General features: G+C 42.2%; 4 protein-coding genes across 5 annotated transcripts in view; 2 read left to right on the plus strand and 2 right to left on the minus strand.

The window, feature by feature from the left end:
• The first annotated feature begins 14,134 nt into the window (after positions 1-14,134).
• Positions 14,135-34,574, plus strand: mgst3a (microsomal glutathione S-transferase 3a). 2 transcript variants are annotated; one of them, XM_080195888.1, is made up of 6 exons: positions 14,135-14,236; positions 24,025-24,154; positions 26,522-26,595; positions 29,805-29,862; positions 32,357-32,429; positions 34,310-34,574. In XM_080195888.1, exons 2-6 carry the CDS (start codon positions 24,035-24,037, stop codon positions 34,426-34,428), a joined length of 444 nt encoding a protein of 147 aa, XP_080052014.1. In that variant the 5' UTR covers positions 14,135-14,236; positions 24,025-24,034; the 3' UTR covers positions 34,429-34,574. The 2 variants fall into 2 exon arrangements, with proteins under 2 accessions (XP_080052014.1, XP_080052015.1); XM_080195889.1 differs by lacking the exon at positions 14,135-14,236 and adding an exon at positions 14,989-15,106.
• An 895-nt stretch (positions 34,575-35,469) lies between these two features.
• LOC145347916 (4-trimethylaminobutyraldehyde dehydrogenase-like) lies at positions 35,470-79,058 on the minus strand. Its single transcript, XM_080195890.1, has 11 exons — positions 78,535-79,058; positions 70,300-70,445; positions 58,490-58,619; positions 50,994-51,128; positions 47,936-48,132; positions 43,108-43,248; positions 41,374-41,562; positions 39,964-40,051; positions 37,510-37,651; positions 35,891-36,003; positions 35,470-35,802 (listed from the first exon to the last, which is right to left on the minus strand). Exons 1-11 carry the CDS (start codon positions 78,698-78,700, stop codon positions 35,708-35,710), a joined length of 1,542 nt encoding a protein of 513 aa, XP_080052016.1. The 5' UTR covers positions 78,701-79,058; the 3' UTR covers positions 35,470-35,707.
• A 13,261-nt stretch (positions 79,059-92,319) lies between these two features.
• On the minus strand, positions 92,320-117,035 carry tmco1 (transmembrane and coiled-coil domains 1). The gene is made up of 7 exons (XM_080196623.1): positions 116,707-117,035; positions 110,445-110,522; positions 108,225-108,284; positions 103,739-103,785; positions 103,304-103,371; positions 94,896-95,040; positions 92,320-92,860 (listed from the first exon to the last, which is right to left on the minus strand). The coding sequence occupies exons 1-7, from the start codon at positions 116,774-116,776 to the stop codon at positions 92,762-92,764; spliced, it is 567 nt and encodes a 188-aa protein (XP_080052749.1). The 5' UTR covers positions 116,777-117,035; the 3' UTR covers positions 92,320-92,761.
• Positions 117,036-138,528: 21,493 nt separating this feature from the next.
• LOC145347917 (uridine-cytidine kinase 2) overlaps positions 138,529-144,179 on the plus strand; it is a 32,765-nt gene continuing 27,114 nt past the window's right edge. Inside the window, exon 1 of the mRNA XM_080195891.1 lies at positions 138,529-138,706. Coding sequence (XP_080052017.1) covers positions 138,626-138,706 — 81 coding nt within the window. The 5' untranslated portion in view covers positions 138,529-138,625. The remainder of the gene's footprint in view (positions 138,707-144,179) is intronic.

Here is a 144,179-nt window from a genome sequence, read left to right on the forward strand (position 1 = left end):
ACCTTGGCGGGCCTTGTTGCCACGGGGCAGTGGAGGCCCCCAGTGGAAGTCACTCAGCGGAGCAGTACCATACAATTGTAGGTTGTACCAGTTCACAGACTCCCAAGCATCCCCTTTTTGCAACCTTGTGGAGTCCATGGACCATGTCTATGGTAGGTTTTATAGGGTACACAACCTTTTCAGTTTCCTCAAAAACCTTCTATTGAATTTTTGTTTGCACTTCAGCCCCCCCGTTCCTGATGTATGGGCACCTGGTGCAGATGGGGGGGCAGGGAAGGAGGAGGATCTTCTCGATCACCTGCTCCTGGGCCTAGCAAGGCGTTCCATCTACAGGTCCAGGCAGCAGGTGATCGAGGGTGTCATCCACTCTGACTGACTGCCTACTGCAGCTATATTTATGGCCGGGTATCCCTGGAAAGGGAGCATGCAGCGTCCGAGGGCACAGTTGATGCCTTCCATGCCTGCTGGACACCACAGGGACTGGGGTGTATTATTGACCCCTTAAATCACATTTTAATTTGATGTTTTAATTTCTGCTTTGTTTTTTGTTTCAAGCAGTTCCCCTCCTTTAAGGAGCTGCCCCTTTTGAATTGTCCCTAAGTTAATTTGATTTTGTTTATTCGGTCGGATACTAAAAGATGTCCCTGATTAATTGAAGCATCTCGGTTCTCCGGTGAAATGGTTTGCTCTCTGGACTGTGAATCAAGCAAACTGAGTTCAAATCTCGGTGGAGACACCATCAAAAGGTGTCCCTGATTAATTGATGGGTCAATCAGGGCATCTTTGCCTTGTGCTTAACTGTGAGTGTCAGTTCCTCTGACACCCCCCGGGGATAGGCTTCTGACTAGCAATACTCTGTGTACTGCTGTTAGAGTTATAAATAAAGCGAGTTCTGCCTCCACAGACTTATTACAGTGCTCATGTCAGAACTGGATATTGACAAGAAAAGAATGGAATAATCCTGGAAAATCAAGAAGCAGTAATATTGGAAACAATCAGCTAAAGAAGGAAAAACATTGTTTCTCAGAGAAGTGACTCTACATTAGAAATCACTTCTGGAACACAATACTGTTGTTTTGCGTAGTGTGGTATATAAGATCATGCAGCAGCAATGAAATCGGCATTAAACTGTTGAGGTTTGGGGTTGAATTTTGGCGAATATACCAGGGGAACCTACCGGCCTTTTCTTCAGCGGGATTCAAACCGAGCAGGCAAACAGGACCTTGGTTTGACATCTGATCTGAAGGACAATACTGCGCACAGCTCTGCGTTCCTCCGTTATTGCACTGATGTGTCAGCCTTGGGAAGCACTCTCACCTCTGAGTCAAAACGGTGTGGGTTCAAGGTGCATTCCAGGACTCTAGCACAAAAATCAAGGCTGACATTCCAGTACAGTACCGAGTGAGTTCTGCACAGTTGGTGGCTTTGTCTTTTGCATGAGATGTTAAACCAAGGCCCTGTTTGTCCTCTAGGGTGGATGATGATAGGGATTACTCTGCAGACGGGTAAGGCACCAGGAATCGGCAGCGCTATACTGGAAAGTGGCATCATCAGAACAGTTTGTAGTGAATATCAGTGGACAGTTTATCACCAAAAATGGAGACAGAGAGGTCAAGCAAGGGAAAGGAAGTGTCAGAGATGGACCATGTGAAGATGATAAAGGGGTGGAAATTGGAAGCAAAATTGATAAATTTTTCCAGGTCCAGATTAGAGGATGAAGTGGCACTGAAATAATCAACAATGTATATATGGAAGAGTTGTGGAAGGGAGCTGGAGTAGGACTGGAACAGAGAATGCTCCACATACCCCATAGAGAGACAGGCATAACTGGGATCCATGCGGGTGCCCATAGCCACACCTTTTATTTCGACGAAGTGAGACACATTAAAGGGGAAATTGTTGAGTGAGAGAACCAGTTCAGCCAGATGGAGGAGAGTGGTGGTGGATAGGGATTGTTCAGGCCACTGTTAAAAGAGAACTGGGGGCAGTTGTCCCCAAGTCCTGGTCAACATTTGTTCTTCAATCAGCATCGTAGAAAAGAGATTATCTGCTCACTATCACATGACTGTTTGTGGAAGCTTGCCATATGCTAATTGCAAAAGTGGCCACAGTACAAAGAACATTTCATTGGTTTTAAAGTACTGTGAGACATACAGAGGCCATGAAGATGATATATACATGCTAGAATTTTTGTTTGAAGTGTAAATTTAGATTCCGTGCTTGGCCCCTGGAGTGGGATTTAAATCCACAATCTGTTGATGCAGGGATGAGAAAAAAAATCTGGCGGTGCCTGAAATGTTATGTGGAGCATTACAGAAAGATGCTGGATCCCAACAATGTACCATGAACATGATATGTTATATACAAACCAACCTAGAAAACTAGTAAAATCTGATCAACAGCTCCCAGGATAAAAGCTGACACTGTCCCAGAAAAGCCACTGAAAAGCAGTCCCAGACGTGGATATTGTAGGACACAAAGATACAGAGCTAAACCCTAACTGCTGCAGGGATAAGGTACTTGTAGTATGTGGTAGAGATAAGGGGGCAGGGTAGTCTACAGAGTAGGTACTATTCACTGCAGCCATGGATGGGAGTTCCAAAGACTATGTTACCTGTCTGGTGTCAAGCTTAAAGACATCTGCTCACAGCTGGAGATGACCTTGGGGTTATGGGGAGGGGGAAGGATCCAGTTGCTATTTACTATGTAGGAACCAACAACATAAGTAAAACTAGGAATGATGTTTTGCTAAGAGAGCTTGAAGAGATCACGTCAACATTTAAATGCAGAAGCTCAAGTAATAACCCCTGGATTTTTACCTGAACCATGCACCAAATGGCATAGGATCAAACCCCGTTAGAGAATTAAATGCCTGCCTCAAACAGTTTTGGGGAAAGGAGTTCCCATTCAAAGGAGTGGTTGATGTGAATAGTATAGATGAATTTAAGGGGAAGTTAGAGAAACATATGCCTTGGAGGGAATAGAGGAATTGATGGATTTAGTTGAAATTGTCCATCACTATTTGGGTAGTCTAAAACTAATGAGCATAGGTTTAAGGTGAGGGGGGAGAGATACAAAAGGGTCCAGAGGGCAATTTTTTTTCACACAGAAAGTGGTGAGTATCTGGAACAAGCTGCCAGAGGCGGGTACAATTTCGTCTTTTAAAAAGTGTTTAGACAGTTACGTGGGTAAGATGGGTATAAAGGGATATGGACCAAACATGGGCAATTGGCACTAGTTTAGGGTTGAAAAAGGGGCGGCATGAACAATTTGGGCCAAAAGGCCTGTTTCCATACTGTAAACCTCTATGACTTTATGACCATTCATAACTGAATGTTAAGTTAAAGTTTTTAAGTTTATTTATTAGTGTCACAAGTAGGTTTACCTTAACACTGCAATGAAGTAACTGTGAAAATCCCCTAGTCGCCACATTCCAGTGCCTGTTTGGATACACTGAGAGAGAATTTAGAATGGCCAATGCACTTAACCAGCACGTCTCTTGAACTATGGGAGGAAACTGGAGCACCCAGAGGAAACTCACACAGACATGGGGAGAAAGTGCAGACTCCACGCAGACAGTGATCCAAGCTGGGAATCGAACCCAGGTCCCTGGCACTATGAAGGAGCAATGCTAACCACTGTGCCACCCCTGTGGCTAATGTGGCAGCAAAGCAGAGCTTAGACCTGCTCCATTCGTTCTGGGGTATCTGAGTTCTCTCTATCGTTTGCTGCATCTGTATTTTAGCATGCAAATCGTCCTGTATTGTAGCTACACCAAGTTGGCACCTCATTTTTAGGTATGCCTTGTGTTGCTCCTGGCATGCACTGCTGCACTCTTCATTGAACCAGGGTTGACTCTTAACTTGCTGGTAATGGTAGAGTGGGGGATATATTAGGTCATGAGGTTGCAGCTGGTGGATGAATGACAATTCTGCTGCTGCTGATAGCCCACAGTGCCTCGTGGGTGCCCAGTTTTGAGTTGAGACATCTGTTTGAAGTCTATCCCATTTAGCACGGTGGTAGTGCCACACAGCATAACTGAGGTTGCCCTCAATGGAAAGAGTGTGGCAGTCTCTCCTACTGATACTGCCATAGACAGATGCACCTGTGACAATTAGATTATTGAGGACAAGGTCAAGTAGGTTTTTTTCCTCTTGTTGGTTCCCTCACCATTGGTCTAGAAGATATGTCCTTTAGGACTCAGCTAGCTGGCTGGGTGGTGGTGCTACTGAGCCACTTTTGGATGGACGTTGAAGTGTCCCATCCAGAGTACATTCTGTGCGCTTGCCACCCTCCATGCTTCCTCCAAGTGGTGTTCAACATGGAGGACTACTGATGTTTCAGCTCTGAGGGGCGAAAGATGGTAACCATCTGGAGGTTTCCTTGCCCATGTCAGAGCAATGTTTAGACTCTCCCATCCCAGGCAACTTCCTCCCAACTATATACCACTCTGCCTTCACCTCTGGTGGATCAGTCTTCTCGTTGGGATAGGACATGCCTGGGGATGGTAATGATAGTGTTTGAGACATTGCATGTATTGTATGATTCCTTAATTTGTGCCTATATCAGGCTATTGCTTTACTACTTTGTGAGACAGCTCTCCCAATTTTGGCACCAGCCCCAGATTTTAGTAAGGAGGATTTTACAGGGTTGACAGGGCTGGGTGTGCTGTTACCATTTCCAGCATTCCTTTTAGGCTTCATAGCAGGTTGATACAACTTGATAAGCCATTAAGGACTTAGACAAGTTGCTGTGGGTTGAGAATCACACGTAGGTCAGACCATATAAGGACTGTACATTTCCTTCCTTAAAGGGAACCAGATGGGATTACTTTATGACAATTAACAAGGGTTTTGTGATCACCATTAGACTAGCTCTGCCAGCAAGCAACCTTGTGAGCAATTTTTTTTAAATCCTAAATATGCACAAACAAATCTAATTAACAGGGCAGGATGCAAGATGCCTTGTATTAGATAAAGCAGTTCATTCACTTTAACTTTCGCAATATTTTCGTGATCAATTTGTAATCGTGGTATTTCAGCATTGTTGCCAAACAACCACACCCATCCTCCCCCACAGGGCCACCTGTCATTTGTTTTTCAGGTTTGCTTTCACTGAGCATTAACCTTTCACCTCCTATTAACACGTTCTGCTATCTCACTTTTATACCACTCTCAGCACCTTTAGCACTCCCTTTCTCTTGTGTCCCATGATACCTTCGTCAATTTCTCCTTAGCTCCAGCCTATCCCTGACCTATTGTTCTGCTCTACCTTTTCCATCCCTTCTCCAACTATATAATCCAACACATTTCTACCCCTTTTTATCTCTGAAGAAGAAATCATCTAAATTCAAAACATTTGCCGGAATTCTACCACCCCTCCTGTCATGGAATTGGAGCGGGCGAGGGGTGGACAATGGAAATGTCAGTTGACCTCTAAGGGATTTTCCAGTCTCGGGTCAAGTAAGGCCATAAAATCCCATCATTAACTCTGTTTCTCTCTCCACAGATGCTGCCAGAACTGACTTTATCCAGCATTTTCTCTTTTTATTTTAGATTTCCAGCATCTGCAGTATCTCACTTTTATTTTGCTTCAGTTATCACTTTGTTGGATCCAGTTCACCCCAGTAATGCAATTGCTCCAAAAACAGTGGTTCTCTCTCCTTGCACCCACCTCCCGCATGACTTTCCCCTCTCCTCCATCCCCTCTTGTACAACTTCCAGGCTCTTCTGGACAAGCTATGAGAATAAGGAAGTTAAAATAGATAAACACAACATGGGTGTTTCCAATCACTGCCCAACTTGGGGTCTTTCCTCAGGAAGAAACTCAATTCAGTAACAACTGACATTTGTTGCCTATTTTATTCTGAAATAATTCAAAATTTCTACTTGAGTCAAAATTGTAGGTTAGAGTTAATGGCTTATTAATTCTTGCCAGTAATTTACTTATAATTTTATTATGTTACTAGTTATCTTTTAGGCAATAATTTTGAAACTTTTTAAAAAGTTAACTATTAACAATAATCGTTAATAAACTTTTATGACTCACTTTAGGCAATAATATGTTGAAAAATTCTTTGGCAACCAGTGTGTCAAGCCAAAGACCAAAATCTCTTCAACTAATCAAGATATAATAAGCACAACTCACCAGAACAAAAGTTTGTGCCAACATTTTACCCAACATCAGTATTAAGCGTCACAGATTAAAAATTTATTTCAATCAGAATATTTACCTTTGCACAAGCTACGAGAAATAGAAATATTAATTGGAGCAGCAGATACCATTTAAACATATTGGTCTTCTGCAGTATTGCATTGAGTAAGCCCAAGCAGAATGTTCATGTGAAGCATGGGTTAAAAGACAATGATGTAACTGAAATAAGGTGGAAAAAGGGAAAAGGCAAGAGGGAAAGGAGGGTTTGTGAGAGGGAAGATGGCGAGGAAAATGCAAAATTCTGTGGCGACATGGCAGCATAGTGGTTAGCACTGCTGCCTCACAATGCCAGGGACACCAGTTCAATTTGCAGCTTGGTTACTGCCTATGCAGAGTTTGCACGTTCCCTGCACGTCTGCATGGGTTTTCTCTGGGTGCTCCAGTTTCCTCGCACAGTCCAAAAGACATGCTGGTTAGGTGCATTGGCATGCTAAATTCTCCCTCAGTGTATCTGAACAGGCGCTGAGTGGTGACGAGGGGATTTTGACAGTAACACATAGCAGCATTAATATAAGCCTACTTGAAACACTAATAAATAAACTTAACTCAATACTACATCAGTAACCACACCTAGACCCACCCTTCATCACTCTGTCCAATACCTCAGAGTTAAAATTCTTTTTATTTTGTTTAAATCTCTCCATCTCTGTTAGGCTTACCAATCCACCAAGCAAGCTTTCTATTCCTCACGTGTATCCATTCTATTACAGACAGGGGAGATGACAGAGTGCTTCCCCCTTTTTTTCCAACTTTTGGCAACCATAATAAAACATGTTTACCAAAAGAAATGGTTTCGCTCCTTGAGTGATACGATGATCAAGAACTGATACAGAACAGGCTGTCTCAGCAAGTTTAAGTTAAAATAATAAATATTTGCTTTCTCAACATCCAAAATGTAATCAAAACAACACCTTCTCACACACAAGAAAGGGTGATGACAAAAGAGGTAGAATGCACTTAGATTTTCTAAAGAATTTCATAGCTGGCAAAGTTACCAGTCTGAAGAGTCTCTTTTAATTCACTGAAGGCAATGGAGGTTGGAAGTTTCAGATGATGAATTCACAATTGATTATTTCTCGCTTTTCTTCAGTTGAATTTGCAGTAAAGCCCATGTAGTAAAGTTTTAATCCACGCAGAAAAGAATGCCCCACTTAAAGTTAAAGTTTATTTATTAGCCCTAAGTAAGGCTTGCATTAACACTGCAATGAAGTTACTGTGAAATTCCCCTAGTCGCCACACTCCGGCACCTGTTCAAGTCGATGCACCTAACCAGAATGTCTTTCAGACTGTGAGAGGAGACTAAAGCACCCAGAGGAAACCCATGCAAACATGGGGAGAACGTGCAAACTTCACACAGACAGTGACCAAAGTCGGGAACAAACTAGGTCCCTGGCGTTGTGAGGCAGCAGTGCTAACCATTGTGCCACCGTGCCGCACCTGTATCCAGGCAAATTTCTTCCTTCTCCTGGTAAGATCCCAGACTAATAGTCCTGTGCTGCCCTGGAGGTGTACCAGTCACAAGACAATTTCTGAGCTGTGACTACAGTATCAGTGTTCCCATTGTCCACACAGATGTTTTAATGGGCTGAATAACTGTCACATAATTGAGAATTTTGATATAACCATCAACATTCAAGGCAGGAAAAGCCTCTGAATAGCTTTATTTGTATTTCCATTTCCATGAGGCCTGCAAGTGTGTCAGTTATTCTTACTCTGAGTGCCTTCTGTTGAGTTGGAGAGGTGTGTTGATCAGCGTCTAGAAATGTCGCTGGCATTTTAAGTGACTTCCCAGAGGCATGTCCGGATACGAATCATAGAATCCCTACAATGCAGAAGGAGGCAGTTCAGCCCATCGAGTCTGCACTGACCACAATCCCACTCAGGCCCTATCCCCATAACCCCATGCATTTACTCTAGTTACTCCCCCTGACACTAAGGGGCAATTTAGCATGGCCAACCCACACATCTTTGGACTGTGGGAGAAACCAGAGCACCTAGAGAAAATCCACGCAGATACAGGGAGAACATGCAGACTCCATATGGACAGTGACCCAAGCCAGGAATCGCACACGGTCCCTAGCGCTATGAGGCAGCAGTGCTAACCACTGTACCAGCCCATAGCACAGCATAAATCGGGACAGGTGAGGTGGTAAAACTCAAGCCACAGTGTCCAGATAAATTCACAATCATAACTATATGGCCATAACACCCCTCATCCCAATTTTTGTGACCAAGCATTCTCTTCCTAAACATTGCTGCCTCTTCACTTCCTGTTTCTTCTTTAAGCCTTGGTCAATCCTACTAAACTATCTTTTTTTTCGCTCAGTAAGAGCCCTGAATTTACCAAGTTATAAGTACTGACGTTTTAAGAGCAGTGGGTAAGGAGAGAGGGCACAAAAGGAGGAGGGGGAAGGTGAGTAGGAGGAAGGGGGTGTGGAATGTGGGAAGGAGACAGGTCAGAGAATGGAGACAGGAAATCGGGATGAGGATGGGAAGAAGTGAAGGATACCATTGCATTTAGGAATTTCTCTCTAAGCTGTTCGGCGAGGTAACAATGGATTAACATGAGGTATTAATAACTTGAAGGTAGGGCCAAAAAGATATTTAAGAGTGGTTAAAGTTAAATATTTTTAAAAACAAATTAAAGAAAAAGCATTGGAAAAAATGCCATCATTAAAATTAAGAACATCTATTTAAAAATGATTATATTATTTCCAAAATGCCAAGAGCACTTCCTCCAATTAGCATCTTGTGCCTGCTATCCCAACTAATATCCAGGAATTTGAAGCCAGAAGTTGATATAGTGCATTGCCATGAAGAATGTGCGCTCAGAGTTCTTTGTTCATAAGTTTCAATTCTACAAGGTTTGACCATTTCTCTCCACCAGTGTCAGTATCTCTTACATCTTAACCAATGCTGAATTTTCCTGTCTGCAAGCAAACAACAAATTGCAATTATGAGATAATGAAATAATTGGGGTGAAGATATTCCTATTGAAAGTGACCAAGGATTATTCGTTCAAACCCCTTCCAGGGCCTTATGTCTTTTACCTCCCGCTGCCCAATGACCATCTGCTCCCTCTGAATTCCTCCTTCAATGGCCTATTGTGTCTCTCTCACGCTCTCCCCTCCACCACTGGGGATAATGACTACAGCTGTCTAGGCCTGAAGCTCTGGATTTCCCTCCTTAAACCTCTTTGTCTTTCCAACTCTTTCCTTTTTTAAAGATTTTGTTAAAATCTATCTCTTTGATCAAGCATTTGGTCACCTGTCTCAACATGTCAGCTTTGGCTCTGGGTCAAGTTCTGACCAATGACACTTTTGTGAAGAACCTTAGGACATTTTACTAGGTTACAGCTTCCATATAAATGCAAGTTATGATTGTTGACTAATGTGCCATTTATACATTTGTGGCACTATTAATGTGAGCTTATCTGGTATATAGTGTGTGGCCCAAGGATAACACTACAAACCGAAATGAAGCCAAGAAAAATAACTGAAATCTCCTTAGCTTTTCTCATTTTGTTATTTAGTCCGACTGAATCCACGCATTATAGAACAAAACAACACCACACAAAATGAAATTGGTTCTGAAGCAGCAGTGTGTAATTCAACAGAGGCTCCCAAATGCTAACTAATTTCCGGACTGGATTTCCAGTTGGATTGGATGCTGCCAACTCCAAGGGTCCAATGTGGAGTTAGACAGCTGAAGAAAATGTCAACTAAAACTACAGCGTTTCAAGTCACAATCTACAAGGCAAGCATATTTCCGGTGTATGATATTTTCTCAGAACCTATTTGATAGACCCATTGACACTGTCTACGCTTCCCGCTGCCTTGGAAAAGCAGCCACCATAATTAAAGTACCTCACGCACTGCGGACACCCTCTCTCCCACCTTATTCCATTGGGACAAAGATATAAAAGTCTGAGGTCACCTACCAACCGACTCAAGAACAGCTTCTTCCCTGCTGCCATTAGACTTCTGAATGGATCTACCTCGCACTAAGTTGATCTTTCTCTACACCTTAGCTTTGACTGTAACATAACATTTTGCACTCCCCTTTCCTTCCCTATGAATGGTATGCTTTGTCTGAAGAGCATGCAAGAAACAATAAATAAATAAATAAACAATAAATAACTGACACACTTGCAGGCCTCACGGAGATGGAAATACAAATCGGGCATGGAAGGCGTCAACTGTGCCCTCGGGCACCGCGTGCTTCCTCTCCAGGGACACCGGCCGTGAATGTAGCCGTGGTAGAGGGGCAGACAGTCGGGATGGACGACCCCCCACATCGCCCGCTGCCTGGACCTGTAAATGGCGTATTTCGCCAGGCCCAGGAGCAGGTTCACGAGGAGGTCGGCATCCCGACTCTCCCCTCTCCACACCAGGTGTCCGTACATCAGGAGCGTGGGGGACTGAAGTGCAAACAAAACATCAATAAAAGGTTCTTCAGAATAACAAAAAGGGGGTGCAGTCGAGAACGTGAAATGTAGACATGGTCCATGGACTCCACAAGGCCTCAGAAAGGGCAATCTCAGGAGCCCGTGAACCAGTGAATCCTATGGTTGTAGGGCACCGCTGCGTGCAGCAGCCTCCACCATTGTAACTGGGGGAGATCCCTCCGTAGAGGGACCTCCATTGGGGACCTCCGCCACCCAGCGGCAACAAGGCCCGCCAAGGTGTGTCCGGGCGACGGGCGAGGACGCGGTAGTGGAAGATGTGCAGCAACAGCCCGTACAGGAAACGCCTTCGCGTGCTGGAAAAAGGCACGGAGGACGTTTCCGTGAGGCGGCTCACGCTGTGGGGCACCTGACCCGGGGAGGAGGGTCTGGGCTTCGGGCCAATGTGAAATTCCGTCCGAACAGGGGAACGCTCAGACGGGATCCCACCGCACACCTGAGCCACCTTGATCCCACGTGCACTTTCGGGGCTGAGCACGGCCATCCTAAGGTCTTGGATGGCTTTGGCCGCGCGCCGGATGGACACCCCTGTGTGCTCAGCCAAGACACAAGGACTCATCCAGTCCACTCCTCCACCATCCAGCACGCCCCCGATCCTGATCACCCCACAGCCTCCCTCTCCATCAGCCACCTGAAGTTATACGGCTGGAGATGCAGATTCCTGAGCAACGGCCCTCGCACAAAAAAAAAAGTCACTGTGCAAATTCCCTAATCGCCACACTCCGGCACTTGTTTAAGTAAACAGGGAGAATTTAGCTTGGCCAATGTACCTAACCAGCACATCTTTCAGCCAGTGGGAGAAAACCAGAGCACCCAGAGGAAACCCACACAAACACGGGGAGAACAAGCAAACTCCACACACGGGAACCCAGGTCCCTGGCACTGTGAGACAGAAATACTAACCACTGTGCCAGCATGCCACCCTAATTTCCTAATTCCTATTTCAAAACTTTGTTTATTTTCATTTACACGCTGGATTCTAACAACAGACATTTCTCATCAGAAGGTGAATTTTTAAACTCGCAAACTATCTCAAGTGTGGGAGATTTTGTTTGTACCCAAGATCACAGTCTTTCAATGAGAAGCTTGATGGAATGTTCCATGGCTCAACTGAGCTTGTCTGCCACCTTCCTTGGCACTGATTGGTGGTTTGTGATGGGCACCGTCAGATACCACTTCAAGTCCAGCTTGTGATTGGGCAGACACTGCTGCTATTCTTCTATCCTCATTCAGAAACTGATTCTCTCCCAGCTCCCAGGCAGTCATATGATTAATTTATTGGAGGTTATGTGGTGATAAATGACCCTTGTTAACACCAATAAATTACCACCAAAAATGCCTTTAAATTTGAACCTTCCCCATTACCTCACCTCACTGGTCTCCCACTCTCCCTCATTGGCCCCCTCAATGGGATCACTAATTGGCCAATCAGAGTGTTCTGGTGGAATGACCTACCAGACCAGCAAAAAGCTGTCTAATTGTGAACCACTCCCTTCCAGGGAGACAAAAATCAGCTTTCAGGCTGTGACTCTGAATGCTGGGGAAAGGAATTTCCACACATGTAGGATTTGAATTGATTTATTATTGTCACATGTATTGGGATATAGTGAAAAGTATTGTTACTTGCATACAGACAAAGCATACCATTCATAGAGAAAGAAACAAGAGAGTGTAGGATGTAATGCTACAGTCATATCTAGGGTGAAGAGAAAGATCAACTTAATGCAAGGTAGGTCCGTTCAAAAGTCTGATGGCAATGGGGAAGAAGCTGTTCTTGAGTTGGTTGGTAATAGCCTCAGGCTTTTGTATTTCCTTCCTGAAGGAAGAAGGTGAAAGAGAGAATGTGTGGGATCCTTAATTATGCTTGTTGCTCTGTTGAGGCAGTAGGAAGTGTAAACAATGGATGGTAGGCTGGTTTGCGTGATGGATTGGGCTACGTTTATTATCTTCTTTGGTAGTTTCTTGTAGTCTTGGGTAGAGCTGGAACCATTACCAAGCTGTGATACAACCAGCAAGAATGTTTTCTATGGTGCACCTGTAAAAGCTGGTGAGAGTTGTAGCAGACATGCCAAATTTCCTTAGTCTGATGAAAAAGTAGAGGCTTTGGGCTTTCTTAACTATAGTGTCAACATTTGGTGGGGGAAGGGATCAAGACAGGTTGGTGGTGATCTGGACACCTTAAAAACTTGAAGCTCTCACGCTTCAAGGAGTGTCTAACGGTTGGCAAGTAGGCAGTGTTCTGATTCCAGGTTGCAGCCCAATGTGGTTATTTTAGGGTTTGCCAACAGTAAATAGACCTTGAAATAAAGTTGGGAGGGGAGATGATGGGGTCGGGTGGTCTGAGGAAGTGAAGAGAGAGAAGCTGATGCTGTGTGGCATGGTGAAGTACTGACAGAAATCTCAGATATGATTCATGGAAAGTGAGGAAAGTTGCAAACTAGGACATCCGAGACATTTTGAGTAAATTGTTGAGACACGTGTCTGTTTCCCATAGTTAAAAATAAAAAATGTTGTTTTCAACAAGTCTGGTGGCATCTGTGAAGAGAGAAACGGGGCAGGATTCTCCACCCCTTCCAATTTGTTTTACAGTGGCACAGGCAGCCCATCATTAACCAGTGGTGGGATCTTCCACTCCCACGAATGTCAATGACTTTTTCTATGACTCTCACCATCTGCTGCCAGGCACCCATGACCTGTGATTATGGATGGGGAGATCTACCATTGGTGGACTGGAAAATCTCAGCAACCATGTAAACAGATGGTACCAGAGCATGACAACTTCTTGCAAGCTGTGCCAAGCATACCCTCTAATTCTATGTTTTTAAAACTCTACTCTCTTATCTATGAGGAAAGATGTGTGGGTAAAGTTGATTGGCCATCCTCAATTGCCTCTTATTGTCAGGGGGATTAGCGAGGTAAATATGTGGGGTCACCAGGATAGGGCCTGGGTGGGAATGTTGTCAGTCCAGACTCAGTGGGCCGACTGGCCTCTTTCTACACAGTAGGGATTCTGTGACTGTAACACTAATTCTGCATCTTCTTTCCTTTTCTGTGAACAGTATGCTTTGCCTTTATAGCATACAAACAATACTTTTCACTGTATACCAATACATGTGACATTAATAAATCAAATCAAAAACATTCTGGGTCCCTATGACTTTTCTTCAGACAGCTCTGGGTGCTGAATTTTTTTTGACGTTTTATTTCAGATTTCCCGCAGCTGCAGTATTTTGCTTGTATTAGAGTGGTGGCCAAACTATATCTGAACTCACCCACTTGTGTAACTTCAAAATAAATCGGATGCTGGAATCTGAAACAAAAACAGAAAAATGCTGGAAAATCAGTCAGACAGCATCTATCAGAATTGCTGAGATTTTCCAGCACTTTTCTGCTCTTGTTGCACGCTGATGTGTTCCACCCTTCCTCGATCTGCAATCCACCTTTTCCAAACCACCCTCCACAGTCTGGCTATAAACGCTTAGCTCCTCTGCACTGTTTCATGCGAGTGTGAAGTCGGCGAAGGAGAAAGAGGGCGGGGGGGGCAAGCTGCAGCGTTTGGTATGTCTATTTATTTTTATTTTGGGGGACTGGGGGGGGGGTGTACTAGCAGCAACTCGAGAGTAAGCTTTATTATTACAGATTGACATTGTTTTTCCGAATGAAGGGGTGAAGCTGCAAGGAATTAACTAACTTCCTGGTATGTATGAGCCTCCCCAGCCTTCAGTGGTTGATAGGTCTCATTCAGTTTTATTAAGAAAAATGTCACTCACTCGCCACCCAGATTAAACCCAAGGGTAAAGACTTTAACTGGGGCTTGTATTATTCGCAAGCAATCGATTCCTGGTTCTGTTTTCCTTCGGATTTACATCGCTGAATCTACAGTTCAACCCAACTGGTTTATTTATGCTGGGATATGTCTTACCCCCAGTCCAACGCCGGCATCTCCACATCATTATTTATGCTGTGCAGCATCCTCCCAAAGCATTTTTATTTAACCCCATCAGCATAACCTGTTGGCCAACCTATTAGACATGTTTGAGGGTGTATTTAGCAGGGTGAATGGGATGTGGAATGGCAGAGGATATTTTGACCTTCAGAAGACCTTCTTCAATGAAGGGGCGCGCACGATCAGGATTTGTGAGATAATGTGTGTTAACACGGGTTGAGGACTGGCTGTGTTTCGTGCACGAAACACAATGGGAATAAACACATCCAGTAAGCCAAAGTTATGTTAACCTCTATTGTAATTGGGGATGGAGTATACGAGAAAATATAGCTGTCTGCAATTCCACAAGTGTGCAAGTCTGTTCAAAGGCTGCATGCCCTGGGAGAGGATGTGCTACAGAAGTTCACTGGATTGATTTTTCTGTCTTGTTGCGAGAGACAGTAAAATGGGCCAAGATTCTCCAGAAATTGGAAGCATGTGAGGTAATCTATTTACAAAATTGAGGGAGGGAGGTGGAGAAATTTCCTGAAGAATTGGGGATGTTTGCAATTCGACCTATTGAGTCTGCACTGACCCTTTGACAGAGCATCTTACCCAACCCCATTTCTGCACCCCCCACTCCCACCCTCACCACCCTGCACGTTTACCATGCTAATCCCCTTGCCTTCACATCTTTGGACTGTGGGAGGAAACCAGAGCACTTGAAGGAAACCCACACAGACACTGGGGCAATGTGCAAATTCCACACAGTCATCCAAGGCTGGAAATGAACCTGAGTTCCTGGCATTGAGCCACCACACCGCCCAATATGGATGTTTCATTATCAAGGATTGAAATCAATCAATTTTGAACGTTTAAGAGAATCGAGAGCTATGGGAATCGGATGAAGAAAGATGCTTTAATGTTCAGCCTTGATCTTGTTGAATTGAATGTCAGAGCAGACTTAACGAGCTATCTGGTCTATTTCCTATCCCTGTTTCTCTGTTTGTTTTATTCACTTGTGTGCTTGTCTAGTTTCCTCCTAAATTGCTTGTATGCTATTTGTCTCAACTGCTGCATGTGGTAGAGTTCCACATCTTTGAGGAGGTTTCTCCTGAATTGCCTTTTGCATTTATTAATGACTTCTTGGCTTGCATTTATGACTCCTACGTGTGGAATCATCTTTATTTCTGATGCCTTCATTGTACAGCCCCAGGTTTTTGAGGTTTACTTGGAGACCTTCAACCCAATCTTCCCATATGGGTAACATGGACAGATCCCCTGGCTTGTTCAGGAATGCTCACTCAACCCTTTTTGTACAAAGTGAACATTTGGCTTGATAAGACAATCTGAGTTACTCAGTCACTGATAGTGTCTGTACTTTGCACTGTTGCCTAGCTTCTTTAGTAGTTTGTTGCATGGTTTGCAACTTTTTTTGGATTCTTTTTAAAAATTGAATTCTTGGAAGCTGGCGGAAATAGTGGTTTTATTTAGCTAATTGAAATGGGAGGATTGGTAACTGACAGTATAACTTCCATTCCCTGGAAATTGAGGTTTAAATTTGATTGAAACATTCCTGGCGCATTCTCTACCTGAGCACCTCTCCTTTAACATCCACATCTACCCTTTTAAAGTTTATTTATTAGTCACAAGTAGTCTTGCATTAACACCGCAATGAAGCTACTGTGAAAATATCCCCATTTCCCATCTCGAGTTTCTGCCCAAAATAGTCTCAGCCTCTGCAGTGAGGGAGTCTACATCCTCTGATTGCAAAGTTGTCCTATCCTCTGATCTTGCTACCCTCTCTAAACTACTCCTTCCATACTACCTCTCTCAACCTTGCTATTTTATGTGGCCCACACTCCCATGTCTTTCACCACTGGTGAGATCATTGCTGAACAGATCCTCATATTTCTCACCATCTGCAAACCCAGCTTTTAATCCCACTTGTTGCTGTTTGCCATTGGAAAGATATCTGCTCTTCTTTTCCACCTGACTATTTTCAAGCTCTACTACTTGTAGCCTGTATGCTTTACTGTACGTGGTGTAACTGTTCTTGTTAAAGACTGTAAAGCTACAAAGACTTTTTAAGAGAAGCCATTCTGTAATCAACCTCCCAACAAGAGATTACTTACTGTTAACTCTGGAGTTCTTCCTATTGTCTCCATTCTCATCCCTGTTGAGACAGCTAGCCTCTTTCATTTCTAGGATGGGGGCATTGGCTGGGCCAGCCTTTTATTACCCATCACTAATAAGTTGCCTCTTGAACCACCGCAGTCCCTGAGGTGTAGGTACCTCGGCAGTGCTGTTAGGGAGGAAATTGCACAAATATGCACTCCCTCCTCCACCACCACAGTGGTGCCAGTAATGTATACCATCTACAAGATGTACTGCAAGAACACACCAAAATTTCTTTAGACAGCACCTTCCAAATCTATGACCACTATCATATGAAAGAACAAGGGCAGCAGATACACAAGAACACCACCTGGAAGTTCCCCTTCAAGTTACTCACCATCCTGACTTGGAAACATGTCACCATTTTTTCACTCACTGGGTCAAAATTGTGGTAGAAATGCGGGTCAAGTGAGCTGCTTTGTCCTGGATGGTGCCTTCAGTGTTGTTACTCATCCAGGCAACTGGACAGTATTCCATTACACTCCTGACATGTGCACAGTAGATGATGGGCAGGCTCTGAGGAGTTAGAAGGTGAGTTACTTGCCATAGGATTCCAAGCTTTTGACCTGCTTTGGTGGCCATATTATTTATATAGTTGGTTCAGTTCAGTTTCTGGTCAATGGTAACACCAGGATATTGATAGTGTGGGCTTCAATTATGGTAATGCCTTTGAATGTTAAGGGGTGATGGTTATGTTCTGTCGTGGTGGAGATGGTGTTGTCTGGTGTTTTATGTGGTGCAGATATTATTCATCAGCCCAAGACTAGAAATTGTCCAGGTTTTGCTTTTATAAATGGGCATGGACTGCTTCATTATCTGAGGAGTCATAAATGGTGCTGAATGAAAGTTGTGTAATTATCGATGAACAGTCCCACTTCTGACCTTGTGATGGAAGGAAGGTCATTGATGAAGCAGTTGAAGACAGTTGGGCCTAGGACACTACCCTAAGGAACTCCTGCAGAGGTGTCCAGGAGCTGAGGTAATTGACCTCCAACCACCACAACCATGGTATATCTATAGACACTTGGGCTTGTGGGTACAGTGGGTCTGGTGTCTGTGAATGAATGTAGGACAGAGACTGATTGGACCCTTTTGGTTGGCAATGACTCCAGGCAGCCAGCATTGGTTACTGCTGAAATTTCTGTCAGACACAGGTGACAAAGTGTCACTGCTGCCTCACAGCGCCAGGGACCCAGGTTTAATTTTGGCCCTGGGAGACTGTCTGTTTGGAGTGGAGCTAGATCTCTTTTGTTCCGTAACTCTCCCCAGCACCCTACCATTAACTGAGTAAGTCCTGCCCTGGTTCAGTCTACCAAAATGCATTACCTCGCATTTGTCTAAATTAAACTCCATCTGCCATTTGACATAAGAACATAAGAACATAAGAAATAGGAGCAGGAGTAGGCCATCTAGCCCTTCGAGCCTGCCCCGCCATTCAATAAGATCATGGCTGATCTGTCGTGGCTCAGTTCCACTTTCCCGCCCTCTCCCCATAACCCTTAATCCCCTCTTTTATCAAGAACCCATCAACCCGCTTCTTAAAAATATTTAGCGAGGCAGCCTCCACCACCTCAACGGGCAGAGAATTCCAGAGATTCACCACCCTTTGAGTGAAGAAGTTCCTCCTCAACTCCGTTCTAAACCGCCTCCCCTTTATCTTGAGGCTGTGCCCCCTAGTCCTACTGTCTTTTTTGAGCGGGAAGAGTCTCTCCACCTCTATCCTATCCATCCCATTCATCATCTTATACGTCTCAATGAGATCTCCCCTCATTCTTCTAAACTCTAATGAGTACAAGCCTAGTTTATTCAGCCTCTCCTCATAGCTCAACCCCCTCAACTCCGGTATCAGCCTAGTAAACCTCCTCTGCACTCCCTCCAGGGCCAAAATATCCTTGCGCAGGTGCGGCGCCATTTGATCAAGATTCTGCTGCAATTGAAGATAACCTTCCACACTGTCCATCATGCCACCAATCTTGATGTCATCTGCAAACTTATTAACCATGCCCCCTATATTCTCATCCATGTGTTCAATGCTTTCCCAGATGAGCCGTCTTCATTTTGGTCATCCACAAGGCAGGGATACTCATGAGTCAGAGTTGATCAGAGTTAGATCGGAGTTGAGGAGGAACTTCTTCACTCAAAGGGTGGTGAATCTCTGGAATTCTCTGCCCGTTGAAGTAGTGGAGGCTACCTCGCTAAATATATTTAAGTCACGGGTAGATAGGTTTTTGATAGACAAGGGAATTAAGGGTTATGGGAAGAAAGCGGGAAAGTGGAACTGATCCACTTCAGATCAGCCATGATCTTATTGAATGGCGGGGCAGGCTTGAAGGGCTGGATGGCCTACTCCTCTTATTTCTTATGTTCTTATGTTCTTATGTCTGCACATTCTCCCCATGTCTGCATGGGTTTCCTCTGGGTACCCTAGTTTCCTCCCACAGTCCAAAGATGTGTAGGTTAAGTGGATTGGTCACGCTAAATTGCCCCTTAGTTTCAGGGGAATTATCACGGTAAATACGTGGGGTTTCAGGGATACGGTCTGAGTGGTATTGGTATAAGTTCGATGAGCTGAATGGACGCCTTCTGCACTGTAGGTATATTGTGACATGTCATTTGGATTGAAATGACCCTCCCTAACAACAAGGAGGTCATGTCTCTGCTGCTTTTCCTGTCTCCATCTGACCCTTGCTGTGACATCTGAATGCGGCACATCCAGGTACAACTTTGGCTATGTGCCCATCAGCATTGCAGCTGGTGGGAGTTCTGTTGTTTGTAGCATAATACAATGCTGAAACCAGGACAGTGAGAGCTTGGTTCCCAGGATCCTGTTTGTCATTCTTTTCAGTCCTCCTTTCAGTGTCTTGCACAGTTCACTTTGCTAAACCGTTAAGAGGCAGGATGAAAAAGAGCAGTGCGCACATGGTGTATTCCATTTCTCTGCAAAAACTCCTAGAACAAGTCAGTTGTCAATGTTGTGTCCCTAACAGAAAAGAGAATCTGGTAATTCATGAGTGGTTTAAAAACTTGGTGCAACTTCTGCATTGTAATGGGAGCTCATGATGTGTGCTGCCAGTCACTTGGTATGCATGTCCACAGTATAACCCATGGAAGGGCCCTGCAAACATAGAAGATGGGAGCAAGGGGAGGCAATTTGACTCTTCGAGCCTGTTCCACCATTCATTGTGATCATGGCTGATTGTCCAACTCAGTAGCCTAATCCTGCTTTCTCCTGAGTATCTTTGCTCCCAGTCACCCCAAAGTGCTATATCTAGCCACCTCTTGAATACATTCATTTCAAAGTCTGGGTCAGGAATGTCAGGCCACTCCCATGGATGTAATGGTGCTGGTGGCATCATCTTTTGGTTGCTCTGACATACAAAATAGGACTATTCCTTGTTCTCCAAGTCCTGATCCACGTTGGGCCACTAGATATGTGACCTTGCTAAACTTTTCACCTGGGAGACACTCAGGTGAGCCTTATAGATGTCATCCTAAGAGCTGTGACTAACCAGCAGGTGGGATGACCATTCTGGACTGCTACCCTCCCTCTCCCACCCTGCCAAGGATGCAGCCATCCTACACACTGGTTGAGCTTTGCATCTCAGTTCATATCTTAAAACAGGAGGCTAACCCTACAAAGGAATCCTCACCTGGGACGGGACAGGGTCCCAGTCTGTCCTTTGTGAGGCAATAATGTTTTGACGGGTATGTCTGGGAAAGGGAGATGGCTCAGTGTTTGCATTGTCCTTCCCTGCCCTGTACACTGTTGTTCTGACAACGTGAGAGCCAAATATTGTATTCTCTCGGGCCATGGGAGGCCTGTGCATAAAGAATTAATGACCCTAATTGATTCAAATGTCTAGACCTTCCTTATCCTGTCTCGGCTGTTGTCAGTGTAGGCGATGCAAATCCAATGGGTTTTTCTAACCTGTCCTCCATCAGATGAGCGTACTACCTTGAGGTGTCCCATGTCAGAAGAGCTCCATGTCCTGATCAAAGTGAACCAGCTGATTGTAGCAGTACTTTCAGATCCTTGCAAGTTTTCTTTTGTGCTGGCCTCCACTTTTATTGAGTCGCTTTGTGAAGCAGTATATAAAGTGGCACCAACACCATAATAATTAACTGAGCCCAGAAATGACCCGAGCTTGGCCCACTCTGGGGTTGGGAGATTCCTTGATAAGCTCTGACTTTGACCCCCATGGGGCATTGACCCAGATATTCTACACACTGCCTAGGAGATGCACTTGCTATGCTTCAGGTGCGGCCCTGCCTTGGAAAATCTCCACCTCCTGATCCAGATGGTTGAGGTGCTCCATCATTCAAGTAAACTGCCATGTGGTAAATCCCTTGCAACACATTGTCCTTTGAAATATCCACCCTGATTTGAGTTATCCTCTAGCCAAGTCTACCAGCAACAGGTCTTTGTTAATCAAGTTTTTGAAAGCATCTTACCTCCTGCAAGGGGACAGTGAGTAAACAGCTAGCTTGGAGACCTGATTGAGTTTGTAATCTCTGCATCTGCGCACAGTAACATAACTGGTGCTGCCCAGCACGAAAATTGAATGGGCTCAATGGTTCCTAGCCTCAGTAGCCATCACGTTGCCTTTATGGAGTAGGGCACTGTCCTGGGCTTGGAAAAAGTGAGGAGTGGCCCAAAGGTCCATTTGCAACTTGACTGTTGTAGTGCCCTGCATGTGCTTAGTTCATCTTTGAAAACCTCAATGACATCCTCTCTCCTGTGTGCTTTCTCTTCCCAGTTCAACAGGATTTTCCTGAGCTTGTCACACCCTGGTAGACTAGGCCTTTTACCACCAGGAACCATCACCTGTGTGTGTGCTTTCTCTTTCCAGTTCAATAGAATTTTGCTGAACTAGTCACACCTTAGTAGACTAAGCCCTTTCCCTTTTTACCACTAGGAGTCATGCTGTTGCTTCTTGGCTATTGTATGCAATGTCCACCTTTTGAAGCCCCCAATTAATGGTTATGGTCTCTCTGGTCTACATCCGTAGTTTGACCCCTGCCTGAGTGAGGGAGGAAATCTGCTCAGAGCTCCAAGATTCCATTGCCTAATTGTTACTGAACAGCAGAGACTCCCATGTCCATTTCCACTGCCCACCACAGTTTCATAAGCTCTACACATGCCTCACTCACGTTGAACAAGTTACAGGAGCATTCCTCTTCCTGCTCTGTGCTTTCCAGGTGATGTGCTTCTTTGAACTTGAATTTCTCTGCCCACCCTTTTGATTTGAACATCCCTTGTTGCAATTGTAACAGGTGGTGTCTGTGAGTTTTCCAATTATTCGGTGTGTCTTCTCTCTCATCTCACACACACACACACACACACACACACACACACACACACACACACACACACACACACACACACTCTTCCAATGCTTTTGCCCTTTTGTTTGCTGCCTCTTTTCTCACCCATCTTCTACACTGCTAGCAGCTATTTCCATTCACTGAGAAATTCCCATGGCTTCTCCCAGCAGGCAATGTTGCGCACATTTGTGCCCCAGAATAACCTGTCACAGAGCATGTATTCTAATATTGCCCCAAACTCTCAAGAAGTCTTGGGATTGCGGTGATTTTGAATGAGTGCAACTAAATCCACAAATGAAATGTCCCTTTTTGTTTCTATGGTGTTATGAAATTCCTCATTAGCTTGTTAAGTTTTACCCCATGGACTCAGGAGAAATGAGGGCTTTTAAGCCTCTTCCATTTGCCAGGAAAGTGACCCAATGTTCCACACGTTTCCAGTCCATGTTCACAAACTCTGTCAGTCAGCGATCACCATGTCAGTTTGTTGAACTGCTCCGCACATGGCAAACCAAAAATTGAAGCTTTTCACAATCTGCACTTGCTGATAACATCAGCATACATGTTCAATGGGAAATACACATTTATATATGGGCCATGAGTAAACTGCCATAGAATATATAATATCTAGTGAAATGTGTGGCTCAAGTTCCTACCCCTGACATGGGGCCACGCTATAAGATGTTGCAGTTGGAATAACTCTTGAATTGATAGTTAACAAATCACGTCAGTCTGTAGGCAAATATTGGTTTACTGATCTTGTCAAAGCAATTGTTTTCTCTTTGCCTTCCCCTCCCATGTCAAATGAGGCCATCCACCCTATATTACAAATGTGATGCTTGTTTGCACTCTTAGTCATTCATGGGACATGAGCATCACTGGCTGGCCAGCATTTTGTTGCCCGTCCCTAGTTGCCTGAGGGCAGTCAAGTCAACTACATTGCTGTGGCTCTGGAGTCACATGTAGGCCAGACCAGGTAAGGACAGCAGATTTCCTTCCCTGAAGGACATTAGTGAACCAGATGTTTTTTCCCCAACAATCATTTCATGGTCGTCAGTGGATTCTTAATGCCAGATGTATTTCATTTAAATTCAAATTTCACTATCTGCTGTGGCAGGATTTGAACCCAGGTCCTCAGAACATGAGCCAAGTTTCTGGATTAATACTCTAGCGATACTTCCACCAGAGCATTACCTCCTTGTCTCTCTTAATTTGTGATCTATCTTCCCTCATGTCCTCCAGTTTACTGTCACACAATCTTGCAAGCGTACTTTGGTTTTATTATTGAAAGGAAAAACTAATTTGTATTGATGCTTTTCACAATCACTGGACTTTACTTTGTTGGCTATAAAGCACTACTTTTAGAATAGAATCCCTACAGTGCTGAAACAGACCATTCAGCTCATCGAGTCTGCACTGACAACAATCCGACCTAGGCCCTATCCCCATAACCCCACAAATTTACCTGACTAATCCCTCTAACCTACGCATCCTGGGACAGTAAGAGACAACTTAGCATGGCCAATGCACCTAACCCACACAGACATGGGGAGAACGTGCAAACTCCACACACAGTCACCCAAGCTGGGAATTGAACCCAGACCTCTGATGCTGTAAGGTAGCAATGCTAACCATTGTGCCAACATGCCACTCACAAGCCATTAAGGTGGGAAATGTGGCAACCAATTTGAATACAGCAAGGTGCCACAAATGAGTGAAGAGATGCTGATTTCTGAGAGCATGTTGTAGTATCCTGGCCATGTTACCCAATGGGGGTTATTGACAAAAATGAGATGTTGTGCTCAGAAGGGATGGGGACATAATGAGCAGGAGAATAAAGCTGTGCCTGTTGGTAATGAAAAAAAATGCTCTTTTTAAATGTTTTATCACTGGAACAAAATGACTTTTTTTCTTTTTTTAGGGTTTGAAAGATGGTGGGGGTACTGTCAAAAGAGTATGGGGCTGTGGTGTTGACTGGCACAGCCAGCATTCTCATGGTCACTTACCTTGCTCATAAAGTTTCAGCAGCACGCAAGAAGTACAAAGTGGAGGTGAGTTTGTAAACAATGAGTATGATTAGCAGTTGCCATGGATAACTCCAGCTTAAGTTGCTTAACTAGTTAGATTTGTTGTTCGTTCCAGCATGCCTTTTGGGTGTAGTGGGTCCAGTGTAAATGTGGTGGTGTGTACTTTGTGCTTAGGCAAAGCCTTGTAGGTATGGTGGTCTGTACTTTGTGCTTGGGCAAAGAGGAAATGGGTTGAAGGCTGTCTTGTACAGTACATTCATGTCATTTTGCATTAAACAATTTTCTTATTCTTGTATGTTCACTATCTTACAACTGCCTCCTGAATTGTCGTAGCTAATGCCTGTGACCAATTTAGTTACTGATTAGTTCAAGTGTAGGTCACCAATGTGAATAAGTATTATGATACGGGAGATTTACAACACTTGGCAAATTTTGCTTGATTGTTTGTCAATTTGCACATCAATTATGCCATTTCATATTTGACCTTTGACTTGTGTTCTATAATGTCATAGAAACTAGAAGCCGAAGACTTCCGTTCAGCCTTCAAGACTGCTCCACTATTCATTTTGATCATGGCTGATCATCAAATTCAATATCCTGATCCTTTTAGCCCCAAGAGCTATATCTAATTTCTTCTTGAAATCATGCAATGTTTGGGCCACCAGGATTACATTTAATCAGTTGACAACTGTAGCTACTGTTTGAATTGGGCATGCACGATTTGGAGTTTGTTGACTCCCCGAAAGCCTTTGTTTCTTGTGCTGCTAGTTCCTTCTAGTTCCTCACCACCTTAGGAATCTAGCTTAAGGTCCTTTCTATCAATCCAATGTCATTTGACTCACTTTTTCTTAAATGGCACCAATGAAATTTAAGTGGGATGTGCATGGAGTTAATGTATGGGTGGTCCAAGGCCACACTGTCCACCAAGGCCTTTGTGTGACACTGGCCTCACATAGCCCAAGGTGGGAATCAAGTTAAAACAGAACTAAGTGTCTCTCGTATTGATCACTGAGCTGCTCTGTTTGTTCCTTCCTCATATTTAATTAAAACCTCGCTATGCTTTCCTATTATTTCCACAGCAACACTGGATTCAGTTTTTGTATTTGGACAGTGATGATTTCTCAACTGTGTGCAGCACATAATCACAAACTGTGTCATATAATTAGTCCCTCAGAGGATTTCAAACACCTCTCTGCTTTGCTTGATTTGTAGCTTATGAGGCTTAATGGAAAGGAATAAGATGTAGACTTAGTTTTTTACTGCTAACAAAATGGGACAGCACACCTACAAGGTTTGTGCCTCTCCTATCAAGCATGGTTTCTCTCATGGAATTCAGTCCCAAAATTTGCAGGCAACCCTGAGTATCTCAGTGATCATCTTTCATGCTGAATGAAGAGCATTATTGCCCATCCTACCTGCAATCTAATGCATTTTCCAGTCGTTAGTCACGAGATACCAATCTCGTGGTGTGTCCTTGAGTGTCTCTAGCTCAGGAATGCTATTGTGCTGGATTATTTTATCAACTTCCAAACACGTCATCCACATAAGGCAGGTTGTGCTTTAAAGATAGTCAGATTCCAAGGAATAATGTAACTTTGTAAACCCCAGGGAATGATTACTCCTATGAGTGCCTAGAATTGCAGATTTTAAATTGGGACGGTTGCATGTTGTCATCTAGTGGACAGGTTCACAAACTGAGTCAAATAAGGAGCTGGACTCTTGGCTGCAGAGAGTGGTGTCTGTGCTGTTGTTTTGCATCAACTGATATGTTTTTGGCTAGGAAGTTTTCTTCAAAATTTGGAATTTAAAGCAAGGATCCTTGCTATCATTTTTCGGAACTATGGAGAAGGGATTAGAGCTGAGCATTTGGTGCATTTTTATTTCCGTTAAGTGTGCAAGTTAATTTTAGGAGCGAGGAAAACTTTGAGTACCACTGGGTTACTGGTGATATGTGAATTGAGAAGTGAAGCTTTTGAGGCAGGATGTTGTGTTATAAAAGTTGGGCAAAATGAGGTGCTTCACTTGGAAGAGGTCAGAGATCGAAAGTTTGTCACGACATAACTGAGCAGCAGACTGGTCTTATATTTAACAAAAAAACAATGGTGCTTTCATCATTTGATTCCATCGTCCAGATTTAATGCATGTGCTTTTTTTTTGTGCAGATACATTAGGGGCCAGATTATCAAGTGACAGTAAATGATCGTCTTTCCTGTGTTGGCTTGTTACATTCAGTCCATGTTTAGTTACTATAATTCCAGTGAAATTTCAACTTAAATCTACTCAGTGCATTCACTGTGGGTCATGCTAGCTGCAGTTTGGATTTGTGTGCATCTTGTCCAAATACCAGTGTAACAAGATTGTTTCTAACAAATGTACATTTCTTTATAAAAGTACCCTGTGATGTACAGCGATGACCCTGAGACAGGACACATGTTCAACTGTATCCAGCGGGCTCACCAAAATACGTAAGTGTCGCTGAAAATACACTAAGTTGCATGTGCTCAGTAACTTTTGTAATTATGTACTATGATTTTTCATATTCTAGAAAGACGGTTAATAAACTTAATTCCAGTTGAAGGTCAAATCTTAGCAAGAACTTAATTGGCTTTTTCCCTTTGAAATTTGATTTGCAATCTCTTTTACAAGAACAGTCCATGTGATTGTTAAACAAGCAAGATTTTTGCAGACTATAGCTTCTGTTTTATCAACTGGTGAAAAGACTGAGGGTATTGTTGTGGATTAACTGAAGTCTCGAGCATGTTATAAGTGGGACTTCATCACTGAAGGCATTGGGATTGGTGAGGGTTCAGTTGGCTAGCAGTTTTTGGACTTGGGAGGGAGACTGCAATCTTCATCATTGACCACAGAGCAGAAATCTCCACTTGGTGATCAAACGGATTATATGTTGATGTTGTATCTTACATGAACAGACTAATTGAGCTGGTAAAAAGACCTCAGGGTCTTGGTAGTACCCTTTGGCATGGTACTTGATATCATACCACCATGTGAATTGTGTGTGTATGTATATACGTTTTGTATAGTACCACATTGAGCTGATAAGCTGCAAAATTTGGCAATGGGATGAAAGGGCCAGTAGCAGCATGGATACAAAATTGTCAAAGGGACAGAAACCTTGGTTTGGTTGGTTTTGAGACTGAAGTGAATTATAGTGGTAATCATTGTCTAAGTTCAGTTCTAGGCCCACAGCTTTTGATGCACGTTAGATTTGGAGGTACAGGGTACAATTTTGAACTTTCACGTGATTCAAAACTTTGGAAGTGGAATAAGTGAAGATGGCATTAGTATTCAAAAGGACGTTATCGGTGATAGTGGAATTGGCTGACACTTCTTCATCTGCTAGGGTGATCTGTTGAAAAGGATCACAGAATCCCTACAGTGCAGAAGGAGGCCATTCGGCCCATCGAGTCTGCACTGACAACAATCCCACCCAGGCCCTATCCCCGCAACCACATATATTTACCCTACTAATCCCCCTGACACTAAGGGGCAATTTAGTATGGCCAATGCACCTAACCTGCACATCTTTGGACTGTGGGAGGAAACCCACGCAGACAGTGACCCAAGTCAGGAATCGAACTTGGGTCCCTGGCGCTGTGAGGAAGCAGTGCTAACCACTGTGCCACCATGCTGTTCCCAGAAGTTGCGAGAATTGGGCCGTAAGCGGGAGCAAAGTCTAGATCTCAATCTGCCTTTCCTACTTCCTCTAAGCTGAACACACTCAAGCTGCCTCCCCCACTCTCTCTCTCTCTGTCTCCAGGACTTCCATGGCTGAACCCACAGAGAGTTATTGTGTTGTTCTCCTAAAGAGTCTGAAAGTATCTTTTTTAAAAACAGGTACATGAACACAGCCCAGGCTGAAGTGTTTATCCCATTTAAGGCACCAAACTTTAGGAAGGATATGATGACAGTAGAGAGAGGTTTTAAGCAGAGTTCCTCCAAGGATCAGGAATTGCAGTTACTTTTAAGACACTTTCAGGTAGTGTAGGGCAAGAGGAGATGAAAAGGGTTTAGATTGAGTAAATGAAGAGAAACTGTTGCTAATGGCTAAAATGTCAGTAACGAGAGAGCTGGGATTTAAGATGATTGACACAAAAGGAAAAACTTTTTATGAAATGAATAGTTAAGATTTTTGAGAAGGGTTGGGGGATATTGATTCAGTCATAATCTTAAAGAGAATTGGACAATATTCTTAATTGGAAAAATCAGATATAAGGAGATTCAATGGCTGAATGGTCATAAGCAATTATGACCAAGTAGGCCATTCGGCCTATCAAGCCTGCTTTGCTATATGCTATAATCATGGCTGATTTGGCCTTGCTTCACTTCATGTTAGGGACCAGATCAGAAACTCCCAAGGTATATTGTGAAGTTAGACTAGACTCTAACTATTTTTGATTTTGGCATTAGTGTGAGGACGAGATATTTCACTCCAGGTGATTCTTCCACCCCACTAGGAAGCTTTTATTATAACATAACTTTTACCATTTGAACTACTTGCATGACAAAATACAATTCTTAACCGCTAGTTCTTAGTTCCAATTTAAGCAATATTCCTCAAACATAAAGTCTTCTTCATAATCACTTGGCAGACAGGCTTACGTGATGGTATGTGCTAGTCCTCAAACCTCCAGAACATCTCTGGAGAGAGATGCCTATTTTCAAACTCAGTTTTGAGTGAGAGAAAAGATCTCCTTGCAGCCGCAAGCAGAAAACTGCTTGCTTGTCTCTAGTGTATCCCTGCCCGTTAATACATGATTCAGCCTAATCAAACCCAAGGGACAACCCAAAAAACAAAACTGCATTAGCTCAGGTTAAAACAAACACCCCAATATCTAAGATTAGTTACTCTTCTACAATCTGTCTTAAAGGTACTGTATCAGTACACCTACCTGTCCCCCATAATCCTAAGCCAACTCAGTCTTGAATGACGCATGGCTTTGTGGGGGAAAAAAAATTCCAAAGACTAACAACCCTAAATTCCTCCTCCTGACCATCTTGAAATGAGACTACTTATTCTTAAACTGTGCCTCTTCATTTCAGATTGTGTTGTATTATTCCAATGATTATGGTTTCAAGGGAATGGAGGAGAGCACCTTTATGGTGCAAATGATTTAAGAAAAAAAACACTAAAATCTATTGAAATGAGAGACCCTTAATGACAGGAGTAGAAGAAAGCTTAACACGAATGACATTGTTGCATGTTATTGTAACAAGAACATTGCACTATTTATTTTAGTAGGGTCAAATGTCCATTCGTTTATTCTCTTGCCTGTTTGGAATTGTGGACTGTACACTACCTTCCCCTCCCCACCCCCCGCTTCCTAAATTAAGCTGGAGAATTTGACAGACAAAATGTTTTTCGTGCCTTTTTGCTTGGATGGATTTCAGTTCTCGCAACTAGCCCACCATCCTTGAACTCAACTGAACGTAATTTTTTTTTTCATTGTCTTCAAGCACTATCGGTGGCCTCCCTTGAACATAACTGGTCCCTAAGCTCCATTGTTCAGTTGACCATTGAAGTTGGTTAGCTGCCAAGTTCATCTCCATCCAGTTTCTACCCTTTTTGTTACTGTGAGCTGTATCATTTTTAAAACACAATGTGCTTAATTAGAAATTAATGACATTTTCTCCCTTTTCTTGTTATGTGCTTTAGACTGGAAACACACCCACCATTCCTCTTCCTTTTAGCAGTTGGTGGAATCCAGCACCCAGTAAGTAACGTTCAACTTCCATTTTGCCAGATTTTGTAAAACATTTAACTAATGGAGTTGTCTTAATTGTACTCATCAGAATAAAAGGTTTTGAATCGTTGCTCTTGTTAAAAGAGACAGCACAATAAAACACCATCCACTCTGCCCATGTGTTTGAACCCTGAACTGTGAAGGGCTTCCAATGGAACAGAATGGTTATTTTATATCCATTTTGTAACCGGTGATTCCTAGTTGGTACAAAAATTGCTCCTAGCTCAGCATTCTGCCTATTAAGAACTGGATTGGTGGCTATAATTTTCATCCCATCACTGCTGATTTGGTACCCAAAGTAAAATGTCATAACTTTGACATTACATCTCTGGTTGAAGTGTTTCAACTACCAGCTAGACTGATCATAAATCCATTATTTCACCTGAAGATTCATTTTTCCAATCCAAAATAAATTGGTGCCATGAGAATATTGTCCTCCTGTTAACTCCACAAGGAGCACCTTTTTTTTGTTTAAACCCAATCAAAGTACGCTGTCTGTCATGTTATGATTTCTTTCAAATGACTTGGTGGCCTTGTGCTGAGACGGGGATGACATGTGGAAGAACCTTCGATTTTCATTAACAAACCCCTTACTTTAAATGAGCATCAAAATCTCTGCATTTTGTTTTTAAGAATCCAGATTTTGATGTGGTCGGTCTGTAATATAGAACTTTTGTCAATAGATTCAAGGAGTTTTTCCAAGCGTCTTACAATGTTTTGTGATACGGATAATTGTTTGCATCTTTGTATCCATTGGGAAAAGACTCTCGCTTCAGGGCTGGAAATTCATTTTCCAATCTTTCTTCACAGCTTGATTGTGGCTACGGATCAATCACCTGGTTCTTGTCTGAATAGCTTCCAGTATTTGTCTCATCTCCAGTGTGACAACATTGACTTGACTAGGGCATTACAGCATTTGATTAGTTTTGTTTTTAATGTTGCTCTACAGTTCAGTGAAAAAGTTCATTCCTTGTTTTTTCAGCCGTGTTCTTAATTATTTTGACACAAATCGCCCATTTCTGTCACTATTGGCCCACTTCCTTTGAAGTACTGGAGCAATTCCTCTGATTCAACTGTTGTTAGTTTAATATTACCCAAATTCCAATAATTTGCAAAGTTTCTCATGCCATCTATGGAATTTTTGTAGTGTATAAAATGGTGTCATTTCAAAATAACTCAGTAGCACTCATTTTGATACAACAGATACATTTTTCTTTAATATACTATTCCTTTCATTTCTCAATGATTTTTAAAAACTTGTCTGCTATTTTTAAAATCTGAATAGTTCAGTAACTTATTTCAGTCTCCTGAGGAAGTCCCTCGGAATTGCAAATGACTTCTTTCCACTCAGTTCAGTGAGTTTGGAGATGACTGCATCCAGTGCCCAACCTGTAGACCCTACCACAAATCCTGGGTAGATTGAGTTATAAGGAGATGTGTGCACTCCATCTTGAATTGTAGTCTCTGTTCAATGCATTCCCAGAGTAAGTGGGGATTTTTGACTTTAAGGATGTGCTGAGAGAGTCCCTAAAACATTTCCATTGTCTTGGGAGTTTCCTGCTGTGACTGAGTGCCGAGTAGGATAATTGTTTCAAGAGTCTGCTATGATAAATGATATGACCTGCTTGATGGAGTATGATTAGCTTTGATTCTGGATATGACAGCTTGGAAGATGTTGTCAGATCACCTTTCTTATGATTGGATTGGGGGGAATTTTGCGAAAGCAGTACTGGTGGTTTTTCTCCAGTACTTTGAGTTGAGTTGCTTGTTGAATGTCACAAGTCTCCAAAAGTAGCACTCAAACTGAGAAGCAAGACATGTTGACTGAGAAAATGGGTTTCCACTAAATAGTTGGGAAACTCCAAACTTAAAAATAGGTATTTAAGCCCTTGAGAAATCAAACCCAAGACTAAGGTTATGGTTTACTGGGCAGCAATGATTGCTCACTCAGGGTTGTGAATCTGTGGAATTCCCTGCCCAATGAAGCTATCTCATTGAATGTTTTTAAGGCAAGGATAGATAAATTTTTGAACAATAAAGGAATGAAGGGTTATGGTGAGCAGGCAGGTAAGTGGAGCTGAGTCCTCAAAAAGATCAGCCATGATCTCATTGAATGGTAGAGCAGGCACGAGGGGCCAGATGGCTACTCCTGCTCCTAGTTATATTATGTTCACCGTCAGTACAGCCCAGTTTACTTAAACACAAACCAATTTTCATACAGCAAGATCTTGCAAAAAGCGAATGTATTGCCTGCTTTTGGCTGAGAAAGGAATATCAGTTAAGACACGCAGAGAACTCTCTGCCATGAGATCTCCTCAATCTGCTTCAGCAGTCAGTACGTCAAGGTTAATACTTGGGCAATGCAGTACACTCTTTTATACTGTGCTGAATGGTAATCTTAAATGTATCCTCTTGTCAAATGTACTAAGCTAACTGGACCATACCATTTTGTTTTTATTTTAAGCGACTGGTGAGTGTACTTGGAGGAATTTGGATAATTGGAAGAATTGTTTATGCACATGGTTATTACACAGGAGGTAAGTGCATCAATCTAAACCCTTTTAAAAATAAAACAAACTTTGTTTACGTCATTCCAATGTAAAATTTTACTTCAAATCCTTGAGCTAAGTTGACAACTTGTGTTTTTAGTTTGAACCCACGTGGTACAATTATTAAACGTCAATGGTCATAATTAGGATGGTGGTTTTAAAATAGAATCTCACAGTGGAATTAACTAATATTTAGCATAACTTGGGCAAAATGACTGAAGTAGTAATTTCCAACTGTTAACAGGGTCTCAATTGCTTACAAATCAACATCTTGTTTCTGTTGAAATTATATCAGTGGACATTTTTAAACATATTTACATGTGCACCTTTTTAGAATAAAAGTATTCTCATCAGAATACATGCAGTCAGTGGATTTCATCCTCAAGATAGAAACCAAATTTATTTCACTGACCATTCAGTTTACTTTCAGCTTTTATAACATTCTTAGCAAAAAATGCTACTGCACTACCTCAGCATATAACTGTTTCCTGGCAACAATCACTCATTCTTTGTAACTTGGCTCGATTCTTTTTGCTAGCTGAAGTGACACATTCGGCATACTTCGGAATTGCAATTAAATGCAAAAAATATTCATGTTTTGGTCCTTGAATAATTCATCTATCATTTTTAAATATTACTTAGATATTGAAATTTTAACCTTCATTGGGTGGTTAGTCAGGTGAAATGTTAAGTTTAAATAACCTGCTCTAGATTGAATTATGGCTAGTTGGGTTTTCAGGCCTTGGGTAACTTGGAGCTGAAGGGAGGCAAAGATGATTCTGGGGAAAAGGGAAGTTGCCTTCCTCCACCACCTGTGGGCCAGGAGAAGTACAACCCATTTTCATCATACAAAGACTCCTGGAGTTGAGGGATTACATCGTCTCCTGTGCCCACCCTTCCCCCCTCAACAACCCAATAGCCTCCATTTGTATTGTGCTCTGCAGTACTCCCAGCACAACCGATTAATTGACTGATTTGGAGAGGGGGAAGAAAGATGTGTGCTTAGGGTTTCCATTTCAGTGTCAAACTCTATGGGCCTTGCATAATTGACCCCTGATCTCACTTTAATCAGAACAAACTCAAAGTGGAATACAGTCTATTTCCTTCATAAACTTAGGAGTGATCTGTTTGAGGCATATGTCACAAGGGTAGAAGTCTAGCTTGGTAACTAAGGTGTTTGATATTGGAAATGTTGATGTGGACCAATTACACCAAAGCTTCCATTACCTATCGTAGTTTGAGTTCAGAGTTGGATGAACACTAATATAAATTGAGCCTGAGGGTCTTGCATTCAATTGTACAGATGCTTTTCCTTAAAAGGGTTGTATGAATGTTGAGCTTTTGTCCTGCACTTGTGTTCAACTCAGATCATTTGCCAGTCTTGTGCCCAATTTCCCAACACATTCAGGTGGACTGTAAACATATCTTTCTGCACCTGCAGGGGACATTTACCTCAAAAGGGCTCTTCAAGCATTAGCTGGTTGGTGTTGAACATCTTGTTGCATTTCAGAATATTTACCAGAGTATTCCAACGAGATGTGTTATACTTAATCAAAGGTTGTGCCCTTTCAGGATGCTCCTTAAAATCTGTTACTTAGACATGACATGAAATTACAGGCTGGGTCTGTTGGTTAGTAAAGGCACTATGTAAATTCCAGCTTCAGTTGACTTTAAAAAAAAAGCACATTCAGCAACTTTGACAACTTGAAGCTTTACTAATCTGAAGAATAGCTGTAGTTTTTAGTTTGCTTAATAGTGAACTGCTTTAACATTGTCAGTGAACTTGTGTTGATGAGCATTAAGGAAAAGTAACTTGGACTTATTTAAATGTCTTAGTTTAATATTTCATTCTTGTGTCCCCTCTTTAGACCCTCGTAATAGAGTATATGGCGGATTTAGTTCACTGGCTCTCCTGGCACTCATGGGAACTGCAGCATCATTTGGATTTCACCAACTGGGATGGCACGGAAGTTGCTGCAAAGGTTAATTTATTAAATTGACAAATGTATACTTGATTAGCAGAATAATATAGCAGCAACAACTTTATCTCTAATAGCAGTCATCTGCTTCTGCAGTTTGTACATTGAACCTTTTTGTAAAATGAGAATAAAGTTCTTGCATGTGATAATTGTGTTTTGTGTTTTAAGTGTTCAGAGCTGAGTACTAATCGATTATTTGAATGTTATTTTTCCTAAACCCCTTTTTTTGAATTGAGCATCTTCTGCAGGAAAATCACCCAGTTCTCATTTGGGTGATTTGAATTTTTACCCTTTGTTATATTGTGTGTAAATATAAGCATTTTTGCAGTTAGAACACCATATCTAGCCTTTTATATAAAGGAAACTACACTATTCTTAACTGACTCCCACAGGTTACTTTGATGTAGTCACTTGAAAGTGGGCATGCAATTCAGTGTTAAGTTGAAAGAAAATTCAGTTATTGGAAGGGTAGTAATGTTACAAAATGCATTCATGATAGTGAACGATATATTCCCATTTCACAATGAGGAAAAACTTCCGATGCCTAGTTTAAAAAGCAACATCTGAAAGTGGTTAATCTTGAGTTTACCAAGAACTGAATCATGTCCCTGGGGTGCATGGATTTGATTCTGGCCTCGCACCAGGGGAACCTGGGTTTGATTCTGGCCTTCAGACTGTATTTTCCCAGTGTCTGCATGGGTTTCCTCACTCTTATAGGTGTACAGGTGAGGTGGACTGGCCATGGTAAAAGAACAGAATCGGTGCAGAGTTGACAGGCTGGCCTCTTTCTACACTATAGGAATTCAATGTTTTAGTAAAAAAAAAACTTTTTTACAAGTTCTGTTGTTCCTCACTGCACATTCATTGCCATGTCACACATGAATTTTACTGCATCAACGTTATCTAAACAATGGAGAGTACAGCTATAGGGATTCTCTAAACAAACTGATGTGATAAGGAAGTTCACCAGTATGGTTAAATATGCACTGATCCAAAAATGTTTGTCAAGGACTGTTTGTCTATGCCTAAGAATAAGTTACTGATTGATGTTTTTTAAACATGCCTTTTCTTTTATTAAGCAAAATCCAGTTGAACATGGAGAGAAAACATCACTTAACAACTGTGTAGCAGTTTGGTGACCAAGGCTTCACTAATTGCAGATTCAGAATGAATACAGTTTGGGAATTTAAGAAAAAAGAGCTTTCACTCCTTATTGTAATAAACTGCTACAAACTAACCTTAAAATTACAGATTTGAATTCAAGCAAACAGATAAGATTGTTGCAGCTTAGAAAGGACTTTCTGGATCTCCCATTTCTACATAAACACTTTTTAGCTGTGAGTAATATTCAATGGTCGCTATTCCGTTCTCTTTTCCAAATCCTGCAACAAGAGTTGGGAATCATTTTCAATTAAATTAAACTTTTCTGGAAAACTTGAGATTTTATTAAAAACAAAATTTAATAGCTACCTGACATCTTGTATCCTCCAAACGGGATCTCAACAGGGGAGACATTGTAGTTGTTTATAAAACATGTCCCTACTTCGAGAGCCGCTGCCATCCGATGAGCTCGTGTCAGATCTCTGAAAAACACACATTACCTGCTGCAAAATAAACTCCTACACAAACTTCACCACTTCTGGCCAATTTTATAAAAACATTTCTCAAATAAGCTCTTTACAATTGTTCATTAAGAAGGTTGTTTCTTTTCCCTTTCTCTCCCCCCACCCCCTTTGAATAATGGGATTGGTAAATAGTGGCATCTTTGTTGTGCAGTTTACTTCGAGCATCAATGTTTGTTGGTTAAAACAGCAGCATTTTAAGTGAGCACCCTAAGATATCCCTAAACTGTCTGTGCAGGTAAGGTGTCTAAAATTGGGCAAATGGGGGAACTGTGTGCTCCATATTAGGCCAAAAAAAAAACCTATCAAGGGTTTTTTTTCCAGTGGCTTGATTTGATATTTAAACATGGCAATACAGTTCAGATCATAAAATCCCTTCAGTGCAGGAGGCCATTCAACCCATCGAGCTGCACTGCCAATTTCACCCAAGCCCTATCCTCGTTTTTAAATTGCTATAAGGGTACAAGGTAGATTCTGAGTTTGTGTCCCTATTCACACATGTAAATTGAAAAGTGCAAGCACAGCACTAAATAATTATACATAGTGAATTTGTTGATCCACAAATATAAAATCTTAGTTATTCAAACTGGACTATATAAACTATCTCTCATTCAATCACACTGATAATCATAGCATAGGTTGCACGGAATGTAGAGGGTAAAGCTATGTCCAATCCTACTCCTCCCTCCTGCAGTCACAGCACAAATTAAACATTCGCCTGAATGCAGTTTACCTACCGTGCCTCAGCCAAGTGATTATAGAAGAAACACCAGGCATGATTTGCCCAGGGTATTAAGCGAACAGTTCAAATTGACTGATTCCATTTCTGAATTTCATTGAGCTAATATGATATGCAATGAAAGTTGACTTCTGTAACAAAATGCTGTAATCAGGGGTTTAATACAAGACATTTACATATTATTAAATTTAAAGAATAAAAATACTGTACAGCAAAGCTGGGCAGAATACTTCATGTAAAGTGGCCTCAAAAAACGAAGTGGTCCAAAAGTACAGAGCAAAATAAGTGTGCCTCCATCAAGCAGTGACAGAACCATATGTTATGTTCCTGGAATTAATACGTAACAGGTGGAAGAGCACTTTAAGCATCAGTATTAATTTTCTGGACCCCTCCTCTCCTGAAGGCATCACCTCTTTCCTGGGATAACTGCACATGCCCCAAACAACTCTGGTAATTTGTCTGAATTGTTCACTGTGCAATTCTAGACATGAGTGTTGGAAGCTATTGCAACTGTCTTAAGAGTCTGGTCTGACCTTCTCATCAGTGTGCATCACATGAAGCAAAGACTGTAATTTCCAGCTAATTTTCCCCTTCCTACCCCAGGGCCATGGGTCTGTAACACTCTCACTGATAATTGCAGCCAACTCGGTCCACATTACAGAAAGAGCTACAGCCAGTACTTATTAAATTAACAGTTTAATTTGAGAGAAATATGAGGTGCATAGTACCTGGTGAATACTCCACCTGCCAAACCAAGACTGGTGCTATTTGCTCTCTCGATGACCTCGTCCTCAGTATCGAATGCAAGCACTGACATAACAGGTCCAAATATCTCCTCTTTAACGCAGGTCATCTCATCCTTGCAATTCCCTGCACACACACATAATTACTTATAGATGCTACAGATTCAAAGCCAGCATGTAGCAAGAAACGAAGCATCTAACTCCACCAATGTTCAAGCACTGACCCTCAGCATTGGGTACAATTCTCTGACTCAGAGCAAGATCAGATGTCCTCAGCCTGAACACTGGGCCACATATGGGAGTGTTCACATGGGCCTCGTTTCCTGAAAGGTCCCTTTCACCTAACTGCGCTCCCTGAGGGACCGGTCCGCGATCAAGCTCTTATAATCTACGTGTGGGAATCAGTGCACAGATAATTCATTACAAAGCACTTCAAAGTGTTAACGCACTGCGTTGGGCAGAAACATGACTCAATCCTATTTCACGTGAGAACGTTACTACTTTGCACCCTTTCATTGACATTGTGGCATTGGGATTTTTAATTAAAGCCATTAATTTTTTTCTTGTCCTTTAGTCTGCAAGTCTGTAATTTTGTTTGGAGGCCTCTGTGACTAATTTTTATTACCTGATTTATGGAAAAAAACCAACAGACTTGCATTTCTTTCAGGACATCTCAAACCACTTTACAGTCGGTCGAGTAGTTTTGAAACACAATCACTGTTGTCATTTAGGAAATGATATGGAGATGCTGCCGTTGGACTGGAGTAAACACATTTAGAAAACACAGCAGCTAATCCATGCACATCAAGGTTCCACAAACCTCAATGTGATCACGACCAGATTAATCTTCCTTTTAGTCGAGGGCTAGATATTGGCCAGATATCGGGATGTACTCCCCTGTTCTTCAAAACAGTGCTCAGAGTCTGATCCAAAAATCAGCGCCTCAGATAGCCCAGTGCAGTACTGAGGCAGTGCTTCTATCAGACTAGGTTTCTCTGTGTAGTGAGACTTGAACACTAAATGTTTATCCAATGATGGGAGGGTAGGTGCATGGTTCAAATGGCAGCCAGCCTGCTTATTAATAACATTGAATTGATATCAATTCATTTAATTAGATTTCATTTATTCCCCACATAATACATGCGAGAACAATGCAGACCCACCATCGGGAGTGGGTGACATCCATCTAGCCCCTCGAGCCTGCCCCGCCATTCAATAAGATCATGGCTGATCTGAAGTAGCTCAGTTCCACTTTCCCGCTTTCTCCCCATAACCCTTAATTCCCTTGCCTACCAAAAACCTATCTACCCGTGTCTTAAATATATTTAGCGAGGTAGCCTCCACCACTTCAACAGGCAGAGAATTCCAGAGATTCACCACCCTTTGAGTGAAGAAGTTCCTCCTCAACTCTGTTCTAAACTGTCCCCCTCTTAACTTGAGGCTGTGTCCTCTAGTCCTGCTGTCCTTTCTGAGCGGGAAGAATCTCTCTACCTCTACCCTATCCATCCCCTTAACGTGCTCGTGATCTCAGGAATCGGAATCATGCATTATACCCCAATGACTCGGTGGGAAAACAATAGTTACTCCAGCCTAAATTGTTCTACATCACACAAAGTTGGAGACAATAGTATACTGCTTTTTGTAATGAGCATTAATAAATATTATTGGGAAACAGGCCAACAGCAACTCTAATATTCTAAATAATAAAGTCTGAAAAGGGAAGAGCAGCCGAGGTGCGACACGGTAGCACAGTGGTTAGCACTGCTGCCTCACAGTGCCAGGGACCCAGGATCAATTCCTGGCTTGGGTCACTGTGTGTGTGGAGTTTACATGTTCTCCCCATGTCTGCATGGGTTTCCTCCAGGTGCTCCTGTTTCCTCCCACAGTCCAAAGATGTGTGGATTAGGCAGATTGGCCAAGTTGCCCCTTAGTGTCAGGGGGACTAGCTAGGGTAAATGCATGGTGTTATGGGGATAGCACCTGGGTGTGACTGTGGTCGGCACACACTCGATGGGCTGAATTACTTCCTTCTGCACTGTAGGATTCTATGATTATATTCTAGGGCCATCGAGGGCTAAAGCTGCTGCTGATTTAACCCAAGGATCACCACACCTCAGGCGAGGCCTTCATAAATAACCAAACCAATCTGGGAATTGAACCTGCGCTGTTGGCATTTCTCCACACCACAAACCAGCTGTCCAGACAACTGAGCTAAACTGATGTCCATTCTAAATATATCCTTGGAAGGCCACTTATTCATTTGCATTCAATGACTGAACAATTACTTCTGATGTATTTATAGCGCAATGGGAAAGTGTCAGTGATCACAAGGCATCACTTTACATCAAACCAAGATCAAATATTTTAAACTAAATTCTCTTTGCATCAGTGCTATTGCATCAATTTTGTTCTATTAATTGTAGCATTGAACAACAATACCTAGAATACAGGGCTTCATGAAATATCCATCTTTCAGCTTTGGATCATCAGGAGCAAACTGATCTCCGCCATACAGAACTGCTGCACCCTGTAAACAATGATCATGATCACATCAGTCTCACACTGGCTAATACCACTGCAATGCAATGGCAACAACTCACACTTACACAGCACTGCTCACATGCAGGAAGCTATCAGAGTGTTCACATTAACGTGGAAATGGATAAAGAGCACACTGAACACAGGTAGGGACAGGTGTGGGGAAATCAAAGATACAAGCAAAGGGGGGTTTTTAAGACAGCAAGTTGGAAGGAAGCAAACAGCAAATTCCAGAGGGTTATTATGTATGAATGAACATTTACCAACAGGGGAACCAAGGGAGTGGAGAGAGGTCTAGTGTCTGATGAACAGAAGGCACATACAGCAATGTAAAGCAGCGGAGATCCTCAAGGTAGATTGGGGGTGAAGCAATGCAAAAATTTGAAAACAAGTGCAAGAATTATGAAATTGGCAGACAAGTCTGTGAAGCTTGGACTGGACAGGATCATGGGAATGTTGGACAGTGCGTAAGTGAACATGGGAAGCCTGACAAAGTAAATGAATCGAAGCAGAAGGCAACCGGAAGGGCAATGGAGAAATTGAGTCTTGATACGGCAACTGAACGACTTGGGTTCTGGGAGGAGCCAGACTCAGTCAGGAAACAGTGGCTTGTTAGTGGGATAGATGTGGAGGGAGACAGCTGACCTGACAAGTCAAGTGGGACATGCAAGGTTCCAGGTTTTCTGCCTCAGTTGAGACCACTCTTGGAGAGATTGGCCTTAGTTTTGGTGACATTAACCTGACATTTCATGATTTTCATTTTCCAATTAGCATTTTATTGACAAGTTGTGGCATTTTTATTATCATCAACCAGTGGCAAATATCTTTGTAGAAGCTTCACCATCCTTTTGACAATTCAACAGCAAGCTTTGCATGTCTTCTCAATCTACTGTGACTTGAATGTTTTTTTGTTTTGGCTAATCAAATCAGCCACTGTGCACAAAGATCACTTTCTGGTAGAATCAAATGAGCTTCACTTCGACCGGCATTGAATCCAGCCAAGCATATCAGCTTAGACTGTCTAGCGAAAATTCCAGTTGAGTGCAAGCATAGGTTTCTTCTCCCAGCAGTTGAGATATAAATGTTTATAGGCACCGTTGCCCAAGCTGGCTTAACATTTAGCTTAACCCATGATGTGCTAGGAAACTCCACGGAACTTCCAATGCAGCATGCAAACTACAACAACGCAAGGCTTTCCTGGTAGGTTCACTGCCTCTGATTATACCACTGCCTCTTATGTTACAAACAATATCTACTGTTAATGACAATAATTAGTGCAGCAAAATTAGAGCAACCAAAATGTGTGGGTACCTGATCTTTGGCCTGCTTTACATAGGACAGCACGCGATCCAGGTGTGGGCGACTGATGAGTCCTCCCATCTGAGTACCTTCAAGAAGTGGATCTCCAACTTTTATTGCTTTTGTCTTTGCCACCACTCTTTCCACAAACTCTGACAGTATGTCTTTCTGTACAAACACTCTGGTGCCATTACTGCACACCTGAAATGAATAAAGAATGGTACATTCACATATATACTTACCCCCAAATAACAATTAAATAGCAGATCAAAGCTTATCTACATTGTGTCAGCTTTGGTTCAGTGGTAGCATTCTCACCTCTGCGGCAGATGATCACAAGTCCAAAACTCACCACAGGAGTTGAGTTTGTACGAGTGATAACCAGATTGGACACAGAAACTTCAGGGGATGTAGGAGTGAGAATATAAATGAGAAGCAAAGAGTATGAGAAGAGGCTGGCAGTCAACATAAAAGTGAATCCAGAAGTCTTCTCCAGGTAGACAAATAGTAAAGATAAGAGGAGGAGTGGGGCCAATTAGGGACAAATAGGGAATCTAGGCATTAAAACAGGGCATGGCTATAATACTAAATGAACGTTTTGCATATGACTTTGCCAAGGAAAAAGATGCTGATAAAGCTGTTATGAAAATTGAGTTAGCTGAGATTGTGACAGGTCTAAAAATTGATGAAGAGGTATTGGATAGATTGGCTGTACTTAAAAATTGATAAGCCACCAGGACCGGATAAGACACAACTGCAGATGGTAAAAGTGGAAGTTGCAGAGGCATTAGCCCTAATCCTCCAATCCTCCTTACATACAGGGATGGTACCAGAGGACTGGGGAACTACATACATTACAACTTTGTTTAAAAAAGGGTACATAGGTAAACTTAGTAATTAGATGCCAGTCAGTTTAACGTCAGCCAGCAGTGGAAAGTTTTTTTTTAAAGAGATGAGAATCTGGGAGATTATTAACAGTCACTTGGATGAATATGGATTAATTAAGGGAAGCCAGCATGGATTTGTTACGGCAAAGTGTGTTTGACCAACTCGATTGAGAGGGTTGGTTTGGGATAGTGCAGTTGGTGTGGTGTAAATAGGGTTCCAAAAGGCACTTAACAGGCTTGTCAACCAAGTTGAAAAGCAGGGAACAAATGGGACAATGGCAGTATAAAGAAGCTAACTGAGTGACAGGTAACGGAGAGTACTAGTGAGCGGACATTAATCAGACTGGACGAATGTACAAAATGGGGTCCAAAGATTTCCAAGAACACTGCCCTCAGGGAAAGTTGAGAGAAGTTTTGATTGAGGTATTCAAAAATGAGAGACCTGGATAATTACCTGAAGATATAATTTTGCAGGCTATGCAGAAGAGGCAGGAAAGTTGGACTAGTCCTTACAAAGAGCTGGCACCAACACAATGAGTTCAGTGGCCTCATGCTGTAACCATTTACGATTCTATAATTTAACAACGCTTCAGCGTAATAGTGAAAAAGTGTGGAATTGTCAAATTCTATCAGACATCAGCCTCTGTCTGTCCAGCATTCCAGACAGGCCAGTTTGAGGTCTGTAACAGCCACAAGCGAGATATGGAATATTTACTGACCAGAGCTAACAGCATTATGTTCCAATAGCTTCAAAATGTGCCTACAGTGTAGGCGATACAGATGTATCAAATAGTTAAAAATGTAATAATAGAAAGCTGACTGGCTATCCCAAGATCACAAAGAAACTTGGTTTACTCACCTCTCCCTGACTCAGGAAGTTTGCCAGCATTGCACCTTTCACGGCATTTTCCAAATCACAGTCAGAGAAAATAATGAGGGGCGATTTCCCTCCTAGTTCGAGGGTGATGTGTTTGATAGTTTTTGCCACCGTTTCCATGATCTGGAGAGGTACACAGAACATTCAATGACATGTACTTTTGGAACCGGCAAGTTTATTTATAATTTGTTCTTTCATAATATGTGACCATCACTGGCAAGTTCAGCATTTGGTGTCCATCCTGAACTGCCTGAGAGTCTTGCTAGGCCATTTTAAAGGGCAGTCGTGAGTTAACAAGTTTACTGTGTGCCATTTTGGTGTCCCTATCTCAGGAAGGATATCCTTGCTGTAAAGGCTTACCAGATTGATTCCTGGGATGGCAGGTCTGTCATACAAGGAGAGACTTAAGTTGGTTAGGATTATATTCACTGGACTTTAGAAGAGTGAGGGGGCAGTGGGCGGCGGGGATCTCATAGAAACTTATAAAATTTTAACGTTTAACATCAGAAAGAATGATCCCGATGGTGGGGGAGTCTCGGACCAGGGGTCATAGTTTGAGGATAAGGGGTAAACCTTTTAGAACTGAGGTGAGGAGAAATTTCTTCAGCCAGAGGATGGTGAATGTGTGGAATTCACAACCGCAGAATGTAGTTGAGGTCAAAGCATTGTTTGATTTCAACAAGAGATTAGATACAGCTCTTGGGGCTAAAGGGATCAAGGGATATTGGAGGAAGGAGAGGATAAGGGTATTGAATTCAATGATCAGCCATGATCAAAATGAATGGCGGCGCAGGTTCGAAAGACCTGCTTCTGGTTTTTATGAGGGCAATTCTCCTATCCCGACATGCACGTTTTTTGGCATGTTGGGATAGCAGAATTGCGTGTTGGCCATTTCGTGGGATTCGCACATGCATCCCCAACGCATGTGCATCTCCCTCAGTGGAGAACAGGCGCAGTCAGGACCGTGCTGGAAACTGGCGAGAAGAGAGGTAATTTAAATCTCTTTAAAACTTTCCTTAAGTGTGATTATCGGGGCTGGCACAGAATTTTTCGGGTCTGATAGCACCTCGCCAGGGGTATTTTACTCCAGTGGGATCTAGAGTAGCTCCCCACTTGCAGGGAACTAGTGGGAGACCCCATCAGAGTGAAGGAGGGGGGAGAAAATCAGGGCCCACGATCAGGTGCTGGGGTGGTGCCCCCCCCCCCCGGGCAATGGGCACCCTGGCAATGCCAGCCTGTGACCCCTGGCACTGCCCAAATACCCATGCCCAGGAGGCACCTTCGCACCAAGGGGCAGAGCTTAGTGGCAATCAGTGGGGGTGGGGGGAGGGGTTGCTGCTGGCACTTTGCATTACCATCAATCAGGGCTGCAGGAAGGCCAGTGATTGGGGCGGGCTGGGGGGAGGGTTGGTCTCCCTTGCGGAGGGGGTGGGATTTGCCAGGGTAGGGGGAAATCGCCACTGCTGAGGTGGGGGCCCGGAGATCAGGGCGCTCCAGGATGGCTTGGGTTTGGGGCTGGTCCGGGAATGCTTGTGGGGGCTGCGATCAAGGGGTTGGAGGAGCAGCAATGCAGGAGTCCCGGGTTGGCCAGTGATCGAGCTGGCCAGCAAATGGACAGACTGACAGATGGGGGCACTGCGCACGTGTAGAAGCCTGGAACTGTCAGACTCCGGCATGAATAGCCCCCCCCTCCTCAAAATTTTAATGAGATTCATGATTATATTGCACAGAGTGCGGAGATTCGGGTCTCAAATTGAACTGGGAAAAAAGTCAGGATTTAGACCAGTTTTCTTGCCAATTCTCTTTTGGAAGAATTGTCCCCTATGTTTCTCGCTACATTAATGTGTATCTGGAGATATATGTAGGCCAGCTCGAGTGTAGCAGATATCCTTCCATTGAGGACATTGGTTAAGCAGATCAGGTTTAGCAACGATAGTTTCATGGCCACCATTACACAGACTAGCTTTCGATTCCAGATTCTATAAATTGAATTTACATTCAACCAGCTGCCTTGGCCCCCACAGCATTAGCCAGAGTCTGTGGAGTTCTGGTCCAATTACGTCACCACTATCCTTAACAAGGTGCCCCACAAGGCTGTGTTCTCAGCCCCCTATACTCCCTATACACCCATGGCTGTGTGGCCAAATTCTGCTCCAATTCAATTTTCAAGTCTGGAGACAACATCACTGTAGTGGGACAGATCTCAAACAATGATGGGACAGGGTAGAGGAATGAGAGAGAATCTGGTGAACTGCTGCAGCAACAATAATCTCTCCCTCAATGTCAACAAAACAAAGGAGATAGTTATTGACTTCAGGGAGTGGTAGAGGAGAACATGCCCCTGTCTACATCAACAGGGATTAAGTAGAAAGGGTCGAGCCTTCAAGTTTTTAATGTGTCCAGATCACCAATAACCAGTACTTGTTCCCCGGTGCCTGACACTACAGTCAAGAAAATCTACCAATGCCTCTACTTTCTCAGAAGACTAAAGAAACTTGGCATGTCAGCTCCGACTCTCACCAACTTTTGCAGAGGCACCATAGAAAGCATTCTTTCTAGTTGCTTCACAGCTTGGTATGGCTCCTGCTCTGCCCAAGACCGCAAGGAATTACAAAAGGTTGTGAATATAGCCCAATCCATCATGCAAACCAGCCTCCCATCCATTGACTCTGTCTACACTTCCAGCTGCCTCGGCAAAGCAGCCAGCATTAACTAAGGCCCACACGCACATTCTCTCTTCCACCTTCTTTTGTTGGGAAAAAGATACAAAAGTCAGAGGTCATGTACTAACCAATTCAAGAGCAGCTTCTTCCTGGCTGCTGGCGGACTTTTGAATGGACTTATCGTACATTAAGTTGATCTTTCTCTACACCCTAACTAAGGCTGTAATACTACATTCTGCACTCTTGTTTTCTTCTCTATGAGCAGTATGCTTTGTCTGTACAGTGCACAAGAAACAATACTTTTCACCCTGTGCTAATACACGTGACAATAATAAATCTACCTTGCTGTTTCCCTCCTCCCATCCACCCAAGGGGGGAAGGAATCTATAAAGAGAATGTCAGACTCCCAGTCAACTAGATTCCATTATTTCACTAGCTCCTCCAACAGAGATGGTGGCAAGATATCCAGCCTTTCCCCTCGGGCACTGAATAAGCAGGGAGGCTCCCAAAGAATTTCACAACATTAACTCTAACCACACCCAGTCTGCCTCACTCTGCAGGCTACATCAATTATCGATGCTGCTCTTGAACAGATCACTAAAAGCTTCACCACAAACAGCCAATATCCCACTTCTTTTAATTCATAGGATCCCTACATGCAGCAGCAGGCTATTCCGCCCATCGAGTTTGCACTGGCCACAATCCCACCCAGGCCCTATTCCTGTAACACCACATATTTACCTTGCTAATCCCCCTGACACTAGGGTCAATTTAACATGGCCAATCAATCTAACCTGCATGTCTTTCAGACTGTTGGAGGAAACCGGAGCACCCAGAGGAAACTCACACAGACACGGGGAGAATGTGCCAACACTACACAGACAGCAACCCGAGGCTGGAACTGAACCTGGGTTCCTGGTGCTGTGAGGCAGCAGTGTTAACCCACTGTGCCGCCTGTGTGTGTTGCCAGTCTGCCTTTAAGAAATGTATTTTTAATCATGTTCTCTGCCATTATAAGCAGGCCTTGAGCTGTCTGCTCAGTCCTTTCATTCTGCTTAGTTTAAATGGGGTTTTGTTTATTTTTACTCTGAACCTCATGTATTTTCCAGGGTCTTGATGACCCTGAATCATTGGAGAATGAACGTGGAAAGGTGAGGTTCCTTTGCATAGTTTTTTTTTTCATTTTGCTTTCAGTTTTGGGCCACTGGCTGCTGTTTTCAGTTTTAGGAGATGTTTCATTTCAGGCTGGAGGCAAGTTTTCTCTCTCTCTCTGCTAATGTAAATTCTGCTGACTAGCAGGAAGCAGGTCTTCTTGCCTTCCTGGAGTGAGAAATCTGCCTCTTGCAGTAGTTCACTGGCTAAAAGCTAGAAACCAGCAGTGGCATATCTCTACCTTAATGGCTGTTGGAAATTACAAGGCCAAGACGTTAGAGTTTCAACTCTCCAACCAAAGGACTAAGTTCCAGCGTCAGATAGTATTCTTATTTGCTGTGCTAAACTGGTGGCAGGTACATGTTTATGAGGGGATTTGTTTGGTTGGAACATTTCATATAGCTGTTAAGGTTTAAACAATATCATGGGTTTTTTTTCTTGTTTGTAAGTGGGAAAAATTATCTGTATTCTTAAATAAACTTTGTTTGATAAAAGCTCCCTAGTGGGTCATGTGAATCATACCTGAAGTGAAACATCTCATGCTCACCCTAGCCAAATCCAAGATGCAAAACTTATGATCCAGGTGAATTTCATAAAACACTTTGGAGTTTCTGACCTAAATTAAAACACGTGGGACATGGGCTCTGCTGGCTAGGCCAGTACTTATTACCGATCCCTAGTTACCCTTGAGAAGGTGGTGGTGAGCTGCCTCTTGAAACGCTGCAGTCCACCTTAAGTCCTCCCTTTGGGTAAGTAGTTGACCCCTGCTAAATCCCTCCCCACAATGGCACAGCTGAAATCAGTACATTAGTTCAAAGCAAATTATTGGCACGTGTTTTGTCTCGCCCCACTCACTGGTATTGTGTCTCACTACTTCAACACATGACCAGAGTTAAATCTATGTTTGATTAAAAATTTGTTGAAATTAAGAGCAGTTCCAAAGCTTTAATAATTCAAGATCATTTATACTGGCAGCCTCAACCACCATTACTGACCTTGATTCCAGTAGGAACACTACCAGTAAAAGAAACCTTTGCCACGCCCTTGTGTCGACATAGAAGCTCCCCTGTCTCCACAGCCCCTTGAACCACATTGAACAACCCATTCGGTACCCCAGCCTGTGTGTAGATCTCAGCGAGCATCACCGCAGTCAGAGGGGTAAAAGGTGAAGGCTTGAAAATCATGGCATTTCCTGTTTGGAGAAGAGAAAGGATTTTCAGAACAGTTGAAGATTTATTTGCTTGTCTGCAGAAAAAGATTGTCTTTCCTCTCTCTTGGCTCGTAATTGCCAGTGATAAAACCAGGACATAAGGTGCCAACTTGGTGAAAAATCCCTACTTGTCAGCATCAGCTGGGATGTTCAATCACACTTGAAGCAAACAGGATACCTCATCTGCTACAGTGCAAACACAAGATTGGTTAATTGTGAAAGGAATGCAGCTGAATTATCAGTCACAAAGATATGAATAACACCCGCAGCAGATAAATCTTTTCCTGGAGAAGCAAAGTTCAGAACCATTACAGTGCAGGCATTATTTTATACTGGTATGCGCATTCCAACCCACAGAGCCCCCTGACCAGACAATTAACAGCTGCTTGGCCAAAGGTTGCATTTAGTTCAACATTCAAATGGTGCCCCCCACCCCCCCTCAAACCTTAGCAGGACAATAAGCCAGACGTTGCATTTTAAAAAATAAGACTATGAGGCTTTGGAGCAGAAGTAGGCCATTCAGCCCATCGAGTCTGCTCTGTAAACCAGATTGTGACTGATCTAATATAATCCTCAACTACACTTTCCTGCCTTATCTTCATAACCCTCGAATCCCTTACTGATTAAAAATCTACTTTGCCCTTGAACATGCTTAATGGCCCAAATGTTACACCCCTCTGCAGTAAAGAATTCCACAGATTCACTACCCAAATTCTCATCTCAGTCTCTGAAATCATGGTCCGAGATTCTCCCACAAAGCTAATACCAATTAATCATTTAACAACACTGTGCAAAACAATTGTCAAAACATCAGATTTATTGCTGAAACGAATAGAACAAAGTGGATTATTTTGCAGTGATGATCATGATAAGTAGAATGAAACTTTGCTTTATAAGGATGGGTGTGCTATATCATGTAGCAGGTTATATATTGAATTTTACAGCGGGTGGGTTGAGGTTTTTGTTAAGAGTGATTTCTATTGTTCATCAAGTCTTATTGTTCGCATTTCCATTAAACACCCAGTTGTCCCTAGTGGAAAAAGATGCTTCTTTTAGGGGTTGCTAACAGTGATGTGGAAGTGGCTAGGCTGAAATTCTTACTGAGTTCAGTGATTGAGGCTCTGGATACTCAACCACACAACCCTTGTTGGAGTGCTGAGTGACAGACCATAATGTTGGAATTTTCACACTTACCTGCAAATGCCCAACATCCTAAAATTGCAGGTAGCTTCTGAAGGACAACAGCAGTGAATGCTGACAGTTCACCATCAACTAACCTCATACCATCCCTTTCAACCCAGCACAACCACCCCCTTACTCCCTTCAAGGGGAAAACAGTGATGAAGTGGACCAGGAATCCAGAGACGCAGGCCAATTTTCTGGGAACATGGACTCCAATCCCACCGTGGCAGATGGCGACATTTGAATTCCATTAAAAACCTGGAATTAGAAGCCTCGTGATGAAAGGGAAACATTGACAATCGTCGTAAAAACTCATCCTTCAGGGAATGAAATCTGCCATCCTTAGACAGTCTGACCCTCATGCGACCCCAGATCCGCAGCAACATGATTGACTCTTAAATGCCCTCAGAAAAGGCTGAGCAAGCCACCCAGTTCATGGGCAATTAAGGATGGGCAATAAATGCTGACCCAGCCAGCGATGACGCCTACATCCAATGAAAGTTTTTTTAAAAATCAGCCCAATACATCTTATTAAAGGACAATAATAATCGACAATATAATTGTTAAAATGTACCTATTTATAATCCTTCTACTTACAATGAACACCAGAATAAAAGCATCATTGAAAGCAGGCTTTTAAAAAAAAAGCACATCTCATTTCTTTCAGCCCCATGGTTCATTTCTGGCTTTTATTTTATACGGTGCTATGCTTAGGTTAAATAAAAACAGCAGTTTCTCTGCAGTGCAGTATTTGGGAGCTACCACAGCTGCATGGAGCAAAGCCCTGGGGAGATGGTATTGGCTGACTGCTCACAGGCACAAGCCCTTGGCACAAATGAATTGCTCTGTACACTGTGTTGCAGTCACACAAATCAATCCACAACCTTCAACAGGTTTTGCACCAAGCTGAAATGTCCATTTCTTCTCTGCCCTGTGGCACTTTATAAATAAAATAGAGTCACTGGAGGCGGGGGGGGGGGAATAAAAAGAGTTTGGCCTGAAGAATTTTGCCTCATGGTAACACAACAAAGATCTTGGTCACTGGTCGACTAAAATATGTTGTCCCCAAAACAGCTGGAAATTATATTACATGTAAACTGCTTAATTAGTTTCCCATAACCAGTTACAAAGTTCTTTTGGCACAGAAATGTGAAACGATGGGCAGGGAAAGATCTTCACTCATGATGTCTGAAGAATCAAGTCGAGACATTGCTGACATGCCCAGCCGCTCAGCTAGCACAGCAGCACCAGCCCTGGTCCTGCGCGGGACAATAAAGCACGTAAAGCCGATGCCTGTGAGGGAAAAAGGATCTGGAAAATCACTCACCAATCCCCTCAAAGTGATCAGGAACAGTTCAAGAGATCACACAGAATACCTGCACATTCACCAATTAAAATGAAGTTTAAGAACACAGATAAAGGCGAGTTACCGCAGATGCTGGAATCTGAAACAAAAGCAGATCAGTATCTGCGGACAGAGAATCAGCTCTGATGAAGGGTCATCCTGACTCGAAACGTTGTGCCTATTCGTTCGCCACAGACGCTGTCAAACCTGCTGAGATTTTTCAGCATTTTGTGTTTCTGTTTAAAAATGTGGTTTAAGAATGAGATTTTAAGAATACAGTTCTGCCGCAAAATGAGAATGCACGTTATGCTCTCACCACAAGCCAAAGCTGGGGCAGACTTCCAGCAGGCTATCTGGAATGGGTAATTCCAGGCTCCGATCCCCACACACACACCGAGGGGCTCCCTTCTCGTATAGGCAAATGATCCTCCAGGGAGCTGAATATGTTGGCCTGTGCACAGATAAAAAAGGAAGATAATTAATAGGTGAAATTTGGAAAATGTACAATTGATCCGCCAAAGCCAAAAAAAAAGACATGGACTGAAAAAACAATACAATAGACAGGAATTTCCCAGAGTGACGAGCTAGTCAGTCCTTCAGCATTGAGTATCTGCTTCCAGTGTAAGATTGGGATCAGCAATTACCAATAAGTGTGTGCATAGCAGTGCCAATGGACTGGACAGACAGTCATCCATGGAACTAAGCATTCAACTTGTCTTCAACTAGATGAGATGGTCTTGAGATAATGATCACTGCTATTTTAACCCCACTTTGGAGGTTCCTCCAATTTGTGTTTTTAATTCATTTGTTGAATAGTTCAACAATGAGGTAATAACAAGAAAACAAATGTTCAAGTCCTACTCTGCAGGGTTTTGGATCTTGCAAACATATCCACCTAAAACTCAATGACATTATGATTCAATTTAATTATGTACAACTAATAATTACATTCCGACACCAAGTCCCATTTGTTGGAATAGTATGGCATGAAACTGAATTTCAGTACGTTCCCCTCTACTGATGTGACGTGATGTGAAGTGATGTTTTCACTTCTTTGTAGATTGGACACAAAATCTGTGCGACAGGAAAATAAATGGATAGGTCATGCAAGGTGTGTCAATGATTGCTCCATTTTGTCTCCTTGGGTCATGTGACCTCTAACTGGCAGGTAGATCAGGCCGCATGTGTCTCGAGATATGTGGCTCAGGGACAACGGAGCCCATCCCCTTTCCTGTAGGGAGATGCCAGTGCTTTAGAATGAAAGCAAATCACTGCAGATGTCGGAAACCTGAAACAAAAACTGAAAAACTCAGCAGGTCAGTTTCAAGTCCAGTGTGACTCTTCCTCACTGGCTCTTTGCTCAACTTATTCTCCTTTCTACAAGGAAACCTTGAGAAATAACTTGTGGTTCCTTGGTCCTTCCTTATGAGGCACAGTAGAGCCTGAGTGGGATTGTGTTCAGTACAGACTCAAAGGGCCAACTGGCCTCCTTCTGTACTGTATGATTCTATGATTTAGCGATGTGACTCAGAAACTCAGCATGTGGGGGTTCAGTAATGCCAACCCCACCATCTCAAATCAGAAGACAAACTCTGAAAAATCAAGAGATTCAGTATAAAAATAACGAGTTGCTTTTTTTTTCCCAGACATAAATCAGTGGAGATTGATAACTGGTTTGCAATCCACATTAGTGGCTGATTTATCCTGAGGCACAGCCTCAAGATAAAGGGGGGGCGGTTTAGAACGGAGTTGAGGAGGAACTTCTTCACTCAAAGGGTGGTGAATCTCTGGAATTCTCTGCCCGTTGAGGTGGTGGAGGCTGCCTCACTAAATATTTTTAAGACGCGGGTTGATGGGTTTTTGATAAGCGAGGGGATTAAGGGTTTAAGGGGAGAGGGTGGGAGTGTGGAACTGAGCCACGACAGATCAGCCATGATCTTATTGAATGGCGGGGCAGACTCGAAGGGCTAGATGGCCTACTCCTGCTCCTATTTCTTATGTTCTTATGTTCTTAATCGCTCACAGGCCATATAAAACTACACTTTGTCTGCTCTGTAACCACAGATAAACTGCAGGACTGAGTGTGCTGCTCTCAAAGATCCTTGCTCTCAGCCCAGCTCTCTCCCCATTTAGTTTTCTTCCTGTTTCTATTGCAAATTAAGACTGATGAATAATTCCACATGGAAGGCAATTGAGTTTCATACTTCTATGTTTGTTAGCTCCACAGTTTTGGTCATTTGGTCTTTATTCTCACATAGGATGTGGGCGCTGCTGGCTGGGCCAGCATTTATTGCCCACCCTAATTGCCCTTGGACTGAGTGGCTTGCTAGGCCATTTAAGGGTCAGCCACTTTGCTGTGGCTCTGGAGTCACATGTAAGGCAGAATAGGTAAGGATGGCTGATTCCCTTCCCTAAAGGACATCAGTGGGTTATTATGGCAATTGACAATAGTTAGACTTTTAATTCCAGATTTTCAGTGAATTCAAGTTTAATCATCTGCCTTGGCAGGATTTGAACACAGGTCCCCAGAGATTACACTGGCTCTCTGTATTACTTGTCCAGTGACAATACCATTATGCCATAGCCTCATGGGAGATGAACCCTGTGCATTGGCTCCTGAAGTTAACACTGCAAAATCTCTCTCCTTTATCCTGTCAGCTAATTCGTACATGGACTGAGATTTAATTGCTGGGAGACAAAAGTAGATTTTACAATGCAATCCCAGCCAGCCAAGAGGTCAATCTTCCACCACAAGAACTATAAAAGCACCAAATATAAAAGATTCAAGACAAACTCGGTCTCTGATGTCATTGGCTCACCAGCCTATAGGTCACTTATGTGAGTATGCTATCAAAAGCAGACTCATCAATATAAAAGATTAATGGTAATGTCACTGGACTAGTAACCCAGAGGGCCAGGCTAATGCTCTGGGAATTGGGGTTCAAATCCAAACTTGGCAACTGGTGGACTTTAAAGTTCAATTAATAAATTCTGGAATTGAAAGCAAGTCTCAATAATGCTGACCGTGAACCCACTGTCAATTGTTACAAAAATCTGCCATCTTTACCTGGTCTGTGTTACAGGTGTCTCCAAGCAGACCCAGACCCAAGCAATGTGGTCGACTTTTAGCTGTCTAACTAGCCACTCGGTTTCAGAGTAATTAGGGAAGGACAACAACTTGAGCCCCTGCCAGCCACACCACATGAAGGAATACTTTAAAGAAAATTCCTGAGAGCAGAAATCTATATAAGCCGATAAAAAGTGTACGTTTAATCATCTGGACACTGAAATAATTACTTTTGTGTTAGGATGTATGCTTTTTGTAGCAAAAGCATTTAGCATTTCACCATTGTTAATTAGAGAAATGAAATTAAATGAACTTCATCACAAATTGATCTGCACCATTCATTATATACACTTTCATTTAATGTGAATGTAATCTGCTGTACATTACTCATGTTTTATGCAGAAATTGAGTGTAGGAGGATTTATAAACTATTCAGTAATGCTATAATTGTTTATATGATCAGCATTTTCTATGTCTTTAACAGAAGCAGGATATTTAGCACTTAAAAATGATCAGTGCCATTTTGCAGAAGCAGGTGGAAGCTCAGCACATAAAGCCAGAGGCAGCATTAGACCAGTGCAGAGACCAGGTTAGCGATGAGAAGAGTCAACAACCTCGCATTAATATATATTTTTAAAATTCATTCTTGGGATATGAGGGTCATTGGCTAGGCCAGCATTTATTGCCCATCCTCAAACTACCCTCGAGAATCTTGGCCTGCTGTGGTCCACGTGGTGCAGGTACATCCACAGTGTTGTTAGGGAGGGAGTTCTAGGATTTTGACCCTGCGACAGTGAAGGAATAACAGCATATTTCTAAGTCAGGATGGTGAGTGGCTTGGAGGGGAACTTCCAGGTGGTGGCACTCCTATGTCTCTGCTGCCCTTGTCCTTCCAAACATAGCAGTCGTGGTTTGGAAGGTGCTGTTTAAAGGAGCCTTGGTGACTTCCTGCAGTGCATCTTATAGATGGCACATATTTCTGCTACTGTGCATCAGTTGTGGAAGAAGCTATGTAGTAATCAACATGAGTTTTCTTTGCCATTTTTGATGCCATCCAACTTCTTGGGGTTCAGAGCCAATGTTGAGGGCAACTGTTTCCTGACTGTGTACCACCACCTCTGCTGGGTCTGTTCTCCAGTTAGGGCTAGATACACCCAGGGATAGTGATGGTGGTGCCTGGGAAGTTGTATGTAAGGTCTGATTCCATGAGCATGACAGTGTCAGGCTGTTGCTCAATCAGTCTGTGAAACAGCTCTCCCTAAACTAACCCCCAGCTATGAGCAAGGAGGACTTTGCAGGGTCAATAGAGTTGAGTTTGCTGTTGTCATTTCTGGCACCTAGGTCGATGCTTGGCAACCCAGCTGGTTTCATTAGGCATTTTAGCAATTTGATACATTTGTTTTGGACCTGGGAGTCACATGTAGGCCAGACCAAGGAAGGACAGAAGATTTCTTTTCCTAAAGGACATTAGTGAATCAGATGGGTTTTTATGACAATCGGCAATGGTTTCATGGTCAACATTAGACTTTTTTTTTACTGAACTCAAATTTCATCATCAACAGTAGCAGGATTCAAATTTGGGTTCCCACAGCATCATTCTGGGTCTCTGGATTAAGCACAGTAAGAAGTCTCGCAACAGCAGATTAAAGTCTAACAGGTTTATTTCATTCTACTTCTCATGTGCTTACTCCAATCCTATGCCAGCATCTCCACATCTCTGGATTAATCCAGCAACAATATCACTACCCACCTCCCTCTCTAATAGAAAGGAAATTTTTGGGAAATGTGGAGCTCTTTGCGTGTTTTCCTTTTAATTCTAGCTCTGTGTAAGTGTGCAGCTATTATATTGTAATTAGCCAAACAGGGCAAGGATTAAGCAAATAGTAACAACTTTGATGTGTTCCCTGAACCACCACACCAAGGGAGGCAATCACTGGTTGGTACTTGGGTCTCTGGCCATCACAGCAGTCTGAAAATTCCTCAAAGCCCTTTTTAAATGAGAAATGTGTGATAAATTCACAAGTGTTTATACATCAGTGGATGAAGTTACATAGGAGCAGGAGTCAGTTACTATCCTGTCAAGTTTCATCCGTCATTCGATTAGATCATGGCTAATCTACATCTGAAAATCTATCAGCTGGAAACAGAAAGAGTGGATAGATAGAAGCGGTTTCTGCTGGTTGGATGGCACAGTGGTTGGCACTCCTCCCTCACAGCTCCAGGGACCTAGGTTCAATTCCTGACTTAGGTGACTGTCTGTGTGGAGTTTGCACGTTCTCCACGTCTGTGTAGGTTTCCTCCCATAGTCCAAAGATGTGTGGGTCAGGTGCATCGGCCATGCTAAATCGCCCCTTCGTATCCCAGGATGTGTACATTGGGGGGGTTAGCGCAGTAAACGTGTAGGGCCTAGGGAGGGATTGTTGTCAGCGTAGACTCGATGGCCTGAATGGCATCCTTCTGTACTGTAGGGTTTCTATGATTTCAATGAAAGTCTAGAATTTTGAGAAATAGTGAAAAATTTAGGGCCGAATGTTTGAGTGAAACATTTTCATACTGAAAAAGGTGGTAATAGTTTGGAACGTTCTTCTGCAAATTAAAACAGATATTAGATCAATTCTCAATTATGGAAGGTAGGTGGAGATAATGTTCTTACCCCTCTGTTTGTGAACAACGCATCTTAAAAATGGATGGATGGATTTCAATGTTACGGTACACAGATAGGGTATGGCTCAAGGAAGAATTGATCAGATTTTGTCAAAGGTATAGATCTGGATCTTTGGAATTTATTTAAAGGATCTGTTAACATTGGGAGTTGGGACAAATAGACTTCTTTAAAAAATATAAAATGCTGTGGGTTATTTGATTTATAATATTGTTGATTGTTTTAGAATGTCGTGGACTGTCTCAGCTGCTGTGGTGGAATTTGGCACAGCTGTCAAAACGTGAGCAGAGTTTTCAAAGCAGGTTGTTAGATATGGATCAGCCAGAAGCCTCTTCAGTAAGATGGCTGCTCTTACATTAAAAAAAATTATGTTTTCCAGCTTTGTGCTTAACAGATCATCAACCTGACAGGGAAAAGCCTCAAGGAAGAGCTGCGTAATTGCAGTAATGTTGAAGTAACATAGCATGGTGAAAATATAAGTTCTAAGAGGTGCCCCCTTCACTAGTTTTAAAATAAAATTTAATAAATCTTTGTTAGCCAAAAGGTATTAAAAGATATGGGGTAAAGGCATGAATATGGAGTTAGGTAGCAAACCGGCAACAATCTCATCGAATGGCAGAACAGGCACAAGGAACTAAATAGACTAGTCCTGTTCCCACGTTCCAGGTGTCTTAACCCTCACTCAACAAAAGCAGCCCATTGATTTTTTTATCCATCACCTTAACTGGCAGGTTGCTGGTGGGAAAATCATATAAGTGAAACCGTAGCTGCAAAAATCTCCAGTATTGCTTCTCTAAAATATGATATTTACACCATATAAGATAGCACTGGGGAAATACCAGCATCGTATATCTCCATGATCCTGGGTTTGGAAGAAGTGAAAATGACCAAGAACCATTTCAAGTGTTGCTTTCAGTTGTCATCCAGTAAAGCAAGTTGAAAAACTAGCTTGGCCTTGAAAGCCCACACTTCCAGACTGGGGGGTTCACACTTCAAAGGTCCTCAGTCATGTGCAAAAATTTAGCTTCAGGCAGAGTGCCAGGGAGCAGCTTTTGCATTTGTGGAACTCTATTATGTCATCAGCAAATTAACGAAACATCAATTCCCCCACCTTTAGGGAGAGAGGTGGAGCTGGGGGTGGGGGAACCTCAAATCATTTCTGGTCTGCAACAAGAAATTAAAAGAAAATGGCAGTCACTTTATTGGAATTAAATTTGCAGAAATACCTGTCAGTTCCAAGCACATCAAAAAGGGGGCATTGCTGAAAGGATTTTTGGGTGTGTCAGAGAAATGATTACAGTGTGGTCAAATACTGTACTACACACCAAAGGGACATTCATGGCAAAATAATGAATGAGCAGGAACAATGAGGTCGACAAAGAGATCAACAACAATTTATGGGGAGGTGATGGCCTAGTGGTATTATCGCTAGACTACTAATCCAGAAACTCAGCTAATGTTCTGGGAACCCGAATTCAAATCTCACCGTGACAGATGGTGGAATTTGAGTTCAATAAAATAAATCAAGAATCTGCTGATGACCATGAAACCATTGTCGATTGTCGGAAAAACCCATCTGTTTCACTAATGTCCTTTCGAGAAGGAAATCTACTATCCTTACCCGGTCTGGCCTACATGTGACTCCAGAGCCACAGCAATGTGGTTGACTCTCAACTGCCCTTTGAAATGGCCTAACAAGCCACTCAGTTCAAGGGCAACTTGGGATGGGCAATAAATGATGGCCAGCCAGTGATGCTCATATCCCATGAATGAATAATAAAAACAAAACTTGCTTTTATAAAGCACTTTTATAAAGTGGTAAAGCCTCCCAATGAGATCCACAGTTCATTCAGAAACAAAGTCATGCAGATGTACATTTTAATGAACTCTTTAATGAGATAACAGGATGAGGGAGATAATTCCTGAGATTAGGGCCTGGACAGTTCAAAAGATGGCTGTCAATGCTGGAGTGATGAAAATTCTGCTCAATTCTTACACAAATTTATGTGAATTTTCCCCAGCTTTTACAATTCAGGGCTCTGTTCAGGATTATTTTGGTTCAATTTTGCACGTTTGTTCTTACCAGCTAGTGTTTGAGCAACTCCAGCATAATATTCCACAGCCTGCCAAGCTATATCCACATCGACTCTGGACTCAGTAATGGGTTTTCCAGTATTAATGGATTCCACAATTGCAATATCTTCTCTCTGCTCCTGGTTCGATAAAAGACAAACCGTTTAAATTGTTTGTGCAACTATTGACAAGACAAGTTAACTTTTCTTGCAGTACATATATTGACACTTCTCTCCGTTCCCCTAATTTATTTTAATCTATCACCAACAATGCCCAGTATCAAAATTAGTATTGAGTTTTCCTGTGCCCTCCATCAAAGATTCTACTCCCCTCCCACCTAATCTGGTTGAAAAGGCCCTTGGCCACATCTGTCCCATTTTCTGCACTTCAGTTTTGATCCTTCCCCTCTCCCCAATACCACAGTAGTGTTTCCTTACTCTTACCATTCACATCAGTTTCTGTATACAATGGATCACTGTCTACCACTTCCATCCACCTTCACTGTGAAGCCACCATCAAATACTTTTTGCTCTGCCCTCCCTTATCAGCATTCCTCAGGAACTATTCCCTCTTTGATACCATGGTCCAGTCCTCAGTCACCCCCAATATTCATCGTGTTCCTCCACACGAGAGCAGAGAATGTCCTTTTATCACCTCAGTTCTCACTGTCCAAGTCCACAAGCTCTCCTTCCCGGTGAAACACTAATTTATTTGTACTTTTCTCAATTCAGTACAGTGTAGTCATCAACTTCAGGAAGCACTGTGGAGAACATGCCCTTGTCTTCATCAATGGGGACGAAGCAGAAAGGGTCAAGAGCTTTGAGTTTTTACATGCCCAGGTCACTAACAACCTGTCCTGGTTTTCCCATGCTGACCCTATAGTAAGGAAAACCCACCAACACCTCTACTTTCTCAGAAGACTCAAAATTCAACGTCAGCTAAGACTCTCACCAACTTTTACAGATGCACCATAGAAATCATTCTTTCTGGTTGTATCACAGCTTGATATGGCTCTTGCTCTGTCCAATACCACAAAAAAACTACAAAGGGTCATGAATGAAGCCTAGTCCATCATGCAAATCAGCCTCCCATCCATCGACTCTGTCTACACTTCCCGCTGTCTTGGCAAAGCAGCCAGCGTAATTAAGGACCCCAACACACCCCAGACATTCTCTCTTCCATCGGGAAACAGATACAAAAGTCTGAGGTCAGGTACCATCCGGCTCAAGAACAGTTCCTTCCCAGCTGCTGTCAGACTTTTGACTGGACTTATATTGCATTAAATTGATCTTTCTCTATACCCTAGCTATGACTGTAACACTACATTCTGAGTTCTCTTGTTTCTTTCTCTCTGAACAGAACGTTTTGTCTATACAGCATGAAAGAAACAATACTTTTTACTGTATGCTAATACATGTAACAATAATAAAATCAAATCAGAAGTATTCTCTGCTCACAACACAGTCCCTTCTACATTTGAGGAGAACAAACTCTTTGAAGAACATCTCTATTTAGTCTGCAGCACCCCATCTGCCAACACACAGCCCATGGAAACCTCAATCATTTCACAGTGACCTATTCTTAGTTTTAATTCATTCACAAGTTTTGGACAATGCCAGTTAGGCATTGTATATATGTAAACATAATATAGGTATATATTGCTCATTCTTATGTACCCCTGAAAAGATGTTCTTGTGATGATGTGATACCATTTAGGAAGGCAGCTAAGATTCAAGTATATAATGTTGGTCTGGTGTCACATGTAGGCTAGACCAGGTAAGGATGTCAGGCTTCCTTCCCTGAAGGATATTAAGTGAACCAGATGGGTTTTTACATCAGTCCAGATGTGTTTCATCACCATCATTACTGCAGCGAGCTTTTTATTCCAGATTTCAGCATATCCAAATTCAAATTCACAGCTCCCGTGGTGGACTCACAACTCTGGATTATCCATCCAGATCTTTGGATCACAGTCCAGTAACATAAAGTGACGCTCCTTTAAAAATTGAGATGAGGAGGAATTTCTTCAGCCAGGAGGGTGATGCATTTGTGGAACTCATTGCCAGAGGGGCTGTGGAGACCAGATCATTGAGGGGCTTTAAGACACAGATAGATAGATTCTTGATCAAACAAGATCAAGGGTTGTGGGGAGAAGGTAGGAGAATAGGGATGAGAATCATATCAGCTGTGATTGAATGGCAGAGCAGACTCGATGGACCGAATGGCCTAATTCTGCTCCTATGTCTTATGGTCTTGTCATACCCGACAAATGCCTACAGGAAGAATTTTATTTTGATCTCAAAAATAATCACCAACAAGATGACAACATAAAAAGGGAGACATCCGTTTTATAGCACTTTTCATGACCTCAGATGTCCGAAGTGCTTCACCGTCAAGGAAGTACCTGAAGTGCAGCAACAGGATGACATAGGAAAATGTAGACTGCAAATTGTGTTCAGCAACATTTCATAAATAGCAAGAAAATATTGGCCAAAAAATTAGCAATGCTACTTGGGAAATAAACTATTTTGGAGGAGGCTGTTGAGTAGTGGTATTGTCATTAGACTGATAATCCAAAGACCCACAGTAATGTCTTTGGGGACCCGGGTTCGAATCCCACCACAAGCAGATGGTGAAATCATAAATCAAGTCAAGATGACCGTGAAGCCATTGTCGGAAAACCTATCTGGTTCACTAATGCTTTTAGGGAAGGAAATCTGCCACCTTTACCTGATCCTTACATGTGACTCCAGATCCACAACAATATGTTTGATTCTTGAACCAAAAGAGAAAATGCTGGAAAATCTCAGCAGGTCTGGCAGCATCTGTAAGGAGAAAAAAGAGCTGATGCTTTGAGTCCAGATGACCTTTTGTCAAAGCTTTCTCTTTTGGTTTCAGATTCCAGCATCCGCAGTAATTTGCTTTTATTAAGTGTTTGATCCTTAAGTGCCCTCTGAAATTACCTAGCAAGCCATTCAGTTCAAGGACAATTAGGGATGGGCAATAAATGCTGATCAAGCCAACGATGCCCACATCCCATGAACAATTAAAGAAGTGTTTACCTGGTATAGCAGGAAGGAAATACACTGTTTATATTTTAAATAATACACTCATTGCCACAAAAAGTTGTGGAGACCAGGTCATTGAGTGTATTTAAGACACAGATAAATAGGTTCTTGACTGATAAGAGGATCAAAGGTTATGGAGAAAAGGCAGAAGAATGGGGTTGAGAAACATATCAGCCATGATTGAATGGCAAAGCAGACTCGATGGGTCAAATGGCCTAATTCTGCTCCTGATTATTTAAAGTAGGCACATTATGTCACCAAGGCATAGCAAAGGAGCTCATTCAAACATTCTTACATGCTGTCAAGTCCCTAATATTGTCATCAATATCAAGAAAAGATGTCAACCCCAGGAAGTGTCCCCATCAGGAGCAAAATACTGAAAACTGGAGACATCCATGGCATAAAAGACACACTGCTGGTCAAACAATATGCGCAGGGAGGACAGTCAATCAATGTTTTGGGCAAGAGTCTCCTCTCTGCTGAGTGTGCTTTCAGCTTGGTTCCTTTTTACTTACAGGAAGTAATCACATTGGGCCAATCTTGGGCACTTCTGACAATCAGACATTTGTCCACAGGATAACCTTTGCGAGACTGTTCTGCCCTTTGGACAAGGAGTGTGGGCTGGATGGAATTTTGATTTCAAACAAATGGTAACAAATAACATCTGATGAGGACATGGCAGTTGAACAATCAAGCAGTGGAAACATAGACACAAACAAAAACAGAAAATGCTGGGAAATTTCAGCAGGTCTGACAGCTTCTGTGGAGACAGAGAGAGAATAGGGCCAACGATTCGAGTCTGGATGACCCTTCTAGCTCTGACAAAGGGGGTGGTTATAGCAGTGAGGGTAGGGAATTCAGATATCACATGAGTGCAGCTACTTACTAGAGGGATATATCATGGATTCCACAAAAAAGCAGAAATCTGACAGAAAAAAACTTAAGTTAATCCTTTGCAAAACACTTCTGTAACCATGGTTACCTAAGTTGAAACTGAATGGTGTGTGCCAGAAGGACTATTTCCATGTCAGCCCAATCCCAAGCCCATGTTTACCACAGAGTATGGCTAAAATTCAAGCTTCCAAGCTGTTAGCTCAAGCAATTTGTATATGTTTCTTTCTTCCCCTGCCTGAAAGGTTAATTTCCTTCCCATTTTCACATAACATGTCCCCGCCTAAGAGGGCAGTTGGATGGCTGGTTGTTGGGCAGTGGCAACAAGGTCACCAGAGTCTCATTGCTGGACAAGAACACAGCAGCTAGTGGCAACCTCATTTGATCCAAATTTTATCTTTTGCAACCAGGAAGACAGCTGGCTCTGTGCCTGTTGCACATTGCAGCTAGTCAGAAAGTCACACGGCTGCAACTCCACACCACAGTGATCCCCACCATCCAATCTGATGACAGTCTGGTTTCCCCTGGTACCTCAGGGTCCAAACTGCAGGCTTCAAAGGTTTGACTGCCACGCGCACCAACTGATCCCACTCTGCGGGTGAAACCAAACGGGCTCCACCAACTCAGGAAGAGCTGGGATAGGGAAAATGCAGCAAGCATCAGTTGAGGAAACTCAGTTTGTGAACGTTGGCCAACTCCAGGGTGGGGTTCAGCTGCGTGGCCACTGATAGCAAAATATCTTACAACATCTGGCATCTCTCAAAGGGCTTGGTACCAGGGGGCTGCCAGCAATACTCGCAGCCATTAACCTGAGCTTCCAAGAAAGGAGAGAAAACTTGGATGAGGAGAATAATCCGTGGAACAATAAATCTGGCAGAATTAGCTCACCACCTCCCTATTCCTTCTCAGCTACTTACAACATATAACTTAGTGATAATATTCTGATTATGTATCTATAAACAGGGTTTTATTCTGAGGATTACGTTGGTTTTATTTACTTCACTGCCCTCTTAATTCTGTCCCCCTTCCTTCCCTCGTAAGGAAGGAAAGAGACTTGCTTTCATTATTTTTGCATATCGAACAGAAAATGTTGTTCTTCATAAATAAAGTGGACAGACACCGAATTGCAAGTAAATCGATTGGGATCTGAGCTTCAATCGCAATTCAGAAGCAAAGGCACTGTAGCAACCCTAAACAATTGGCATTTATACTGATGGCTCAGTGGGGAAAAGATACTGAGTAGTGTGACACTGAACCATATTTCAGGGCAGTGATTCCCAATCTTTTATAGGTTGTGGCACACCTCTATACTATAAATATATTTGAGGCACCTCCGATTTTCTCTGAACTGCTCTCGACCAGGAGGCATTTTTGGGGTATATTTTGTATCCTGGCTTGAATTTACACACGAGTGAGTGCCTACCAACTCAAGTTACTTTCCTGGAAGCTTTTCAAATTAATTATAAATGCTTACTTCATCACATTTAACAATAATAACTGGAAGTGTAAAATGCTGATCTGTGTAGACAACTTCCATTAACTCTTGAGGGGTGAAAACTGGCTAAATGGCCAATAACAATTTAGCATTTTAGCTTTGAAGGGCAGGGCGTGGGACCATGGCGGGGGCGAGGCCGAAGAAACTAAGGTAAGCACAGGACCCCACAAAGTGCAAGTCCACTACTGTCTCTTATGCATCCCGATTCTGATCCTCATCACTGGCAGCCATGCCACTGTGCTACCAGGGGAGTTTTAGTTGATTCTAAGCAATGAAGACTATTGCATACAAAATAACATCTGGCATTCATACAGCACCTTTAACTCTTAAACTCCGTTTTCTCCTGAAAGGCGTGCTGGTTAGGTGCATTGGCCATGCTAAATTCTCCCTCAGTGTACCCAAACAGGCACCAGAGTGTGGCCGCTAGGGGATTTCCACAATAACTTCACTGCAGTGTTAACATAAGCCTACTTGTGACACTAATAAATAAATGAAAATAAACCTCTCCATCCTTTTATGACACTCATTAAAATCTACCTTCTTGCCCAATCTTTTGGTTTTCTGGCCTTGTTGTCAGATTTTGTTTGATAAATCCTGTGAAGCACCTTGGGATGTTTTACTGCATTAAAAGGAATAATGTAAATGAAAGCTGTTGTTGCTGAATGGGAAGCGCCACCTGGTGGCACTGGGCACAGGTGCGCTGCCCAATGTGATACAGAACTATGCAGACCAGAGGCATGTCTGATCTACACTGAGCTGGGTAATGTTACTGTGGGTACAAATAGGGGGGCTATAACTACCCTACATGAAGAAAAGCCCACTCCTGACAAACTGCATACACACAACTAGAGGGAACTGAATTACATTCAGTCACAACACTCAGCAGCTCAATATTACAAACAGGCATTTGGCCTAACCGGAACATGTTAGCACTTACAATCCACTTCAGCCTTCTGAGATCCTACTTCATTTCAATTCATCAACATATCATTCTTGTCTTTTTTGATTCCCTCCTGTACTTAACAGGCTTCTCTTTAAATGCTTTTGTAGCTAAGAATGGCATTGCCACCCACCAAAGCTGGAAGGAGCATTTCCAACAGCTCCTCAACCACAGATACATAGCAGTAGCTGTTTCTCTCCAGGCTGTCAGTATGCTACGGTAAAATCCATGGATGAACTACCATCAGTGTGAGAGCTGCAGTGAGCAATCAAATGCGTAGCAAAATGATGCCTGTGCCGCCCACCCCACCCACCACAATCTGCCCCGGGGTATTTCAGCAAAGGTTTTCAAAACTGACGGGCTTTTGCTAACATGTCAAGACTCTACACATTAATCCTACACATTTGGAAGGAAAGTGACTCCCCTCCCTCACCTACCTATCCCTGATTTCAGGAATGTGACCATTGGAACAATCAAGGCGGCCAATAAATGCTGAAGACCTCTGTACTCATCAAGGTGACCTAGGCATTAGTCTCAGTAAATCGTGGGGCTCTGTGGATTATGCTCCAAAGATCTGGGTGTTTAAATAATTTCAAGACGCCTCCATGCCAAAACTAAACTGACCAGCAGAGACAGACATGGTCGAGTTTGCAAATAACTGCAGTCTTTGTCCCTCTGCACCAGATCTCAATCTCCTCAATTCTGCAGACAAGAAACCGGATTTAGGGTGGCACAGTGGCACAGCACTGCTGCCTCACAGCACCAGGGACCCAGGTTCAATTCTGGCCTTTGGTGACAGTCTGCGTGGAGTCTGTACATTCTTATCTCTGTGGAGGTTTCCTCCAGGAGCTCCAGCTTCTTCCTGCACTCCAAAGACATACGGGTTAGGTGGATTGACCATGCTAAATTGACCCTTGGCAAGGTGTGTAGGGGGATTAGATGGGTAAATACATGAGATTACAAGGATAGGGCCTGGTGGGATGCTCTGTCAGCAGAGTCAATAGGCCGAATGGCCTCCTTTTGGGATGTTGGGATTCTATGATTCTATCTTTGAACATTGCTAAACTAAAACTCATATCAACCCACACCTGGCCAGCCACCTTCCAAGTGCATTGAAGGAGTGTCTCTCAAGTACATTCAGCACTTCCCATAAAGGCAGCTACCTCTCTCGAGAGGCCAGCATTGACAAGGAGATCCAACACCAGATCTGCAAATATCAACTCAGCCTTCTACAAACCACCACAGCGAGTGTTCCACAACAAAGGCCTCCTCAACTCAAAGTATTTGTGCACTGAGCAGTTGTCATCACCACATTCCTGTACTGCAGTGAGATTGGACTAGGCATCAACCAGAGGAATTCCATTAGCCAGGCCTCTGCTACATCCACTGGATTCAACAGAAGGACCAAGCAAATGTGCTCTTAGAATTATACAATCCTACAGTGCAGAAGGAGGCCATTTGGCCTATCGAGTCTGCACCAACCACAATCTTGTCCAGGCCCTATCTCCGTAACCTCATGTATTTAAGCTACTAGTTCCCCAAGACACTAAGGAGCAATTTAGCAAGGCCAATCAACCTAACCTGCACATTTTTGGATTGTGGAAGGAAACCAGAGCACCCGGAGGAAGCCCACACACACAAGGAGAACATGCAAACTTCACACTGAAAGTGACTCAAGGCTGGAATTGAAACCGGGACCCTGGTGCTGTCAGGCAGCAGTGCTAACCACTGTGCTGCCCCTAATAACCAACCAGCAGGTTGATACCATCATTGTTGGTGGTCCCTCAATCCAAGAATGACATCTACTCAGGGTCTCGAGTTTCCGTCACAACTCTTCAGGAGACGGAAAAAGCCAATTGTCAACCTTTGAGCACATGGGACAAGACACAGTGGGTTAGGTGCACTGCCCATACTAAATTGCCCCTTAGTATCAGACGGTTTAACAGGGTAAATATAGGTTACAGCAATCGGGCCTAGGTGGGACTGTTGTCAGTGCAGACTCAGTGGGCTCAATGGCCTCTTTTTGTAGAGATTTTATGATTCTATAATTACTGGAACTTTACCCAAGAGACAATGCCTTTACGAAACAGCAATAAACTATGGGAACCAAATTCTAAGTTAACTGACAGCCTAAGAAACGCCCAAACAAATCACCCATTTCTTATGCAAATTCTAGTCTTTCTACTGCCAATGTTGCGTAACAATTTAACCTGTACTTTGCTTTTGGGAAGCATATCAATGCTCACATCTGACATTCACTTAGTCTCCTGCGTCCAATTTAAATATGATCACTTTCATGTAATGCAAATAATGCTTATCCTTTCTTAGAGTGCTTGATTTCCAATTAATAATTCCATGCAAGAACTCAAACTCGGCTTGCGTATCATAAATTCCATTTATATCTTTACATAAGCGACACTAATCAGAATTATGATTCGGAAAATATCTTTCTCACGTTTATAAGCTATCCAGTCACAGCCTTATCAGTTATCTTCCTTTATCTATGCTTTTGCTATCTTCAGACCTGGCTATTCCAACATACGTTTGTTGACTGCTGGCATAGTGGACAGTGAAGGTTATCTAGCATTGCAATAGGATCTCGATCAATTGGGCCAGTGCGCCAATGAATGGCAGATGGAGTTTAATTTAGATATATGTGAGGCGATGCATTTTGGGAGATCAAATCAGGGCAGGACTTACTCAATTAATGGTAGGGCATTGGGGAGCGTTATAGAACAACGTGATCGAGGGGTGCAGGTTCATTGCTCCTTGAAAGTGGAGTCACAGGTGGATAGGGTGGTGAAGAAGGCATACATCTTACCCATGTAAATGTCTAAATGCTTTTTAAAATTGTGCCCGCCTCTACTACTACCTCTGGCAGCTTGTTCCAGATGTTCACCACCTTCTGCGTGAAAAAATTGCCCCCCTGGACCCTTTTGTATCTCTCCACTCTTACTTTAACCCCTCTGCCCTCTAGTTTTAGACTCCCCTACCTTTGGGAAAAGATGAATACAAGAGTTGGGACGTCTTGTTGAAGCTATTCAAGATATTAGTAAGGCCACACTTGGAATATTAGGCCTTATTTTATCATTTTAATTCTAAGTGCTGGGCGGACTTGAAAGTGGGAGTATTTCAGATTCGACTTTTACACCTGTTCCTCGGCACTGCCATACATACTGTGCCTGGCAAAAAAAAAATAAGTTATTCCGAATGGCATTACCAAAGCCTGTGGACAGGGCTTAATGTGTGAAACACTGCAGCTCTCATCACAGCAGTAAAAAAAATAGACAAACGCTCCCCTGTCACATCGCTCCCGGGCAGGATAATGCCTCCCCCTGGCCCCCACAGACACTGTCCTACACTCACAACATTATTGACCCCCTTATCCCCCCACTCCCCGCTACCCAGACTGATCACGGCCCCCTGCTCTCCTTCCCCCCCCACCGATCACATGCAGAGTGGCAGCGGATCCCTTGCCTCCCTCTCTCCCACCACCCCCTGCCCCCCACCAGAAAGCCATCTGACTCCCCCTCCACCCTCTCCCACCCCCCCTCCAACCAGAGAGCCATCTATCCACCTCCCTCCTCCCAACTTCCCCCCACCAGAGAGCCATCTGACTCCCCCGACCTTCCCCCCACTGGAGAGCCATCTGACCCCCCCCCCCCCCAGAGAACCCTCTAACCTACCTCCCTCCCCTCCTCTCTCCTCTCCCCCTCCGCCCCCCAACCACCCACCACCGATCTCGGTCAGAGAGCCGTTGGAAGCTCTGAACCTACATCCTCAGAAGCTGGACTGCCCAAATCAGACCTTTGCGGACCATGTCTATTTTGTGCCGAATCTGGATGGGCGAACATGGCGGTAAATGAGGAAGTGCCGGTAAGTTTGGGCATCCAGCCTATTAAGTCAATTTAAATGCATGCAAATACATTTAAATTGACGTTGCAGCCATTTCAGGAGCAGTCCTGACGGCAGCCATTTTTGGCCATTAGTAAAGGGAGAACGGGTATGGAGGTAGTCGCAGATCACGCTACTCGCCTCGCACTCAACTTTACCAAGTTTTCACACCCGAAAACGGGTGCAACTTTGCTGGTAAAATCAGGCCCACTGTGCATAGTTCCGGTCACCCTATTATAGAAAGGATATTATTAAACTAGAAAGAGTGCAGAAAAGGTTTACTAGGATGCTACCAGGACTTGATGGTTTGAGTTATAAGGAGAGACTGGATAGACTGGGATCTTTTTCCCTGGAGCATAGAGGTCTATAAAATAATGAGGGACACAGGTAAGATAGTCAACATCTTTTCCCAAAGGTAGGGGAGTCTAAGACTAGAGGGCATAGGGGTTAAAGAAAGAGTGGAGAGATACAAAAGGGTACGGGGGGGCAATTTTTTCATGCAGAGGATGGTGAACACCTGGAACAAACTGCCAGAGGTAGTAGTAGAGGCGGGCACAATTTTAAAAAGCATTTAGACATTTACATGGGTAAGATGGGTACAGAGGGATATGGACCAAACGCATGCAGTTGGGACCAGCTTAGTGGTAAAAACCAGATGACACGGACAAGTTGGGCCAAAGGGCCTGTTTCCATGCTGAAAACATCTGTGCTGACCCCTCACATTCCTCGCTCTGTAAACTTCAGCTCGTTCAAAACCTCATATGCTAAAGCACACGAATTTCCATCAACCCATCGCCGCCCCTGTTGTGTTAGCTGACTTCCATTGGCTCCTGGTTCAGCAATGCATCAATTTTAAAATACTCATTTTACCCTACTATTGAAATCCCTTTGTGGGCTCACCCCTCCCCATCCAAAGTCCTCCAGTCCAACAACCTTTCCTTCAACTTTGGACTCTTGTGCAGACCCAGGTTCATTCGCCCCTCCATTGCTGGCCACAGTATTAGCTATCTTGGCCCTAAACCTTTCTGCAGATCTACCACTTTCTCCAGACACTCTTTAAATCTGAGCTCTTTGATCAATCTTTTGGTCATTTGTCTAATGCCTCATTATGTAGCTTGGCATCAAGCCTCATCTGAGAAAACTCCTGTGATGTTTTACTAAGTTAATGGAGGTAGGTAATGGGTGGCATGGTTAGCACAGCTGCCTCACGGCATCAAGGACCCAGGTTCGATTCCCAGCTTGGGTCGCTACCTGTGCAGAGTCTGCATATTCTTCCCATGACTGTGTGGGTTTCCTCCAGGTGCTCCGGTTTCTTCCCACAATCCAAAGATGTGCAGGTTAGGTCGATTGGTCATGCTAAATTGCCTTAGTGTCAGGGAGATATTAGGGTAAATGCATGGGCTATTGCGGCGATAGGATCTGGGTGGGATTGACTGAATGGCCTCCTTCTGCACTGTAGGGATTCTATGATTCTGAAAACGTAAGTTGTTATTTCAACAAGCTGAAAATAAATTTAAATATATCGCCCGTACTCTTATGAGTCTTGCAGCCTCAAGTAAGATGCGGCTTCTTTCCGAACCAGACAATCGACTCCAGGTTTTATATGCTTCCTTGGAACTCTGCACAGCAAGGTCTATTTCCTCTTGCCCTGAACAAAGGAAGTCACATATCACACGACCTACAAAAAAAGAAAGAAAATAGTTAAGTCCTAAAGCACAGGAAGGCAACTGCCAAATGAACAGATTGAAATAGTTCCATTTTTAGTACTCGGTCCATCAAAATACAAGATAATAGGACATTTGCATACTTGACCCCTGGCCCACCCGTTAACTGATCTAATTAGAGCACTTCATTGCCCACAAGAGTGAATCACTCTGGCAACAAAATCAACATTCTGCAGATGCTGGAGATCGGAAACAAAAAACAGAAAATGCTGTAAAACACTCAGCAAGTTAGGCAACGTCTGTGGAAAGGCAGGCAGGCTTGAATTTATCCGGTATTTTTCACTGCCCCAGGTCATTCCACTGTCCTTTACAGCTAATGGACTACTTTAACCTTTTTTGTAATAATATCGAGATTGAAACAGTTAATGTCTTAGGTTGATGACTTTTTACACAAACAGATTCTGACCGAAGGTCATCGACCTGAAACGTTAACTCTGTTTCTCTGAAACTTTCTGGGTTATCGTCCTCCCATGTGTTTGCATTGTTTTGTTGAATTTGAAGCCACACCAACTGCAAATTGTACAATACTGTCATTCTGATATGTTCTTGTGCAAAGTTCATAGCTTGGCAGCTTGGTTGAAAGTAACTCTTCTAATCCCTAGAAGGAGGGTACGTCTCTTACAGAAAGATCACACATTATCGTGCTTTCAAATAGCCAACATCAATAGTACAGGCCAACCCACTGGTATGGAAGGAGCTAAAGAGAGGAGACCAACTGGTCTATGTTTATACTTCACACGAGCATCCTGTTCTCCTTGTTTCCTCTAACCCATACCTATTTATCCCTTCTCTCTCATGTTTATATAATTTCAATTTAGACGCATCTATGCTACTTGCTTCAAGCATATAGAAACCATAGAAAATTACCGCTCAGAAACAGGCCATTTGGCCCTTCTTGTCTGCGCTGAACCATTTTTTGCCTAGTCCCACTGACCTGCACTTGGACCATATCCCACCACACCCCTCTCAACCATGTACCCGTCCAAGTTTTTCTTAAATGTTAAAAGCGACCCCGCATTTACCACTTTATCCAGCAGCTCATTCCACACTCCCACCACTCGCTGTATAAAGAAGCCCCCCCTAATATTCCCTTTAAACTTTTCTCCTTTCACCCTTAACCCATGCCCTCTGGTTTTTTTTCTCCCCTAGCCTGTGGAAAGAGCCTGCTTGCATTCACTCTATCTATACCCATCAAAATGTTATACACCTCTATCAAATCTCCCCTCATTCTTCTACGCTCCAGGGAATAAAATCCTAATTTATTCAATCTCGCTCTGTAACTCAGCTTCTCAAGTCCCGGCAACATCTTCTTGAACCTTCTCTGCACTCTTTCAATCTTATTTACATCCTTCCTGTAACTAGGTGACCAAAACTGTACACAATACTCTAAATTCGGCCTCACCAATCCCTTGTACAACTTACCGTAACACTTCAACTTTTATACCCGATACTCCGATTTATAAAGGCCAATGTACCAAAAGCACTCTTTACGACCCTATCCACCTGTGACGTCACTTTTAGGGAATACTGTACCTGTATTCCCAGATCCCTCTGTTAACTGCACTCTTCAGAGTCCTACCATTTACCCTGTACGTTCTACTTTGGTTTGTCCTTCTAAAGTGCAATACCTCACATTTGTCTGCGTTAAATTCCATTTGCCATTTTTCAGCCCATTTTTCTAGTTTTTCTAGTCATATCACACCACATTCTAACTACTCTCTGGGTAAAGAAGATTCTCCTAAATAGCCTCGTAGATTTATTAGTGACATCTTATACTTACAACCTAGTTTAGAACATTGTAACTTATCTATCTGCTGCTGTCTGACTCTTGTTTTTGCTCGTTTAATTTCTTAGTGAATAGATTTGTAGACAGAATTATATTTCATTGCAGCGTTATTAGTCTGACAGTCAGAAGCCAGATTCATAATATACACCTCATCAGTAAAAGGGATTTTGGTTCATCAGTCACTAGCTATTCTAAATTCTTTTGGCCTTAGGTTTTCCTGTGATTATTGTGCCCAAATTGTAGTAGCTGCATCTTGACATCAGATAGAATGTAAACCATCAACCAGAAAGAGAGAAAAAAAACTTCTATTTACACAGCACCTTACACAACCTGGGGATTTAAAATAACAATTAACATTTTATAGAATCCCTGCAGAATGAGGCCATTCGGCCCATCGAGCTTGAACCAACAACAATCCCACCCAGTTCCTATCCCCGTAACCCCCGTATTTACCCTACTAATCCCCAGTAGGGTTACTAGGGTAACTACTACTACCACACATCTTGGGACACTAAAGGGCAATTTAGCATGGCCAATCCACCTAACCCACACATCTTTGGACTGAGAGAAGAAGCCAGAGTACCCCAGAGGAACCCACGCAGACACAGGGAGAATGTTTGCGTGGAGTTTGCACCTGAGGCCGGATTTAAACCCAGATCCATGGCGCTGTGAGGCAGCAGTGCTAACCATTGTGCTACAATGCTGCCCCCAATTTACAGAATCATAAATACCTTCTTCCACTAGCTGCACACTACAGCAAATCTTCCAGCTGATTTTTCCCCTGTGGAGCCCAAACCAAGATTGAGCTCCAACTATATTCTATGTGGTGAACAATAAAGTTTATATTTTATCTGCTTTAAGTTCAGCCCTGACCAAAAGTCTTCTCCTACTGGTTCTCTCAATCCAGTGAGATGTAGTCTTCAACCAAAGAAACACGGCATTGCCTGTTTTCACAGCAAACACCCAACCGAATTAAACAAAACAACTTTCTACCCTCATTATAAAACTCTATGACAATGTGGCATGCTTTGGGATATTCTTAAAGAGAAAAGTAAACCCATTGGATTAATTTATATTTCTAATGAATGTAATTGCCTTCTTTCCCAGAATTACTAACTCTTATCTCTTTGGAGACAACAATAAAACATCTTCGCTCAAAAGGTCCAGAAATTGATCCCAGCCCCACTTGTGAAGATAAAGACAAGATAAAATTTAACTGTAATTGATTCCTGGCTTGTTTGAATTGCACTCATTTCATGGTCATCAGTTTTGCAATCAAGATTTTCCATTTAACACTTTAATTTCTAACTTAAAAAGGATATCCCTGAAACCAAAAGTTATATTCAGAAAGATATAAACCATGAACTAGATTTTCACAACACTATCTGCTGCTGAAATGTTCATCCATGCATATCTTATTTTCAGACCCAACTATGCAAATGCTCTTCTTTCTGATCTTCTTTTTTCCACAAACGCGAGCTCAGACAAAATTCCACTGCCCATATCCTAACGTCTACCAAGTCCCATTCATCCCTCTACTCTCTGACCCACCATGGCGCCCGGTCCACCAGAGCCTTGGATTTAAAACACCTTGTGCACCAATCCCCCTTTAGGTCTTGCCTCATCCTATCTCTAGAATTTCCTTTGGCACTACAACCCTCCAAGAACTGTCTTCTTCCAACTCTGGCCTCTTATGTATCCACAATTCTCTTTGCCTCACCATATGCAGCCATGCCTTCGAACTTTTAGGCCTTAAGCTATAGAAATCCTTTCCTAAACTGTTCCGAACCGCTTGTTAAAACCTACCTGGAAAGAACTATTAATCACTGCTCTCAGTGTTTCCATCTCTGGCTCAGTGTTAAGTGGAGTCAATGGCTTAACTCAACTCCAGGGATATTACCAATATTTGAGATAAATGGCAAATCCTTAAAACATCAGGGATTATTTGCCTTCTTTGTACTTAATAAATTCAAAATTGGAGCATGCGGCAAGCCAAGATATGTGACTGGTCATGTACAAAGGCAAATTAGATTTAAAGCAAAAATATTTTCGTTGATTAAAATAATATATTTTTCAGGAAATCAAAGATATATATCGGCTAAAATTGAAGGAAACAATAGCTTCCATTTAAACAGCCAAAAGATCACTGGAGAAGAGGATAGTAAACAATTGCAGCAGGAATGGCAAAATGATTTTAAGCAACGTTAGAACTTGGAGGTCATGTTAAAATGCTGAATATGCGAAAGAAAAATAATCCCAGGGAGAGATCTTAGAATCCCTACAGTGCAGAAGGAGACCATTCAGCCATTTGAGACTGTATTGATTCTCTGACAGAGCATCTTACCCAGGCCCTTTTCTCTCACCCTGTCCCCCTAACCTCACATTTACCGTGGCCAATCCACCTAACCAGCACTGTGGGAGGAAACTGGAGCACCAGGAGGAAACACATGCAGACATGAGGAGAATATGCAAACTCCACAAAAACAGTCGCCCAAGGCCAAAATTGAAGTCGGGGCCCCTGGCACTGTGAAGCAGCCAATCCAAATGGATTCTAAGGAGATTGCAGAGATATCAGTCAAATTGTAACTGTTGAAATAAATGGTAATCATCCTAGTTATAATTAAAATCTTGAAATACACTGGGTTGCATTGGGACAGATGGCATCTGCCCAATGGTTTGAATAAGATTGTACACATACTTTGCGAGCGTCTCGTCCTCCTCACCGGTAGCTAATTAGAATCCGGAGCTGTGCCATTAGATGAGAAGGATGCACTGCAGCCTCAAGAGGGAATTGGACTTGTTACTGGAACAGGTTACACATGGTAGGTATTAATTAAAATGACAATGGGATTTCCAGGACTAGGTTTACTCCCCTTGAGGAATCGGAGGGGAGCTTTCCAGCTTGGCTTTTGTGATCCAGTTTTTCATCTCTCCCAGGCCACTCCCTGGCACTCAGGGATAGTCTCTTGATCTGATGTACAAGGCAACTCATTTTTTTTTGTTCACAAGCCTCAAAACACACAGGCTTGTAGTGGTTGGATCCAGGTGTGAGGCTGTTTTGTTACAATACTGTTATAGCAGATTAAAGCACGTTACGGTGCTTGCACTCAAGTCAGTTAGCTCCAGGTGTGAGATTATCTTCAGTGTTTTTGCATTCTGAAACCTGCTTAATTCTGGAGGCAATGTTTATCTGTTCTGCCAATCCACCCCAACATGGTGATGGTGGTCTCAGCCTTTGGATTCAGTGGTTCAGTAGTTCAGTAACAGGATATTCACATTACGAACATGGGTGCAACAGCTTTCTGAACCAACTCTTGCAGGAACTAGATCTGCTCAGAATCTCCACACCAAGGGCTTAATTACTGTCAGATACTGCTAGAAGGAATTTGTGTTTTCACAGCAAGTCAGAAGCACCTGGTTATAACAGTGTCACTGTCCTGCCCAATGGGCTTCATATACAATGAAAGCTTAAAAGCAGAAACACAGAGTACACTGCAACAACAACTTACATACAACTTTGTTTTATAATGCTCCTGTGATATGCCTTTTATACTGAATATGAAGCACATAAGGGGAGGCAATGGCCTAGTGATATTATCGCTAGACTATTTTATTGCTAGACTTCAGATACTCAGCTAATGTTCTGGGGACCCATGTTTGAATCCCACCACGGCAAGTGGTGGAACACGAATTCAATAATAAAAGTCTGGAATTAAGAATCTGCTGATGTCCACCAAACCGCCGTCAATTGGCAGAAAAACCCCATCTGGTTCATTAATGTCCTTTAGGGAAGGAAATCTGCTGACCTCATCTGCTCTGGTCTACATATGTGTGACCCCAGAGCCACAGCAATATGTGGCTGACTCTCAACTGCTCTCTGAACAAGGATAGGGAATAAATGCTGGCCAACCAATGATGTCCATGTCCCACAAATGAACAAAAAAAAAGGCCAAAAGCTTGCTCAAAAAGTAGAAATATCTTAAAGGAGGCAGGGGGGAAAAGAGGGACAAGGAGGGAATTCCAGAACTTAGGGCCTAGGGTCCACAGCCTGTGGACTCATGTGGGTCTTGACTTTAATTCTTGAAACCCGCTATCATGATTATTGAACACTTGTTCCAATTTTATCAATATTGCACTTACAGAACGTATCATTCAAAAAACTTCTTTGTGAAATGTTGTAAAACAAAGGCTCTATCTTGTTTTTCAGAATTATTTGACATTTCAACAACAGCTTGTGGCTAAATTTTAAAAATGGCTAAATTTTAAAAATGGCTCTTCTTGTTATTAAGGTTGCCGAACCCTAGGCAGTTGAAGGCAATGACAGTGCAATTAAAATCACCGTTATACAAGAGGCCTGAGCACACAGATATCGCAAAGGGTTGTCAGGCTGGACGAGATTACAGAGATGGGTGGGGGCCCATATAAGGATTTGACAACAATGGTTAAATGTTGCTTAACAAGCAGTCAATGCAGTTCAATGGGGACATGAAGGCCAGAGTTTTACTGGGAAGGTCCATTGACCTCGGGAAGGATTTCACTGTTTTGGGGGCAAGCCAAGCCATAAAATCCTGCCCGAAATATTGATATAAGGAGGGGGAAGGGGACTTGCTATGAGTTAAGACACAGCAGGCAGAGTTTTGGATGAGCTCAAGATAGCAGAGGACAGAAAGTGGGGAGTACATTGGAGTAATTAAATCTAGAGGTAACAAAAGCACAACTGAAGGTTTCAGCAGCTGATCTGACACAGGAGTAAAATTAGGCAACGTTATGGAAATAGGCTTTTTTAGTGAGGACATGAATAAAACATCAGAAGGGGGGGCGGCATGGGGGCACAGCAATTAGTACTGTTGCCTCACAGCATCAGGGGCCCAGGTCCAATTCTGGCCTCGGGTGACCGTTTGTGTGGAGTTTGCATATGTTTTCTCCGGGTGCTCCAGTTTCCTCCCACACGTCAAAGATGTGCAGGTTGGATGGACTGGCCATGCTAAATAGCCCTGGAATGTCAGGCTAACTACATGGGGTTAAGAGGCTAGGGCCTGGGTGGGATTGTTGGCGGTGCAGGCTCGATGAGCCATATGGCCTTTTTCTGCACTGTAGGGGGTTCTACGATGCTTCATGTTAGTGATAGGTAACCTAACCATTAATATAAGAAATGCAAAAATGATAAAAGTTAAACAGTTAGAAATTCTTTTGAAACTTAAAATAAATTTGACTTTGCACCAACTGCAATTCTATCCTGACCCGACAATGTGAGGAACCCAGGAGCCAACCTGATGACTTTAGGCCAAAATGCAAAATTCCATTTGTCTGGAATCATGATGTAGATCAATCCAGGGGACGACATGGCCAAGCAGTAATACATACCCCATGCCAAAGGTGTTCCAAATATAAAGGGCTGCAAGATACTTGTACTGACTGTAGTTATATTCAGCTGACTCAAGGTCAGCTTCTTCCCCACTGCCATTAGGCTTTTGAATGGACCCACCTTATGTTAAGCTGATCTTCTCCTACACCCTAACTAGGACTCCAACACTACATTCTGCACTCTCACCTTTCCTTCTCCCCTATGTACTCTATGAACAATATGCTTTGTCTACAAGCACACAAGAAACAATACTTTTCACTGTGTGCCCTAGCTATGACTGTAACACTACATTCTGCACTCTCTCCTTTCCTTCTCCCTTATGTGCCCTAGGAACGGTATGTTTTGTCTATACAGAGGCACAAGAAACAATACTTCTCACTGTATCCCAATACATGTGACAATAATAAATCAAGTCACTATCAACTTCAGTGCCAGGCAACGTACGTCAATGCGGTTAATATGTTCATTCTAACATTTCCAACTCTTTTGCAAAATAAAAGGGCTGCACGCATTTCAGATTATTTTACAGGGATTGTAAGGTGGGCGGGTGGCTGGACTGCAGTTATCCAGTGAGAGGAAAGATATGGGTGGCACAGTGGTTAACAGGGACCCGGGTTCAATTCCCAGTTTGGGTCACCGTGTGAAATCTGCACATTCTCCCCGTGTCTGCATGGGTTTCCTCCAGATGCTGCGGTTTCCTCCCACAGTCTGAAAGATGTGCTGGTTAGGTACATCGGCCGTGCTGAACCCTCCCTCAGGGTACCCGAACAGGTGTTGGCGTGTAGTGACTAGCAGATCTTCACTGTGACTTCACTGCAGCGTTATGTCAGCCTGCTTGCGACTAATGAATAAACTTTGCCTTAAGGAAAATGCCCCGCCGCAGAGGCTGTACCTGAGGCCGGCTCGTGCACCTTCTCCCTCCGGCTGTCCCCGTCTCCGCGGTGGGGCTGCACGCGGCCTCCGTGCCGGTAGTTGAGCGGCTCCTTGAGCTGGAAAGCGCCGGTGGAGGCAGCGCGGAGCAGCGAGCTGGGAATCAGCCGAGAGCGGAGCAGCTCCATCGGGTCAGCGAGCTCCTCGGTGATAACTGCGGGAGAGAAAGAGAGCAGGAGGGGGGGGTGGAATGCAACTGAAATAAAACCTCTGCAGGCACCCACACCAAATGTTAGGTTTATTTGCAGATGCTTCCAGCCGCTACAAGAAATGCAAACGCTGATTAAAATTGGCCGTATTTGGGAAATGGACTTCGCTTTCCCTTTCAAAGCCGCGCCTCCCCCTCGCTGCGATTGGAGAGAGGGATTTACTGTGTGAAATGCACTTTGTTCAATTCACTTTTACTACTCTGCATTATTACAGAAGGATTTAAATGTTTCACAATATCATTTCAACCACGCATGTTGTAAAATGATCCCCTTTTCTGATCGCGTTAAAAATACCCACTTTACTCTGCCCCCTCCCTCTTTCTGGTGTCAGTAGACTCTCCACGGTGTCTCGGAGGCGACATTGGCGAAAGGACGCCGAGCTGAGGGAAGTGGCGTTGCAAAGAGTGTTGTGCAGGCTCTGGACACTGAGCCCAAACACAAGACAGTGCGCTTCCCAAAAGTGCTGTGGAGGGAGGGAGGGGAGAATGCATAGGAAAGAGTCATAGTTTATTTATTAGTGTTACAAAAGTAAAATAAAATTAACACTGCAATGAAGTTACTGTGAAAATCCCCCAGTTGTCACAGTCAGGCGCCTGTTCAGGTCTGCTGAGGGAAAATTTAGCATGGCATCTAACCAGCACATCTTTCAGTCCAAAGAAAATTACAGCACAGGAACAGGCCCTTCAGCCCTCCAAACCTGCACTGACCATGCTGCCTGACTGAACTAAAACCCCTTACCCTTCCAGAAAGAACAAAGGAACAAAATTGACTGTGGGGGGGGGGGTCTTTCGGGTCAAAAAATTGACAGTGGGAAGAAACTGGAGTTCCCGGAGGAAACTCACAGAGGAGAACGTGTAGATTCCGCACTGACAGTAACCCAATCTGGGAATTGTACCCAGGTCCCTGGCACTGTGAGGCATCGGTGCTAATCACTATGCTGCCCCAGGGAATTGTGGAGCTGGAAACAGTCACAGGCATAGCGGGACATGGGTGTGTGCTAATTTAAACATGAGGATGGGTATTTTAAATTGGAGACATTGGGGGGGGGGGGGCGCAGGATGGCAACAAAAAGAAGGAAGTCAATGGTTACAGGGACCAGGCCAGAAAGTGGACTTCAGGCCACAATTAGATCAGCCATGGTGTTCTTGGATGGCAGAGCAGGCCCAAGGGGCTGAATGGCCTACTCCAGCTCCTAAATCCTTACTTTCCTATGACAGTTTAAAATTTATTTATTAGTGCCACAACGTGGCTTACATTAACGCTGCAATGAAGTTACTATGAAAATCTCCTAGTTGCCATACTCCAGCACCTGTTCAGGTACACTGAGGGAGAATTTAGCATGGCCAATATACTTAAGCAGCATGTCTTTCAGATTGTGGGAGGAAACCAGAGCATCCAGCGAAAACCCACACAGACACGGGAAGTACATGCAGACTCCACACAGACAGTGACCCAAGCTGGGAATCGAACCGGGGTCCCTGGTGCTGTGAGGCAGCAATGCTAACATCAGTGCCACCATGCTGCCAAGACAGAGATTTTGGGTGAACAGGACTTACTTGATCAGGGCATTGGAAATAGCATCGTGGCTGTACAGATTTATATAGAGGTTAGGAGGCTGGACAGAAGAGCATTCAAAAAGTCACCATGATTTTCTACCCTGGACAATTGCATTGTGCTGGGAACCATTCAACAAAATGATTTAAAATGCTAACTTTGGAGGGTTGCGCTGTTTTTACACTCACAGTTACTCTGCAAGAATTAGAAGGGAAAAAACACTTCTAATTTTCAGAATAACTATTTTAAACTCCCAGACCAAAGCCTGCATGGCACACCCACCCTTCAGTCCCCCCGATCAACCAAGCACCCCACCTCTCAACCCAATGTCCTGCTTTCATCTGTCCCCACCCCCTCTATCCTCACCCCCATCCCCCAAAGTCTGGATCTGGCCCCCCCCCACTTCCCACCAACTTCCAAACTCCCATCCCCACATCCCATTCACTTACCTTAGAAACTTACCATCATCCTGGGACCTTTAAACGCTTTACAGTAGTTGATGCCATTAAAAGGGGCTTATAGAATCCCTAGAGTGCAGAAGTTGACATTTCAGCCCATCGTGCCTGCACCAACAATAATCCCGCCAGGCCCTATCTCCATAACCCCACATAATATTCTGCTAATCCCCCTGACATGAAGGGGCAATTTAGCATGACCAATCCACCTGACCTGCACATCTTTGGACTCTGGGAGGAAACCACGCAGATACTCAAAGAACATGCAAACTCCACACAGACAGTGACCCGAGGTTGGAATTGAACTCAGTCCCTGGCACTGTGAGGTAGCAGTGCTAACTACTGTGTCACCGTGCTGCTCCAGTTGTGTCCTCCTTTGCTCCATTCCTTTCATACTTCATTGCTGAAGATAGGGAAGTGCTTCGCTTGAGTCTCACAGGGCCTAAGTCAGGAAGGTCGAGCAAGACAGACACGGGTAAATCAGTGTGGAGTGGCAATCTGCTGCAGAGTACCCTTCCAAAGAAGTCACAGTCCATTGCTTTTCCGTCAAATTACATTTTCAAAATATTTGGTTTTATCCCCTTAGCTAAGGATGGATATATTTGCCATAGAATAAGTGCAAAACATATTCACCAGACTAATCCCTGGCACAGCAGAATTGTTTTATGAGGAGGGATTGAGGAAACTAGGCCTGTACTCTCTAGAGTTTCAAAATATGAGTGGCGATCTCATTGAAACTTAGAAAATTTTCACAGGTCAAAGCAGCGTAGATATTACCCCCATCTAGAACTAGGGGACTCAGTTTCAGAATTAAGAGGTAGACTGAAATGGGAGGAATTTCTTCACTCAGAGGGTGATGATTCTTTGGAATTCTCTACCCTAGAGAACTGTGCATGCTCAATTATTGAACATGTTAAAGACAGAAATAGTTTTCCGGATAACAATTACATCAAAGGACATGGAGATGGTGGAGGTAAATGGTGTAAGTGGTAGATGATCAGGCATGATCTATTTGATTGGCGAAGCACACTTGATGGGTCAAATTGCCTATTCCTGCTCCTATGTTCCCATGTTTGTCAACAATGTTCAGTTGAATCCCTGATTTGTCACAACTTCCTCTTCACTTCTGGTGATCCTATGTCATGTCTAATATCTGACCAAGTGGTGAATCATAGTCGCCATCCTTTTCAAGTATTGATGAGATTATTGTAAGTTTTAGTTTTTAGTCTACACGAGTAAGCAACATAGAACAAATGTCTATAACAGAATGAATCCAGTATTGTCTGAAGAAGGTTCAATGCTAGCTTCCAGACTGTTGGTGCAAATATGTTGCATTGTCCTGTGATAATATTGTGCTATTAACATTTTAAGTTTAAGAGGAATGTTTTAAAATTCAGCTTTTTTCTACAGACAGTCGGTATGTCTGGAGGGACAACAGTTCCAATGCTAGGAGAACAGGATACTTACTCCTTTTATCCATGTAGTGCTTACTTAGGAAAGAGTTAATGGATTTTTGTTTATAAACAAAGTTTTCCCCTGGGTTATTTGAACAAGTTGATTGACAGGGTCATGTGATAATGTAGTTAATGGGAGGAGCTAGGTATGTAGCAAAAAAATACAGCTTTTAGTTCTGGTTGGGGTTTGGTTAAAGACAAAGGTCTGCAAGCTGCTCTGAAACTCAAAAAATATCTCTCTGAAACCTTCAAGACTGAGTACACTCCTTATAGCAAGTATATTTATGGTTGCTAATTGTACTTAATGTGGAATTTGAAGTCTGTAAGAGAATAAAGAACAAAAATCAAAGAAAATTACAGTACAGGAGTAGCCCTTCGGCCGCCAAGCCTGCACCAACCATACTGCCTGACTGAACTAAAGTCCCCTTCCGGGGATCATATCCCTCTATTCCCATCCTATTCATGCATTTGTCAAGACACGTCTTAAAAATCACTATCGCATCTGCTTCCACTACCTTCTCTGACAGCAAGTTCCAGGCATCCACCACCCTCTGTGTAAAAAACCTGTGCCTCCTTTACTTATGTTACTTATTTGGAATGGAAACAGTGATAAGTTAAAAAATGAAAGTAAACGCCTTTAATTTCAAACTATTGTTCAACTGCTAATAGTTATGCTGCTTTACTTTGTTATACTTAAGTTGTTTTATTAAATAATGTTTGTTTCACTATAAAAGATCCCTAATTTGTCAGCAGAATTATTCCTGGAATAAAGAATCCTACTTCACATTTATGCCAAAATAGAAAAGTTGTTGGATCAAGTCTGGCCTCCTAATATAGCTTGGGATTCTGGTCCAGGACTCTAACAGCCCATTTTGATAAGTTTCCTTGTTTTTCTGTCATGATAAAATGTAGGTGAACTGATTACATGTAGAACTTAAAGCACAGAAACAGGCCATTCAGCTTCCCTGATTCTTCCTAGTATTTCCCACAAGTCTCCTCCTCTAACTCTATCAACATTTACTTTCTATTCTATGCTACCTTATGCTTTTATCAAGCTTTCGCATAAATGTCATGAGCATGGGCTCACTACTCACTGTAAACTTGCTGGGGACATTTGAAAAATAATTTCCAGGCCATAAGTACCATCTTTGTCTTCCCAGTTGCCCAGAAGGATGTTAGTATCATTTTAATTATCCAGAAGGCTGGAATACATCAGACTTTTGAAAAGCCACTCTCAAAGTAAGAAGCAATTTTCCCATTACTAGCATCACAAGAAGGAATGAACAGTGAAGAACTTCTCTGAAAAGTTATTTTATCATTCCCATTGCAAAATGTATATTTGTGGTTGACATATGATCTCACAATGTGTCTGTTATAAATTAAGGGCTTGCCTTAGAGTCTTGAGTACAGCAGCGTTAATCATTTCTACACATCTTACGTGTCTGTACTGTCCCTTATCTAATTAGTATAAACCATGGGTATAATGCTTGTTTTCCCTTGCAGTCTGAACAGGATATTCATGTCTTTCATATATATGCTTCAATCTTTTCCAAGACAATCTGAGAAAAACATGAAAAGACAAAGTCAGATGTGTATGATTAAGATATTTTATTTCATAGAAATTGAACAAGCAAAGCAACTATTAAGATCAGAATAATTTTGATCAACTTGAGGAGACCAAAGACTACCCAACACAGAAGAGAGGTTACAAATTCATTATATAGTTGAGGGAAATTAAGAGCAAAGCATTAGTATTTAAATCACTTATCGTTGCAATGCTTTTTTTAAAAAAAAATTGGGTTTAAAGCACAGTCTGTTCAAATATTTGAAAGCAACTCTTTTCACTGCCCCATAAAATCCTTTTTAGTCTGCTAAAGTTAACCGCCAATAAGCCTGGCTTCAGAACGCTTAGGTGCCATTCTGCCAGGGTGTCCCAAACTCTCAGTGCACTGGGAGGCCCCCTCTTTCCCCCACAGGCATTGGGATTGTCCTCTCACCAGTGGCACATTCCCCCACCCTTCCCTGTTCTGGGTTCCTGGCATCAGGGTCCTCCTGATGGGTCCTCCCAACGTGGCTCCCCCCACCCCCTCCCGCATCGCCCTCCCCACCCCATTCCCCCCTGCCACAGCCCTCTGTCAGGCCCCAGCACTACAGAACCCCGCCCCCCCGGCAGTGCTGTCCACATGACTCCCCCATCATGGCAGTCCCCCACCCCCACCCTCATCATGGTCATCACTCAGGCCCCACCCCCTTGACACTGCCCCAGCAAACAGTGGTACCCAACTGGCACCGCCACTCAGGTGTCCAGTGGCTGCTGTCAAGTGGTGCCAATGTGCCCAATGGGAACTGCTTAGCCATTCTTCCAACCACCGGGGGCTTCAATGACTTCTGAAGCCCCCGATGTGACCATCGCCCCAAACCCGAATGGTGACCAGTACTGACTTGAACTGGTGTGACCTCCTGTCAGAGAGATGAAAACATTCCAGTAGAAGGGGGTGGTGTGGGGAGGGGGAGGGGGGCTGGTGTTTGCAAGCTAAAGTCGTGGATGATTGAAATCCAGTCAATTTCATGCTAATCAGCCTCACTCCCTTTCTGGGCACAATCCTGTTTGTGCCATTAGGAAGGGGCCGAGAGGATTGCAAACGTTTGGTGCAATCGGCAAAATCGATTTTTAGGCCTACACAGATCAGTGCAAACTGGACCAGACGCGACGAAGTAGGAAAATCACCCCCAACGTCTTCCGATTTACCATAAGTAACTCACTGAATTAAAATCCCTCAGCAGTAATATCAATGTCTGGAAATTAAAAAGCATGCCAGTGGCAGTGGTCTCTCAGTTTAACCCTGATGTCTACTCAGACATATGAGTTTATGCCATGGGTCTTTATGCGATTGAACAGGCCAATCCTCAACTTACAGATCATGGGACAGGAGATCCCACAAGGTTACGCGACCTGGAGTGCAGAATTGGTTTCCCTCTCTTCCTTTCTTTACCATTGTTCTGCCTCATCACTAGCACTTTGTCACTCAAAGCATGATGCAGCTTAATGGGCAAGTTGTCACCATTTAAATCATGTATCACCCTAACAGCATTGTTGAGGTACAAACACCGTGTCGACTGCAGTGGTTCAAGAAGGCAGGTCACTGCTACCTTCTCCAGGGCAATAAATGCTGGTCAAGCCAGTAATGCCAATATCACATGAATGAATAAAAGGATTGCTTAGTCAGATGCCGCTGCCCAAAGAAAGTGTGCAATGATAGGTGTTTGTTAACTCCATGCTCAGATAGCGAGAAACCAACCAATTACAAACATTGCAAAGAAAGACAGAGTTGGAAGTTAGGCAGCAAAACCTGGCACCTTGGCAGACAATTATAGTTTTACTCATTTAATTGAGGTGTGATATCTTTCCGAATAAAGCTCAATGTTTATCCAGAAAAGATGAAAATGTTTTCAGATGCATATAAATGATCTGAAATAAATATATTTAGTGAAAAATGAAGGTGTTGATTAATTCTCACATCACATGTGACTTGGGTTCAAATCCTCTTCATAGCAGTTAGTGTTAGCTGTGTAAACTCGGGCTTAAATGCAGCTCTCGGGAGCTTTAACAATGATGTTGCTGAATTTCAAGAAAAAAACCATTTAATTGATGTTTCAATTTACAGGCCATGCCAGGGGAAGCACTGTTCAATTGGCCAGGTTATCTGTCAGCTTTTAAAATCAGTTAGGAAACGTACAGGAGGGTGTAGCATGAATTGCAAATCAAAAGGTTAACCTGTCAAAGTACATCACTAGAAATTCCAATGTTTACTAAAAATAACAGTGCAAGTTGCCTCGACTACTAGTTTTCTGTTAGTGCTGAGGGTTCAAGTCCCACATCGAATTTGTACGTGAGAAGAATGTTCACATCGAACAACAAAGCCATTTCAAATCCATTTCCAGGAAGCAGTCAGAGGGCAGGGCAGTGCAGCAGTGTGAGTATATAGAACTAACTTACCTTGGGGATTGCGGCCTAGTTTGCAGGGAGCAATCAGAGGCGGAGCAACATTGAGTATACATTGTAACCGAAAAAAATCTGAAAAAGTGACATCACAGGAAAGCCTTGCTAAATTCCAAAAAGAACCCACTGCAAAAACTAATTAACAAATTCATTAACGAAGTCGAGATGACTGGGCACACGATGTGCTATAGCTGTATGATGTGTGTGTTGGCAGGTCTCATTGCAAGTTGCAGTGGCCACAACTGCAGCAACTATTTGTTGCTCGAAGAACTTTGGCTCAGAATTGATGAGCTGGAGTCTGAGTTTCAGACACTGCGGCACATCCAGGAGGTGGAGAGTTATCTGGATGCTTTGTTTCAGGAGGCGGTCATACTCCTTAGATTAAGTTCCCCTAATTCAGTCAGTTGTCAGGGACAGCACGGTATTGCTGCAAGTGAAGCAGGCGGAGGGATCCTGAAATCAGGAATGGAGGAGCCTTACCTATTGACCTTCTCCAACAGGTAAGAGTTGCTTGCTCCGTGTGGATGAGAAAAAGGGCTGTAGGGAGGATGAGCTAACCAGCAACTGCACCATGGTACAGCAGACCATTCAAGAGGGGAGAGCAAAAAGACATTGGTAGTTGTAGGGGATTCTATAATTAGGGGATCCAATAATTAGGGGAATTGATATCATGCTTTGAAAGATGGATTCTGAGTCCTGCACGATATGTTGACATTGGCATCATATTGGCATAGGAGGGATCTGTATCATTGGGATGGTCTCAACTTGAATGGATCTGGGACCAGTGTTGTGGTGGAAAGGATAAATAGGGTAGTCACAAGGACTTTAAACTGGCAAGTAGGGTGGAAGGAAAGGGTAAAACTACAAGAAGAATAATGGTAAATGGGAACAAAAGCATCAGGTTAATATGTGAGGAGAAGATAGAAGAACAGACAGGCCAATCTAACGACCATCAGAGAGTAATAAAGGAAAAGAAAATATGTGCAAAATGTAGTGCACAAGAAAATCCTGCAAGGGAAAGACAAACCTGTAGGATATATTTAAAAACACTGTACCTAATGGATGCAGTATTTGGAATAAGGTCAATGAGTTGATGGCACAAATAGAAACAAATGGGTATGATTTAGTGGAGATTATTGAAATATGGTTGCAGGAGGACCAAGAGTTGAACGTCCAAAGGTTCTCAGTATTCCAAAAGGAATGGGGTATAGTATAAAACAAGAAATAATGAGGGCTTGTGAGAAGGGCACATCAGTAATCATGGGTGATTTTAACATGCATATTGACTGGATTAATCAAATTGGCAAAGGTAGCCTCTAGAGAGATTTCATAGAGTGAATGAGGGACTGTTTCTTAGAGCAATATGTTATGGAACCAACCGGGGACCAGGCTATTTTAGATTTATTACGTAATGAAGAAGTGTTGATAAATAGTCGTTGTCAAAGATCCTCTTGAAAAGAGTGATTGCAGCATGCAAGAATTTCAGATTCAGATTGAGTGAGAGAAGCCAGAGTGCCATACTAGAATTTTAGTGTTGGGCAGAAGAAAGGCCTGAGGAATGAGTTGGCCCCTAGTAAACTGGGCACAAATAATTGAGGACAGAACAGTTGAGGAACAATGGTGGATGATCAAGGAGCTGTTGAATATCTCTCAATTATATTCATGAGAAGAAGAAGAATTGTAAAAGGAATAAAAGTATTCCATGGCTTAGACAAGGAAGTCAAAGAGGACATAAAGGCAAAAACTAGGGCATGGAAAGCTGGAGGATTGGGAGAATTTTAAGGTTCAGTAAAAGACTACTAAAAATAGAACCAAAAGAGCTAAAATGAATTATGAAACTGGCAGAAAACATAAACACTGATATCAAGTGATTTTCTTGAAGAGTATAGGGGGTGTAGGAGTAGAGTTAAAAGAGAAATCAGGAGGGCAAAAAGGAGACATGAAATTGTTTTGGCAGACAACGCAAAGGAGAATCCAAAGAGTTTCTACAAATTCATAAAGGGCAAAAGAGTAACAAGGGAGAGAGTAGGGCCTCTTAAGGATTAACAAGGTAATCTATGTGCGGATCCATAAGAGATGGGTGAGATCCTAAATGAACATTTCTCATCAGTATTTACTGTTAAGAAGGGATGTTAGGGAAATTGGGGAATTAAATATTGATGTCTTGAGAAGTGTACATACTACAGAGGAGGTGGTGCTGGAAGTCTTAAAGCGCATCTAGATAAATCTACGGGACCTGATGAAGTATATCCCAGGACGTCATGGGAGGCTAGGAAGGAAATTGCAGGTCCCTTAGCCAAGATATTTGAATCATTGATAGTCACGGGTGAGGTGCCTGAAGATTGGAGAGTGGCAAATGTTGTGCCTTTGTTTAAAAAGAGCTGCAGAAAAATGCCTGGGAACTACAGGCCAATTAGCCTCACATCTTGTGGTGGATAAATTGTTGGAAGGTATTTTGAGAGACACGATCTACAGGCATTTAGAGACGCAAGGACTGATTAGGAACAGTCAGCATGGCTGAGTGAGTGGAAAATCATGTCTCATAAATTTAATTGAATTTTTTGAAGGGGTAACCAAGAAGTAGATGAGGGCAGTGCAGTTGATGTTGTCTACATAGACTTTAGCAAAGCCTTTGACAAGGTACCGCATGGTAGGTTGTTGGATAAAGTTAAATCTCATGGAATCCAGGGTGAGGTATCTAAATGGATACAAAATTGGCTTCTTGACAGAAGCCAGAGGGTGGTTGTAGAGAATTGTTTTTCAAACTGGAGACCTGTGACCAGCAGTGTGCCTCAGGGATCAGTGCAGGGCCCAGTGATACATGTTATTTATACTAATGATTTAGATGAGAATATAGGGAGCATGGTTAGCAAGTTTGCAGATGACACCAAGATTGGTAGCATGGTGGACAGTGAGGAAGGTTATCTCCAGTTGCAGTGGGATCTTGATCAATTAGGCCAGTGGGCTGACAAATGGCAGATGGAGTTTAATTTAGACAAATGCGAGGCGATGCATTTTGGTAGATTGAACCAGAACATGACTTTCTCAGTTAATGGTAGGGCACTGGGGAGAATTACAGAATGAACAGATCTAGGGGTACATGTTCACAGCTCCTTGAAAGTGGAGTCAAGGTGGACAGAGTAGTGAAGAAGGCATTTGGCATGCTTGGTTTCATCGGTCAGAACACTGAATACAGGAATTGGGACGTCTTGTTGAAGTTGTACAAGACGTTGGTAAGGCCACACTTGGAATAGTGTGTGCAATTCTGGTCACCCTATTATAGAAAGTATATTATTAAACTAGAAAGAGTGCAGAAGAGATTTACTAGGATGCTACCGGGACTTGATGGATTGAGTTATAAGGAGAGGCTGAATAGACTGGGACTTTTTTCTCTCTGGAGCGAAGGAGGCTGAGGGGTGACCTTATAGAGGTCTATAAAATAATGAGAGGCATAGACAAGGTAGATAGTCAATATCTTTTCCCAAAGGTAGAGGAGTCTAAAACTAGAGGGCATAGGTTTAAGGTGAGGGGGAGAGATACAAAAATGTCCAGAGGGGGAATTTTTTCAGAGTGATGAGTGTCTGGAACAAGCTGCCAGAGGTAGTAGTAGAGGTGGGTACAATTATTTTTTAAAAAGCATTTAGTTACATGGGTACAATGGTATACAGGGATATGGGCAAATGCAGGCAATTGGGATTAGCTTAGGGGTTTTAAAAAAAAAGCGGCATAGACAAGTTGGGCCGAAGGGTCTGCTTCCCTGCTGTAAACTTCTATGACCCTATGACTGTGAGGTACAGGAAGAGAATAGCTAAAGTAAATGTTGGCCCTTAAGAGGTCAATACTGGTGAAGTATTATTGGGGAACACAGACAGAAAGGCACTAAACTAATATTTTGCCTGTCTTCATGATAGAGAATAATGAAGATTTTCCAAAAACTGTAATTGATGCAGAGCAACTTGGTGCAATAACTATCACTAAGGAGAGTACAACGTAAATCCAAAGCTGCCCAAGGCCATAATTGAACTCGGGTCCTTGGCATTGTGAGGCAGCAGTGCAAGGAGGTTGGTGTATAAAAGTAGCTAAGTCTTGCCAAAACTGGACAAAGGCATTGGTGAAATGCACTAGTGCGAACAGTTTTGGGTCTCTTTACATAAGGCGGAGTACATTTGTGATGGAAGCAGTTGAAATAATGTTCACTGGGCTGTGTCATGGTATGCAAGGGTTATAGAATTATTCTTTTCACTGGATTTTGAGAAAAATAAGATTGAGAACTTTAAAGGATAGATGTTAAGAGGATATTTTCTCTCATGATGGAATCTAGAACTATTTTGAAAAGAAGGGGTCCCTTATTTATTGAGGTGGAATGTTTTCTTTACAACGTCAATAGTCTTTGGAATTCACTTCCACAGAGAGCACTGGAGGTCATGAAATATATGCAAGGCCAAGTTAGATGGATTTTTATTGACTGGGGTAGAGGGACAGACAGCCTGTCTCCAAGGTCACAATCAGGTCAGCTAAATCTTACTGAATGGCAGAGCAGGCTCAGTGAGCCAATAGCTTACTCCTGCTGCCATTTATGATCTTATAAGAGGGGCAAAAAAAAATGGGATTATAGACCAGTTAGCCAAATAGATGTTGTCAGGAAATGATGAGTGTATATAATTAAGAAGTGATTGAGCACCTTGAAAATTTTCACCCATTGAGCACCATTTGTAATGTGTAGGTCATGCAAATGCATCTGATTGAATTGAAGATACAACTAAAAGTAGTGGACAGAGAAATGTCTGTGGATGGTAACTAGATTTTCACAAAAAAAGTGATAAAATCCCTCATAAGAGACTGTTAGCTAAGATTGAATTGAAAGCAAATTATTGACCTGCTTTGGAAAGTGGCTGCAGATAAAATATCTGCTCATTATCCCTACTCTAATTGGCAGGATGTGACTAGTACTGTCCTTAAGGACTTGTGCTGCGCCTCAGCCATGAAAACCAAATATCCTAGTTTGGTGAAAGCACTAAGACAGTAGTGTAATGGGAATCAGATTGTAAAGAAAAATTAATAAAAGGACAAAACTGTAATAAATAGATTTTAATGTTAGCAAACGTCAGGTTTGGGCATGGAACAAATCAAATAGAGTGCTTTCTAAATGGTGAAACATTAGAAAGTGGGTGACCAAAAGCATGGATTATAAAGACTCAAGAAAGTTAGTGGAATGCTGATCTTCATACCAACAGGGTTGAAACAAAAGGGCATATGAAGTCATGCTTCAGTTGTGCAAATCCCTGGTTAGGTCATACCTGGAGTACTGTTAACACACGATAAAGTTTTCAATAGATTAAATGATAGGTAGGATAGAATGGAACTATTCCCTCTGGTTGGGGAATCTAGGAATGGGAGTGAAGGGGTGGGGGCAGGGCAGGAATCTTCTAAAAATTAGACCCAAGAGGTCACCTACCTTAATCATTATCTATGCTGCTCTCTCCACAGGCACTGCTAGATATGCTGGATATTTCCAGCATTTTGTTTTCATTTATTATAGGAAATTAGAACTCCCTCCTCTCCATCAAATGGTGCCTCAAGATTGTTTACTCCCACAGCACACTGACAAGACCTCAGTTTAACATCACGTCCGAAGGATGGCACTTCTGACAGTTCAGTACTCCATCACTATCACACTGAAGAGTATGTGCTCTGCTTGATCTCTTCGGGATGTCTGACCCAAGTTACATTGTTAAGAGAAAAGAGGAACTTTACACTTGACCTATGATATGCTTAGCCACAAAGTTACAGAAAGGGGAAAATATTCTGTTAATTAGAACACATGTCCACTGCCATGATCAGCACCAATATTCCTGGAAAAATACCTTTTTCTAGCCACTACCCCATGTAATTTCTTCCTCCCTTCCTATTTTCAGTTCCTCAAAGCATCCCACCTATAGCAGGGATTAAACAGACATTTTAAAAAAGATTGCAGTAACACCTGACAACAACTTGTTTTAACTGCAACTTGTAAAGTGGAGTCAAAATCATATCTATCTTCTGTTATTGCTGTATTCAAAAATTATCAGAACTGGATCTTGAAAGATTAACATTTTTATTATTTTGGATATCAGTTACATTACACAAATTAATCTTCCTTTTAATGGACAAATACTTCAAAAAAAAACTGTTTCAGGTCATACATGCTCGTGTTGAAATTACACATTTAAATCAAACCTAATATAACCATAAAGAAACAACTTCTGTTGTTCGTAACTTGTTTTAATATTTCAATATTTTAAGCCTAATGACATTGTCATTTGTTTGAATAACAACCAGGTAGCAAACGATTTAACTGGTCTCTGATTTTGTATCCTAAAAATGGCAGTTTAATGTCATATAAACATTTCAATTTTACACACCAGCCTTTTTGCATTTCAATCATTACTAGACAAAGTTCAAACTGTTTAGCTGTGTGAAGTACAAATTATACTGCTACATATAGTAGGTAGATATTGCGCAATACTACACAGTTAGATCATGAGAATTTGCTTGCTTGAGGTGGAGGTCCCAGGAATCCTCCAGCTTGTTTGGTAGCTGCACGTGAAGGAGCTAGACCGAGTAGCTTCTGAATATTCTATGAAAACCAGAAAGAAAATTTTAAAATTGAATCTTAATTGAGATCAAGTTCAGTAATAAGAACACATATTTGAATAATGAAAATCAGTAACAGACTACCTTTTAACAGACAATCTAAACTTAATATAAAACACACTGACAACACAAACACAAAATATTTGAGTGAGCTTTCAGTGCTGTTGGCTTCATAATATTCTGCAAGATTGAATCGTAGAATTTTATAGCACAGAAAGAGGCCATTCAGCCCATTGTGTTTATACCATCTCCCAAAACAGCTATAAAGTTAGTCCCATTCTCCAGCTCCATCTTCGTAGACCTCTAAATTCATCACTTTCAAATGTGTGTCCAGCTCTCTTTCAAAACCTCCTATGGAATCCTCCTCCACCATTGTCCCAGGCAGAGCATTCCAAATCCCAACAATTTTCTGAGTAAGAAGTTTCTTCTCATCTCACTCCTAGTTCTCTTGCTGACCATCTTGAAATTGTGGCCCCTGAGTGGAACCACCAATTATTGGAACCAGACTTGTCTTTTATGCTGTCAAAAGTTGTTCGTAATTTTGAACATCTCAGTATGATCACTTCTTAATTTTCTCTGCTCCAAAGAGAATGAGCCCAATTTTTCCTTGTATCTAAAATTCCTAATTCTTGGTATCATTCTGGTAAATTTCCTAAGTATTTTAACATCCTCCTTTAAACAAAGCTGTCCAGAACTGAACATAATTCTGCAGTCTAACCAGTGATTTGTAAAGGTGAAGCATCACCTCCTTGCTTTTATACTCTATGCCTCTATTTATAAACCCAAAGATCCTATAAGCCTTCTTAACAACTGTTCTAACTTGCCTGGCTGCCTTCAAGAGAATTATGCACTTGAATCCTGAGGTCCTCTGCTCCTGCCTCTCGAGTTGTACCACTGAGCTGAATTATATCCCCAAGTTTCTTTTACCAAAATGCATCTCCTTACATTTCGCTGCATTGAAGTTCATCTGCCCATTTAGCCAATTTGTCCCTCTGAGGTATTTTTTACATTAGCCACAGCCCACAAGTACAGAATGTAAACAAAGTTCCTGCATATATCTGTGGATTAACTAGCATTAGGTAAAATAGTGTGTTTCGTTCAAATGTTTGTTCAGTTCAATATGGATTGCAAACAAGGATTATCAATTTCTTAATGTAAACATCAAGAAGGGCTGATTCGAATTGCTGAATATCAAAATGTGCAAAATTGTTATCCATTTTACAAAATGTGAAATGAAGATTTCTGCAGCAAGAACGAACAACACAAACACACAAGCATGCATGCACATAAGCAGATAAAACCACCCACCCCTAAACACAGGAAACAGAAGCAACTTTTCAAGCAGGATTTACACTTCTTCCTTCCCTTCCAAGGTGGTGAGTAAACAAGAATTGCGTGACCCTAGATTTTAAAGTAAAACTCAGCAAATCTAATCTGACTCAAATTCCACTCAATATTGCTGAATAGAAAGTGAATAGAAGGCAAACTTATTTTTTAAAAATCTATTGTACTTTAGCCTGTTAATTCTTTTCAATTTGAGAATACAGAAATTTAGTACAGTATGAAATCCTGCACTAATGACACACGAGTGAAACTGTATAGGTAAATCGAGCAGATACATTGTAAAGTGAAATAACTTCTAAGACATTTACAATTAGTTTAAAACAGGCATTATCATATTCTGTAACAAAACAGTTTACACTGGAATGTACCGAACAATAGCATGACAAAATGTGTTAGTTTGAACTGAACAACATTGGCCTTAATCATATCATCATGTGAGGTTAATTATTGTTAGCTTCAAGTTTGAGAGCCTGTACTAACTAAAGAAAGCTTAGTCTTTGCCCCACATAAATGTATAAAGTTATAGATTAATAGTGTGTTTGATTTTATTTGCATGCCAAATCTCTGCTGGCAGTCTGGTGCCATGCTGTGTTTAACATCTACATTTCTTTCCCCCCCTGCACTCTTCATGCCTGTAACACAGCAATTTATTGATTGGAAAGATGCATGCTTACCTGTCGAATGGACATTGTACATAAAATGTACAAGAAGATGAAAGAACAGTCAGTGTAATCTTCGCCAAGAAGGTTGCGATGAGACAATCCCTGGATGTATGATAAAGGCACAAAAGGGAGCTTAGCTACCACTCTTCCATCAAATCTGAGAAGAAAAAACAACCTCAAATTACACAAAACAGTTTGAGGCAGGACAAGTTAAAGCACCTGGAGTGATCAGGAAATCACAAAATTCTCTTGTATAGTGCCTATTTAGCAATTTTTAAAAAGCAAGGAAGTGAATTTTAAGGGAGCTCAGAAAACCTTTTAAAACTATGAGACCAAAGCATGTGGTTTGTGGACTCTTAAACTCAGCTTAATATAATTCCCCATCATCCCTTCTCTATGGTCTATTAAGACATAATAAACTGAAAACAAGTTGCATTAAAAACAATGTGGCCAGAAAGTAAAACGAAAACACGTTTACAAAGATAAATGAGAATTATCTTGCAGCTCCACTCCAGTCCATGATAGTGAGTAAAAGGTTCTGTCAAAGAATAATGATATCATAAAACAAAAAAAATTGTATATTAGGGTTACTGCACCAAAATATGAGAATTGAGGTTCATGAACCACCAAAATCAATTGCCAAATATTCAATTAAGTTTTTTAAAAATAAAAGTAAAATGTTTGAAAGCTGCACTGTTGAATAATGGGGACATCTCAAAAACTGGAATGACATTGGTGGTGATGAGGGCAATGAATATATTCTTAAAAAAAAAAATCAAGCTGGGAACAGGCAATAAAATCAGACCTGAAGACTGGCAGCCCTAACTAATAACCCTTCAGTCATTTGTCCTGAAGTATTCACCACAAGCAAGTGACCATTATTTTCCAGAGTACCAACATTTGGAGGTGATAATTCATAAAAGTCCTCAGGTGTTCCAAGCAAGAAAAATCAGAGGGTTATACTTGAACAAAGGCAAAGTCTTCTATAGGTTTGTAATATAAAAAGAGTAATAAGGAGAAAGGTGGGACTGATTAGAGACCAAAAGGGGGATTATGCATGAAGGCAAAGGACATGATTGAGGTACTTTATATCCGTTTTTACCAAAGACGAAAATGCTGCCCAAATCACAGTGAATGATGAATTAGGAGAGAGGTATTCCTTGTTGTACAACTCAAGTGGTACACACCAAGATGACACTCAAATTAACTGAGGATCAGGGCTAAAAACTGATGAGGAGGATGATTAGAAATGCTGGCTGTATCTAAAGTTGATAAATCACTAGGGATGGATGAGAGGCATCTGAAGATGCAGAAGGAAATGGGGTTTATGAGAATGGTTTCAGGGATGAGAAACTTCAGATGCACAGAAGTTTGAGAATCTGGGACTGTTTTCCTTAGAAAAGGTTGATAAGAGATTTGACAGAGGTTTTCAAAATCATGAGGGATCTAGATGGAGCAGATAGGAAAGATTTTCCACCAAGGAAAAGTCAAGAACAAGAGGGGTCTGATTTAAGGTGATTGGCAAAAGAACAAATGGTGACATGAGGATTTTTGTTTTGTATATAGCAAGTGGTTAGGATCTGGAACGCACTGCCCAAGCGTGGTGGAGGAAGATGCAACTGTAGCTTTCAAAAAGGAATTGAATAAATACTTCCTGAGAAAGAAATATGTGCTGGATTATGGGGAAAAAGGTACAGATGACGGACTAGCTAAGTTGCTGCTGCAGAAAAGTCGAGCGACGGTGAATGTTACAAAACAATACTGCAAGGCAGACATTATAGGGCTTAGAATAGAGCTTTGAACCAACTCCCCTAACTGCTGCTCGTAAAGATATTTCTTGTTGTGCAACTCAAGTGGCACATACTAAGAAGAAATTCAAGTTAACTCAGTTTGCACTTCATGCCTTTGGAGTCATTGAAAGATGGTAGGTGGGGCAAAAATTCAGTCAGGGTTCCAGACCACCTAGCAACCCCTGCAAATAACTGCAGATCTGTGGTTGAGCAGGAACAGCTTGTTCTGATGCAGGAATCCCCATTGTGAAATAAACATTAATGAAATTAAACCAGATCTAGAATCAGGACTAAGATAAGAAATGATGCTAAACAAAAGCCTTTTTTAACAATAACTCAGTTGTAAAGTGCTGTGTGACTTCCTGAAGGCGCCTTAAAATTTCAGTTTACTTAACACTATTGTCTTCTGCTTTTATTCCCAGGCCATTACAAAATAAAAAAATGTGGTGGGAGAAGGAAGGAGCAGAAACAATGGGAAGGGAAAAGTAGTGAATGTCAATCACGTGCAGCACCTGAAACATGTACAAAATTCAGCAATTTTGAAAGCAGCAAGAAAAAGGATTTTATAATATAGATGGCATTATGCCCATGAAGAAGAGTTCTGAATACCTTACATTCCGACAATATTTAATAGAGATGTTTGAAATCATGGAAGATCAAGAGCAAGAGCGCAAAGAAGAACTGCTTCCAATGACTGTAGGGTCAATAGCATGACAGAACAAAACTGATTTGCAGGAGTGCTTTTTTTAAATGCAGTGAGCTGCTGAGGTTGAAATACACTGCCCAATAAGATATCTGCATATAGGTTCAACAGTCGACTTCAATAGGGAATCGGATAAATACTTGAAAAATAATAAATTAAAAGTATATGGGAACGAGCAGGCCTGGAACTAACTGGATCGCTTTCTGAGTTAACACAGACTTGATGGGCCAAATGATCTTCTCCTGCGCTCTATTGTTCTTTGGTTCTTAAATTCTATGCAGATTGGTAAACATCAAATAAATTAGAAGGGAACCTCATCTCAGACTTCCAACACTTGGAAGGAAATAGTGGCTTGGTGATAAATGTCACTGGACCAATCAATCTAAGGGCAGAGTTTTAATGCTTAAGGGGCGGGTTCAAATCTCACCACAGCTGCTGGTGAAATATAAATTTGATTAATAAGCTTGGAATTATAAAGCTAGTCTCAGTAATGGTGACCATGGCAAACATTGTAGATTTTTGTAAAAACCCACCTAATTCACTGATGTCCTTTAGGGAAGGAAATCTGTCATCTTTACTTGATCTGGCCTGGATGTGGCTCCACACTCACTACAATGTGGCTGACTCTCAACTGCCTCTGAAAAGGCCTGGCAAGACACTCAATTCAATGTCAATTATGGATGAGCAACAAATGCTGGATCTTCCAGTGACATCCACATCCCATGAAATAAACAAAATCTTTCCAAAGCAAATACTTATTCTCAAATTTGCTGAAATCAAATCTCACATGGACAGTAAATACTATTTAACACATCAAGGGCTCTTTCTCCCACAGAGTGCCATTTACCTTACAAGGACAATGCCGCTGTGTGGATGTCTCCCACAGTGCTATCCTATTCAATTAGATAATGTGCCATACAAACTCAAAAACTTTGCAACTGGACATCATAACAGTACAATTACTGTAAGCATGCTTTGAAAGAAAGGAGGATGTTTGTGATTCATTGAAAAGGACAGACATGTAACAGAAACAGTCTAGCCTGTTGTTATCAATCCCTCTGGGACTGAATACGATTTCATTTAAAATGTCCAGTTCTGGTCGCCGTACTACCGGAAGGATGTAGAGATCCTGGAGAGAGTGCAGAGGAGATTTACCAGGATGCTGCCTGGTATGGAAGGGCTGTCTTACGAGGAAAGATTGAACGAACTTGGGCTGTTTTCCCTTGAGAGACGTCGGCTGAGGGGGGATCTAATAGAGGTTTATAAGATTATGAAGGGGATAGATAGAGTAAATGGTGGTAAGCTTTTTCCGCTATTAGAAATGGATAGAACGAGGGGTCACGGGCTTAGGGTGAGGGGGGCTAGGTATAAGACAAATATTAGACGGCAGTTTTTCACGCAAAGGGTAGTGGGGGTGTGGAATGCACTGCCGAGTAAGGTGGTGGAAGCAGGCACGCTAGGGTTGTTTAAGAGTCACTTAGACAGCCACATGAGCGGTCTACATATAGGGGGATATAGCAGGCCTTACTAAACATTGTAGGCTTGGGATTCCGTTTTTGCCTCAGGGATGTTACAGTCTTTGCCTGTTTAATAATGAATTTTTTGTCTCCACAGGCATTTAAGTCCACCTTGTTGACCAGCAAGGGGCATGCATGCGGCAGGTTGTAGTGGGCTGCTCTTGGATGTTGCTTCGGGAGTTGCCTATTGCTTCATGTCATTAGTGTGCTTAAACTGGACCATCTCGAGGGCAACATGACAGCTCAGAGACTATCTCTGTTGCTGTGCGGACACATGGATTTGGGCCTGTGTCTGTGGGAGTTTGCGCGTTCTCCCCATGGTTGCGTGGGTTTCCTCCGGGTGCTCCGGTTTCCTCCCACATCCCAAAGATGCGCTTTTAGGCTGTTTGATTGGGTAACAAATTGTCCCTATATTGGACCTCCCTGATCCTCGCACATTAGGCATAGACTAAAATCATGAATAGGTCACTGAGACAATGGGACGGCGGCGCGGGCTCGTTGGGCCGAAGGGCCTGTTTCCCGTGCTGTGTTGTTCTTTGTCTACTGTATTCCACTTCTAGTTTAACTCATTTTAGTAAGTCCAAAGTATACAAGACTCAACTTTTGTGAGCTATGTTTGCATACATCGCTGTTCATTGAAACCAACAGACCTTTGCATCATCATGTATGATTTATATATTAGTGAGGAAACAGTAGTCAGACTGGCCTTCTTAAATCTCTAGGCCAATAAAATTCATCTACTACAAATCAATGAAAGAAGATAAATGCCAATGGAATTCATTTGCCCCAGCTCGTGGACTAAGTTGCCAAGACTCAGGAACACATCAAATCAAAGTGCAGACAGCACTGGTGAAAAAGGATGAGGTTCAATGGGCCCAAACGTCCTTTGCTTTTAATGGGATTCAGTTTTATTAAGATTAATGGAGTTGGTAGTACTGCACTTTCCAGTCCTGATGTATTTTGTCACAGTGTGATACTATAGTGCATCTGCAATTTGATCGCACACTTAGAATCAAACAGGAGGAAGCCATTCAAGCCCATTATGCCTGTTCCAGCTCTTCCATCCATTTAGTTTCATTTCTGCCTTTCCCTATAGCCCTGTTCCCTTTTGTGAACCACTTCTGAACCTCACAAGCACACAATTTGCACACATCTCTGTTCACTGAAACCAGTAGATCTTGGTATCATCGAATACGATTTATACATCAGTGAGAAAACAGTGGTCAGATTGGCCTTCTCAAAGGGAGAATTTTCTCCCTTTCAATTATTTAGCTGATTCCCTTTTGATACTACTGAGTCTGCTTCCACCACCATACCAAGTAGTATATTCAGATCATGACATACTGTGTAATTCTGGCCCCTTTGCCAATTGCACCCTCTGACTTTCTGGCCTAGTAAAAATTGGTGCAATGGGAAAGAGAAAATATCCAAGGGAGAGTCATGGAGGATTATTCTACCGGTCGATTTGAAACTTAAGTTTCATTTATATTAATCAGAAGCCACCAGATCATATGGTGCAGGTCTCACACAATAAAAAAGTTCCAATTAAGTAAAAAGATTTTTTTTACAATAGGACCTTTACTTAAATAAAAAAGGCCTTCATTACTACCACTGGTCTTCAGTGTTCTGGTAAATGTGCTGGTCCAAATTGAGCATTTGTAATATTGCAACACATTGGCCAGAAATTTACCGCCACAGGAATTGGAGTGGCTGAGGGGCAGACAACGGAAAGGTCCCTTGCCCTCAGGCGGGATTTTACATTTTTGGGATGAGCGAAGCCATAAAATCCCGCCCATTGTTCAGACATCAATCTGTGGATGAATCTATTTGTTGCCCATATGTCATTAGCATCTAATGCACAAACATTAGCATTTGATTTGCGTGCAAACAGAATGCTAGGTTTGCAGCCAGCATGTATTAAAAAGAACACAGATTTAAGATATTTGGATAAAGGCCAGAGGGAAGATGAGTTTTTATTGTGTACACTGAGTTGCTACGATCTGGAATGCAGTGGTTGAAAGGGTGGTAGCAGAAGCAAATGCTTTCAAAACAGGAATTGGATAAATACCTAAAAAAAATTGCAGAGCTAATTAGATAACTGTATCAGGAGGACTGACACGGACTCAATGACCTCTGCATTGTCTGACTAAATGTGGGAAAGAGGGGCATGTAGCTCATTGTACCAGGTTCCTGCAATCTTTGATCATGAAAAGTAAAAACAGTTTTAAACCCTTACAGCAATTGGTATTAACGTCACTGCGTGCTTTAGATTTAGGTCACAGCACATCAATGAACACAAAAAGGCACACTACAATTATCAAGTAATTCCTCTCAACAGCTGCTTGTTCACAGTGCCAAAGGCTTGACTGAAGTGGATGTTGATACAATTCTCTCAACTAATTTTCAGATTTATAAAATGGCATTTCTTGTTTTCAGATATTTCGTAATTGTAAAATACTTCCTCTGTAACAGGAAGCACGCAATTGCTCAGTGTAGAACGGTGTAATGCCTCTACTTTCTCAGAAGACTAAGGAAATTTGGCATGTCCACTACAACTCTCTCCAACTTTTACAGATGCACCATAGAAAGCATTCTTTCTGGCTGTATCACATTTTGATATGGCTCTTGCTCTGTCCAAGACTTCAAGAAACTACAATGGATCATGAATAAAGTCCAAAACTTCACTCAAACCAGCCTCCCACACACTGATACTGTCTACAATTCCCGCTGCCTCAGGAAAGCGGCCAGCAATTAAGGACCTCACGCACCCTGGACCTACTTTCCTTCCCCTTCTTCTATCAGGAAAAAAAAGTCTGACGATACATACCAACTGACTCAAGAACAGCTTCTTCCCTGCTTTTGACTGGACCACCCTCACATTAAGTTGATCTTTCTCCACACCCTGGCAATGACTGTATCACTACATTCTGCACGCTCTCCTTTCTTATCTATGGATGGTATGCTTTGTCTGAATAGCATGCAAGAAACTATACTTTTCACTACAGATTAATACATCTGACAATAATAAATCAAATCAAAGTAAAAGCAACATTCCAAGGGGTTTGGCACTATCCTTAAAAACAAATTTTTCACGACATGAGTTCTGTAGCACTTGCGTATTCAAATGCATACATCTCATAGGAAATGAAACTTTATTCTCCAGATATTCTACTCTATTGATAGTAGTATTCATTCATAAAAGACATTATCAGTAATACAATATCAATCTCTTCATAAATGCAAATATATAAAATAGGAGTTTCCTCAAAAAACTCCAAGCTCCAAATCATAGAACAACCGAACCCCAGGTTTAACAATTACCAAAAAGAAGTTGGTAACTAAATCTCAAGATGTACACTCTCTGGGTGGAAGCAAAGAACAGAGAGTGAAAGCAATATCTGTAATACACAATAATTAGCCAAAGCCTGGTGGCCGTGGAGAAATTCACACAGCAGCCACTAATTTTTTCCTTGCATATTTTAGGAGACTTGACTGTTTGGCATGGTGTGGCTTTTGAAATTAAGCCACAATGTTTGATATCAAGTCAAATTCAAGATTCTAATGAATTAATTCCCAAAGATCTGGCATATTATTTCTGGAAACTACAATCACTGGGACACAGGGGTGGTAGGTGCCTCAGAGAGAGAAAGGCCAAATAGTTAATATAAGTCATCCCATGCTGACATTGTGTAACTGATGGGCACTATTAACACTGAACTGCTTCCTGTGCAATGCAATGCAAATGACTCACTGAAAATACATGAGTGAGGCTGACTCAGCAGCAGAGATTGAATTGTTTCTAATGCATTAATTACGCTGCATTTATCACTTTAGTAGCTGTTTCAATTACATATTTGCAAATTTGTCATTAGTGTTTGTAAGTTACTTATTTGTAACTTGTATTCTAGGTGCTAGGCATGATTGTGTAGTTGGAAAAGGTTTATATGGACTCAAAGCTGGAAAACTCCACCACTGGGCTGCATGCTATTGCCTAGTGGACAGAGAAAAAATGGCAGCAAGCATCAGCTTCTCTGAATACATGGTACCAGAGAAAGCAGCACTGTTTTATTTAACACAGTGCTGCTGTCAGCAGCAACATTATTAAAAGAGGAAAGAGCATCATTAATTTATTCATTTCTTTTGACGAAAGAACAATTTAATTGGGTGACGTGGGCTCCCTTATCTACATGCAACTTTGTGAATAGCATTAAGTCTTTATAGGGGCATCCAAATTGCAGAATTAATGCTAAAAACATGATAGTATGCTGCACACATAATTGTGGAAAATAGCCAATCACACATTGGGGTTAACAGAGTTTCAATATTCAGGTACAGACTTAAAGAATAATCTGTATACAATTATAAATATAAAAACTAATAGAAGCAGAATATTTTTTCAGGTGTACTCACATGGAATTAAACATGCCCATCAAAGCTGTGAAGCAAAATCCAATAGCAAACATAGACTTCATTCGCACCTAAAAAGGAAAATGAATAAAATTAACAAGTAATTCCCAAGAAACAACTTCATATTGCTCAATTTGGAAATAGATTCCATGATGTCATAGAACAGAGTACAAGAGTAAAAGGAAGGTTGCACCCATATTATGCCTGAATCCGTAAGATGCCTTTATACACTTTTATACATTTAAATACGGCTACTGCCTGAAGAGAAGATGCCACAAAATGCAATTCCACTGACATTTGCTTCCTTCAATGCCTTATGTCATTGATGAAAGTATTGATAAAATGGAAGTAACCAAGTACTGAACTAATTAAATCACTGTATTTTTTGGCTGAACAGCATTACTAAAATTGTCCAACCTGGAAACACTTTTTACTTACCATTGAGAGGTCCCGGTTATTATTTTTCAATTTCTCCTCTTGTCTCTCTGAAAATAACGTCAACAAAGTTAAATTGACCTTTTTGTATTGGAGCATATACACTTTCACACTTTGTATCCTGTTTTAGAGCATGTAACTTCACAAATGCACATCTGCCAGGAGGAGAGTTTAAAAAAAATGCTGTTCAAGAGCAAAGCATTTTTCACATACAAAATAGGGCAAAATGTACTGAAGTGTTCAACATTTAAGGAACTGATTTTAGAACAGACTTGTCTCACAGCATGTCAATGTTAACAAAATCATGACTTGCTGCAATGTGGTAGGAACCACGCAATTGGCTGGGCATGGAGTACACATTACTGAAAGTAACTTGAAAGCATATATTTATTACAGCTTCTCAGCAGCATAGAGTTGGTTAGTTCAGTTGGCCAGATGGCTAACACGTGGTTCAAAATATCACCAACCAACAGTTTGATTCCTGTATAAAGGCAAAATACTGTGGATGCTGGAATCTGAAACTAAAACAGAAAATGCTGGAAAATCTGAGCAGGTCTGACAGCATCTGTGAAGAAGGGTCATCCAGACTCGAAACGTTGGCTCCAGTCTCTCCACAGATGCTGTCAGACCTGCTGAGATTCTCCAGTATTTTCTGAGCTTGATCCCTGTTCTGGCTAAAGTGGTATTGGGACCCAGAGTATGGGAGCAACGGTAAACCACCACCAACTAACTCCACCAAGAAAATAATTCAGGGTGAGGCATTAGTAGACAGTGAGACAAGGATCTGCCTTTGGGCAGAGACACATGGAATGAACTAGAGCCAGCAATATGTTAAAACTGTGCATCCCAATTGGAAGAATTACAATTAAATAGAACTGAATTAATTACTGAGGCTTGTGTTCTCTGGGTCATCTGTTTTTATTTAAACCAGTACAGGCTGGACAGCTAATCACTGCAGAATACCCTCTATTAATAATAGTACTGTGGGAACAATTTAAAATGACAATAATCATGAAAAAGCAACAGTTAAAATCCCTCTTATAAACTGACAAGGGAACAAGTCGGGTTGATCTAAATTTAGTCACTATATAAAATGGTTGTCTTTAGTTTACTTGCTCCCAGCATGAACAACTCTTGGGCAAACACACTATACACAAACACGTGCTTGAACATCTGCATCATCCAAGAGTCCTGCCACTGACCAAGAATTTAAAGAAATACGCACTTAAAAAAAAGATTAGCTAGCTCCTTGCAGACAGATTCCACTTTCCTTGTGGATATTACTATTTCTGTGCATTAACAGAATTGTGGGTGTAACTTGCACCACATGGACTCAGGCAGTTCAAAAAGGCAGCTCACCTTCTCAAGGGCAACGAGGGATGGGTAATAAATGCTGGCCTGGTCAGCGACACTCAGATCCCTCAAATTAATTTTTAAAAACAGGTATTAGTTTTACCCTTTAAATACTGGTCTGAAGGTCAGATAAAATTAGGTTTATCATCTTTGGAAACACAAGAGGATGTAAAGAGCAACCACAGTTGCTGACATTACGAAAAGAGAGTAGCTGTTAATCCCAAGCATACTATTTTCTAGCATGGCACATATAAGTAGGTGCAGAGAGAGAAGATTCATCCTGTGTATGGAAACTGCCTTTGTTCTGGGAATTCATGGCAGCAGTATCAGGATATATCCCAAACAGTTCATCTGGGTAACTATATGAACTTAAAAAGTCAATCCCCCACTTATTTTGAAATTAACTGTCTTTTTTTTAAAAAAGTGGGATTCTGGAATCAATCTATCAAGGAATCCTGCAGTGCAACTTGATTGTATCAATTGCAGTAACCAGTTCAAACTGAAATTAGTCTCCAAAAGCCTCAAAATCAAACAAAATAACTTAATAGAAGTCAGCTATCAACATGAATGAAAATTTTTCACAGTAGCATTGCTTCAAGAAAAACAGCTTATTATTTTGTTTGTTGTGGTGCACAATATGGTTCACAAACCAAGGATGGCATCAACATAAGAACTGAAAGAGACCATAACAGCAACCATAAACTTAACAATGGAAATACAACATTTGGTATATCAGAAAACACAAGCACTTTCAAATAAGATGACAAAAAAAAACTTTGCTCATACATTTAGTCACAGTAAATTATAGCTAGCAGAAGACACCTGTCTAAAACAGGGACTCGGAGCAGGAAGCGAAGAAAAGTGCTTGTGTTGAAGATTGTTAAAACTAATATTTTTCATAAAAGTTAGATCTGACTCCCCACAAGCAGAATGTGATAAGTACCCCAAATCGAAATAAAAGGTACTATTGTCCTTTCAAGCAGCATTAATACATTCTGGAACTGCATAGGAATCCTTCCAAAAGCAGAAAATACCACATTCAACAATTTGCTTTTACACAGCACCTTTAACACAGGAAAAAAAAAATGCAACCCTGGGTGCTGCAAAGAGCTTAAGCAGATATTCAGACCGATGACTTATAGCTTGGTTAAAGTAGTGAGTTTTAAGGAGATCTGGAAGGAGGAAGAAAGATGCCGATATCGAGGAGTTGAAAGGTAATTCCAGACCGTGGTGCCCAGATGGTCAAACAGACCAACTGTCAATGGTTGGATGAAATGGTGGTGAGGAAAAATTGTACAAAATGCCAGAGTTGGCAGAACAACAGACAGCTGAACATATGACTTTAATCTCAGTGACAAAAGAATTCCATGAACTCCTCATATTTCTTATTGAAGGTGATGGAGTGGGGTTTAAGGAGACAGACGTTAGTCCAAAAAGAAAGCAACCTGGATAAAGCTTTGCTCTCCAGGATGATCTTGGATTAGTAGATAGTTTGGCAGAGGAGAACAAGGCTTGATAGTGCTTGCTGTAGTCCAGCCAAACCTGGTGATAGGTGGCTATACCAACTATGTACCAGACACATTCAAACCTGCAGCGCACTTGGACTTCAGGAGCAAAGAAGGAAGCCATAATTGGGAGAAAATCAACCAAAATGGGGAAGGGCAAAAGAGCATCAAAAGGATTGGTGCAGGCTAAAAGTACCAGTCAAACTTGTGTACAGTTAAGCATTTTACTGAAATGTAATAAATATTACCTAGCACAAACAATCTAAAAACGGTCCACATTTTTCTAATTCATCCTTTTATCAAGCTTGTCTTCATTAGATATCATAATCTACAGCACTGAAACAAATATATTTAAGTTACGGGTAGATAGGTTTCTGATAGACAAGGGAATTAAGGGTTATGGAGAGAAAGCGGGAAAGTGGAACTGATCCACTTCAGATCAGCCATGATCTTGTTGAATGGCAGGGCAGGCTCGAAGGGCTAGATGGCCTACTCATGCTCCTATTTCTTATGTTCTTATCATGCAGAAGCCTCCTCCTCCTTTTATCATCTCTTTCAATCCTGCCTTCACATTATTTATCTTCTTCTCCCATATGTGCTTCAGGTCGCCCCTTAAATGCACCAATGCACACTACTGTAACAAATCTATCTAGCAGTGTTCAAAATTCTCACTGCACAAATAAACTACTCTGGACATCTTAATCTTTATGTCACCTTGTTGCAGAGTCAGCCCAACTGGAAACAATTCCAACACGTCCACCTCATCTATTCCATTTATAGTCTTAAAGACCTCTATCAGGTAATTTCTTAATCTTCTCTTTTCCAAATCTTTCTAACAATGCATTCTCTCAATTCAGCACTTTCTCCAGTGCTTCAATATCCTGCTCCTCCCCAGCCTCCAGGCAATTCCTACACAAAGAATTTCTACCAAATTGTGGTCAAGATTCGCAGGGGTTCTCCCTACTGTGCAACCTTGATTTATATTTCATACTTCCCTTCTTATCTTTGCTGTATTTTCTTTAAAAAAAATGAGCCAGCTTTGAAAAGACTGCAGACCGCTCACAACTGACAAGACAATGAAACAAGGATTTGAAATATGGTCACCATGCTAGAAAAATCAAACAATGATGTGAGCAAGAAATTCAAACTTCCAAAGCAATTCCAGCTGGAAAACTGTTACGATGCTAATTTAGTATGATACAAAGTAAATCACACCATCCACAAACACCCTCAATTAAAGAAACTCTTCATCTTAACTAATTTGATGGATTTGTGGCACGCGCGGTGGGTGGTGGTGGTGGTGGAGGTGGAGGAGGAGGAGGAGAGGACAGAGAGAGAGAAAATCAAAATTCAAATAAAACAAAGATTGGAAAAGTGAAAGGAATCGAAACACTGGAGATGAAAGCTAGGCCCTATGGATCAAGGCTCAAATTATGTCAATCTTTCCCCACCCACTACCATTTCAAACTGCAAGGTTCATTTGACTATACAACTTGAATATCTAACTTAATAAATAGTTAAATAAGTTGTATTTTATATTAAAGTCCAGCTGACGTGTGCTCTTGGATTCATGTGAAAAGCGCTATAACTATTACAAAAACATGTTTTTGAAGTGAATCTCTAATCGTTACCTATTTTCTTCTTTTGTTGCCTCCCAGCAGATTCACTTATAGCCTCCTTCTTTTTCTCTACTGTTAAGAAAAAAAGTGAGAAATCAAAGCTAATCAAAGTTGACCTAAGTGGACACTAAAATAACACACCACCGTTCTCCATTATGATCAGCCCTTTTCTCTGTCATAGGTCAGGACTGAAGTCATTCACTCTGTTAAGTTTGTCACAAGTCTTCTGATAATGAAGCAGCTCGTGCCATCCTTCAGCAGGACTCAGATGATAGCCAAACAGAGTTCAGAAGTGACAGGTAATATTCACATTGTGCCACGTTATTACCACTAAGGAAAAGCTAGTCGTTTCCACTCCCTTATTTATTTTTTGGGGTCACCACTGACAAAGAGCTGAACTAGAGCTATCGATGACGATTCTCCCATGCTGCTGCGTTAATTTTTTAAGCACAGCAGGCCAGGAGAATCTTGTGCCAGGCGATGCACAGGATTCACACGAGTTCCTGCCACACTAGTTTCTCCCAGCTCCGGATTTCCACTGGCATCAGCTCCACACTGGAAATTGGTGGGGAGGCACAGAAATGATTTGAATGTCAATTAGTGGGCCTGGGACTGAAGTCTCTGGGCCCACTGGCATCTCTTTCCATTTCTCCCCCCCACCCTGGGCAGCTGCAGGTGCCCCTGAGCATTAGCACCCTGGCAGTGACAGCCTGTGCTCCCTTGCACTGCCCAAGGGACAAAATGCCAATGCCCAGGGGCACCTTGGCACTGCCCATCAGGTATGGGGCAGTGCCAAGAGGGCAGGGCAATCCCACTGCCACTTTGCATAGGGATTTGTAGCAGGGGTTACTGAAATCCCTGCTTAATGGGCTTTTAAACCAAAGTAGGTTAGTTAGGGACCAAGACGTGCCTTAGATTAAAGGTATCAGAATGTGCCTCCTACATATATTGTGCAAAGGTATTGTTTATTAACCACATATATAATCAATAGTATTTGATTTTTAAACAAGTATTGTAATTTTGAAATGTAGTTTTAAAGATATTTGCGAGCTTTGGCCAAAAGCAATCACCCCACAGCACAACGGGAAATAGTGAAATCAGACACTGCATTCTCTGGTAATGATAGGATAAGAATTATCAGAGTAAAGTCTTTGCAGCTGGAGAACTGCTGAGATTATAAATGAATAGAAGTGCTAATTGCAATGAATGGAAGTGTTCAGCTTTTGGTGATAAAGATATGGCCAGCCAGACAGGGAAAGTGACTTGTTATCAATTTTCATGGTCTGACACCAGCCTGATGTACGTAAGCAGGTTGCTAAGTGATAGAGGAAGAACTTTTGGATCCAATTAGCCCATGAATTCTTAATTACACCAGGAGATAGACTGCTATTGGCCAAGGTAAATAATATGTATTAATGTAATTGGACCATCCAGTCTGTATGACAGATTGGGCAGGGAATGCAAACCTTTGAAAATTTCATTTCAATTGTGCTCATGTGATTTAATTTTAGAGAGAGATTGGAATCCTTCCCGCATCCCTCTCCTAATACGTATTGATTGAATAAAGACACTTCTTCGGATCAAGACACTGAGTTCGCGAGTCTTTATATTTAGCTTATGTTTCAGCAATACACAGCTTCCAAAGAAAACCCCATCAACAACTTTGGTGCTGCGAGCAGGATGAAGTCCCTAGATTTGGATGGCAGGATGCAACTCCTATGAGGGGTTGAGTATGTTTTATTTTAACCAACCCAAGTAGTTAGAGGAGCACATATTGCGCCATCAGAGTCACAAGTTGACTCCCCCGAATCAACGTGAGGGGTCGCAAAACAGTATCACTGTATGGTAAGCAGCGCTGAGGGGGAAGGCTGGGGGGGGGGGGGGGGGGGTTGCAGAATGTGGACGTAGACACGCTACTGCTCTGCATAGCAGAGCAAAAGGCCGTGCTGTGGGGAAGGACGCAAGAAGTTGGTTGTGCTCAATACAGAGGTCCAGGAGTGAAACAGATCCCAGAACACTTTGCCCAGTATCAGGCACCTGCTGCTTGTGCAAGAACGTGATTTACTTATTCACATCCGCAAGTCCATCTGCATTAAGTGCAAAATCCTCAACTATACAGATTGTATGGCACAGAGATTTTTCGCAAAGTGATCTTGCAAAGAATTTAAACAATTCATTTTTATCGAAATGATATCTAGAGCACATTAATGCATTTCCCAATTTAATACTTACACTTCTTGCTCTGTTTCTCTACTTCAGCCTTCAGTCTTTTGTATTTGTCAGTTCTGTACACCAGTACCCATGTGATACCTGAAAACAAAAATAAAAAAAAAATTAACACAAAAAAAAAGCAACAATTTCCACTTCCTCTGAAATGGAAGTTACTGGGTTGTACAATTCAGGGCTCATTCTATTATTTTGTGACAATATCCCCAATTGCTCTACAAGCTCAGAAACCTCCGAATCATAACACAGGTAAAGATAAAGTCACCATTGTCCCAGGTGACCACAGGCTTCTCTGCCCTTCGAAGGGGGTGGTGGAGTGAACTGGTGGCAATTTAACCCAACGGTCACCACACCTCAGGCTAGTGACAAGATTGCAAAGGCAGGAAGGGCCTTTATGCATAACCTCAATCAGAATGGGAATTGAAAAAAAAACACTGTTGGTGTTGCTCAACATCAGAAACCAGCTGTCCAGCCACCTGAGCTAACTGATCTCCAAGTACCAAGGTCAAAAACATTTCCTGATCTAGATCACGAAATATCTAGGACCTCCAATACGGCACTGGTACCTGATATCAGTGGTTTCCCAAGATACAATAGTATGGTTCTGTCAATTTCACTTCAAACATAACTGCTCATGATTTAGCCATTCATTCAAGAGGACATTGGATAATTATTTGATTGGAACAATGTGCAGACACATGGGGAAAAGCCAGGGGAATGTCACAATGCACATTTGGAGCAATAGGCCAAATGGTCTCCTCCTGCATCATCACAATTCTGCAATTTAAATTTTTAAGCCAATTGTGCTTCATGATTGAATTCCTATGGCTAAACACCACTCTACTGGGACTTCTTAGATGTTGACTTTTTTCTATGGCAGCTGGGCTAATCACAGAGTAGCTATCCATGCCACTTACATTATCACTTATCTCAAATCAGCTGCATGCTATAAATAGGGGTGTAACATCTGAAAAAAGTTGAGTTTTTGCTACTTATTTTCATTCCTGAAGAACTGAAAGCTTAATTCAGTGATACTAACTTTGAATTTTACATCCTGAATATTGAGTGCTTATCCTGTTCTTACAGAAAAATAAATGATAATGTTACCACTCCATCATTTAAAATACTTCACTTTTTAAGGGTTTACATGGTTTGAATCCTTTGTCAAAGTCTGTGTGGTAAAAATATACCAGTCTAAGATCACATTACCAATTATGCACCATATTTGCGAGGCAATGATACCAAAAATACCACTAACATTACTCTGAAAATTGAACCAACAAGCAACAGATCAATCACCAATACAAAAACAAAGTAATGCAAATGTTGGAAATCTAAAATAAAAACTTAAGCTACTTGAAATGTTCAGTAGATCAAAGAACATTAGTAAAAAGAGAAACAGTTAACATTTGGTCAAACAATATGAAATGTTAATCCCATTTCTCTCTCCACAGATGCGGCCTGACCCACTGAGTATTTTCATCATGTATGTTTCTAATTTTGGCCATTCACTAGCTGAATACATTTTAAAACTCACAATAGTGTTATAACTCTGCCACTTGCTGATTTCCTCACCACAGCAACTGTTGGTTATTGCAGGGGATTGCAGTATAAATATTTAGAAGTCCTGAATAAGCGAAATGTTATCACTTGGAAGATTTTTCACAGAAGCAAATAAATTTAAATGTTAAAAAAGGCCCTCAATCTAGAACATTGGTTATTATCTGGGCTTACTGACACCATGAAGGAATACCATAATTATTACATCTTCAAATTTCTATTAATTGATAATTAGATTTTGTGTCAGATTCATTACTACATTATTTGTTGTACAAAGAATATTCTATGCTACCACAACCCTATTTTTTTTAAATCAATGATTTCCAGTCTCCAAAAATGTTTGTAAACCTAGGATCTAGAAGATACCATTTAATTTGATGATAGTATAAACAAGTGTTGAAGTTTCAGCAAAACAGTCATTAATATTTCAAATGGAAAATTAAGCACAACAACTGGGAGGTAGAAAAACTAGACTAGCTGGAATAACTTAGATTTGTAGGTCAACAACCACCAGTCATACTTCAAATGTAATTCGACAGATTTTAAAAACAATTTGAAAAAAGTGGTGAAAGCATTTCATCAACTAATTCCAAGCCAAAACGTTGACAACTAGTTTCAGTCTCAAGTTTTGGAATAAACAATTTTATTTCTGTCCAGGAGTTTCAATAAACAGTACTCCCAGCATGCATTGATCACTTCAGTGTACCTTTCCTATTTCCTGTCCATTTCTCAGATTATACAAGAATGGCATCTAACCACCAGCCTCTGGCATATTGGGAAAGTAAGAAGTCTCACAACACCAGGTTAAAGTCCAACAGGTTTATTTGGTAGAAAATCCACTAGCTTTCGGAGTGGTCCCTGCTCCTTCCTGGAACAGAGGTCACAGTGAATAAAAATCTCATCCAAAGCTGAACTACTGCAATGCTGAAGATCTAAATTAAAATCAAAATGGTGGAAATAGTCAGATTACATAGCATCTTTGGAGCGAGAAGCGCCTGAAGGAGGAGCTAGTGGATTTTGCTACCAAATAAATTTGCTGGACTTTAACCTGGTGTTGTGAGACTTCTTGCTGTGTTCACCCCAGTCCAATGTCGGCATCTCCACATATTGAGAAAGGCCAGTGTGTGGAAGGCACAGGCTCAGAGGGCTGAAGGGCCTGTCCCTGTGCTGTACTTTTCTTTGTTCTATTGCATATGTACCAACCACTTCTGCGTCCAGGCAAACATTCCTTTATACATATCAACTAGTCACAATATTCATGTTGTCATCATTCTTTAATTTTTTTAAACTTATATATTTAAGCAGTAATTCTTATTTGTATAGTAATTCTCTCTTCCTCCAACTGCCAATTTTTAAACAGGATACAGTTTCATTTCCCACACTCCCTATTCTGCTGCTGCCTCCACTCGAATGCCATCTTCAAGCACTCCTGAAACATTAACTTGCGCTTCTCTCTCCAAAGATGCTGTCTAACCTGAGTACTTCCACCATTTTGATTTTAATTTAGATCTCCAGCATTTCAGCTTTGGATGAGATTTTTACTCACTGTGACTTCTGTTCCAGGAATGCCCATTTTGAAGTTCTGCTCAAGGATTTCTAACTGTCCCTTTCCCATGCTTAAAATCTACCACTTTCTATCTTTACCAAGTTTTGACAGAAGGTCATCAACTTGAAGTATGAACTATTTTCCTTCCCCAGATGCTGCCAGATCAGCCTGATACCAAACATTCAGCTGTTCAACCACTGGACACCACAGGTATCTTCTTGCCCTTCCTTCTAGTATTTCAACAATTACAAACCATCACTCAGTCACGTATACAACCTTACTTTCTCCAATTCATCTACCACCAGTTGCCTAACCAGTTAGCTGCATCAAAGTTTCTACTTGTTCCAGATTTTCTGTATTATCCTGGACCACAGATTTATATAATTTTGTTCATAATTAAACAGAATTCTGGTACATCAACACAACCTCTTTCTGAATCAAAACATAAGTGTGAAATCACATGGATTTTCTTCATTGGTAATGTCAAGAATGCAAGTTCTGGTAATGTGTACATTTAGAAAGCATGTTCCAGAGGACTGGGACAAACAATATAAAAAAACCTCATAAGTGACAAACAGATCTAAACAATTCCACAACCAAATGATCAGATCTGTTAAATCCAGCAGTGAATGCTGGTGTACAATTAAACAACTCACCGGAGGAGAAAACTCCACAAATATTCCATCCTCAATGATGGGGAATCTCAGCACATTAGTGCAAAATCTAAAGCTAAAGCATTTGCAAAAATCTTCAGCCAGAAGCGTCGAGTGAATAATCCAATTTGGCCTCCTCCAAAAGTTCCCAGCATAACAGACGCCAGGCTTCAGCCAATTCAATTCATTCCACATCATATCAAGAAACAGCTGAAAGCACTGGATACTGCAAAGATTAAATGGGCCCTGACAATATTCCAGCAATTGTACTGAAAACTCGTGCTCCAGAACTTGCCACACCCCTAGCCAAGCTGTTCCAGAACTGATACAACACAGGAATCTACCTAGCAATGCGGAAAATTGGCCATATATACCCTCTACACAAAAAGCAGGACAAATCCAACCACCTCATCAATCTACCCTTGATCGTCCGTAAAGTGATGGAAGGAGTCGTCAACAGTGCAATCAAGCAACACCTGCTCAGCAATAACCAGTTTGGTTCTGCCAGGGCTACTCAACTCCTGTCTCAATAGAACCTTGGTTCAAACATGAGCAAAAGAGCTGAACTCCGGAGAACAGATGAGAGTGACTGCCCTTGACGTCAAGGCCACATTTGACTGAACATGGCATCAAGAAATCCCAGGAAAACTTGTTAATGGAAATCAGGAAGAAAACTCTCTGCTGGTTAGATTCATACCTAACACTAAGGAAGACAGTTATGGTTGTTGAAGATCTGTCATCCCAGCTCAAGGACATCACTGCAGAGCTCCTCAAGGTAGTGTCTTAGGCCTAACCTTGTTCAAATGCAGCAAGACCTGCACAATGACAAGGCTTGGGCTGATAAGGACAAGAGAACAACCAACTGTAACATCATTCCTGCTGAGTTCAATATTTCACAGGAAGATGATCATATCAAAGAATAAGCTGATAGTAAAGACAAGACAGCCGTTTAGATCGGAGTTGAGGAGGAACTTCTTCTCTCAAAGGGTGGTGAGTCTCTGGAATTCTCTGCCCATTGAAGTGGTGGAGGCTACCTCGCTGAATATATTTAAGTCACGGCTAGTTAGGTTTCTGATAGACAAGTGAATTAAGGATTATGGGGAGAAAGCAGGAAAGTGGAACTGATCCACTTCAGATCAGCCATGATCTTGTTGAATGGCAGGGCAGGCTCAAAGAGCTAGATGGCCTACTCCTGCTCCTATTTCTTACGTTCTTATGTTATTTCCCTCAAGTGCCCATCCAATTTCCTTCTGAAATCATTGATCACCTCCACTTCCTCCCCTTTCCTAGGCAACAGGTTCCAGGCCATTAATACTCATTGTGCAAAAATAATTCTTCCTCACATCCCCTTGCATCTTTTGCCCAAAACCTTAATTCTGCATCTCCTTATCCATGTATCATCAGCTAATGAAGACACATTGCCTTTGTCTGCCTTACATACATGTACAATAATCTTGTACACGTCTAATGGATCACCCTCAACCTTCTTTGCTCCAAGAACAATCCCAACTTCTCCAACCTAACCTTACAGTTATATACCCTTGTTCCTGAAGTCATTCAGGCAAATCTCCTCTGCATTCCCTCAGAGACCTTCACCTCCCTCTGAAAGCATGACAACCAGAGCTGTATGCAGTGCTCCAGTTGTGCCTAACCAGACCTTTATAAAAAAGGTTTTATATGCCAGATCCTTATACTAGACTTGCTCCCTAGTCTTTATCTAACACACGTATGAGTTATCCCAGTTTAGCCCATGTATTTATGTCATTATTACTAACCCATCTCTCCCACTTCAAGTCTGAGTTCACTGGTTCAAGTAATCTGCAGGCCTTATAACCTTTTCATATCTTGCTCTCTTTACTGTCAGAGGAGTGGTAGGCCCTGTTCTTGGACTGGGGGTTATTCTGGCATTTGGGTATCTTTTCATTCTCTTTTTTCCATTCTTTAGCATTAAACTGCTCTTTGTTCTCAGTGGGTAGGCCTCTAACCAAAGGGTTATGGGTTCAAGTTCCACCCAAGTATCTTTAGGCTAACACTTTAATGTACTGCTGAGAGATCTTAAGCCAAGGTACCCTCTCAGATGGAGATGGCACCAATCAAGGACCTGTGTGGCCTGACCAATATGGAAAAGGGGCAACCAAACCCACTGAAGTATATGTATCTGTTTATTATCATATTGCTGTTTGCGGCAGTTTGCTAAACACAATTTGCATTCCCCACAACAGTGGCTGCACTCTGATCTTACCGGCTATGAAAGCCTTGGGAAGAGGGGCTGGAGTGGACAAGTGCAAATCTTTTCTTACTCTCTCCCCCCCCAGAAAAAAAGTGCGTTAAATCCCGAACAGCGCACCCACGAATACCATTGGTGCCGAATAGGATTCTTTATTTTGCCAGTAAGACTCATCCCTAATCCCGGGGTAAACCCCGGCACCACCCCAGCCCCAGAGCCCCGGGGGAGGAGCGGTGAGTAACTGAGCTCCGGGGCTTCAGGCCCAGCAGCGACTGTACTCACCTTCGGCTAACAGGGCGGTGCAGACCGAGATGAAGACGATCAGGATGGTGTCGGCGCACATGGTACTCATGGTGACCCTCCGGGTTTGGAATGAGGTTTAGGCTTTAAAACCGTCCCCGGGCCCCGCGCAGGCCTCGCTCCCGTTCCCTAGCAACCGGCTGCCACTGCTTGGGAAGGGATCAAACACGGGCCGTTTTAAATGTCTTTTCCCCGTTCAATACACAGCCTCGTGTTCCCACAGAGATTCTGCACACTTTTTTTTCAATAATTTATTTTTTTTCTCTAGCAAAGCCGAGGAGGAGACGCCGCGCATGCGCGATGGTTGCTACGGGGGGGGGGGGGGAGGGGGTAGTGAAGGGGCGGGGGAGGGAAGGGCGTTCGGCTTCTGATCTTCGGATAAGCATCGTCCCAGACAGTCTTCACGACACACGACAACGCAGAGTCGTTGGGCAGAGGCTGATAGCGAAGTTCCGCGCACGTGAGGATGACCTCAACCGGGATCTTGGGTTCATGTCACACTATCTGTAACCCCCCCCCCCACGACTTGCCTGGGTTTGCAAAATCTCACCACTATCCTGTCTGGAGACAATACACATCTCTTTAACCTGTGCTTAACCCTTTCTCCACTCACATTGTCTGTACCTTTAAGACTTGGTTACCTGTAAAGTCTTGCGTTCCAACCATTATTTTGCGAATTGAGGTTGTGTCTTTGCATGCCCTGTTTGTGAGCAGAACTCTGACTTACCTGATGAGCAGCACTCAGAAAGCTAGTTGCTTTTGCTACCAAACAAATCTGTTGAACTTTAACCTGGTGTTGTGAGAGTTCTTACTGTGCCCAGCCATTTAGATACAGTGGCTGCCAGAGCATATCAGAGGCTGGGAATTCTGTGGCCAGTAACAACTTCTCACTCCCTCAAACAAACTCTGTCCATCACCGATAGGGCCCAAATCAGGAATATGATGGAATACTTTTCTCTTGCCTCAATGGGTGCACCTCAAACAATGTGCAAGAAACTCCACACTGTCCAAGACAAAGTAGCCCGCTCAATCGACAACCCGTCTACCGTCTTCACCATTCAGTCCCCTTGCTACCATTATACCACATCTGTAGTATGTATTATCTACAAGAGGTAGCAACTTACCTTGCCAAAGTGCAGTAAAGGTCCGAGTTAGAAGCTATCTCCATGCTTGCTTCTACACATTGCTATGTCCAGCACCACACTAATCTCTAGGTGTGGGTTATGTTTCTCACTTCACTGTGTGGGTGTTACTGTATGCCATTCAACAATAACCCTTTAAATGCCAGATCTTTATACTAACCTTGCCCCCCCCCTGCCCCGCCAAGTCTTCATCCAACATACGTATAATTTATCCCAGTTTACCCCATGTACTTATATCATTACTATTCTCCATCTCTCCCACTCCCACTCTGAGTTCACAGGTAGAGGGGATTACTTTATACCATAGTTTGTTTCCATTCCTAATTTGATTGTATGCTGCAAGTAAATTTTAGAAAATGTTCCAGATTGTTAGCCATTCTCAAGAGTTAGATGTTCTTTTGCTTGAAGCATTCCCAACAGTTCATCATCTGCCACTCCTACAACTGTTCTATGCATGATTAGTTCATATGTTGAGTGACTGTAATCACAGCCAGGTAGAGGTGATCTAGAAGCCTTATAACCCTTTTATATCTTGTTCTCATTGTTGTCAGAGGAATGGTAGGCTCTGTCATTGCGGGTAAACTTTCTTGGATTGGGGGTTATTCTGGCATTTGGGTGTATTTATTTCTCTTTTTCAGTTCTTTGGCATTGAATTTGTCAATTACCCAATTGTAATGATAGATGGTAGTTAGTTTATCTAGCTTTTTATGAGGTGGATGAATTCTGTGCTCACCTCTATCGTGTTTTTTAATTTTGTCCTTTGCCTTGACTCATGCCAGGATGGGAGATGACTGTTCCTCTTGTGAGGGTGTGATTTGGTAATAAGTGGGCAGCGTGATGGTACAGCAGTTAGCACTGCTGCCTCACAGCGCCAGGGACCCAGGTTCAAGTCTGACCTCAGTTGATTGTGTGGTGTTTGCTTGTTCTTCCCATGTCAGCATGGGTGTCCTCTAGGTGCTCCGGTTTCCTCCCACAGTCCAGAGATGTATGGGTTAAGTGGATTGGCCATGCTAAATTGTCCCTTAGTGTCAGGGGGATTAGCAGGGTAAATACGTGGGGTTACTGGGATAGGGCCTGGATAGTGTTATGATTCAGGTCAGAAACTCCAAAGTGTTCTACGGAGCCTGCCTGGATCATAACTTTTGCATCCTGAATTTGGCTAGGGTAAGTATGAGATGTTTAACTTCAGATGTGATTCAAGTAACCCACTAGGAAGCTTTTATTGTTGCCATGTAAGACAATTAGCAAGAACTTTTATCAATTACAAACAAGAAACAAACAATCATGATAGTGTATAACCCTTAAAGATACCTACAATGTTCCAATCAAACCAATCCCATAGACAAAGACCCTTTTCACCGGTTTAACACAGCCCAGATTAATGCTCACATGATACCGGAAACTGAGTCCTTTGTTTGGAGAATTGAAAACTCAGTCTTGATACACTCAAAACTGGTTGAAGTCAGAACAGCTTTCCAGAACATCAGAGACTTTAGGCAAATTATTAACAGCAGTCTTTTTCCTTCAGGAAGGCAAAACCTTACTTTAAGATCACCAGCAGAATTTTCAGATAAAACAAGAAGAGAGAGACTTCTGTTCAGCTGCTATCCCTGTTAATACCCAACTGCAGCTCAGAACTGAAAAAAAAACCTGTCCAAAAACACATGACCATCTTAACATTGCAGGATTGTAAAACTAATCCCAGAGTAAACACAAACAACCCCATTTAAACCACTTAAGTAGCAAATAAAAAGGACTCGTCGTAGTCAGCCTGGCAACATAATGACATCAGCTAAGGCTGTGAGCTGAGAAACACTGACTATGAGAGATGCAGAGATCATGATTTGAAAAATTCATTTCTTAAAGGTACACTAATGTCACAGTGGGATTGTTGTCTGTGCAGGCTCGATGGGCTGAATGGCCTCATGCACTGCTGGGATTCAATGAAGCTCACTTTTGCATTTGGTGTGCTGTCATCAGCGAAAGGTTGCTACTTGGTTCTAATAGGCACTGTCATGCTATCCGGAGTTGCAGCATCTACCCTGTGGTCTCCGGGTTTATCTCCCATAACTGGCTTTGAAGCCAAAGGTGAGGCTCTTCTTGTCACTGGTTCCTTTCTTGACTATCATCTACCCGAGATGTTGTGATAACCATCTGAGTGAGGGACTTCTGGCATCTGTAATGAAGGTGTACAAACCTGATTTGCAGAGAGTTAATATAATTCTAAGGCCCCAGTCAAGACAATCTTTCTTGATGGAGCTGTCTGGAACTTGCTGTTCTATTTTTACATTTGCCATTTTGAGGAGCTGCAAAGGCATCTCTACTTAACAGAAAAAAAAATTTCATCAACTCAAAGATTTATTTGCTGTTATACCTTAATTATTCCAGAATCATGCCTATGACCAGAAGTTGGATCCTCAGGCCCATAAAATGGTGTCTGTTGTTTGTAGCCAGAGGTTTCTCAGCACAGTTCTTTGTCAGATGGGGCATAACACTGGCTCTCATGTCTAACTTAAAGTTTGTGAGATGACCATTAACCACATGTCCACTTTACAGTATGAAAAGCCAGGATCTTTGACCTCACCCAAGAAGCATGGTTGTGTATCATCTTGGTGTGAATCCTCTTGGGGTCTTTCATACATTTTGATGTTTTGACTTTAAACAGCTTACTGCCCAAATAGTTGTCCTACTCAGATACAGTGCACAGTGAGCACTGCTCATAGCACCAGGGACCCAGGTTCAATTCCAGCCTTGGGTGACTGTCTGTATGGAGTTTGCTCATTCTCCCTGAGCCTGCGTGAGTTTCCTCTGGGTGTTCCAGGAGCATGAGTAAGTCTCTCTGTCAGAGAATCAGTGCAGACTTGACAGGCTGAATGGTCTCCTGCATTGTAGGGATTCCATAATTCTTTTAAAGTATTGGGCTGAAATTGCTGGATATTGATCCTACCTGTGGAGACACTTTGCTCCACAGTGTTGGCATGGTTGCTGTACTGGTTGGTTATGCAATTGCTTCATTTGACCTGCAATGTCCCTGTTACTCTGCTGTTTCACTAACTGGGACAGAGGGGATTACTTTGTACCACAGTTTGTTTCCATTTCTATTAGGGTTGTATGCTGCAAATGGATTTTGGATAGCTTTCCAGGTTGTTAGCCACTCTCAAGAGTTAGATGTTCCTTTGCTTGAAGTATGTCCAACAGTTCATCATCTGCCATGTTCTAGTTATGATTAGTTCATATTTTGGGTGACTGTAATCACAGCCTTCTCTCCTTAATGAAGGAGTTGACAGGTTTTCCTGGCTGCTGGACACATTTACTAAATTTAGCCCTTTCAATTATTTTCTTACACTGAGATTAAAATAAACATTGAATGATTTTAAAAACGCCATCAAATTTTGCAGATGATTCGTTGCTTCCTTGTCTAGCTATTATATTGTCAGTTATTGAGATTACCGAATAAAGCAATGTGTTAACTTGTTTAGCTTCTTTCTTTGTATCCAGATCTGAAGCGATCATGTATCTAAATTTTGTAATTGACCTGAGCCATGGATAAGTCCAAAGAAGAGTCAATTTCTGATCACAGTTAAAATTTTAAAATTGCAGGTTTGGTTTTAAGAGGTCTCCAAATATCTATGATGGCATCACCGTCTGCTTCCTCACAAAGAGCTTTCCTGCACTTGCCAGTTGTGGCAGACTCCCAGACTCTCGTACTAATTGGGGGGGGTTCTCTGTGTTTAAATTTTTTTTAACAATTGCTGCCTGGTTATAATTTTGCCTGCATAAGGTTCTTTCTTGGGTCCTGGAAGTGCTTTTGCTGAGTTTTTAAAGCTGCATGCTCATTCATGATAAATTTTTAACTAATTATTATTTTCTTCTTTGTTCGGAGAGGGCTCGGCTGCCATGTTCAGGTGCTGGCTTGGGTATTGGGTTTCTCAGATTGTGAGTTAAATGGCAATTTAGGACCAGTGCAGTATTTGAATTTTTTCAGGACCTGCATTATCCAAGAACTTTAAATGTTTAGCTCACCCCTGTGTAATCTGATGACTCTGCACGTTCCGGGTATTGAAGCTGGACTTTTGCAGGATTCAATGGAGTCTTCTGTTGCAGTGAGGAATTTAATTTCTGTCTTCAGCTTCCAAGGCTTTCTTTGGAGCTTTTCTGTTGTGATTTCCTCCTGCGCCTATTTGAGCTTTTCTTCAGGGAAGAATACTACTTTGATTCTTTTTCCTTCAGTTTTCCTGAATTTTCATTTTCTTCTACAATCTCTGCAAAGTTTTGAGTTGTTGCATTCGCTGCCACTATGTTGTAAGGTGTTTGATGTAATTTAGTAGGTCTTATTAAGGTGGTTTTAGGTAATTTAACAGTAGGTATTTATTAACTATTGAAATGTATAGATATAGGTACAGCAAAGATCCACGCTTGCTTCTATACAATGCTCTGTCTAACACTACACTGATTCCCAGATATGGGTCGTGTGTTTCCTTACATCGCTGTGTGGGATTTACTGTACTCAGTCCCATGTTAATGCTGGATTCTTGTAAGATACAACTCACTACTACCTTCATGGGTGTATTTATCTTTGGACAGTATATGCAGGGCTTACTAACAATGCCCATGTCCTGTGAATCAGTGAATAAAAACAGTTATTTGAAGAGTTGACAATGGACCGAACACTCTGCAATCCAGTGACTCATTCAGTGATGATCTGGGGTTAAGATGAATCACAAACATCTTCCTTTCTGTTATAGAGTCATAGAGGTTTGCAGCATGGAAACAGGCCCTTTGGCCCAACTTGTCCATGCCACCCTTTTTTTTTAAAACGCCTAAGCTAATCCCAATTGCCCACATTTGGCCCATATCCCTCTATATCCATCTTACCCATGTAACTATCTAAATGCTTTTTGAAAGACAAAATTGTACCCACCTCTACTACTACCTCTGGCAGTTAGTTCCAGACACTGACCACCCTTTGTGTGAAAAAAATTCCCCTCTGGACACTTTTGTATGTCCCTCCTCTCACCTTAAACCTATGCCTTCTAGTTTTAGACTCCCCTACTTTTTTCAAAAAGATATTGACTATCTAGCTGATCTGTGCCCCTTATTATTTTATAGACCTCTATAAGATCACCCCTTAGCCTCCTATGCTCCAGAGGAAAATAGTCCCAGTCTATCCAGCCAGCTGTTGCAGCCAGTAGAAGGATTTTCCTTTACTCCCATTCACTTCAGTTTTACTAGGCCTGCATGATGTTATGCTCTGCCTTTGGTATCAAGGCTATTTGACAGTCAATCTCACTTCACCTCTGGAATTCGATTCTTTTGTCCATATCTGAACCAAAGATATAATGTGGTGTGGTGCACAGTGGGCAGGTAGAAAGCAAATTTAGCCTTGGTGACTAAGTGGAATGTCTGGAGGTGCTGAAAAAATGTCTAAGGTTTCAGCAACCAATGGGCTGAGGGTCAGTGTGGAGGCAGATGAAATTATGACATGGCCTTGTATCATACCAGCAGGCTTACTGAAATCTAAATATAGATTTAGATTTACTAATGTATGCGCTGTATTGTAATAGAGGCAATAAAAGAGGCCCAAATGTTTATTATAAACTATCATGCTCTTGTGACCAAATTTGACAGCATAAAAAAGAGATAATTGCAAACATAAAAACCATTAGTTTAATGGTCTTCTTGGAATTCAGGGCACTTTATCTTCCTTTATTCTTTATTCTTCTTGCATAATTTAGTCTAGAAGACAAAAATACAATATTTTGTCACCTCTAAGCCTTACTGTCTTAAAGTAAACAGATTAGTCTGTGTTTCCCCTTCAAATGAAGTATGTGTGGTATGTCCAGATCTTCTACTACAAAGGGAAATTCCAGCTTCTTAACCTGAATTTTCTGGCCCTGGAGTGACTTCTATGCCTCTTCCAGGGAAGTCACGTGAACTGAGACAGTAACTAACTGCAGGAGGTGCCAGGAGGGAAGACAAGACAAGACTCTAAGCTGCCGAATGTGTACTTTATTTTTGTAGATTTTCACCTGCTACCATTTTAATAGGTGTCTTAATACCTTCAGCTGACCTTTGCAAGTTCCACTTGTCACCTAGCCATGAGCCTTAGTTGCTTATGTTGTTTGTGACAGTTTTGTGTTAACTGAAGAGCATTAATGGTCATGACTGGGCATGTTTTCCACTTTGTCAGCATTGCCAGTATAAAACCAACCTTGTCAGGCATCACAGCATGAGGAAAAAGAACCACCCTTTCAGATCCTCTTTTAATCTGCCAGTTTTGAATGTTTCCATTTTCTGCACTAACAATTTTCATTGATGCTTTGAGAGAAACTGTCTTTAACTGCTATGTTCCTATTATAGGAACTGGGTTGTTACATTCCAACATTCTTGATTTAGAATCAGCAAAGTGAGGGAACCTTTGCACCATCACTGTTGATAGATTCAAACCTAAACTACAACATTACCTATCCATTATGGTCCATAAAATGTGGTAGGCGTCTATTATGTATAACATGTCTCTAGTGAGCCTACTTCCTATAATAGTCCACATACGTAGTTGATGGTTACCCATGCATTATAGACAAATATTGTACCTATTAAGTACTTGCTATGTAATAATCATGTAATATTACAAGTGTAAGGGAAATATATTTGCTCGTGAAGCCTATAGCCTTGTGAGAGGCAAACTGATGGAACCACATTTTTGATTTTTTTTAGAAATTTACCTTGTCAAAATTAGGTAAGTACAGTATGCAAGAATCAATGGGTGATATAGGATTTTATTTTCAGTGCTTCTGAGTCATTCATATTATGCAACCAACCTGGCCTTAGGTCTTTGCTGCTGCTCCTTTGAACTGATAAACATGAAGTACACACAAGCAGTTTAGAGATGTTTTGCTTCTAATTTTCTCTTCTCCCTCTGGGCGCTTTGTTTACACTCAGTGCCTCCCCATTGCAGTATTTCTGAGATTGAGAACTCAGCAGCATGTTGTATGAAACTCATGTGCTTTTTACTGTGGTGCTATGCATGGTGCCATTTATAGACTTCCATATTCCATCAAAACTTGATCCAGTTGAATGGTGGAAGAGACTTGAGCGGCTGAAAGGCCCACTTCTGTTTGTGTTCTGATGTAACTTCTTTAGCCACACTGAATCACTTAACTTTTATAATATGGCGTGGGCGACTGTATTTTTGCTGGCAATGCCACTTCTAAAGACCTATTGTGTCTGCCTACTATCAGGCTGTCTCTTTGTAAAATGTAGGCTTTTTAAAGCTTGAACTTTAGCTAAGAGTCACAAAGTGGTCTCTACACTTGTCAAAATAAATTATGGATAACCAGAGAAAGGAGCTGATTATCTTTGTTGCCATCAGAAATAATGACCGAAGCAGCCCTTAGTGCAGATCACAAATTTGAGTTTGTTTTTGATTTGTTGGAACTTCCAGAGATGGATGCAAACGCTTATCAGTGGGACTGAAGGTTGTTTTTGAGACATGGTGTGCCAGCCAGTCAACTTGCTTTGAACAGGAACAAGAAATAAAGTTGCCCTCTTTCCCTTCTACCTCTTTAATTGCAAACTGTGTAACCTCAAGGTGTTCAAATTAAGCCACGTTAATATAAATTGGCATCAGACTGCTCCAAATATTGGGAAAAATGTAACTCCCTCCATGCAGTATTTAATCTTGCAATTGTCTTCTCTGGGCTATAAGATTAAATTGAAAAAAAACAATGCTGTTTTCTTTCTTTTCTGCTTTTTTTTCATTTTTGAACGGCCTTAGTGTGAAAGCAAACATTTTATGAAATTTAATAGCTTCTCTTTGTATTTGAGTGCTACAATTATATATGAAACTAGTGTCTTAAATTTAAGCAAAGCCAATTACATAGGTATGAGGGATGAGTTAGCTAAAGTAGATTGAGAAAATAAAATTATAAATTATGATGTTAATTTTTATTCACTTGAGGGATAAAATCTTCACGGAAAAAGCAATCCAACCATGGCTAACTAGGGAGCATAAACAGTCACAAGGATTTTAGAAGCAGTAGTATGATAATAGTTTGAAAATGAACAAGGGACAACAATAGTGTAAGGCCAGGATTTTACATGGAAGCAGTGACCCCACTCACTAACCAGTATCTGGGTGGGATTTTTCCATCCTGCCCACCATGGGAATCATGGCAGGCGGGATAGGACCATGCAAAGGTCCGATAACCTAGGGTGGTATTTTCCGGTCTTGGGATAAGCGTGGCTGGAAAATCCCACCCTTTGTCTCTCCTAGCCCTGGAAGCCATGACTGGATTTTGGAATCCCTGGGCAATTAATTGCCCACAGTCATGATTAAATATCCCTCTGAGGCAAGATGCTCCAAAAGCTGTCAGCTAATTGAATGTCCAGCAGAGATTTAGTCCCAGCAACACCATTGAAAGCTGAGGCCACTGCTACAACTGCAGCAGGATCAACAACCATCAATACAGACCAGTCAGCTTAACATATGTAATTTGAAAAATGTTGGTATCTGTTATTAAGGGTAGCAGTACATTTAGAAAATCATAATACAATCACACAGGGACACCATAGTTTAATGCAAGAGCAAGTAGTGTTTCACAATTTTATTGGAGTTCTTTGAGAATGTAACAAGCGGAGTAGATAAAGGGAACCAGTAGTTGTAGTGAATATGGATTTCCACAAGACATTCAATAAGGTGCCGCATATGGTGGCATGCAAGAGCTCATGGTGTTGAGGATAACATATTCGCATGGATACAGAGGACTGGCTAACTAAGAGAATACAGAACTGGGATAAGTGGGTCATTTTCAAGTTAGCAAACTATAACTGATGGGGTGCCGCAGGAATCAGTGCTGGGCCTGAACTATAAGACTATAGTACTGACTTGTATGAATGGATCGGGTATATTGTAGCCAAGTATGCTGATGATACAAAGATAGGCAGGAATGCAAGTTGTAAGGGTGACACAAAGATTCTGTCAACAACTTGCTGTTCCTGGCAGTGTTACCAAAATGTGTGCCCCTTCTGCTATCTTGCTTTCTCTTGTTTCCTACATGATTACAATTAATGTTTTTGTGAACATGCGATTCTGTAATAGGGGAAGATTTTTATTAGTGAAACCAGCCATCAACTGATATTGCTGCAGCCACAGCAGGCTATAAAAGAACCTCTGCATCATGGTACAACTTTGCTGCCAAACTCCAGTGCCTTCCCTAGATACTGCATTCTGACCAGACTCCCCCACTCCTCCCACTATCCCCCCCAACCCCTTGGTGCTGTCTGCTGCTGGCATTGTTGATTAGCTCTGTTGTTGACTTGAAAGAGTTTTTCCGTATTGCACCCTCTTCTGCTCCTCAGATTGCAGGAATATGACCAAAGGTGTTCCAGCAACTGAACAACGTGAAGAAGGCAGACAGTGAGATGAGAACATGTGGCTCATGAATTTCACCTATAGAATTGATGAGCAGGGAAATTTTCAACTCCTTCCATTGTCTACAGCCAAAACCCTACCTGACACACTGAGCGCCTCTTACTTTGATCTCCAATCTTGGTAACCCATGTATTTCTGCAGACATTGCAAAAATAATCATGGTAAGGTTTGTGCTCAAAGCCATTGCACTCCATCCTCCTCCTGTCACGTTCACACTTGTGTCAATCACCCTTGATCTTCCCAACATTACTTTGAGCCTTCCTTCTACAATTCTTCAACCTCCCCCCTCCATTACAGTGGACTCGGTCACTGTCAAATCGGAAATGCCAACCCACCCTGCTGAGCCTACACTCATTATTTTGACATTGCCCCTTTAATCTTAGACTTTCCCTGCATCATCCTTAGATTAGATCTTGTGATCCTATGTGACCTTTGATTATCCTAACCTCTGACTCAATAAATCGGTTGGACTAAAACCTGGTGTTGTCAGACTTTTTACTCAATCTACAAACCCACCAAATCAACCTCCCCACTGTGAATGTGTCCTTTGCCACCCAACACGTTGAGATGGTCCAATATATGAACAGTAATGAGCACATTCTCATTTTCTTACCCTGACCAATTGTATCCATCAACCCTCTCCACACCTAAAATGCCAGACCATTCCCATTTCACTCCTCTGTGCTACCTTGGATCCCTATTCCTCTGCCATGTGCCTCTGACTTCACCCCTTGTCCATCCCTGGCCCTACCACTATGTCATGTCTCACTCTTGCCAATCCAAAGCCTCCACGTAAACTGCCATAATCCTGCTCCCCTCTCATGTGCTGCAGAGGTCAACAAAGAAAATCGCTGACCTTAGACACAACTGCACAAAGTTGACTGGTGTATGCCACCTTTAAAGGAATGTGAGCCAGATACTATGTGATTCACATGTGCAACTGATATTATCTTGAACTTATGACTTCATTAAAAAAAATGTTTTACACTACTCGGTGTTCATGGCACACATATATGTTACAAGTACAAACCTGCCACAGGCTGGCATGAGACTTTACATATCCCAAACATGCCACTGCCTTTATTTCTATGTCTTAACCTACCGCCAGGAAATCAAAATTTCGCATCCCACCTAATGAAGTCACCCTGCATGCCACATTTCCTGCAAGGCACATAGAGTGGACAAAAAAATTGGTAGATAGTGTATAATGTAGGGAAATGTGATGGTGTCTGTTCTGGTGAGAAGAATAGGCAAGCAGAATATTAACTACATGGAGGGAGCCTGCAGAATGTTGGAGTACAGATGGATCTGCAATGCTGCTGTACAAAGGGTACGTGATTCACAAAAAGATAGCATGCAGTTATAAGTAATTAGGAAGACAAATCAAATTTTAGCTATTATTACAAGGGGATGGAGATTAAAAGTAGGGAATTCTTACTATGACTATACTTGTGAGATCACATCTACAGTACTGCATACAATTTTGGTCTCCTATTCTTAAGAAGGAATATACTTGCATTGTAGGCAGTTCAGAGATGATTCACTAGGTTAATTCCTTGGATATCTAATGAGGAAAGGATGAGCAGGTTGAGCCTATATTCATTGCAGTTGAAAAGAATAAAATATGACCTCATTGAAGTTTCTAAGTTGCTCAGGAGTAACCTGGGCTCTAGGGAAACAATACGGGGTGGCACAGTGGTTAGCACTGCTGTCTACAATGCTAGGGACTCAGGCTCAATTCTGGCCTTGGGTGACTATGTGGAATATTCAGATTCTCCCAGTGTTTGTTTTTGTTTCCTTTGGGTGCTCCACTTTCCTCCCACAGTCCAAAGATGTGAAAGATAGGAGGATTGGCCATGATAAATTGCTCTTTAGTGTCCCAAGATGTTAGGGAGATCAGTGGGGTAAATAGCTGGGGTTTTGGGATAGAGCCTGGGTGGGATGCTATGTTGGAGAGTCAGTGCTGAGTTGTTAGGCCAAATAGCCTCCTTTTGCACTCAAGGGATTCTATGATTAATACAGACAAAGTATACCGTTCATAGAGAAGGGAAAGAGAGGGGGCAGAATGTAGTTTACAGTCATAACTAGGGTGTAGAGAAAGATCAATATGATAGGTCCATTCAAAATTCTGATGGTAGCAGGGAAGAGGCTGTTCTTGAGTCGGTTGGTACGTGACCTCAGACTTTTGTATCTTTTCCCTAACGGAAGAAGGTGGAAGAAAGTATGTCCAGAGTTCATGGGGTCCTTAATTATGCTGAGTGCTTTTCCGAGGTAGCAGGAAGTGTAGATGCAATCAATGGACAGGAGGCTGATTTGCGCAATGGACTGGGCTTCGTTCACAATCTTTTGTGGTTTCCTGCAATCTTGGACAGAGCAGGAGCTATTATCAAGCTGTAATACGACCAGAAAGGATGCTTTCTATGGTCCATCAATGAAAGTTGGTGAGAGTTGTGACAGACATGCCGAATTTCCTTAACCGTCTGAGAAAGTAGAGGCATTGATAGGCTTTCGCTTAAGATTCAGTCAGAGACTGAGCGCTAAGGCGACTGCTGTAAGATGATTCTTCTCATCTGCATTCATCAATGAAGTGGTGTCATTCTTCTATCTAGAATGGCTGGTGAAATCATATTCCATCGTAGCCTTCAAAAGGGAATTGGATAATTACTTAAAGAGAAAAATTGAAGGAGTATGAAGAAGACCCAGAGAGTGGGACTAACTAGTTGTTCTTCAAAAGAGCTGGTGCAGAGTCACTGCACAGCAAGAAGTCTCACAACACCAGAGTCAGCTGCCTCTTTACTGTTTTATTCTATTGTTCCATGAAAATAAAAGAGATAAGTTAGTAAAAAATATGAAAAGCTGATTATGAGAGCATCTGCAAGGGTGGATAAAGGACTGATTAGCAAAAGTAATCCCTTAGGGGCAGGCACAGGAGAAATTAAAACAAAGGTCAGGATTCTCAGACTTCATGCGTGGTTTGGATTCTCTGGTCCTGCTGCAATGAATGGAGATTTGGCTGAGCACCAACTTCTCCATTCTCGTTGGCAGCAGTGGGGGTTGTACGACATCAGAACATTCCAGCTGTGGAATAAGGACATGAGTCTTTAATCAAATATCTTGTATCTGTCTTCACAGTAGTGACATAGCAAGATGCATACAAAGGGTCTACTGACAGTGAATAACTTACAGTAATTAATATAAATATAGAAAAGTTATTGGGCAAATGAAAGGAAGTAGAGTTAACAAATCCCCTGGATCTCATCACCTTTATCCTTTGTTTTTAAAAGAGTTGGCTGAATTCTTACATTCTAGAACAGTCGCTGTACTTTGGAATGTGTCAAACGTAATCCCACTTTTCAAGCAAGTAGAGAGAAAGGAAACAGGAAATTAAAGTCAGTTAGTTTGATGTCAGTGGAAGGAAAATGCAAGAATTTATTATTAGGGACATGGTACAGGGCCACTTAAAAAATCATAATACAATTAGACAGAGTCAATACAGTTTTATGAAAGGGAGATCTTTTTTTTGAGGATGTAACTGACAAGGTAAACAAAGGGGAACCAGTGTAGCTTACTTGAGGCATTCAATAGGATGTCACACAAAATATTCATAAATAAGACTAGGGCTCCTGGGATTGGTGGTAATATGATAGCTTGGATTGGGGACTCTAACAGACAGAAAACGGAGTAGAAATGAATGGGTCATTTTGAAGTTGGTACCTCAGGCCTTTATTATCTCTAGATTTGACCACTTCCTAGCCCACCTCCCACTTTCTGCCCTCCAAACTTCTGCTACCTCTGTCCAAATTTGCACCAAGACCAGTTCACCCAGCACCCCTGTGCTTGCTGACCTACATTGACTCCTGGTTAAGCACCTTCTTAATTTTAAAATTATCATCCTTGTTTTCAGATCCTTCTCCATCCCAGTAATCTCCTCCAGTCCCAAAACTCTCATAGATATCTGAACTCCTGTTACAGCATCCCCAATTTTAATTACTCCACTAATGGTGGCTATAGCTTGAGCTATGGAATTCCTTCCCCATATTTTCCACATATCTATTTCTTTTTCCTCCTTTAAAACCTACTTCTTTTGCCTGAATATATCCTTTTGTGTTTCAATGTGATTCCTTTATGGTGCTGCTCTTGTGAAGGGCCTGAGATGTTTTACTATGTAGATTGTAATGAATGGAATGCTGTAAGGATTAATGTTTTGGCTACAGCTATTTACAATCCCTATCAATGACTTAAACGAGGGTTTCGCATATAATGGGCAGAATTTTACCAGTGGTGAGATTTCCTAATCTACCACCTAAAGAGTCAGCAGGAACTTCCTCTTGGCCATACTGGTTAGAGGCTGAGATTTCTGCCACTCACTCAGGAGGCAGTCTCACCTCAGAGAGTTGCCAGCCAACCTGGTTGGCCTGTAGCTCTTGCACATTACTGGAAGTGATGGCCACTGTTGGGAATACAAGCAGTTCTGGGATTCTAATTCCCGCAGTCAGAATGAAGGTAAATATGGGGATTTCATTTGTGAGGGATGACGTGGTGGATGCTGGAAACAGGTGGGGATGCCCAGACGAGATGGGGGAGAGGGAGTCCTGACTGTCACGGTGCTGGGGAAGAAGCGGCTGAGGGAGAAGACTTTGGGTTGAGGAACGCTCGATATGGAAAGGGGGTTCACGAGGGAGGCCCAAGGCTGAAGCAGAGTGATATGCCTGACTCCACTCCATCTCTGACTTCCTCCAGCCTGCCTCAAAATGAGAGAAAAGGCCCTTAAGTGGCCATAAAATTGAGGACAGATCGGCTGTGGGTGGGAGGGCAGCGGCAAGACCTCTTGGAGAAGTTTACAGGCTGGAAGTGGACCATAAAATTCTGCTCCATGTAACCAAAGCTAGGCGGGATGTTAGCTGTGTTAAGGATACAAAGAGGCTGCGAAAGGATATAAACAGGTTTAGTAAGTGAAGATGGCAGATGGAGTGCAATATGTGGAAATGTTAAATCACCCACTTTGGTCTAAAGAATAGAAAAGATTTTTTAAAAAGCGATAAATTAGTAAATGTTTGTATTCTGGGGCATTTGTGTGTCCTTGTGCATGAATCACATAAAGCTGACATAAGGGTCGAGCAAGAGAAATTGTATATTAGCCTTTATTACAAGGCAGAGCATACGAATAAGGGCAATTTGCTGCAGTTACATAGGGTTTTGGTAAGAAAACATCTGGAATACAGTGGACAGGTTTGACCTCCTCACCTAAGGAAAAATATACCTGCCTTAGAGAGAGTACAATGAAGGTTAACTAGATTGACTCCTGGGATGAAAGAGTTCACCTATGATGAGAAATTGTGTAGAATGGGCCTATATTCTCTGGAGGTCTTGTGACACAGCTGGAATTTCCAATGTCCCTGCATCTGAGCCAGAAGCCAGTCCCACTTCAGGACTTGATGGTCAAGAAAGGTGTTTTCATAACACAGCCAAACAGGTTGTGTGTCCTTCCAATACACATCATTAGCAAGCGGTAAGAGTGGGAGAGACTCCTGGTCAGTCATGCGTGATGTGGAGTGGCATCCCTCTGGCAACAGGCTAGTGACCTGTTTCAGGACAAACCTCACTATGGAAACAGATAAAAATCTGTCTTTGTGTACCATTAGGTGCGGGAAGAGAAACAACAACAAAACAATATTCTCTGGATTTTGGAAGAAAGGGAGGTCATCCTATTTTTAATGAAGGTCTGGGCCTGCAGGGGGAGCTCTTAAGTCACATGTATGCAATCAATTGCGTCCTTCACTTGGGAAACTGGGGATCACCACAAATCCCAGGAATCTGGCAGCCCGATTAGCTTAATTTGTTATGAACTTTATGTAATTGGTAGTCTTACTGTAATGGTATCCATCACCTCCTTGAGGGGAGACCTGATAGAAGTCTACAAAATTATGAAGTCATTGACAGGGTGGATAGTCAGAGGCTTTTTCTAAGAGTGAAAGTATCAATAACAAGGTGGCACAGGTTCAAAGTGAGAGGGGGAAAGTTCAAGGGAGATGTGCAGGGGAAGTTTTTCACGCAGAGAATAGTGGGTGCCTGGAGCACACTGCCAGAGGAGATGGTGGAAGCAGGCACATTAGTAACATTTAAGAGGCATCTGAATGGTACATGAATAGGGAGGGAATTGAGGGATATGGACCAAAGGCAAAAGGTTTTTTATTTAGTTTAGTTAGGGCATCATAATTGGCATGGGCTTGGAGGGCTGAAGGGCCTGTTTCTGTGCTGTACTTTTCTCTGTTCTTTATGCATTTATGTGTTGAGGCCACATAGGTTCACTATGGATCCTTGGAACAAGCCACTTGCAAAGAAATTGAGTGTAGTGGTGACAGGGGATGGCCTCCTCGCTGTCAGAATGTGCGGTTATGAGCCACCACATCTTTTGACAAAAGTAGATGTGTACGACACTGTCTCTCACTCATCTCCAAATAGGAGCAGTATATTTGGCACAACCTTAATTGAGCCAATCACCTCTGTGTGAACGGTCTGAACTCCTCAATCTCTGGATCTTCCTGGAGTTCCCCTGGACCGTACACCTCATGCCAGTGATCTTCTCTAAGCTGTGCTAGATGGCACCAGGCCCTTCTTCTCCTCAATCTGAATACTGCCATCAAGAAGGCAGCATTGACTTCAGCCTCCATCCTTCTATCCTCAAATATACGGTGGTACGGAGGTGGCTGGCTCCATACTGGGCTGCAGATGGAATAGTCAGGTCCATAGGAAGCATTTGCAGCCTGTAGATGGGAACGATGTAATTATGGATGAGGATACTCTCAGCTCTTGTGGGAGGGGACCTCTGGATGTGACAGTGCACATAAGATGGGGAGGGATCATCCTTCTATTCTATGGACAGATAGATCCAAGAAATAATTATAGATCTTCTAGACCAAGCCAGAAAGCCACTGTCATGCCCTTGGGCTGTGCTTGAGCTGTTTGCCCCTTGTAGGTGAGGTGCATTCTCACAAATCTAGTGTCTAAGAATTCAGTGCAAAAACTTGACATCTCACTCCTATATAAGATGAAAGAGGGTTAGGCACTGTTATGACATTCTGAGCCTTGCTAAAAACATTCCTAAAGTTTTTAAGAAGTTTTATAATTTATTTATTAGTCACAAGCAAGACTCACATTAACAATACAATGGAGTTATTGTGAAATTCCCCTAATTGCCATACTCCCGCGCCTGTTCGGGTCAATCCACCTAACCAGCATATCCTTCAAACTGTGGGAGGAAATTGGAACATCCGGAGGAAACCCATGCAGACATAGGGAGAATATGCAATCTCCACACAGACAGTGACCCAAGCTGGGAATTGAACCCAGGTCTCTGGCGCTATGAGGCAGCAGTGTTGACCACTGTGCCACTCTTGTTTCGAATACGCAGTCAGTTTTCAGGAGTTGATATTAGAACATAGAAAAACTACAGCACAAACTGGCCCTTTGGCCCACAAGTTGCACTGATCATATCCCTACCTACTAGGCTTACCTATAACCCTCAATCCTATTAAGTCCCATGTACTCATCCAGAAGTCTCTTAAAAGACCCTATCAAATTTGCCTCCACCAACACCGACGGCAGCTGATTCCACTCACCCACCACCCTCTGAGTGAAAAACTTACCCCGACATCTTCTCTGTACCTACTCCCCAGCACCTTAAACCTGTGTTCTCTCGTAGCAACCATTTCAGCCCTGGGGAAAAGTCTCTATACCTCTCAACATCTATACACCCCTATCAGGTCACCTCTCATCCTTCGTCTCTCCAAGGAGAAAAGACCGAGCTCCCTCAGCCTATCCTCATAAGGCATGCCACCCAATCATACTTGTTATATTGTCCTACAGAAAGTTCTGGAGCTCTGGGGAGTTCCCAGTGCAGTGAGGTAACTGCTTCAGCAACCCAGATATGTAAACCACAATGGGAGTTGAATGTGAGAATAAAATTGAAACACCACTTACTCCTGGCATGGGAAGCTGCCTCAGCGATATTGCTCTCAGTTCAGCTGTTAGTGATGGGTACAATCTGGTAGCGAGGGAGGCTCCTCAAATATTGCTTTGCTCTCTGCCTTGATGTGGGACGAGAGGAGGATGAACATTGTCACTGTGTCCTTCGGGTAGCAAGGGAGGGCTGCTGGCTACTTGTTTGGACAGATTTGGAGAATTGGAAAGAGAGAGTGGCAGTGCAGGATAGGAGCTCCAGGTAGAGGGATCTGGAAGAGGAGTTTGTGAATTCATTTCTTCCTCGCGGGAATAAAAATGCACAATTCTTCATAATTGACATCTCTGTGGTTCACTTGTCCGCAAGATATAGTCAGACATTCATTGAAGGGAAAATCGGAATGTGTCTGTGGAAAGTCACTAACTCCTCGAGTGATTTGTGGAAATTTTTCTCTCCAGCAATGTTATACCTATGATGCCTAATTTGGATTTGAGATTAACCCTGCCTTGCATTTTTGGAATAATTTGATGCTTTGTGCCCTGTGACCCATGTTGAATGGGCAATGCAGTTTGCAGGGTTTGAGAGAGCTTCTTGCAGATATCCAGCAGCTGTGCCTCCTTAATGGTTGCCTGTGTCTTCCCTTCTTACATTCCTCTGCTGGTTAAATGCTCAATGAAAGAAACTATAACGTGGGCCCAATGCTTAGTGTAGTATTGCGTAAAAGAGTTACTGGTTCCAACTCTAGCTTTTTAATTAATTCTTCATGGGTTTTCTCAGCTCCATGTTGAAACTTTAGCAAGTGTAAGGTTGTCCCCTGAAAGGGCCCCAGAATCCAGTCAAGGACTCCTCCCACACTGCCCCTCACATCCTGATGGTGTGGTTTTCTTTCTAGTGTCATTTTTAAATTGTGTCATTGATTCAGGATCTCAACATGGTGGTGCTGCATTCCTACTTCCCCCATCACTGTTCACGTCCCTCAGATCATCCTGAACTCTCACAATGTGTAGGGAAAGCTCTATCTGGTCATTCTCCAGTCTCCCTCAGTAACCCTTATCGATTAAGCTTTGGATGTTCCTGCCTTCCCCCCTGAACCTATCAGTGTAGATGTCCCCATGCCCCATGTGGATTCACCTCTCTCTATCTTGGGTGCACGGTCACTTACAGAGGCCCTCTCCCACAAGAGTTGAGAGTATCCCCATTCATAATTACATTGTTCCAATCCACAGGCTGCAGATGCCTCTCCTGGGCATGACTATTCCATCTGCAGTCCAGTACAGAGCCAGCCACACCCTGTACCACCGTATGTGAGGCACCAATCACACCCTGCACACCACACTGTGTCAGACCTCTATTGTGTAGACAGACCTTGCCTTTTCCTGGACCGAGACCAAGAATTGTGTGGCATGCACAGACCTGTAGTATGCCTGCAATGTCGCAGGGACTGCCTTTACTTCCTAACCCCAACCATTTGGCCTCAGTCCCAGCGATACGATTGCCTGACATGCATCCCCCACGCTTCCTGCAGGACTCACCTCCCTGTCATGTATTGCTTCTCTCTAATGCAGCACCAATGCCCATTTTCCAAGTCATGCATCTGGATGCATCTTCTTTTCTCTCATACTCATGCCACCCACCTACTGTGTTGAGTGCGTGCATTCTTTCAGGTCAGTCCCAGCTCCCCACTCCCGAATACCTCTACCCATTCCCAGTCATCCTCTGCCTGCAAACTCCCCTCCCTCTTCTTTTCCTTCACCCTCATGTCTCCATCTATTCTCCACCCCCCCCATCTTCTCCCCTGCCTGCAAACTCACAGCACCCAGTACAAGCATCCCTGCCTGCACCATGCAGCACCCAGCAGCCTTGCCTGCAAAGTCATAGCACCCAGTGTGAAAAGCCCTACCTATACTATGCAGCACCCAGTGTGAGCAGCCCTCTTTGCACCCTGCAACACCCAGTGTGATCAGTCCTACCTGCACCCTGCAGCATTCATTGTGATTAGCCCTACCGACACCCTGGAACGCCCATTGCAAACAGCCCTGCCTGCACCCTGCATAAATTTAGCACTTCAGGACCAAATTTGTACCTCCATGTGGGAGATGAAATTTCAGTCCCTGATCTATGAAATACTTGTGTTCTCCCTGGCCTGGGATTTGCTTGTGTAAATGATAAAGAGTCATCAGTAACTTGAATTTTAATTTTTTTTGGGGGTGGAGGGGGAGGTAATGGCCTGGTGGTATTATCACTAGACTACCAATCCAAAAGTCGGCTCATGTTCAACAACCTCGCCATCAAGCTGCATCACACTCTGAGTCACAACATCTTAATGGTGAGGCAGACAGGCAGAGGAAATGAAGCAAATCCTGTACCCTGGATCCTACTACCTCATGGGACACTCTGCCCCATGTGCCCAAAGAATTGGCTGTTAAATGATATGAAGACCTATGGCAGAACCTCACTAAGCTATGTAGACAACCTCAAATTGAGGGAAAGCCACTGCCAGTAATAATGTTAATAGTCTTGCATAGGACTCCCTCTGTGTTGTAAACCTACCCCCATATTTTCGTGGACTTGTTTTGCCTGAATTACAAAGGGTTGAGAAGACTCGAGGCAGGCCACAATCTGTAAATGTCGCCTTATGTTTGAGAGTTTTCACTCAGTGACCTTTAAGGAGACTGTATAGGTTATATACCAGGTATCTACAGATCTGTTGGACATGGTATATGCTGCAATACCTTTCATTGTCTCTTTATTTATAATAATATTGGATGCAAAAGTCTTTAGAAAATGGCATCATACTAGTCCCTCATTACTGGGATAAGGGTGGAGAAAATTAAAACAAAGCACCAAATCAACTTGAGTTAACATAGATAAAAGTTCATCCCATCATTTTCTTTGGATTTTTGTAAAGTTGTTTACGAATTAATTACTTCCAAAAAATGGATTTAAAAATATTTTTATGACATGCTATGTTGGATGCCATTGGTTCGCTATTCCCAGTGAAGTGAGCGATGGGTGGTTTTTTTCCCCATTGCTTAGATGCAGCTCCGCCCCCCTGCCCCTGAGTATAAAGTTGGCATGCCTGAGTAATGCTGCTAGGGATGGCGGTTCTGACTCAGTAGTCAGCTGCACCTAGTCTGATGCAGTGGGTGGGGGGGTCGGAAAGCGTCTGAACTGTGTCATCGTCCAGTATTACAAATCATCCAGTATTATAAATTGGGGCGTTCTTCAGAAATGCAACTGCAGGAAATCCAATCGAGCTAGCCCTTTCTCTTCTCTCTCTCACCCTCCCGAGGACGAACCAAGACCGGATTCGCAGGTGGGGGAGGGAGGAGGAAAAAAAGATAAGCAAAGAGCTGTGTGTGCACCATGGCAGGAGACAGCGATCAGACGGTGCAGAACCGCAAACCCTTTGTAATCGGGGTCGGAGGGGGCACCGCCAGCGGCAAAGTATGGCTTTATGTATCTGATTGATGCGTTTTCACAGTGCTTGTCAGCGAGTTGAAGCGGCCGCGTGGTTTCCTCCGGCTTTACACGCCGCTTTGTCCCGGGTTGCCTGCCTGCATTAGTAGCGGGCAAAGCGGGGTGGGGACAGCCGACAGCGACTCCCTCCCCTTCCCTCCCCTCCCCTGCGCCTGTGCTACAGAGGAATAGATACCCAAATGTTGCAGTTTGAAGCGTATTGATGCGAAATGTATCAATGTAAGCCGTGGCGGGTGTTTTAGAAATTGACTAGCGAACTGGTACAACCCGCCTCCAGTTATTGCCACTGCATCCTTTGTCTTTCAAACAGTAATAGCCCAACTGGTAATATACACACACACATTTATATATGTGTGTGATTTGCTGGGAGAGGTGCAAACCTCGGCACGATCCCACATCCAGCAAATGCTGGGGTCAGGTTTTAACGTGGAGTGAATGTGCCTTCAGTTTATGCTGCGATCTGTATGGATTGACACGTGTGTCACAAATTTGCAGAGGCGATTCGGAAGTGATGAGAACTTTTCCCCCGTAAAACTCTGAGCCCTGTGCCAGATTCCTCCCCGAGCAGATCAAGTTTGTTTGGAACTGGGTCTCTATTTTCTCTGCACGTTGTATCCGGTCAGCCAGCTGCCTGTTTCCCGCCTTCTGTTAAATATACCATTAGGTTTTTTTTGGCGTGAGAATATCTTTCTCTTATCAACCCCCGTCACTCACAGACGTGGTTTCCCTGAATTCCCTTAGCAGTAAATTTCTGCCAAACTCCTCCCAAGTCCTTGATTTTTTTTTAATGTATGGGAAGAGGGTTTTCCGGCCATGTTCTCTTTGTTTGATGATGCGGGGGGTGGGGTGGGGGGGTGGTGGTGTTTAATTTATCAGGGTGGCTTCACAAATGAAATTAACGCGTTTTAATCATAATTTGATTTTTTTTGCATGCCTATTTTGAGGAGTGTTTTGCATTGAATGGTGGCGTGTCTAAAGTTGGTGTAATACTTTTGCTTGTTTTCATGCACCTTATAATTTAGACCTGGAATTAATATAATTGATAGATACTCCCCATGTGTGGTGGATCCCGACAATGCAGAAGCAACGTTTTAAAATGTACAGTCCCATGTAATGATGAACAAACTGATTAATTAGAACCGTTACGTCCTGCTACAGGACAGTAGAATTTCCAATGTACAGAATCAATTTGACAAGTCACAATCCATTTGGTTTTCTGTCCTGGTGAAAATGCCATATTGCATCTGTAATGCATCCTGATTTGACCAGGATGCTGAGGTTCAAACTAGATCCGAAATCTGCCGTCAAACATACTTGTGCAAATGATGCAATGATCCAGTTGGTGATTGCCTTGCGGTTTGCTCCAGGCCATAACTAATGCCTCGTTTATGACATCAGCAAGTTCTGGTGAAATGATTGTATTATATGTAAAAGATCACAAGAATTTGGGCATTTGGATTTTATAAGAGGCCTTTTTTTAATTTCCCGTCACTGCAACAGTGACCACATCCTGGGCTATAAAATCTTTGAGAAGGTCTGAAAGAAATGCCCCTCTGTCTTCTTCAGGTCGCTGCTGTTTTGGCTTTTGCCATCTGTTAAAGTGGTGTGGAAGAAGTCTGAAGCAGCGTGTGGTGCTTCTGGTTTTCAAACACCAACCTAAAAGATTGTATTCTATTTAGAAATGGGATGGGAACTGCAGATACTGAAAATATAAAAAAAAGATGCTGGACATACATAGCAGGCCAGTGAGCTCCTGGAAAGGGAAACGAAAAAGCTGTGTATTTTCAGCATATTCCAGTTTTCATTTTAAATTGGCTTTTTAAACTGCATGTAGTTTTCCAATATCAAATGGGTGCTTGCTCAGAGTTTGCTTAGCCCTGTATTTTTTAATCCTGCCATATTGCAGAGTAATGCCAGGATTGAAATGGTGAAAAGTGCTACATATCTTCGCATTCTTGTAGTTATTCTTTTGCATGTGTTGCAAATTTGCTATTGAACTTAATCAGAAGAAATTAATGAAGCAATGTAGTAGTCTTTAACACTAACCTTGCAGCACAATCCTACCACTCATGACGCTGGTACGTAGGTTAATGCTACACTGCATTGTGCTGACGAGTGCAGTCTAATTGTGACATAGCCTAGTTGAATAGCCAATATGTTTGCTGCATCAGGTAATTCAGTCTGTTCAGCATCTTCTATTACCTTGATCTGTCTACTTAGTGGAAGTCTTGGCCCATTGGTGATTTGGATTGCAAAAGAAAATCACAATTGCACATTGTCTTGTCAAGGAAGATTGTGTTGACATCCTTTTTCCCTCATAGGTTAGTGTCTTGCATTACATCAAGCACTGCATCCCTTAATTGTAGCTTCAGTCATTTTGTGCAACAATTTCTGTTGACAATTGCATTCACCTCGATATAGTTCTGCTTCCATTCTTCAGGGTACAAGCTGCGCAAGTTGGTTTTGCAGACTAAATTGCACAGCAACTAAATTGGAAAAACAATTGTACACGCGCAGTTCAGAATGTGATAATCTTTCTTTCTGATATGAATATATTTTTCCTAGTAGCTGTCCAGACCACTTGAGAACAGAAGTGGGCCATCCTAGAGCCTGTTTCTCCATTCAGTTACATAATGGCTGATATGTATCTTAACTCCATCTAACAGCATTGGAACCATAATCCTTAATACCTTTGCCAATCTACCAATGCCAGTTTTTACATTTTCAATTGACTAAGTCTCATCAGCCTTTTGGAAGGATTTCCACACCTACTTCTATGCAAAGATGTGCCACTCCACCCACTCAGGAAGGCAAGAACACAGTAGTTTCTGCCTACTGTGGCAAGATCCTTGTGAGATAGAGCTCTTTGGATTTGAAAATCACTTTGTTTGGCATGACTTTTGACAGTCTGGAAGCTGCAGCATTGCCTGGTTTAAAGTTTATTTGTGTTACCAGTAGGTTTACATTCACACTGCAATAAAGTTACTGTGAACATTCCCTCTGACACCTGTTCGGGTACACTGAGTGAGAATTTAGCATGGCCAATGCACCTAACCAGCACAGGACTGTGGGAGAAAATGCATGATGTGGAGATGCTGGCATTGGACTGGGGTAACCTGGTGTTGTGAGACTTCTTATGGAGAAAATCCATGCAGACATGGAGAGTACATGCAGACTTGCACAGACAGTGACTCAAGCCGGGAATTGAACCTGGTACCCTAGCACTGAGGCAGCAGTGCTAACCACTGTGCCAACGTGGCATCCCTAAATTGTAGTGCTGCGATCACAGTAGTTTTTACATATTAAAAGATCCAAGACCCAAACATTTATTAAAGGAATGAATTACAAGGTTCATGTTTTAAACAAAAATATCTTACTACAGAATATGAACTATCTTCAATCTGCTAAGATAAAAAATACAATAAACACCATTGCTTATACTCTAAATCAAATGTGTCAATTCCATTTTCCTTCTACTTGTGCCCCAAAACTCTCAAGTCAGATACTTATCAAAACTTGGGAGATTAACCACCAGGTCTGGATATTAGTTAAATAGGATTCAAGATATCTTGGGTCTTCAGTTTTACTTCAGCAAATTGTCCCTTCAAACCTTATCCAACCATCCTAAGATTGCAAATTCCCCATTCAACATGAGGAACATCTCTGACATCTTAAACACTGTCACATTAGGTCACATTATCAGAAATTCAACTCGCTGTTAATGGAGTCCTTCAGCTAACAAGAGTTTTTAACTCTTTTAGCCAAAAGCAAAAATTTCAACTGTATTCTGCTGAAAGAGATGTTTCCTTTTTCTCCAGATTTTTCTAAATGCGACTAAACTGCTTGAACTCAGAATTACCGGAGGAATGTATTTGCCCTTATAATTTTTACCATTTTCGAGACAACCTGGCCCCATGATCATTTACTGGAACCCGGCTGTTTTTGTTTCAGCAGAAATTAGCTTCGGTAATCTCCCACCTCATCTGAGGCTGAGATTCTCCAGTGCCACTGCAGTGAATGCAGTTTTGGCTGAGCGCCAAATTCTCCATTCTCGCTGGCAGTGGGGATGGGGCAAATGACTTTGGAGAATCCTGTCCCAGATCATAGATTTTGCCTCACGTAAAATATTTTCCCCTTAAAAGCACATAAGCTGAAGTTATGTGCCTGTTAACAACCAAGTTTTATTGATTGTTATTCTTAGCAAAGCATATGGTTGAAAAGGATATTCCCTAGATTGAACCTTATTATTGTTTTTTTATTAAAAAATTAGAACATTTTCAAGTTTGTGAATTCTGGTGTTAAAGTTGACTCTTGTTGAAAGTTGACTGACAGACTTACTGTCTGACATTAACAAGTTATTTTCACAAGTAACATGAAACGGTTATTAAACTGATTTCTTGGAATGTATTAACATCTTTTGATATGGAATGGCTGGGACTATGAAACTTGAATCTAAATAAATAGCACTACAAAACCATAACCACAAAACAAAACTGCTGGAACCATTGGGTGAGCAGTATCTTTAGAGGACAAGCAATATAGCAATTCAGATAGGGACATGTCATCAGCCGAAGGATTCACCTCAGATAATGTTAACTGTCTTCCCTCCATATGTGCTGCCTGGTCTACACATTTCAAGTGTTTTCTGTTTGTTCCAGATCTTGGATCTGTAATATTTTGCTTTTTGGTTATTTAATGTTTCTTTTTAAACCCAATTAATTGTCTTTAGTAAATTTCCAATGCTAAATTAACCTTTTAAGGGGTGAGAAGGGAGAGGCCAGTAAGTAGGAGCATTGATGAGCATTCTCTATGAAAATTATGTTGATTTCCTTCTTGACATTTATTATAGTTCTAAATTATAATTCAGTGCCTAGCCAAGTACTAGCTATCCAGGACTATGCCAGCTGTTGATTTAAAGGGACTGATGGTTAGTATCCCACATAGACAGCAATTTGCCAAAAATCATTTATGCAACTACATTCTGCAAACATGCAGTCTAAGGACAGATTTTTGTACAGCCTATTCTGATCTGACAAGCTATGCTTTTTGATAAAAGGTCAGTGATCTGAAATATTAACTCTGATTTTCTATCCAAAGACACTGCCAAACATGCAGAATGTTTCCAGCGTTTTCTGCTTTATGTACGATATGCCATAGTTTTGCTCCAATTTGACTCTTTCTGTCTCTTATCTGTTAAATGCTCCAGAGCTCTTCTGTAGGTTAGAACTCTGTCATTAGATCCCAAATTTTGAGTTTTTGGATCAAAATATTGAGTGTTTCTTTGATACTCCTTGATAAGGCATGTCCTAGGTGAGTGTACACTTTTTTTCTCCTGTTCTTCTTTCAAGCTATTTACAAGAAGTCAAATTGTACTTAAAAACAGAAGTGCTGGAAGTATTCAGGTCAGGCAGTATCAGTGATGAGAGGTACAAGAGTCCAT

This window comes from Carcharhinus amblyrhynchos, chromosome 9 (genome assembly GCF_965287045.1).
Source record: "Carcharhinus amblyrhynchos chromosome 9, sCarAmb.v2.hapA, whole genome shotgun sequence".
NCBI lineage: Eukaryota > Metazoa > Chordata > Chondrichthyes > Carcharhiniformes > Carcharhinidae > Carcharhinus > Carcharhinus amblyrhynchos.

Excerpts from the sequence above, each read along its gene's own strand:
- mgst3a (XM_080195888.1), top strand. The coding sequence starts at position 24,035 with ATGGTGGGGGTACTGTCAAAAGAGTATGGGGCTGTGGTGTTGACTGGC. Across the intron at positions 24,155-26,521 it reads GCAAGAAGTACAAAGTGGAG|TACCCTGTGATGTACAGCGA; the intron begins GTGAGTTTGTAA and ends TCTTTATAAAAG. Across the intron at positions 29,863-32,356 it reads TTGGTGGAATCCAGCACCCA|CGACTGGTGAGTGTACTTGG; the intron begins GTAAGTAACGTT and ends TTTTATTTTAAG.
- LOC145347916 (XM_080195890.1), bottom strand. The coding sequence starts at position 78,700 with ATGGAGCTGCTCCGCTCTCGGCTGATTCCCAGCTCGCTGCTCCGCGCT. Across the intron at positions 70,446-78,534 it reads GGTGCACGAGCCGGCCTCAG|GTCGTGTGATATGTGACTTC; the intron begins GTACAGCCTCTG and ends CTTTTTTTGTAG. Across the intron at positions 35,803-35,890 it reads TGGAGGATACAAGATGTCAG|GATTTGGAAAAGAGAACGGA; the intron begins GTAGCTATTAAA and ends CTCTTGTTGCAG.
- tmco1 (XM_080196623.1), bottom strand. The coding sequence starts at position 116,776 with ATGAGTACCATGTGCGCCGACACCATCCTGATCGTCTTCATCTCGGTC. Across the intron at positions 110,523-116,706 it reads CACCGCCCTGTTAGCCGAAG|GTATCACATGGGTACTGGTG; the intron begins GTGAGTACAGTC and ends TTTTGTTTTCAG. Across the intron at positions 92,861-94,895 it reads GTACAATGTCCATTCGACAG|AATATTCAGAAGCTACTCGG; the intron begins GTAAGCATGCAT and ends TGGTTTTCATAG.